The sequence below is a fragment of the Calonectris borealis genome, chromosome 2, assembly GCF_964195595.1.
Source record: "Calonectris borealis chromosome 2, bCalBor7.hap1.2, whole genome shotgun sequence".
NCBI classification, from domain to species: Eukaryota; Metazoa; Chordata; class Aves; order Procellariiformes; family Procellariidae; genus Calonectris; species Calonectris borealis.
The window spans coordinates 89,517,889-89,662,067 of NC_134313.1; the positions used below are offsets into that span (position 1 = coordinate 89,517,889).

The 144,179-nt window shown below is 36.8% G+C and overlaps 1 protein-coding gene across 1 annotated transcript; it reads right to left on the bottom strand.

Moving 5' to 3' along the window:
• Positions 1 to 8,419: 8,419 nt before the first annotated feature.
• CDH9 (cadherin 9) lies at positions 8,420 to 112,343 on the bottom strand. The gene is made up of 12 exons (XM_075142502.1): positions 112,091 to 112,343; positions 81,782 to 82,097; positions 58,757 to 59,051; positions 32,921 to 33,040; positions 30,538 to 30,705; positions 26,479 to 26,666; positions 24,940 to 25,193; positions 23,481 to 23,617; positions 21,464 to 21,585; positions 12,214 to 12,331; positions 11,871 to 12,122; positions 8,420 to 9,024 (listed from the first exon to the last, which is right to left on the bottom strand). Exons 2-12 carry the CDS (start codon positions 82,010 to 82,012, stop codon positions 8,537 to 8,539), a joined length of 2,373 nt encoding a protein of 790 aa, XP_074998603.1. The 5' UTR covers positions 82,013 to 82,097; positions 112,091 to 112,343; the 3' UTR covers positions 8,420 to 8,536.
• Positions 112,344 to 144,179: the final 31,836 nt, after the last annotated feature.

Sequence of the window (144,179 nt, forward strand, 5' to 3'; positions counted from 1 at the left end):
ACAACCTGATATTCTTCCACTGTTTCTCCCTTCTGTCCCACTGTCATCTGCTTTAAATGGAAGATTAACTTTTAGTTTAAAGTTACTACTTTGCCAAATCTGGGCATATTCCTGCAGTTTTTAGAGCTTACTCTGCATTTCTTTGTCTCTGCTTTTCACTTTGTACCTGGAATTAAAAGCCTCTTTCCTTCTCTTTCCTCTAGGAAGCAAGCCTGGGAAAGCACTTCAACCTCTCCTCTTGCAACTACCTTGGACCTGTCTCAGAAACACATACTTCTCCAAAGCACAATCTTAGTTTAGAAAGGATCTTTGATTCATGGTGTTCCATGGAAAGGCATCTTCCTTTAAGATGTCTGAAATTTGTGGGGCAGTAAAGGCTAATTAAAAGCAAAATTTCTGATCAGTTTAAGCAATGAAGGTACATAAATTAATGCCTCCTAAATGGTTAGCTGTCCTCAAGGCAGTGTGGCCTGTGAAGGGAAGAGCAGGCTCCTGCTCCTGTCTCCACTACTGTCCTGCTGGATGTCCTTGGGGAAACTGGTGCACAAATAAGTGCTTTTCCTACCTGTAAAATGGTGATAATGATACTGACCTTCTTTGTAAAAAGCTTTAAAAACTAGGGATGAAAAGCATTATATAAGAAGTAAGTATTATTATCGTTGCTCCTAGCAACTAGCAGCCTGCTTCCTGACAGCTGCGAGAGCAGTTCTCAAGTAACAAAAATCCCAACCCTAATTTCCTTCTCATCATTTTTACTCATGACACTCTAGCTTTCACCTCTTCTTCCAGTAGTAAGTGCCAGATATGTACTTATGCGTTGCAGTGTCTGGGAGGGTCATTCTGCCTCCTGCTGCTGGAGGGAAAGGAAGACTGTAAGTATCCCAGACTGTATTTTAAAAATAGGATGGTTTTTGGATCCTGTGCTGCTCCAAAGATATTCTTGCACTGCTCTAACAGATCATAAACTGTTTCTAATGTGGTTTAAATGTCTACCAGTAACTCAAAAGGTAGTTTGAAGGACAGAACTATAAGCAGTGAACAACGTTATTATCATTTTACTCCCACCAGAAATAAAAATCTGTGTTTGTGCAGGCTTACTTTGTACAGCCTGTCATTCCCCTGTGAGAAGTGATGGAAGAAATGCTTGGCACACTGACTCTAAAAGCAAAAGCTTTTTAAAATTATGGAGTTCATTCCAAGCTTGATGAAGTTATATTAATATGTGTTATGACAGGAGCTGTGTCAAATTCCATGGTAAAATGAACAAAATCAGGAATATGCTCATATTTTAAGTCACAGGACTGCTATGAAAATGTATTTCCTGTTAAAATCATGCACACCAGCAATAGGAAAAAAAGATATTGAAGTTGTGACAAGACACTGTCACTTCTTCGGCTTTTACTGGTGATCTGAAATTTGCTAAAAGGTATTCTAATGAATTATGCTGGAGTGGGCGAAGGGTGTTGCAGATTGCTTTGCTTTGAATGGGAGTGGTGAGGGGTAGGGAGTAAAAGCAAAGAAGTAAATGTTCCTGGATTTCCTTTGTTCGCGTGGTGTCCTGTGACAGCCAGTGGGTTGATTCCGCACAGAGGCACTCACTTCCCCTGCAGAAATAATGTCAACGTGATTTCTTTGGAACACAAGAACAGCGATATTCACAACCCTCTCTTCTGCATTTCCCTTTCTGTGAGATTTTAATGAAGATGCAAAATTCCAAATTTGGGAGTGATTTTTAAGTAGAGTTCAGGCCAGATCCCTCCTAGTTTGAATTAAGATTCATGAACTGGAACTGAACCGAAGTGTAAAATATACCCTCTAACAGCAGGATACTAGAAAAACATAAAACAATCTGTAAAATCAGATTAGTTTATGTCCTTTGGCTTGCACATAGTTGAATGTGTCTTGTACTCTGCCATGTTTTTTTTTTTCCTTTTAGGTGGACATCTCTGAATAGAAGTGGTGCCTGAAGGTTTCTGTTGGTTAACCTTATAGATAATAAAGTGGGGGGTTTTAATATACGCATATATATACACTCACCCATACATATAGACAGGCAATCATATGCATACAAAGTAATACCCACATTACGTTCCTGCAAAATGCTTCTAGAATTCATGTCTCCCCTATTCATCTTCCTATAGCAGAGGCAAAAATGTTTGATTTCCCCGTTCTGCTTTTTTTCTTTTTTTTTTTTTTTTTTTTTTTCTTCTGGAACTGCTCAAGTTCATCTACAAATTCAATTGTAAAACAAAATGTAACAATACTCCAATATGCAGTGACCTAAACACTTATGTGTTCCATCTGTCTGCTTAGCACAAGTGAGGAGTGAAGTGTAAATGTGACCTTACAATACAACTTTCAGTGTAAATCAGACCACTGACAGTTGAAATGCCTTCGGTAGAGAAGAAGGTGTTAATGCCTGTTGTCATCAATGCGTAAGAAAAGTACTAAGGGAAACTTTTATGTATGTTTTTTTTGTGTAACTATTCTATTCTGAAATAGCCATTTCATGAAATGACTAAAAATTTTAGGCATATTTATGTATGGTGGTGGTTGCAGTTAGGTTGCTTAACCTGGCATAATGAAGAGTCTTTTTCGGCATTTCACTGAAAAGTGCAACCTTCTGTAGGAAATTGTCTCCAGCATTATTTTTTACTGATAAGACTGTTTATCAGGATAAGCTTGTAACTCTATGAGGATGTAACAAAATTCAGTTAAAGTGAAAAGAAATAAAAAATACATAAACATTACAAAACAAGACCTTCATCATATGTTCCTCTCTTTTTTTTTTGCTTTCAAGATGGAATGGATTTACTTTTTAATTTTTTTCTTGGAACATTCATTTGGAATTTTTCCGTGTTCATTTTTACTCCTTTTCACTCCTTTTTCTCAGCTTATTTGCTCTTAATCTTGGGGAAAGCTCATTCAAAATCGATTTAAGACTGTTCAGAATGATGACTAAATCAGGCTGATCTCCCACAGTATTTCCTCAGGACTTAGTAAGTTTATCTTGTCCCTTAGAAGTCACAAGTAGTTTTTCTGCAAGAGATCACAAATTAGTCTTGTACATCTGTCCTGGTTTCGGCTGGGATAGGGTTAAATTTCTTCCTAGTGCTGTGTTTTGGATTTAGTACGAGGAGAATGTTGATAACACACTGATGTTTTCAGTTGTTGCTAAGTGCCCTCCTAGTCCAAGGACAGCTCCCATGCCTACTGACTGAGCTAGGTACACAAGATGGGAGGGAACATAATCAGGACAGCCAGCCCAGCTGGCTAATGGGGTATTCCATACCATGTGACGTCATGCTCAGTATATGAAGGGTAGGCGTGATCCAGGAAGTACCGATCGCTACTTGGTTATCGGTCAGCGCGGGTGGTGAGCAATTGCATTGTGCATCACTCATTTTGTATATTTTATCATTATCATTATTATTTTCCCTTTTTTTTCCCTGTTCTATTAAACTGTCTTTATCTCAACCCACGAGTTTTTCTCACTCTTACCCTTCCGATTCTTTCCCCGTTCCGCTGGGGGTGGGGGGAGTGAGTGAGCGGCTGCGTGGTATTTGGCTGCCTGCCAGGTTAAACCATGACAACATCCTAAGTGTTTCCAGCTACTACTTCTCCTTTGGAGTGAACCACAACAGTTCTGAGTGGCAGAAAAGTAGATCCTTGGTGAGATTAACACTGTAAAAGATGATCTTTCTCTTTCCTCTTCAGCCTCTTCTAAGGTCTCAAGGCCTTGAACTTCCCAGTGAGACATGTCTGGGGTTTGAGGCAATCCCATGGATCTGGAACTTTGCTAAGCACAGTCAATATCACAGAGGATGAAGATGTACATAAACATGAAATGCCCAGCAGTTATGTACCTCAGTTCTCTCACAAAGGGAGGAACATCTGCAGAAGCATCACCGGAAGGAGTTCCTATCTCTCATCCCTCTCTTTCCTTCCTGATGCTTAACCGGTATTGTGTTTCCCACTGTGTCAATCAACATTTCTGTCCAGTATTGGACCAATATTGTTTACCTATCTAGCTGAAGCTTGGTCTTTTTTGTTGGACCTTTTGTCAGTTGTACCCATCAATGCCACTAATCTTAAAATGCCAAAGGAAGCTAATAACTTCATCCGTACCAGTTTGTATTGGACAACTCAAAGACATTTCTATGTCAGTCAGCTTCTTCAACCATGGTACGGTAGTGGTATCCATGCTGGACCTCACCCAATTCCTCTAAATGTGGACCTGTGAAACCAACAATAGCCATCAAACTCTAAGAGACCTCTCAGGACCTTCTTTTCTGTCCCTGTATCTTTGGGAATCCAATACATCAAATACATTGTAACAAATGGGATCTAGGCGTGATGCTCCCTTTAGGACTCTAGAGAAATCATATAGCTATTGTTTCACGGATGGTTAAAAGGAGATGACTTACCAGTAACTGGACTTCAAAATGAGTTGTCCACATACACATTTATTACCCAATCTCCTTTCCTTCTCCCTCAAAATTGCTGTTTATTCACTGAATGATGAACTTTTAAAATATTTATTTCACAAAAATATTGTTTAAATGATAAAAAAAATGATGTACATAACTCTATCAGACTGAACCTATTACTAGGAAATAGAAGTTAATCAAAGGGTGATCTGAAGTTTTTCCTCCACCTTTGTAACCCGACAAGGTAGATTTCTATATCTGCCAATGCTATGCACGTTCCTGTTGGTTCCTATATCTGGCCCTCTGCCTGTTCAGAGGCATAGAAAACCTGAGATTTAATTAGCTGCAGTACCCACTAGGGCATCTAGAGTGGCTGGCCACTCAGCGAGTCACAGGCCAGAATCTGTCCCTGTTCATCCTAGAATGTCTTCAGCACCTTAAGGTGAAACAGTATGGGTTTTGCAGGCATAATCCTTTATCATTTCAGGTGGGCAAACTCAGAGGCAGTGCAGCTGTTCTGCTGAATACCCATCGCAGGGAAGGTGCATGCCTCTGTCATAGACAAAGGTGACAGTGGTACCCTTGAGGGATGTGGCTGCTGCTGTGCAAAGGGACTCCTCCATGAAAAATACCCGGGGAATCAGTCTGGCTTATGACACCAGAAAAAGCAGCTCATCCTATTGCATATGGTTGTCCCTCATTGGTTCTATTGTATAAAATGTAATCAAAAAGCTCCCCCCCCCCCCCAAACGTCAATGGATGTAAACAGATAAAAATGGTACAGAGCAAAACAGACATACCACAGTAGTTTCCACTGTGAATACAAATTCCTCATCTGTGATGTGCCATTTACTGTGTTGTTTCAGATGTAAGACTAAATGAAGATCTGTTTTTTAAAAAAACAATTGTAATAGAAAAAATAGTTTCTGCAGCCCTTTTGAATGAACAAGCCCACATAACTACCACTTAAGCATGTCAGGTGATAAACTTGTCAGCTAGTTTTAGTCATTTTAAGAATGCTTCAAATTTTTAGCAATTTTGAGGAATTAATTGTTTTGTTGTATCAACTATGTGAATTTCTGAGAGGTGTAAATCCCTGTAGGTCATCTTTTAAACATATATTGCTTTAAGTGGTACAGGGTTCTTGGGCTCACTACTGAAATAATGGGAAAGCATGGAAAAGTCTCATTCTTTTGCTGAAAACAAAGGCTAAATCTCCTTCTCTTTGCTTTAGTGGCAATAACTCATGGGATGAGAAAACCTAGAGTGAGAGAAAGGGGGTGCCTTTTTTTGATGATCTTCTGGAGTTTCTGCTCTTCCCAAAGTACCACGATATAATGATACTGAGATACCATGATATAATGATACTGAGGACATGTCTGTACCAGAGAGTTCTGTGAGATGATTTCTACAATATTTCTTTTTCCTTTCTGTCACTTCTTTCTGGGGAAAAAGAAAAAAAAAAAAAAGATAAATAACAATACACAAATAAGATTATTTCTATGTGGAAAATATAATTTCTGAATTAAAGCTATATGTCTTCAAGGAAGAAGAATTCCTCACACCCTGTTTCCTTCATCCTGCCTTCACCAGTAACCTCTCTAAAATGAAACTGGTACCCTTTGATGTGTCCTGCACCAGCTCTTAATATCTTAAAAACTTACTCAGCTCCACTGACATATACCTTACCTGTATCTGTCCTTGCTTGGGGACAGATGTATTTTCATTTTCTCCTCTCCTGCCATTCTACATCGCTGTGTGATATTCAGATTTCTGATGACAACTTCAAGATTGCTAAAAGCTCTCCTCTTAGTCCAATCTACTGTGTTTGCCACTGAAGATGAAGTTTGGGTGTACAATTTCTGTAAGTCAAGGAAGTTTTTCCTATGTTCTTGTTCTGTTTTGTTTTTTTGTTTTTTCTTTTTTTTTTTTTTTCCCCAGTCATTCTCTTCAGGGACATAGTTGTTTTATTGTCCATTTTTTCCTCCTATCCCACCTTAAGGCAGTGCCTTGAAGTCATGAAAATTGCATTGAAAGACTAATGCATTCCAGTGTACTTTCACTTTGCTTACAATACTGTTGAGAACATACATTCCATAAGTCTTTTGCTTTCACCTCCAAAAGACACAAAAAAGAAACATGCATTCTTATGTCATCAAGCTATGCACTGATGTCTTGTTACTACGTCACATCCATGTACATGGCTGCCACATGGCTGCAGGTTATGTTGGTTTTTTTGTGTCACTAAAGTTTTTTGCTTGCAACATAGTTTTGCAAACCTGACATGCAGCTCACAGTACTTGTTTGGACCCCCCAGTCCCCTGACACACACACCCCTCTTCCAAAAAAAAAGGAGTTCAGTGTCAGCAAACTTGAGATCCATTCTTGGGACTGGCAGAAGAATATGGTAGAGGGATAAAATAAATAATAGTAAAAATATATTTTTGAGAAATAATCTGAAAGTCGACACAGTAGAGAAGAAAATATTAACCAGGAGTGTGTTCCTATGTCTGGGTGAAGTGACCTTGTGTGTAGCCTCTTTATTATCTTTTTGGTAAGAGATGAGTGCCTCAGTAGTCCACATTACATTGCCAATGTGTATCTTAAGTTTCTTTCTGAAAAGATCTGAAAAATAACTAAGTAATCTAGAGAAAACCTTAAAACATGATTTTTTTGGACATCTATATGCACCTGGTTTTCCCTAAAGTCGATATTAAAAATGGAAATGCTATGCATAGTGTACATCCTATATTGTTGACAACTTTGATTCTTTTTCATACATTTGACACTTTTTATTTTTCTTTTTTTAAGGAAATGTGGATAAACCTTGCAACTCTCAGTTAGATCGCATGTGATCCAGGTAAATTCCTCCTATCCTGTGTTGTGAAAAAAAATGTGCATTGCATAAAAGCTGATCCAGCAAATAGATTTTAAACACAAATATGTACTTGAAGATTATCATTAATGCTTTAGAAAATATGCAAATGTATGCACTTCTTTGAAGGAAGAGGACACTAACTTCTTCAATAAAATAGTAGTTGGACTTTGTTTTTATTGCTTGACTCGCTTTGATTTAAATAGAAGCTATTAGTTACATGTCTGATTTGCCTAATTGCCTCAAAACCCAAAAATAAGATTAGAATACAAAAGCCTTCCTCTCATTATTGATGTTTGCTTAATTATTCTAATTTTTTAAAAGGCATATTGTAAAATTGTTTTCATATCTACCAGAATAAACCTTCATGGTTCCTTAAATCCCCAGGCATATATCTGTTAAATCGTCTCACTAGTCACCTGTTCATATAAAAGGTATGTGGGGGCGAGTTTCACAATGAAACTATATTATTGTGCCATATAGTAATACACATTGCAAGTCAGACTGCATTTATTTATAATCACTTTTTCAAAATAATTTTTCTTTTTTCTACACTGCATTCCCATTACAGAGCACTCTCTCCATATTGTTCTTGCACAGTACATTTCAACCACTAATCCAATATAAGAAGATGCATTCAAAAATTAAGTATTGCACAATATGCAGTTTCCTTTGTTCAGAAAGATTGGACAGTTCCTTATGATTAACAAAGTACATGATTAAGTAGTGTTTTTATAAATACTAATTTATTTAATAAAAATACAAAAATATAAATATACATATATAAAAATATCATGATGAATCAACACACAGACATTCTTTAACTCAATAAATATGGCAATAATATTAATCTTTTTTAAAGTATATTTTTGAGATTATGTTACAATAAGGGTGCACGCTGTCCCAGCTAGTAGGAAAGGTAATGCAAAACAATTAAAAAAAATTAAGTTTCCATCTCGTTATTAAAGGCACAAAAAGCCTTTTATTGTCTTTTCATTGTCAATGAGAACCTTTCATCAGAGGTTTCTAGGCAAAGAGGTTGAATTATAAATTTTTTAAAATCTGAATCATTCATATTCATTCACGCTGACTTATTGATTAAGCAAACCCTTACTAAGACAACACCTATTTTTTAATTTTTTTTTTTTCCCAAGTATGAGAGAGTAGGCCACTTTATCTAGTAATATAGACATGAATTCCACTAACACTGACCAGGTCACAGATTATTTTCTCAGTCTCGATCACTGTCCTCTCCACCATACATATCTGCTAGTTTTTTAAACCGAGGTCCCCAGTCACTGAGGTAATCGTAGTCTTGGTTGCCCTCTGTGGTAAGCGATTCCAGGGAGCTGAGTGAATTTGCTATGGAATCATTTCCTTCATAGGCGTATGTTGCTAGTGAATCATAAGGAGGGGCAGCTGGGTCTAAATCGTTTTCCTTTAACCTTCTATGAATAAAATCTTGGACATCAATGTTTTCCCAAAGAGGTGCAGTCCGTCTTATCTGAAATATAGCTTCTGGGATAACATCTCTTCTCATCTTACTTTCCTCCCTTGCTTCTGGATTTCTCAGTGTGCCAATGTCAAAAGCCTGTGTGTCTTCTTCCCCACCTCCTTCATCATTGTAGGTCACAATGTTGTCCCGAACATCATCCTTTGAGATGATCAAGGGCTCTTTCTTCCTCTGTCTCTTGAGAGCCGTAAACAAGACAACTAATACTGAAAGGAAACAAAGGATGACTGAAGAAATGGGTAGTTAGAAATTACATAAATGAGCAAATATCTTGCATTATCTGTTGAACTGGAAAAGTTTTAAGGCTGGGATGGGATTTTTAGTAGGAAAATAGTGATAAAAGCTATCTCCAAGTTGAAGTTAATAAGGAAAAATATTAATGATTTTATAGCAGTCAAAACTTATGCTTTTTTTAAACCTATGGGAGCAATGGTTAAAATATTATAGATTTGAAATAAAGATGCAATTAAGCTGAAGTTCAAAAGCAGACAATGTCTTAAAATATATCATTCTACTAGGGTTTGACTTTGATTTTAGTTTCGTGAAGTACCACCTTCCTGGCAGTCACTAAGGGTAATTTCATCAAATGTAGTTGAATCTCCTTGGCAAAAGTAATTCACGCTCTTGAAAGCTAGTGATTTAGGTATTCCTAAGTGCCTGATTCACTTTTGAAAATGGGATCTACAGGTCTTTCTCAAAATAAGAACCTGAAGACCTTCAGCTATCAATATTATTGACAAAACTATTTTTGGCTTTAATTGGCAGGAATTGAAATCCAATCTTTGCTACTAAATGTTTCTTTTTAAAAACATGATCCCCCTAGTTTAAGAAATGTTAGTTGAATAACTCTTGCTTTTGGAGAGGTAAGGATTGACACAAAAATTAACCTCTACAGAGAGAGATGAAAAACTGAAGTTAGATTTGTAAATACATTCTAGTGCCTAAATGATATTGATTTCAGTAGGAATTCAATGCTTAAATGCATTTAAAAATCTGACCCTAGCTCCAGTAGGTGGAGTAAATATGAGAGGCTGGTGAGATCGTCTGTCAATGAGGCATAACAGTGGTTGCCGAACCACACATTACAGCAGTGCTGAACACTTTTGTTGAGTCTTAGGAACAAAGTTTTTACTCTGAAGGACTTGAGTACTTGTGAATAAAAGGGAAGATTGGACATGCTGCCAGTAGGGAGAGGGAAACTGAGATCTTCCACATGCCATTGTACAATGCGGTGAATGTAAGGCCGTTCTATTCTGGGTTTTTTTGTGGTTTTGCATCTGTACAGGAGCCATTCAAGTTTTCCTAATGCTAGACAAGTAATAACCCTCTTAAGTAAGTTTAAGAACTTCTTATACAAGAGTAGGGCAGATCACTGAAAGGTTATTATGAAGAAGTATCTTTCACAGCCAGGTACTTAATGTCTCTCCTATTTTGGGCCTGATGACACCAGTCTACTAACCTAACACACTACATCTTGTTGAATGATTAAATAAGGTGCCGAGAACAACACCAGCTGTAGACTAACAATTCTGTTTAGATGCTCTTCAGCCTTATGCTACTCTGGCTTCAGCTATGTCTGTAGCACTAAGTAGAGCAGGGTCTCTGACCTTGGGGCCAAGACACACAAAGTGGTCACACCTGTTTTACACAGCACTGGTCCCTGAACCTGTTCTGAGTCTCACATGCTATCGCTGTGGTCCTAAGGCATGTTTTGATTTTTATTTTTAGTTCAATGTTTCTGTACTAAAGCATTGCAACCGATCAGAGTGATGTTTTCATAGTGGGCGAGTAAGGGTATGTGTTTCATGGTACACATTTCATGCTCTATGTTGGGGCATGAAGGGTGGCTTTGAAGACAACAGGCAGAGCCCGTTGAAATGGTGGCTTATGTGAGGTGGAGAACCAGATCTGGCAGAGTTTGAACCATAAATGTCTCCTGGAAGTGGTGCCCTGAAAGTTCTGCTGCTCAGACTACGCCTGGGCAATGTCCTGGGGAATCCAAGCTGGCTCATGCTGAAACCAGGCCAGCGGTGGTGCTTGAACGTAAGCAGTATGGACAATCAGTTTGTCAGAGCTCAGGTAGCCTCCCTTCCCTATGCCCAACAGTACAGGTATAGTTCCTACATATTGCCCCACTCCTAACAACCTCTGTGGTCCTCTGAATATTTACTAGAGGTATCTTGAATCCAGTCTAAAAACTGAAAAAAAAAAGTGATTTCCTTGGAATTATATAAACTGACACCTGTAAGCTTGTGACTGCCCCTTTGGCAAGCTGGGTTTGCTAGGACAGGTGGAAAGGGATATAGGTTTTCCACAGAGTTTGACTGGAAGATAGAGACGATGACACTTTTAAGGAAGCAATTCTCTGGTAAGCAAAACAGGCATGTTGCAGTTTTTATGTTCTTAACACCAGGTTATGAGCTAGCATTTATTCTAGTTTCTTCATCTATCACCTCATCTTTCTAATGCTTCTGCTTTCCAACCACCCATCTAACTTCTGTGCTCACACTTTATTTAATCAGCTGCTCTCACTACCACTTGCAAGCAATTGAACATTTCTCTTCTGTGCTTTTGAGCTAAATATTTCCTGAGTATAAAAATTATAAACCATTCATGATTAAATAGCTAGTATAATTGATAATCTTTTAATCACTGAGAAACTTATCACTCAGTTTCAGGAGTATGATTTTAAAGTCCTGGATCTAAATGAAGATCTGTTTATAACATAAAATATTACTCAAATGAACATGGTATCTAAAACTGACCCTAGATTTTCAAATTTATTTCATCTACATAACATTGATAGTCTCATTCTTTTCGTACATTCTTCTGAATAGTAATGATGACAAACAGCCTGTAGTAGCTCCCTCTCCCACTCTCCCGGCTCCTTCTCCATCTTAGAAAACAGTTGGTAAAAAAAGAAAAAAGGACCACATCAGGTATGAAATATTGTTCTGCAGGGTCCTGTGAATAAGGGGTTGAAGAGTATCAGGGGTCTAGAAGTGACCAGACCTTTGCCTAGTCAATTAAACATCTCATCACAGGTACTTGCCTAGCAGGATAACGATGCACAGGAGAATGGCAACCAGTGCCCCCGTGCTGAGGCCGGCAGGGAGGAGCAAGGCCTCAGCGTTGCAGGACTGCATGTTCCCCCAGCTGTCACAGGCACACACTCGAATGGTCAGCGTGCCAGTGCTGCTCTGGATTGGGTAGTCATTGTCAAATATTATGATTGGCAGGAGATAAGTACTCATCTTACTACGGTTGTATCCATTTCTTCTAGTCATAATTCCTGCTGTGTTATCTAGAATGGAAAAGCAGAATAAATAAATGTTGCTGGATGAAGTTTTATGTGGTACGCGGGCGGGGCGGGGATGGTACTGGTCAGCAGTTACCTTTGTTGTCTACAATGGAGAAGTTTGGATGAACAGCAAATTCTGGCACCAGCTCAAAGAAAAATTTGTGTCCTTGAGGAGGCTCATCTTTGTCAACTGCACTCACAGTCTGTATCAGCTATAAAGAAAACAATATTTCATACTATTTTAGAAATCTTGTGTTTGAAATAAGGTTTCTGGTTTTCATGTCCAGTAAAAATCCAATTAATCTCTATCTGAAGACACAAACTGATGTCCTAAGCCAAATGTTCCCCTCATAAACACAGAAGAGGTTACAGTAAGCAAATTGTTGTTTTATTGTTTAAACACATAACAGAGGATGAAAAAGGGGCCAGTCCTCACTGCAAGGCAGCCATGTGCTTTGATTTGTACTCAGTATCTTACAGTGATACAGAAACAATTGCCCTTCTGAATAAGCCATAAACCTCCTGTGGCCTCGTGTAGCAATGACACAGAGTAGTGTGTAAACCAGTTGTTAAGTAGATCTAATTCCCAGTCCACCTCATCTGCTCCTGGCGATAAATTGGAGTACTGCACTGGCAGGATGCTTGGTTCTCCTGAGGTAATAAAAAGAGATGCTTTACTCCCTCCTAAATTGAAACCTCTGGCTGTGGAGCTTTATAGCTGCCCTAACAAGGCCACTCAAGCCCAGCTGGGAAGGAGTGATAATAGTGCCAGCATAGGGTCAGAGTGAAGTGGACTAAAAAAAGAGAGGCTTCAGCAGTACCTCTGGATTGCACAGGCTTTCCCATTGCATCAAATCATGTGCAAATATGTGTACTCATGTATATATAAACACACATATATGCTAGCAATTTGACTCTTTTTCTATGTGCTGCTAGACTTATAGATAGAGGCTAAGGAAAACAGCTGCAGAACTGAGGAGCGAAAAGCTACCTGAGAATAGCTGTGGTTTGTGAAATGACTTGCGATAGTTAACGCCATGCCGTGTTGCATGAGTCATAGTAACTCTAGTGAGCCATATGAACACTGCGATGTCCTTTGCGCTCCCTAGTGGGTATCGCACTCATACTCCACCTTGGCTTGCAAGGGCGTGTTTGAGTTCAATCACAAGATGACAAAGCTTGGTGGAGTAAGAATGGGAGTAATCTTCAACTGAGGATGCTGCAACCCAGTACAGGCGAGTTCCTACGGCACCTAAACTTAGAGGCAGAAAGAGCTCAGCAGTCAGACTTTTTTCTTTCAAAGGCATGAGGGAGCCAATGCCTGTCTTGAGGTTTTCAAGTGTTTCCAGTGTGTAGGGTGTCCTGAAATCCCACTTGTTATCAAAGACTTACTTCGCAGCTTGTTTTTCTGGTATTTCCAGGGAAAGTACAGCATGACTTCTCAAGAAATACAGTAATTGACAAGTAATACTGATACGATTTTTAAGCTTTGCAGCAATCAAGTAAGGAATGGCTTTTTCTTGTGTACTTTCTCTGAACATCAGCTTGAGTGGGACTTGAGGATACAGTTAAATTATGGAGGGTATTTAGCATCTCTCAGGATGGAACACTGTATTAGACAAACATAATTATAGGGCTACCAAAAATACTAAAATGTATTTCTTACTGTAGGACTCAGAAACCTGCTGCTGCTAGTGCTGTATTGCACAATGAGTATTTGGCCCATTTTTTCTAGTTAATTTTGAGATACTTTTATTACAGCTAATAATATTAAGTTGTTATTAAAAAAAACCCAAACCAAACAATAGAGAAAGTCTAAGTTTGGCTCATTCACTTCCTAGCAGCTCCTTCTAAAACAACCACAAGATTTTTTTTTTAATCATTTTCCTTTTCTTTTTGAGGCATATTGAGGAACTTGAAAGGTAATTTGTGAATATCAGCCCTGTACAAGAGGACGTGACTATGTTGAAAGCAGGATTATGCAGTTTTCTAAGTGTGATTAGAATAATAAATATATATTAAGGTCTCTTCGCTTTTAAAGCATTTGATGATCATTACTCTTTAGATTTTTTTCTTTTTTAAGTTTTAGCTGTTTCCCAAGATTAGCTAAATTCCTGTTTATGGCAAAGTAACCTGTTCAATATGTTGCCGAGTATCTGATTATGCCAACATTTTTCCAATGTCCCATTGCTTTTTGCTTTGCCATAATCTGCCTCTGAGAGTGGCAATACAGACAACAAGATCAGGAGGTGCTTAATTTTAGTTTTGCATTATGTAATGCAAAAATGTAATATTGCTACAAAAAAAAATCATTCTGATTGGACTAAAATACCAACCTGAAATGAGAAAATTTTCCTCTCACATTTTTACAAGTTTGAAAAGACAGAAAAAGTGTAAAAGTACCAGGGAGAAGGGAGAGAATTAAAATAAGTGATAATATTTGCGCAATTACTAACTGAAAAACTCAAGGAGAAAATATGCTGATATAATAGCTACCAGAAATTGCAGTTGAGTATCTTGGGGCTTTTTGAGATGTGATCAGTGGGATGTTTGTAGGATCTGGATTTGATTCCCTTCATTTACAAATCACATGGAGGAGGACAATTGTGCCAGGCATAAAGGAACCTAATTACATTGAAAACTTATTGTTGAGGGTAAGGCTGAAGAAGGGAAGAAAAAAAAAAAAACAAACCTTGTTACCTGCTCTAACTATTGGCTGCATAAATTAAGAACCAGCTGTTCTTCCACCAGGAAAGACGGGAGAATAAAAGAACAATGAGAAAGATGATTGCAGGTGAATTTTTCCAAATGATGAGTAAGTAAAAGGAAATTAGAATTGCTATCTAATTAAGTTTTTTTTTTCAGTTATACAGATGTAAATAAAAGATAATGATGTTCATGATAATCACTGCAGAAATGAAAGAGAAGTGGCTATTTTTATTTTAAGTATCACAGTTATATGAAAATGAATTAGTACTGTTTCATGTACATTTTGTAATTTCATGTTGGAAATGTATTCTTCCATTTTGAAGCAGTTATGGACATTGAGTTATGATCACTCTTCACCAGGAGTTCAGAGAAAGATCTCTAACACTGTAAGATTTATGAGGGAAGAGTTATTTCAAGAAAATAACCTTTACTCAAATATGTTTCAAGCATACCAGGCTTAGAGAAGATAAAAAGGATTCCCATTTTTTTCTTTCTTCTACAGTTTTCCATCCAAATGAGCACAATTTGGAAAATACAACAGTATTGTCATTATTTTTAGGGTTGCGTGTGCAAATGCATGTGCATTTCTGTGTGTTTAAAGAAACAGTCTCATACTCTTGAGTGGGTCTTATTGGGTAAATTCAGGTTTTCAGGGGTCACTTGTCTTTGAGGGTACTGAAAATTTAGACTTAGGCTTTGACATAAAGATTTCTCTTTTACACTCAGGACAAAGTGGTTGTAGTAGCTTGAAAATGTAAAATGAGTTGTGAATGAGGAATTATTCCCAATGGAAAAATTTCTTGAAGAATTTCTTTCATGATGAAGCCAGAGATTCTGTTAAAGGGTTTGGACCTATTTCCCATTGGCATCATTTTTTCAAATGTGGAAAAGTTTTGATTATAATACTGTTTTGTGTTTTTTTGTTTTCTTTTTTTTTTCTCCTGCATACTGTGTTTTTAAGGCCATGACTTCCACCACAGTAAAAAATGTGATTGTAGTTTATGTTCAGACTATTTTATAGCTGTTCATACTCATCTCTGAAAAAGTGATTGGGGATGAATAGACTGCCTAGTAACAGATTCCTTATGTATATCTGGTACATCCGTAGATGTAGCCTGCTCTCCAGTTTTCTTCAAGCTGTTTTAAAGACAGAAAATGAGTAAAAGCTAGCTGAGGGCATTCTGCAATAACAAGGGTCCCTGTGCACTGCAAAGCATGCCCTTTCTATTCTGGAGGCTGCATTTTTGGACACGGAGGGCTGCACAAGTAGGAGACTTGGGTCGTGGGCTCAGCCTTGGGACTGCCTCTAAAAGGAATATAGGAACCATTAGAGCAAATGTTAAGCTAGTAGTGCATCTTTAACAGTATAGAGGTCAGCACCAGATAGCCACTTTTTAGATGCACTTTTCAATCTGTGCTGGCTTGGCATGTCATGCGAATAAACCACAGTTGCATATTGGCTCCAGGGTACATACTTTAAAAATGCAGCAACATGCTCCAGACTGATTCTTGAAAGGTTCATTGAAGAAAGCTGAACAAGATGATGTCTATAGGTGGACAGATGCAATATATTTTCAGGTTAAAATTTCTACTAATAAAACAAAATTTGAGACAAATAGAATATCCACTTCTTTTCAAAACAGTAGCATGTTGGTGGTTGCTATCATATTTTTAAACCTTTTCTTCAAAATTCTTTCTTTTAAAATTCACTGTAAATAAGACAGTGAAAAATAATGTCACTTTCACAGGAATTTAAAGATGGTCTGTTGTTGTAGACAGTGCCTTTCTGAAAGTTTTAAAGCAATGTAATTGTCATATAACATGAAAATTGTACTTCCAGTCTCAGAGAAGTAAGACCACTGGAAACAGATATTGTTAAGCTAGATATACAGTAACAGCTGCTGAATTTTGATGTTTCTTGTATGGGTATAGAGATATGCAGAGGAGTAGGCCTTCAATCCACTTGAATCATTTGGGCTTTCATTCTTGTTATATTATGCTGTTAGTTAAACCTGGATATTGTAGAACAGAGAAATTTCTCAAATGTCATTTATCTACTTTCAGCTGCTTCTGAGATAAGACTTGAAAAATATCACTAGGCACTTGAGAAAGGAATATTTGGGACATTTTGGTGTTTGTTTTTGTCTGACACTTTTTTCAGAAGTGTTATAGGAGAGAACAGAACAAATTCTGAATCTTGGAACACTGGCTTTGTCATTCTTGAAATTTGTTAAACTTGTTTTGTGCTGCAAATATTTCTCAAGGAATCTGGAAAGATCTCACCACTCTGTCTGCAATAAGCTATGAAAAAACCTATTCTGAGAGAGACTGCACTTTTGACAATCATCAGAATGTAGTAGTGTGCAGATGCTATGAGGGAATGGTGAAAGAGCAACTTTGTGTTTCTCCTGTCCTTTCTTTCTCTTGCCCTTTTTCCTGCCTGTACGATCTGGTAGGGCCAACCACTAACTAATCTTGAATGTATTAATAACACAGCACAGTGTAAGTGAATGGGATGAAGATTTTGTAGAAGATTTTGAAGAGGCTACATTTCTCTAGGACTGAAGTAATATAGTTCAAGTGTCCCCACACAGAAGTGTTTAAAAATCAATACAGCTGTCAGTGGATGCCCATCTTGTCATACTGCGGCTTGAGTGATCACACATGTTCAGGCGCAATTCTAGCCTATACACCTGTATGGTGCTAACTGCAGAAAGCAGCCTCCATCACATGTCTGTAAGCTTGAATGGACCTTTGATCTTGATGCTTTATGTCTTAAGAAATATTCTAAAATGCCTGCCACTTAACAAAGCTTCGTGGCTGGTAATGCAAACCAGCTTGTTTTTCAAGTCTTGGCTCTGTTCCACAAATGTGTTGGCAGTTTTAAAGCAGGACTGAATGCTTATCAGAAGTTGGAAAATTCTCCCTTGAACTCCAATTCTTACTTCAAAATACAGACTGTTAGCATGGGTCTTTTACTAAATCAAGCCGATAGATGTCTACCTAGAGAAGGCAGCTACAACGTGTAAACAACTCGTGACTGATAATTAACAATGGCCACATGAAAAACGGGGTCTCCATTTGCTCCATCTGAAAAAGGGAGGAGCGATATGGAGACTAATGAAAACAAAAATCTGCCAGCTTTCTGAAAGAGGAAACAAACTCTTTCTCTATTCTGATGTCTGAGAGGCCCTGAATGGCAGGAGAGAATATAGCATCAGTTCAAAAAAAATGACACAGGTTATTTTCTTAAATATTATTATTGATGGGTGTTGAAATTAGCTACATTGTTACTAGAAAATTGTTCAGTTAAATCACTCTCCTTTTCAAGTAAATCTTCCTGGTTTCCATGGAAAGGACTCATCCTCTAATCCACCCAAAAAGACCCAATTAATTCCTGTGACAAGAGCATGAGAGATCTTGTACAGAGCCTTCACCACAACAGTCCCTGGGGCTCTAGCATGCCATCAAAGGATTAGGGATTTCTAAATTGTGCAAGAGGAAGGCTGTGTCATACTTTTCTTTAGCCTGTGTATTAGCGAGTGGAATGGAACTTGCATGGTGACAAATCTGTTCCAGCCTAATGAACACAGTTGTTTATGCACCTTTAGTGATAACGTTTCTCCCCAGTCATACCGTTGTTGTTTGGAGACAAAAAAGTGGCAGGGGAGGAGGAGAGACTTTAGGATTTTCTCTCCTCTGACCCTCCTAAGGCTATCTGAAAAACACAATGAATGCAGCCTCTAATATCTGCTGATGTTGAGAAAGAGTAATGTCACTTGGCGGCAGAGAGCAATATTTGATCATTCTGACTGCTTCCTGATGCAACTGAGATTTAGAGAGCGGTGTGATTAATAGATGGGCCTGATTAAACAAAAAAAAAAAAAACAAAAACAAACTAAATATATTTATCTTCTCAGTTTAGCTCTCCTGATATGGGCACCAGATGTAGAAGCACTGGTGTGATGTGTCAAGAAACAATAATGGTTCTAATAAGACAGCTGCTTTAGGTGATCTCTGAAATAAGGTGGAGTAGTACTAAATGAACATAACATGATTCTATATCTTTATTGTATTATAGGGGGACTGCTAAACATGAGCCATACAGGTTATCTGGAACTTAGCATCCTTGGCCAAAATATTCAAGTGTGTATCTCCATATTCATTGCTATTTTTAGGCACCAAAATAATAGTAGTCTCATGTACTGAAGGTAATTTGTTTTCTGAAATACTAAGTCAACTGTATGTAAATGTCCAGATATGAACTCTGATGCCCTTCTTGAGGAACCCAATTGTTAACAAGTAGAAAAACAGTCTGGATCTCTCCTTCTTCTGCAGCTACACTTGATGCACACTGTCTTTCTAGTATTTGTGTGGATTTTTCCAATTAGGAAAAATAATTCCTGGAATTACATTGGTAAGCTAGATGGAAGGGAGGTCTAAATAACAGTATGCCTATCTAATGGGTCTCTGTCATCTCTGTTATTAGAAAGACACAGAATTTACTGGAAAGGTAAATTATTTTTATACCAGTATGCCTGGATTGAACTTGGTTCAAATATATGACAAAACCTATGTTTGCTGGTTGATAAAATTGCATATGATTAATTTCAATGAAATCTTCACTTGTAAGCTTTGGAACCTTTCTTTGTGTTATTCAATTAAAGTGCATGACTCACTTTGCTATCAGTCATTATATTGAGATTTTAAGATTTATATGTCTCAATTTCATCTTGTGCAAAGAGATTTTGTTGCACAGAGAGAATTTAGGTCATATGCTAGCTGTTTGAAATTAATGTCTAGAATTATTTGAATGTATTCCACCTGGAAAAAACAGCTTATAAATCATAAAACAAAACTATGAGGGTACAATAACCAGAAGTTTAGGGAATTTTTGCTCATTCTATAAGGCTTGAACTGTATTCTTATGTGACAACTTATGTCACTGGTTAAGACACAGTGTTCTGATCATAAACCTCAGTTGTTTCGAAAGATGCTCTTTGTTCATTTTTCTGATACTATAATTCCTTCCACTGTTTTAATTTAATTCATCACTGCCTTTGATATGTATATTTCTCTATTTATGTCATTTCTTGAAAAAGAATTAAAATGATGGCCAAGTACCTCTTCAAAGCCAAGTGATTTCACTCAAAGTCTCCTCTTTCTAACCTGCTTACCTAAATTCCAGTATTAAGTGCAATGAATGAAAAATAAGTAGAATTGAATGCAAACTCCAGCGATCCTTGTATCCTCTTTTTCTCCCTTTTTTGGGGTCTCTTTTTTTTTTTTTTTTTTTTTAATCTGTTAAACCATTCATAAAACATAAGTTGAATTGCAACTGGTAAATTGCATGTTCTTGCTCTGTCTAGAGTTCTGCAGGACCTGAAATTCTAGACTCATCTCGGGTACCATCTATGCTATTTTCAGTGCAGCCCCCGTGGCTATGTTAAACACAACACTGGGCAGCAACCAAGGTAAAACATGAGCATGCTTCCTGATGTGTATCCATATCCCCCAGCCCTGTAAAGCCTTTGAATGTTGCATGGTCACTGTGCTGTAAGGACAAACAAAATATCCTACATTCTGATCCTTTCTATATACTTTCCGTGAGGTCAGCCAGCTTTGGTTGGATGATGTCAGCATAAAATAGTGAGACACAAGGACAGACCTAAGATAAGTTTAGGACTCCATCCTGGCCTCTCTCCACTAGAGTATGAACCCACTCAGGTTTGTGCTAGCAAAAATAATGATCTCAAGCTTTTTTTTTCCACTGAAAAATGCATCAGTCTAGAGAAGAGGCTCGTGCATGGATTTAGGCCGGTGCTTGAAAGACAATCTTGAGGTGCCTGATCGGCTACTAAATCCAGTTCTTTGGTAAATACTTTCAGAATTAAAACTCAGCAAAACATACATCTTTCTTCACAGGATTTAAAACTGAAAAGCTGACTGGCATTAGCATAAATAGACATGGGTTGTAGAGGCAGTAATATTAAAAGATTTCTGTAATATCCTGAGTTCCGTTGGTCTGCCTCCTTTCTCACTTCCCAGTTATCACTTTTTCTCTACAAATGTTGTTATTGTCTTTTTAGATTGTTAGAGAATTGCTGAGATATTTTAGAAAGGGATATAAATGAGCTTTGACCAAATTCAACTCAATTCCAAATTGAAGTTTAACTTACAATGGAAACAGTTATATTATCTTTTATTTTTGGAAAAGTTTATTTTTCATGTCTCCTTTACTGAAGTATAATAAAAGATTTTCCTGCTCTGTGTACTTGAAGGTGTGGTTACATTAACTCAGGCTTTGAAAAAAATCCAGAAAGAAATGGAATTATCAGTGTAAAGAGTTTTGTAGCATTGTGTATAACTAGTTATGAAAAATATTTTCTGATATTAGGAATGAAAAAACACCTTAAAGTATGATTTTGTATTATATGCTATGTTATTACACTAGGGTAAAATCCTGCATCTTTTATCTCCTCAAACTTGCTTTGAATCAACTGGTAGTTTCTGTAGAAGGTAGGGAATAAGAGGCTGGGTTGCAGTTGTTCAAATTAAGATACGCTGAAGTCTTTGTGATGGTATTCCAGGATAGTCTCATTACAAGTTCTTCAGTAACATAAGTATATGTTTACCTGTCCTGCTTTTGCATTTTCACAAACAAAGGTTTCATAGTATTTGGCAAATTCTGGTGCATGATCATTTATGTCTAAAATCCGGATGAAGACAGGTATCTGGCTACTTTGTTTAGGATTATCTGAAACAAGAAAATTATTTATATTACAATGTAAAGATTTAGAGTCTATGAAAAGACCTGAAATTATCTAATATATTTTTTCTAATAAACATTAGAAATATCCACTTATCTTGTTTATAATAAAACAATTATATTTCATTTTATACTAACATACATTCCATATGCATAAAAGCCCGACATATTTGAAACAAATTGTTCTATTACAGTATATGTATTTTTAAATAATACAAAGTATGCTTAATTTGATTTGCATTAAAAACAGGCGACTGAGTTATTATTGACTTGTATTCCATACAACAGTGCAGTAAAAGATTCATTGCAAAAGCTGTTTCCTTTTGACAGGTCAAACTGTCAAGAATATTTACTTGTTCAAAGCAGTAAAGCAGTTAAACAGTGTCAGTCAACAAAAACAAAACAGACACACACAAAAAAAAGTTGTCCTTTGTCCCCCTGAGAGAAGGGGTTAAGGTAGTAGAGTGATTGATAGTAGTTAAAGGATTAGTCTGATACTTTGTTGTGTAAATTAACTGAGGCGCCTCACAAGGACAGTTCCTGGTAAGAACTAAGAACTTGCCTTAAGAAACCAGCTAAAACCGTTCGGACAAAAGTAAGAGGACAAATGAGCCTGCGCAAGAACAAAAGGTTACTAGCGGTGACGAAGAGGAACTATCAGCCTTCATCCCCACGACCCCCGACGACCACCACAAGGAGGCAATGCGCAAGCGCAGATGGGAGGGGTCTATGGAAATGACTTCTTGGAACTCATTTTAATACAAAGCGGGGACAGGTCATGCATATGTATAGGCGTATTACGAAACTATGAATATGTAATGTTTTACTGTATATATTTATGGTGAGTGCCGTGTTGAGGCGCACACGACTTTGGTGGGACTACCCCCCGTGCTGCCCAGCGCTGAATAAACATACCTACTTTACAATCTCATAGATTGTGGAGTCCGGTTTCCGCAAGTCACCCCAAATGTAAAAACAAAACCAAAAAAAGGATATATGTAGATGTTATCATCGATTGGTCTTCACAAACTTGACCTCCAAGGTCAAGCTATCGCTGGAGATGAATCTCACAGTACACATATTGAAAATGGAGACCATATTTGACCAAACAATGAAAAAACATTTATGAGGAAAAGGTATCAGTCTTTCTGAAAATGGGGATCTAATTCGTCTATCCGTATTACCTGACTCCCAGACTGTTAAGCACATAGACTCCTGGGAAATTTATAGGGAGAATGAAGGAAGGGAGAAAAGTTGTTCCCTAAAATCAGTCTCTCTGTTTCCCCTCTGATGACTGTTACCAGTTGGCTGGAAAGAAATGGTGGACAAGAGACATCCAGATCTAAAAGGGTCCAACAAAATAATAAAGAATCCAAGTGAAAGACTTAGGGCCAGGGTTTGCTTCAGACATGGAGGGGGAAGAATTTCCTCTAGTCTTGGCTTCAAATGAAGCCATTTCCTGAGATAAATTAAAAGCAGTTGAAGTAAAGCATAATTTCTTCCCCTGTTTACAGTGGTCATTCTGACAATGTGTTATTTGTCTGTCATGGACATCTTTTTTTCCAAGGATTTTCCCAAAGACTTAGTTTAGGATAAAGCCAGTGTATCACACCTGCACCAAATTATTTGCTGGGAATTCTCAAGGAACCAGTTAATTTGTTTAATATATACTGCACATGGTTTTGTTGAGCTTGAGAATTCCAAATTATCTTTTCAAGAATGGGCAAAGATAATCCTAAAGTAGTAAATTGAACTTTTAGATGTTTATTTAAAGATACTGTCTATTGGTAATATCTGAATAAGGGCAAAACTAATGGAACAAGATAAATCATAGATACTGTAGAATTTCAGTCTTTTTTCAGTTCTAATGTTCTCCAACTTACTGATTTCAGTTGCTATGACAGTGATGTTGTGCCAGGGAGTTTCTTCCCGGTCAAGTGGCTTTGAGATGAATAAGGATCCATTTCCTGAATAGATGTTGAATATTCTGTCAAGGTCAGTGTGTCGATCCACAGAATATCTGTCAAGATACAGCACAACTGAGCATCACTATCTCCTATTAGAGTCCCTAGTTTAGCTCATAGCCACCTCTAAAAGTTTTCTAATTTTAACTGTGGTTAATCAAGAATGTTTTCTTTACAAGTAACCTAAGCTTTCCTGTAGCTTCCTGAGAAGTGCAGCATGTTACAAATACTGAGAAACAATTTTTTAAGACTAGTGGGTGGGATGAAGAGCAAACTATTTATATGGGTTGTTTGTTAGATTGATATTTGAAATTACATTTTAGCTTACAAAGCGAATGCTGGAATAACAACTAAAACTGAACATTCTTAGATAATATTTTTACAAATTAATTTGTTCTTGGAGAACTCAGTCATCAAAGGACACACATTGCAGATATAATTAAGTATCCATGTATAATAAGATATTTTTGAGATGTCACAAGGACCATCAAAATCACCAGAAAAATCTTTGGATTAGTTGTTTTTTAAGATGAAAGTACTTAAAATCTTATTTTATGACACTTGCTTTTGCGTTGTTCTTTCCCAGCAAGGAAAAACTTATTTTACAGGTGTTTTTTAATTAGTCTAGTAGTTATCAGTCACTATCAGGCTGAATTGAAATTTTATACATAGATTACTTAAAAATATTTTCTTTTCTTCCTCCTCTCACACCTCTTACCCCAAACTGTACTGCTGCAGGACATAACAGGCTTGTTCAGAAATGCAGAAATCAGGTTTCCTAATCAGTTTCATGGTAAATACATAAATTTCAGGGCTGTGTTTGTCACTGCAGATAATAATAGCAGATAGCTAACAATTACAGCAATTTCACAGCACTGAACTCTTCCTTCTAATTGTTATGACTTTCTTACAATCATTTCTTATTTAATATAATGTAATCATTAAATGGTTAAGCTATGGAACATGGTAGACAGTGTTATGTCTAGGGGATTATGAAGGTACAGAAGGCTAACTGCTATCAACCAGCAGGGAGTGTAGAAATACACGATTTTGAGTATTTTACATAAGTTTGCCACTGGAAACATGGTATAAAAGCATAATCTTATGAACAGTTTGGTGAAAGTACTAGAACACATTAAATGTTGACGTATCCTTTCTTTCTACCTGGTGCCTATAGGCTGTCCTTCAGAAGCATACCCTGCACTGTTAACTGTGTTTACCTTCACAAGCTCCCATAGATATTTCTCTGCTTGACACTTATCAGTAGCCCCTGTAGGCTTCATTACCCAAGTGGCCCCCTATTACATTGCACTTTCATCACACTTGTGCATGAGACTTGACCCACATCTAAAGCATTTTTTATTGTGTAATGGCTTACTTTATTGCATTCTTTGCTATATCCGGATCTTGGGCTACAACCTGCCCAATAATGCTTCCTTCCTTGGTATCTTCATCTACCTCTATTAAATACCAGGATCTGCTGAACACTGGAGCTTCGTCTATGTCTTCCACAGAAATTTTGACCAAAGCCGTGTCTTTGAATGGCCCCAACTGAAGAAAACGAGGATCAGGATGAGTGTTGGTTGCTTCAACTCTTAAGGTGTATAACATCTTGTTTTCAAAATCCAGACGCTGGGGAGCAAATAATAATAATAAAGAAAATCATGACACTTTACAAGAAATGTGAGTCAGTTTTATAATGCTGAATTAGAAGTGTAGGCATTTTTAGGAGCAAATCCTCTAAAATTTAATGCATCTTGGAGAAGATGGAGTATGTTAGTTGTTCTAAATATAAGAAAAATAAGAAGTATTATAGGGCAGCAAGGCAATTAATGATCCCTCTGCCTACTACTTGTTCAGATTCCTGGAAAACCAGGAGGGGTCTATCTATAGAAAATAGAAAGAGAGAAAGAAACAGGGAAGTTGGACTCAATCCACAAGTAGGAATTGCTAAAGGTCTCTTTTGCCTCATCTCATTTGTAGGAACAAGAACAGTTATCCCAACTCTTGAATGCTCTCTGTCCTATTTCCTCCCTCATTACCATCTACCCTTGCCTGTTTTGCATCAGGAGCAACCCAGACCTGTCCTTGGCCTCCATATTGCAGAATGAAAAGAAAAAATATGAAGTCTGATTTCCAATCTATGTGACATTTATATTAGGCATATCCATATATGCATGTGCATATATACATTCATATGTGCACACATATACATGCATGCATATACATAAATGTATGTATGTTTCTGAATATATGTGTATAGATCTATATTTTATATATATGTATATATCAATTCATTGTTACTGATATGTTCAGTAAGAATAGAACTGAAAATAGTGTTCAGAGTTCAACAGTCTGAACACTAAAAAACAACAAATAAATCTGTCAGAGATTATATTTTGCTCTTTGGACTTCCATTGATATAATAGGTAACAACTTAAGTTTCACGAAGGTTGGACTTAAACCAAGACAGATTTTAGGTACTGGAGATACCTGACTCTTGGACAGATTAGAGAGGGACAGTTTAGCCTTGGAGGTGTGAGTTCATCAAACTTCAGGTGAGCCTCCAAACCTTGTAAGCCTTACTGCAGCATTCAGCTGACAAACCTTACTGTGAACTGAACCCCTCCAGGTTTTCACAGCCCTAATTCAAAAGTACTGTGTGTGAGAGTATATATATTGAACAGACAACAGCCACTGAAATATTGCTTTATGTGAAGTGACATGCCAGTAAATTTCCCTCAAGACTTGAAAATAACAGATATCTGCTGAAGTAAGAGAAGAACAAAACTAATACAACAACTCTTTGGCAGCCTGACCTCTTGTGAGATCTACCTTCCCTTCCCCTGGAAAAAGAAAAATAACCGTAACACCTGGAGAGCTAAGTACATATAAAAGAGAGAGAGAAAAAATAAACCTTTTTGACAGTTATAATCCCTTCCTGTGTGTCCTTGTCAGTGACGATATCAAACATGTCTGATCCATCCCCATTGGAGATGTTATACTCAATCTCTGCATTTTCACCCACATCGGGGTCATTGGCTTTAATTCTGCCAAGAGGAGTCCCAGGTGGTGCAGACTCAGGAGAGCTGAACTGGTAGGTGCCTGGAAGAGTGAAATCAAGCATTTATCATTTTGAGAAGCTTTGTTCTTCTGAATAACAAACATCTTCAATTTCACCTGCATTTTTTAAGTAACTTGAAGTTTGAAACACTGTTAGTCATCATACTGAACTTTAAAAGAGAGTTTGGAGTTGATTGACAAACTGTCACAAAAATTTCAAGTAACTCTTTAAAGCCATTTAGTACTGTGCTTTTAATGCTTTTTTTTTTTTTTTTTTTTTTTTGTTCTTCAGCTATAAGGAACAGAGAAGCTCAACAATAAGGCACCAGTTCTAACCTTGATTATTTAACAGTGTATATATATTTTTTTTTCCTCTCAAATTTCTAGAAATGTTCCCAGATATATTTAGAAGTAGCAGGGGATTTTGTTTTGTTTTCTCAAGGCACAAGAGTTGTAGAAACCAGTGTGGGTTTTGGAAAGAGACTAAAATAGAATAGGCTTTTTTTTTTTTATTCTTTTGAAAAATATATTCAAGATTTGTAGGTGTTCTGTGTGAAAGTAATTCATTCATCCGTTATTGGTAATACATATTAAAGAGTCATGGTAAAGAGCATTTGGATACATGTTCATGTTAATTGCTATCGTTAATTGGAATGCAGATACATTCAGATTTTCTTTAATTTACTCTGCACATACTTTTTGTGCTCTTTCAATGGTTGGTTTCATTTAATGTTTTTATAATCAGGATGTGCTAGAAAAAATTCTGATTACATAGATGTTTTAATCTTGCCTATGTGTATGAAAAGTGAATTTATATGTATTGTCTGACAACATTTGCAATAAAAATCTAATTATAAAGACATGCTGTTACAGAAAATATATTAATCAGATGGTTTCTTTGACCAGTTGGAATTAAACAATGAAGACCTTTCATCAATAGCAAGACACAAATGTTTTTAAATCAGTATTTTCAGTTATTTGCTACCAAGAAAATGTTAAAAAAAATCTGATCTATTCAACGTTTTACATGTGACATTCCAGAATCTGATGTTTCTTTTGATATTAATATTAATTTACTGAGTGAAGTAGCATTGGAAAAATACCTTAAAAGTCTGGACCCGACAAAACTAGCACCTGATAAAATGCATAATCCTTATTTGAAGGGTCCAATGAGAACCTGTATAAATTGTATTGACTTGTAGTACAGTACAGTCAAGTATCTTTCTTGCAACTAGTCTATTTCTTATATTTACATGTCCTTTGCTTTCTTTTAAGACACTTAAAGGGTCCTGAAGGTTCCTTTTAAGTACAAGGACTATACCAAACATCTGAGTGCTGAATGAGTTTCTATCCCCAAATGTACAGACTAAATACAAAAGACTGTCACTGCAAATACCTTATATTTATATAGATGTGTAACAAAATGGAAGCTAATGCTTGATGCTAAATTGTATTTGCTGTTATAAAGTCAAGGTTGTAAGTGAAAACTCAGCAGTAGACTCTTTGGCTGCAATCCGCACAAACTGAAATGCATGTTATTCCCTTAAATCAGGCTGAAAATGGGATGAAAGTTAGGATTCCTGGCAGCTAACCATAAGTTTGAAGGTTTGCTCAAATTCAAGGGTTTGGCAGGTGAGCCAGAAATACGGTAAGAATAGATTTAATCATGCTACTTATGACTTCTTCCAGAATAAATAACTCCCTTGAGTGCTTTTGCATCTGAAAGCATTCCTTATTTTTGTGGTGCTGTGTGAGTGCTACACATTTTCAGCATGCAAGGTGGCTAATTTGGTTTAGAGTACAATTGAATTCAAAATGTGTAAGATTTTAATTATGGTGCCATTTAAATTTAGTTTAGGCCTATGTCTTTTAACTGTCTAGGATTCCTTTCAGGAAACAAAACAAAACAGAAAATCTGTTCCTTTTTAATGCAGTCTGAACAACCATTACTTCACAATGCACTCTGCCATTTTCCTTTCTTCTGCCCCTCTAAGAAATCAATCTTCAGTTCTTCAGTACCTTGACATTAACTCCTGTTGCTTCCATTTGCAATTCACCCTCTGCTTTGGGCCATATTTTTACTTATTATTGCCTCACATAAGAGAAAATGGAAGATAATTGTTTTTGGAAGGAGCAGACTTCCAGAACTAGATTGTTCTTTGAAGATATGCCCCTCTTCATAACTATCTAAGAAGAAATCAAAACCTCCAGATGTTTCTCTATGTTTTATTTCCTAGGAATTATTGAAAATCACCCTGCTGAGGAGAAAGAAAATGAGAGGGAAGGGTCATCAGCAAAATGAAAATTGCACCATTGAATAGATCCCACAGCAGGTATTCTATAGCCCATCCAATGTGTTTCAGTGATGTTCAAAGTAGAAAGCTATAGAGAATATTGTATGAGGCGTCACATTGTGTAAATTTCTCTATAATTAAGTACTAAACCCAAAGCTTATTGAAATAATCAGAAGAACTTCTATAGACTTCAGGCTTCAGCTAATCTTGAAAGAAGCACATAATAAGGAACAACAGCTAAGGAGACTGAAAACCCTAAGTTTATTTTGCAGTTCTATGCATTCTTCATTTTTTAAAAAATTTAATTTAATTTAATTTAACTCAGCAAGAAAGCTTACAATGCCATGTGCTACACCGCATTCTAATTTAGTTCAAGAATTCGTATTTGCCAAAATATTATGGGCTATATCATGCTATACATGTTTAAGCAGTATCCTCTCCTGAAATCAAACAGGAAGTTTAGTTAAAAAATGCCGTTTGAGTTTGCCATGTGAAGGTAACAAGTAAACTCTGAGTGTGAATTCAAATTATATTTTCCTAATGAGGTCTGCAGTACTTTCCCTTCCCCCTCTTTTTAAAAAGCAACCTGTTATCATGAATAGAGATAAAAAAAGTTATATACAATTTCAAGAACATTTTCTCCCACACTGTCAGAGACTTCTAATATCTTTTTAAAATCTGTTCTAGGTTGACCTCTTTATTTTATTCTGAATGTACTTATTGTCATGGTACTGAAGTGCTTTTCAAGTTTCTTCAAGTCCAGGAGAGTGTTTTCTAAATGAGCTCTGTTTGTTCAGTCTTTGGTGAATCTGTAGAGAGCCAGTCATGTCCCTAATCAGTGCCAACAAGCAATTCAAATTTTATAATGTGGACATTTTTCCAGCAGGCACAGAACAGAGGCTGTAAATTTCTTCGATCTGCAGCCTGTCAAACAGTTATCAGACGATGATTATAACAACTTGGGACTGGATTTAAACCAGTGGCCTAGGATGAAAGGATCTGTGAAGCTGTAGTATGCTGTGAAGCTTTCTGTATTGTGCAGCTTTCTGTTGTCTGCCATTTTTTATTCTACAGAGGTATTTTTAAAAAAACTTAATTGTGTCAAACTGGTCTAGATTATCAAAATCATTCAACATCAAGAGCAGAACACAGATTGCCAGTACCTAAGCAAAATGCTTAGACGTCCAGCAGAGCATACCACCTGACCAACTCTGCCTGTGCAAGGTGGTACATTAGAAAATTTGCTGACCTATTTGCTTGCCTAAATATGTGGAACTACAAGTGTCTCCAAAAACTGAACTCTAGAGTTTGTAATTAAATTCCTTTAAAGGCTTTCAAGTCCCTGCAGTTAGCCTAGCTTATTGTTACAGCTCACATTACTGTAAACAGAGTAAGAATGGGAAGTAAGTTTATCATTCCAAGAAATATTTTGCTATTAAAAAAATGGGGGCATAGATTCCCATTTGCCTTAATAATGCTGCAACATAAACAGAGACAGCATGGGCCAGTATTTATACTAAAAAAAAGGGAGAAAAAAGAAGATCCCAGATGATGACAGTGAATCAGCTGATTTTAGAGAGGTTCTTTGGAAAACAACAGAACTATTAGATGCTCCATACTCTGGGGGAAGCGAGGTGGATTGTCGTTGACATCAGTCAGCGTGATGTTCACGGTGGTAGTCCCTGATAGTCCTCCCATCTGGCCTCCCATGTCTTTGGCCTGGATGACTACTTGATACTGTTCCCTGTTTTCTCTGCTCATGTCTGGTAAAGCAGTCTTGATTATGCCTTGGAGAAGAGAGAAAAAGAAGAGACAGAGAGGTGAAGGAGAAGCACCACCACCCACTTTAATCTCAGAGTTTTAAAATGGATTCATGTAAGATATACTGTGCAGATGTTAGTCCATAGCAATCAAAAAAAGGTATACTGCAATAAGCCTTTCAATCTATTGCTGATTTAATGCGATTTTAAGAAAAAAAGAGAAATAAATGTAACTGAGACATTATTCACTGTTTGTGATGTGCTAAATCAATTTAATTATTCTGTCAATGACAAAAATATAAATATATATGTTGAATTAATTAAATTTTTCAGCTACTATCCCCAGTTATTATTTTAATGCATTATGTAATCTCCAGCCCTGGTGAGGTTTTGATATTATAGCACAAGGCTGAACTCTAATATGCCCTAGATTCATTCTTTTGGACTGTAATAGATCATAGATTTTAATGCCCAGTGGTGGCCACTGTAAGTCAGCTAGGGGTATAGCTAATAAAAGAAATGGACAAGACTGTAAAATTAGTGTTGGAAAATATTTTTTGGGTGTCTAATCTCAAGAATTTCATAAATGTAATTTAAATGTCTCAGACCTTTGTACAGCACACAAAAAGAGTAGGGACCTCAAGTGAGAAAACCAAAAATCCCATAGCCTGAACAGAGAAGTGACCTCAATCCTCCTGGGATGCAGAGCCCAAAAGACCTTTTCATTTTTCAAGTTTTCTTTTAGAAAACCAAGCAGAGTTTTTTTGTTGATTTTTTTTTTTTTTTTTTTTGTATTTAGAAGGGTGGTGGTTTTGTGAGGTTGAAGTGATGAGAGCTTTCTCTTGTGAAGTGGGAGAATTTAAATACAACATCCTTTTTTACTTGGAGGATTCACACCCCTGCCTTTCCTTTCTCAGAAGAAGGCTCTCATTACTCCTAGAAAGAGAGTGAAACAAAAAAAAACCCCCACTGTAGTCTAGTGGTTATGACATTTACTTCTGATCCAGGATTACCAGGTTCTGATTACATAGGCTTGTTAATATATGTAACATTAAAAAACAAATTGGATAAAAATGAAAGATAATCTCAGAACCAAAGATGAGAGCCCAGGTCTCCCCCAAACCATCTGCCTGCCTAACCACCTCCTGTCATCAGTTAATGACCGTGTGGTACTGGTCCTGTTTCCCTGTTCATGCCTGGTAAAGATGTTTTGAGTAGGGAATTGGAGAAAAGAGAAAAAGCAGAGACATAGGAAAAGGAGGAAAAAACCCAAACACTCTAATCCTAGGCAAAATCATTATGCTCCCTTTTAAAACTGTAGACATGTGACTCTTATTATCTTTTTGATATAATGCCCTTGCTGTATTTTAAAAAGAAATTGTTTCAAAAGGAAATTAACCATCATCTGAGGAACTTCAGGGATTCTGGGCACAATTGCACTTAAATTCTGGATTCTCAAACTAGAGCAATTTTGATAACATGCAGGAACAAGTTAATGCAATGCTTGCTAAGTCTTATGTGCATTAAGATTACGTATCTGGAGGGAGGGAAAGTGATGTTGTTTGTTTCTTTTTTGAACCTCAATTTTGGATTATAGATATCCAAAGTTCACACGAGTTTTTCTTCTTTGTGTCTGTCTCTTATCTGATTTCCTGCATAACAGTGAAAAGGGCTTCATTTCATGTTTTACAACTTAAAAGCATTAATGCTTCTTGCTTCAATTCTGATAGCTGCAGAGTACAGTTTCAAAAAGCATCTTGAGTTAAAAATTGTCAACGGTCAAGAATTTATCACAAACTTTTAGAAATAATTAATTTACCTTTGGGGATATTTTTTTACCTTATGGTCTAAAATTGTCCAGCTCCTTTTTTCTGTTCTTAAAGACAAACAGATGAAATTCCCAGAAACTGGTGTAAAATAAGCTTTAATACCTTCATGATTCTTTGGACCCTTTACAATATTCTACACCCTTTCTGAACTGTTGACCTTTACAGTTAACTGTCGTCTTCCAGAAATCTTATTCATACCAAGTAAAGCAGTTGTTCTTCTGCAATAATATTATTTTAACAAAAAAAGGCATACTTTTATTGTGATTCCAGTTTCCATTTAGAAAAAGTGTATCAGCTTTGTGCCAAGTCATATGATACCATACGCCTGTTCCAATATTTAAATGCAAGTGAAAAGTGTCTTGATCCCTTCATCCTGTCTCTGTCATTGCAAAAAGACTGAATGAATTGCTAACCTGATTCTGGATCCACTGAGAAGTATGGCTGTCCCTGGAGGATGCTGTACACCACTTTGGCACTGTTTCCATAGTTGGCATCATCAGCATCTGTGGCTGTCACTTGAATAACAGATGTACCTAAATGGGTATCAAACAAAGAATCAGCAAATTTTAAGAAGGCACCTACTTGTTATAAACAACACACAGTGGTTTCAGTACTGAATTCAGTAAAAAATCAAACAGCATCCAGTGGACAAATCCAGTGTTCTCCTACCCAAGCAAACATAAAATAAAGTCTCATCTTCCTCGTAACTAAAACTAGAATCATTATTGCTTAAGTTTTATGCTTCAGTTAAACATGAGTAAACACACAGAGATTGACATGTCTTTGAAACCCAACACAGCATTAGGGTTTTTTGGTGATCAAACAGGTTTGAAGATTGTTCTCTGGTAATAACGTGACCTCAGTTGAAACTGTTCACTTAAAAGGTAGGTAGCTGCTGTGTGAAAAGTACCATCGTGATTCTTAAGTTTGGCTTAATCCTAAAGCAAATTTCCTCATACTCATTTTCTGCTTAGATCACAGCCTCCAAATACCTGAAGTCAGACTGAATAAAAAATTTTGTCTCATCCTAAATAATTTTTAAGAGTTTTTTAAAAAGTTCACTTGGTTTTGCAATAAGAAACTCTGGGTTTTTTTCTCTCTTGATCAAAATTATCCACCTACTTGGCAAATAATTGCCATTAAATGATAACTACATTTTTTAAACATTTACTTATTTTGCATGAAAATGGCTTATCTATGTCCTGTGATCACAATGAGGAATGTATAGGCTATATGGGATTAAGAGCACTGTGAGCCAATACATTTGGTGTAGTTTATAGATTAGAAGCAAATGAAAGCTTCTGCAAAACCTTTCTTATAATATATATAAAAGAACAAAACTGTTCTTCACAAGCTTTTATTTCTAAGCAATTTTCAAGATGTCAGGATACATTTTTCTAACACAATCTAGAGCTGACAAATGTCTGGATAAATACAGGCAGTCCAATAGCTAGAAGTGTAAAGGTCCTTAACTCCTTGCCAAGGGCAGAAGGCTGACTGAGAAGTAGCTCTTTTGTCTGAGTATTTTTATGTATCTCACTTTCCTTGGAAGAAAAAGGTCTCCTGAGCACTGTCCACTTAAGTGATATCATTTCCTATTCCTTTTTTTTCTCTACCCTCAGCCTTTCTAGATTGAAGTTCACCCAGATAACTTGCAGTCAAGTATCTGTCTTGACCATAAATTTATAAGATGCTCATTTACCTGTGACTAATGGAATTGAAGTGAATCATCTCTACTGTCACTTTTGAGTGTATTCAAGGGATTGGGGAAAGTAGAAATGCAGAGTAATCAAAACAGATTTATGAAAGCACATGTTATTATTAGGTCCTGTTAGATGCAACTGTTTTCTCATAATACGTAATACCACTTTACACATAATAATTTTACCTACATATTAGTAACAATTCCCACTATTTCAGGTTATCTGAACAGCATGACAAGAGGGCAGGAATACTTCTTTCTCTGAAACAAACCAGCAAAATAAAGTTGTAAAAATGCTTTGTCACAATTCATCCAACTGAAGAGGATTTTTGCCATCAGCAATCTAGATTACTTTTTGCCTGGTTAAACAGTTAGAGGTCATCTGTGTGCCAAGCTGAGCTGTAAAGATAATCCTGAAGAAGTGAATATTTAAGGACAATTTTATCACTAACAGAGTCTAGCAGAACTGCTCATCTGGATAAAAAATAAAGATAGTTTTTTGAGAAATGTAGAGTTCCATGGGTCCTATCTGCTTTCAAAAAAGCAAATAAGTTGAATCCTATGCCTCCTCAAAACTAACAGGGAAAGGGAGGTCAATATCACTTGCTAGCCTATAAAAAGATAAAATTAATCAGTAGAATCATATGCTTACATTGTGTGCCACTGTAGCATCTAGAAGTTAAGAATCAGGGGAAATGATTCATCCCATCCTCCCCCCAAAAAACCCAAAATATCTTCATCAGGAAAACATATTGGTGTGGCTTCCTGGTCTAGGCACTCTCTTGGGATGGACACAGAGTTTGAGTATGATCATAACAACTGAATTCACATTAACTTTCTTTTCCTAGTATACTGTTTTGATGAAAAAAAAAATGCTGAAGCCTGCTTTGAGAATGATTTTTTAAAATTCTTTTTTAAAGAAAGGCATTTCAGAGCTCAGGGCAGTCTTTGGGAAATTTCTGTCCTTGTGTCATTGGAATGTATATCTTTGTTTCCTGAGGCTCAAGTGCCATGTAATTATGGTTGCTGAGGAGAGTACAGAAGCTGTAACCCTACAGAAACTTTGGAGGTCACTACCAGATAATTCAAGTGGATCTTATATAGAATGAGATTTCATTATAGTTTGCAAAATATCAATGTTTTCTTTTATTTGTCAAATTCTGCAGAGTGATGAAAAAATAATGTTATAATAGTTGCTGCTTCCTAGTAAACCAATAGTACAATTGTAAAAAACAATTAACAAAAGTATATCCTCAGGAGATTTATTATCAGCATGCAGTTCACTCTTTTCTCTGCCAACGGTCTGCTGTGTCATAAAGGAGGATCCTCATGGACAATAGGCAATGCTTGTGCAGCTTTTTTTTTACGAGGAAAGAAACTTCTCTTAGCTTTTGGGGTCGAAATTAAACCAGGAAAGGCAGTGAAATAAAGGAACTCAGCACTAATTACAAAGTAATTGGTAATGAGGCAAAACCAGTTTGGATTTTTTTAATTAAAGACAACTATGCCTATCCTCACCCCCACCTGAATGGTACCCACAGAATGCGGATGTATTTATTCATTTGTTTATTTATAATCTAGATTACCCCACAAGCAGCCTTTTGCTCACATTTATCAACAGAAGTCAGCATGATTTAGAATATGAATCAGGCTATTAAGTTAGAAATTAGAAGCTTTCTGAGATACTTCCACAGCTGCCAACATAAGCAGGAATCAAAGAGTGAAGTAGAGGCTGGGAAGAATTGGGGGTGGGGGGAAGGTGTTTTAGTTTATGTCTGTGTTTCTCACCATCCAACTCTATTTTTAATGGGCAATAAATTAAATAAATTTTCCCAGGTCAAGTCTGTTTTTCCCCTGATGGTACTTGGTAAGTGATCTCCTTGTCTTTATTTCAATCCATGAGCTTTTCATCTTATTTTCTCCCCCTGTACTATTGAGGAGGAGGAGTGAGAGAGCAGCTCGGTGGGCCTCTGGCAGCCAGCCAATATCAACACACCACATGAGCAACACACCACATGATGTGTGAAAGATGACAGAGAAAATGCGAGAATGACTACAATAGCAGTCTAAGGAGTAATAACATTGCTTTTCTGCAAAACAAAGTGAACTTCAACCGAATCCTACCCAGCAAGTCTATCCCATCTCAGGATGGGAACTAAGTCTCAGAGTTCTCAAGAGGTAAGTCTTATTTTCTTTTCCTTTCTTTTTAATTTTTCTTTTTTTTTTTTTTTCTTATTTGTTTTGTTTTGTTTTGATGAATCCTCAATACTTCTTTCACACAGCTTGCAGATTGTTTTGTTGGCTTTGTCTCTTAAAGATTCTCTCTATGCCTGCATACAATAAGCAAGGAACAGCAGTTCACTGAATGTGTTGAATTTGCCAGGCTTTATGAGTGCTATAGCATCAGCATTAATTTTTTTTTTTTTCCTTTTCTTCTTTGCTTAGATGTACATTTGAGTCTGGAAGCTTAAGCACTTTGACAACATATCCGTGATGCATGGGGTCCTAATGTAAGGATGGAAAAATGCAGAAGGATAATTGTGAAGATAACCTGAGAGAAGACAAATCTAGACTAAATCTGTGTAAGTAGTGTCTTTGTGTGCGTGTGTTTATGTGTGCGTATGAATGCATGTATGTGCATGCAAGAATGTAGAGTCCAAAAAGGAAAATTTAATTAGAGAGGGGATTGCTCCATATCGAGGCCAGTATAACTCAGTGTCAGAACTGAGTCCCACTGAAACAGATTTCCAGAACTCATGAAGAGTGAGACATAAATTTGAAAAAGCATTTGAAATAAGAATGCTTTTCTGAATGATGTTAAAAATGCTTTCTATTTTTTGTGCTGTTCAGTCTTTGAAAGAGTCCCTCTGGTATAATTAGGTCTCCTAGCATGATATCAGAGTGCACTGCAAAGTTGAAGTAAATAGCCTGCAGAGGATTGCTGTAGTGCAAAAGGGGTCTTCCTCAAGATGAGATAGGCACACATTTTGCTACCTTTTCATGTAAAGTCATAGTCTTCAGCATGCAACTCTTGTTCCTACTTCGCTTGTTTGGTTGACATGAATTAAAACAGCTTCTGCCAGTCAGAAGAATATATCTGTGCCTATTTGAAAACGCTATTTTTACTGATAACTTTTTCTGTAACCTTCATTTTGAACAGTATTGTCCAGCTTGGGTGAAGAAAATGAACAGATTATGTTGTTAGCATAGTATATTTCAAGATTCCACCATGAATGCTGGATCAAAAAATGAGAGACAGTTATTTAAATATCATTCAGAACCATGACATTTCTTTTCCAAAGGGAATTCTGTAACTTCAAAATGCATTTTGAATTTGATTTTGATTTTTTATAAAAGAAGGATTTCAGATCAATTCAAATTTTAATTTTAAGAAAAAGCCATAGATTCATAGAATCATAGAATAGTTTGGGTTCGAAGGGACCTTTAAAGGTCATCTAGTCCAACTTCCTCTGCAATGAGCAGGGACAAAAAAACATTATTGATAGACTCATTAAGGTTGGAAAAGACCTCTAAGATCATCAAGTCCAACCGTCAACCCAACACCACCATGCCCACTACACCACGTCCCTAAGCGCCTCATCTACACGTCTTTTAAATACTTCCAGGGATGGTAACTCAACCACTTCCCTGGGCAGCCTGTTCCAAGGCCTGACCACTCTTTCACTAAAGAAATTTCTCCTAACATCCAGTCTAAATCTCCCTTGGTGCAACTTGAGGCCATTTCCTCTCGTCCTATCGCTAGTCACTTAGCAGAAGAGACCAACACCCACCTCGCTACAACCTCCTTTCAGGTAGTTGTAGAGCGCGATGAGGTCTCCCCTCAGCCTCCTCTTCTCCAGACTAAACTACTCCAGTTCCCTCAGCCGCTCCTCATAAGACTTGTGCTCCAGGCCCTTCACCAGCTTCGTTGCCCTCCTCTGGACATGCTCCAACACCTCCATGTCCTTCTTGTAGTGAGGGGCCCAAAACTGAACACAGTATTCGAGGTGTGGCCTCACCAGTGCCAAGTACAGGGGCACGATCACCTCCCTACTCCTGCTGGCCACACTATTTCTGATACAGGCCAGGATGCCGTGGGCCTTCTTGGCCACCTGGGCACACTGCTGGCTCATGTTCAGCCGGCTGTCAATCAGCATCCCCAGGTCCTTTTCTTCTGGGCAGCTTTCCAGCCACTCTTCCCCAAGCCTGTAGCGTTGCTTGGGGTTGTTGTGGCCGAAGTGCAGGAACCGGCACTTGGCCTTGTTGAACCTTATACAATTGGCCTCAGCCCATTGATCCAGCCTGTCCAGGACCCTCTGCAGAACCTTCCGACCCTCAAGCAGATCAACACTCCCACCCAACTTGGTGTCGTCTGCAAACTTACTGAGGGAGCACTCGATTCCCTCGTCCAGATCATTGATAAAGATATTGAACAGGACTGGCCCCAGTACTGAGCCCTGGGGAACACCGCTTGTGACCGGCCGCCAACTGGATTTAACTCCGTTGACCACAACTCTCTGGGCTTGGCCGTCCAGCCAGTTTTTTACCCAGCGAAGAGTGCACCTGTCTAAGCCATGAGCCGCCAGTTTCTCTAAGAGAATGCTGTGGGAGACAGTGTCAAAGGCTTTACTGAAGTCCAGGTAGACCACATCCACAGCCTTTCCCTCATCCACGAGGCGGGTCACCTGGTCATAGAAGGAGATCAGGTTGGTCAGGCAGGACCTGCCTTCCATGAACCCGTGCTGGCTGGGCCTGATCCCCTGGTGTCCCGGACATGGCTCGTGAGCGCCCTCAAAACCAACCGCTCCATAATCTTCCCGGGCACCGAGGTCAGGCTGACCGGCCTGTAGTTCCCCGGATCCTCCCTCCGTCCCTTTTTGTAGATGGGTGTCACATTGGCAAGCCTCCAGTCGTCCGGGACCTCCCCAGTTAACCAGGACTGCTGGTAAATGATGGAGAGTGGCTTGGCAAGCTCCTCCGCCAGCTCCCTCAGTACCCTCGGGTGGATCCCATCCGGCTCCATAGACTTGTGAACGTCCAGGTGGCATAACAGGTCATTAACTTCTTCCTTTTGGATTATGGGGGGTTTATCCTACTCGCCGTCCCTGTCTTCCAACTCAGGGGGCTGAGTACCCTGAGGATAACCGCTCTGACTATTAAAGACTGAGGCAAAGAAGGCGTTGAGTACCTCAGCCTTATCCTTGTCCTCAGTGGCAATGTTCCCCTCCGCATCCAATAGAGGATGGAGATTCTCCTTGGCTCTCCTTTTGTCATTAATATACTTGTAAAAGCATTTTTTGTTGTCTCTCACGACAGTGGCCAGGTTGAGTTCTAGCCGGGCTTTTGCCCTTCTAATTTCCACTCTGCAACGACCTAACGAGATCCCTGTACTCTTCCTGAGTTGCCCCTTCTTCCAAAGGTGATAAACTCTCCTTTTTTTCCTGAGTCCCAGCCAGAGCTCCCCATTCAGCCAGGCCGGTCATCTTCCCTGCCCATTCTTCTTACGGCACATGGGGACAGCCCGCTCCTGCGCCTTTAAGACTTCCTTCTTGAAGAACGTCCAGCCTTCCTGGACCCCTTTGCCCTTCAGGACCATCTCCCAAGGGACTTTTTCGACCAGTGTCCTGAGCAGGCCAAAGTCCGCCCTCCAGAAGTCCATGGTAGCGGTTTTGCTGGCTCCCCTCCTTACTTTACCAAGTATTGAGAATTCTATCATTTCATGGTCGCTAAGCCCAAGACAGCCTCCGACCACCACATCTCCCACCAGTCCTTCTCTGTTTGTGAACAGCAGGTCAAGCGAGGCACCTCCCCTAGTGGGCTCACGTACCAGCTGCACCAGGAAGTTATATCTTCCACACACTCCAGGAACCTCCTTGACTGTTTCTTCTCTGCCATGTGGTATTTCCAGCAGACGTCTAGTAAGTTGAAGTCCCTCACGAGAACAAGGGCTAGTGATTGTGAGACCTCTGTGAGCCTCTGGTAGAATGCTTCATCTGCCTCCTCGTCCTGGTTAGGTGGTCTATAACAGACTCCCAGCCGGATATCTGCCTTGTTGGCCTTCCCCCTCATCCTTACCCACAAGCACTCGATCTCATCATCACTATCATTGAGCTCTAGACAGTCAAAGCACTCCCTAACATACAGGGCTACCCCACCGCCTCTCCTTCCTCGCCTGTCCCTTCTGAAGAGCTTATAGCCATCCATTGCAGCACTCCAATTGTGAGACTCATCCCACCATGTTTCTGTGATGGCAACTAAGTCATAGCTACCCCGCTGCACAATGGCTTCCAGCTCCTCCTGTTTGCCGCCCATGCTGCATGCATTGGTGTAGATGCACTTGAGCTGGGCTGCCGATTTCTCCCCCGACATTGGCGTGCGGTCCCTAGGCTCTTCTCTAGTGAGCCTGGTTTTATCCCCTTCCCCCTTCGAACCTAGTTTAAAGCCCTCTCGATGAGCCCCACCAACTCATACGCGAGAATCCTTTTCCCCCTGTGAGACAGCTGAATTCCACCAGTCGCCCGCAGGCCCGGTGCTGTGTAAACCTCCCCATGATCAAAGAAGCCAAAATTCCGCCGATGGTACCAGCCCCTAAGCCACGTGTTGATCAGGTGTGTTTTCCTGTTCCCTTCAGTATTATTCCCTGCCACTGAAGGGATTAAGGAAAACACTACCTGTGCTCCCGATCCTTCCACCAGTCGCCCCAGCGCCCTGAAGTCCCTTTTGATCGCTTCGGGACTTCTCTCTGCAACCTCCTCGCTGCCAGCCTGTATAACCAGTAGCGGGCAGTGATCGGAGGCCTGTACCAGACCAGGGAGCTTCCTAGTAATGTCCTTAACCCGGGCCCCAGGGAGGCAGCAGACTTCCCTGTGGGATGGGTCTGGCCGGCAAATTGGGCCCTCCATCCCCCTCAGAAGGGAATCACCAATGACAATTACCCTCCTTTTTTTCTTAGCGGAGGCAGTCATGTCTATTCCCCTCCATCGCCTGGGTCCCCTCCTTCTGCCTGGTGGCAAGAGGGCAGGGGATCCTCTGCTTCTTGTGGAGCCTCCATGTGCTGCCCTTGCCTCAGGGATGGCAGGGTGCGGCTCCATCAATCTATCTCCCTCTCACACTCCCTGATACTCCTTAGCCTCTCCACTTCCTCCTTCAGCTCTGCCACCAGGCTGAGCAGATCATCCACCTGGTCACAGCGCACACAGGTCTCGTCTCTGTTGTGTGACGCTACTTGTCATCGATCTCCATCTGACACTGAGCCGTTGACCACTACCCTCTGGATGTGACCATCCAACCAATTCCTCATCCACTGGAAAGTCCACCCATCAAATCCACACCTCTCCAGTTTACAGAGAAGGATGTTGTGGGGGACCATGTCAAAGGCCTTACAGAGGTCCAGATAGATGACATCTGTAGCCCTTCCATGTCCACTGATGTAGTCACTCCATCGTAGAAGGCCACTAGGCTGGTCAGGCAGGACTTGCCCTTGGTGAAGCCATGCTGGCTGTCTCAAATCACCTCCCTGTCCTCCACGTGCCTTAGCATAGCTTCCAGGAGGATCTGTTTCATGATCTTCCCAGGCACAGAGGTGAGACTGACTGGCCTGTAGTTCTCCAAGTGTTCCTTTTTCCCTTTTTAAAAATGGGGGATATGTTTCCCCTTTTCCAGTCAGTGGGAACTTCACCGGACTGCCATGACTTCTCAAAGATGATGGATAGTGGCTTAGCAACTTCATCTGCCAGTTCCTTCAGGACCCGTGGATGGATCTCATCGGGTCCCATGGACTTGTGCACCTTCAGGTTCCTTAGATGGTCTCGACCTGATTGTCTCCTACAGTGGGCAGCTCTTCATTCTCCCAGTCCCTGCCTTTGCCTTCTGCGGCTTGGGCAGTGACGCTTAAGCACTTGCTGGTGAAGACTGAGGCAAAAAAGTCATTGAGTACCTCAGCCTTCTCCATATCCCGCATAATAAAATAAGATGTTTTGTTTAGAATTTGGACTTCTAATATAAAGTTTTCAAAAAGTAATTTGGAAATTAAAAAATCTGAAAATGCTGAAACTGTATGCCTTTTAAGTTACCAGACAGCTTCGTTTCTATTTTTTCTCAAGTCAACTTCTGTCAAAATTGGCAATTATTGAAAAGTTCTGATTTTTACAGAGAACTTTTTTGTGTGTGTGTGCTTGTATCTAGCTCTGTTTAAGAAAGAGCTCCACTCAAAGCAGAAAGGATGTTTCATTTTCAGAAATAGAAGACCAGCTGGGGTAAGTGGAGAGGCAGGAAGGACTTTGTGTCCCTAAAGGAGAAGTGCTTGTGCTTGCTTCCGGTTTTCAAGCACAATGACGGTCTGCTGTTCATCAAGTTTATTCATGGAGGGAAGATTTTAGAAGTGGATTACTTTTACAAGCTGAAAAGATTTGGGAGAGCTCTGGAAAACCTCTGGAGGCAAAATTAGGAATTTTGTTTGGCTAAAAGACTAAAGAAGATAAGGGGACAGATAGTTTGCTCAGACAGCATGGCTCCAAGGATTATTTTCATGCGGACATACTATGGAGATGCCTCTGCTGAAGACATGAGTGAGCTACAGAAATATTGAGAGGTATTAAACCACTTTTGTTTTTGAGAGCAGGTTGTTCTCTCTGGACAGGACTCTGTGCTTAGGCAATGAACTAGAGAAATTATGAACTAGGAGCAGTCATATGGCACTATCCAAGCCTAAAAAATTTAGGAATACGCAGAATTCGCCACCAAGGATCTCGTTACCGCATCAGTTGGACTACATCACTTCAGACTGCTTTCTGTACAAAGGGCAGGGGTAAATAAGGTTGAGATATAACTCTTATGTTCTGACTGGAAGACAACTCTATCTAGAAAGCTGAAGGAATAGGGAACTGCAATGTGAACTTTGCTCTTTTGTGCATGACCACAATTTAGCAGAGATTTCACTAGACTGCTTTTTCTTTGATGCAGAAAAGGCCAGAATGTTGGTAGCATAAAAGATTTGTAAGAGCAAAGGAAAAAGAAGAGTAAAAGCAGAAGAAGAGCAAGTGTCAACAGGTAAATAGATAAATGATCCAAGCTACAAGAGGAATAAATGGGCATGACTGAGGAAAACAAACAAAACAAAACCAACTTAGAACAAATAAGGAACATGAGGAACCAGACTCAAAGGAGCAATAACATGACATTGGAAAATTAAGAAGGAACTTAAAATGTAGTTCAGCCATATATATTGAGCAGAAATGTATAGAAAAGAAAAAAAAAAGAGGAGGCAAAAAGGTGGCATAAAATAGGAGATGCAATATTTCATAAATTACATTTTACCAAGTTGATGATTTTTAATAGTCCACTGTATAGGTTTGAGGTGAAACTTAATTTCACTTGAAAACATGCTGTCTCTTATTTTTGTGTATATAGTCTCACAGAATGGCTTACCGAGAAGTCAATTGATGTGCTAGCTCCTGTAGATGGGTACTGTACCTTTGTTTTGGCTGCCCACTGACCTCCCATCCAGGAATCTCAAACTTTGCACCACTGTGGTGTACATAAACAGCCACTGTAATCTCTGCTAATGTGACTAAAAGCAATTTATGAGAGATGCAGGAAAACCAAGATATGCTGCATGGTATAGCCTTACTTCTTCCTTCAGAATGACTTTTTCCTCTCCATTTCACTCCATACCAGTAAAAACAGATGGACATTACCACCCATTCTGGAAATATGAGATGTTATTTTTATGCACCTTTACTCCAGAAACAGTGCCTTGTATTTTATAAACATAATGGGGAAATAATTCTCATCATTTTTCGTGTGTGTTGTGTTTTGATATTTTGGAGTTTTGTTCAATGTTTCCTTTTCTATGACAAAATGAAGTAACGTTTTAGACTATGTTATCAGAACTTGCATTAAAGAAGTACGTGCTAATGATTGTCTTACCACATAGAAAGATGCAATGTGACTGAACTACTCTCTATTTAATCTGCCTGAAATGCTGTGTGGGGTAGAGGCTTTTGCCAGTGAATACAATACATACATCATTATAACATAATATCTGAAATTGAACTGGAAAAGAGTGGCTAAAGCTGAACAAAACATCTAGCCCTTGCCCTCCCGCTGTTCAATACCTTGATACTGTAACTTTAGTTTTCCTTTGGCAGTAATTGTAATTGTGAAGTGCATCAGATGCCCTGCATGAGAATTTGAAAAACATTATGGATGCAATAACAAGTGGGAAACAGTAAAAAGAATGAGAAGTAGCTTGAAATATTGGTGGGTGAACAACTCTGTGTATGTTTATTCTTTTGGGAAGCTTCTTTTTCCCTTTCTCACCATAAAGTCACTTCATAAACAGCAATACTGGTGCCATCAAATGGCAGTGATAAGATAGAGAAAAGAGTAGTCAGACTCTTTCAAGTGTTAATGTTGACTAGCTTTTGCATTGCATTTCCTACTGACTAAATAGGTACAGTATAAAGTGATCTGCCATCCATAATAAATGAACTGCAACTTAAAAATCTTTTTCATTCTATTCAACATGCTATACATATTTACAATTAGAAAACACACTTCTTTTAGGCAGAGCAAGTATCTGCTATCTATGTTCAAAAAGAAATTAAAAACAAAAATGAAAAGAATGAATCACAAAATTATCCTCAAAATTTCTATTCAAAATAATAATGAAACTCACTGGTAGCGTGTTTCTGGGCCCAGAGCTGCTATGCCCATGGTAAGGTTGTTCCAACTAGAATTAGTTGCTAATGAAACCAATATGTTAAAGGAGCAACAAGTAATGCCATAATATGGCAGTTAATTACTTTGGTTAATCTTTCTCTGACTACAATACTTTTACGGACTATGTGGAAATAGGCCAGCTTTATGGACTGACAGCTGCCATCCATGGCAGGTCAGTCACAGGAACTCCACCACTTAAGAATCCTTGAAGGCTTATTTCCTTTTTAAAGATGAGAGCTGGTGATCTTGGCCCTTTGCCCCATCTTAATTTCTGGAATACTCCAAAAGAGAGAAACAGCTTTCAGCTATTTTTATGATAAACTTAGGAAGAGTTTGTCCCCATTGATCCTACTAGGAGAAGTAGTAGTTCGTAAAGGTTGCAATGTGGTTATCTATTGATTAAAAATCCCAATTACTAGCCAACAGTTCCAACCAAGTTTTTAGTTCTATCTACAATTTTTAATGTATAAAATAATGAAGTAATCATAGGGATATTATTTCTTCACTAGTCTCAGGGCCTTTTGTTCATGTAGCACACCTTTAAGAAGCTTTCTGCTTTGCCCTTTTCTTTTCTCAAAAGAAGTTACCTGGGGTCCTCCATACAATCTCTAAAGGTTTCACTTCAGAGCAAAAAAGCAAGCTTAAAAGAAACAGTTTTCAATAATTGCCACTTTTTAGGACTAAACTTTGAGTTTCTGATCTACATGCCTGTACAGTTCTGTATTTTAGAATGCAACACAGACAGGTTTATGAATTTTTTTGGAAGGAACAAGTTAGCTTTCTGTACCTATTTTTCATTTGCTCTCTTTTTTTGAGCTCAGCTTCTGTATCTCTCTATTAGATTTTGGAGTGTCTCTTTACTATGGATTTCTATCTATGACTGAGAATTAGAATCTCACTCTCATTTGCATCTTCAAAATTCTTCTTTAATACAAGTAAATAAAAATCTTTACAGTTTCTATGTTTGCCAGCTCTGCAAACAAGTGCAATTTGAAACCATACGTGAATCTCTATTATGACTATGAGAATGTAGTCCATTATTAATAAGACAACAGGCTGGCCTCATATTTATTTTATCTGGGGGCATTTTCATCTTCTGTGGGAACTCCTGTTTGGGTGGTGACAAAGTCTGTCTCTTTAAACATTAATACAGCTTTGGAAAATAGTAATGTTCTATGAAAATGCAGTAAATTAAGATATTATTGGTAAACTCAAATTTACATTAATTTATAATATGTGATTTGTGAAAGCCTCTTGCTTCTATTGTGTTTAGATACTGTGGATGTTGTGTGTGGAAATGACAATAAAGACTTGTAATTTGGAAGAGAAATGGAGTCTAAAGCAGTGAAAATGAAACAAATTCCAGGGTTGTCTTAGTCATGGGCTTTCTTAAAATTACATTAGCTAGATACTATTTTTAGACAAATGCAAAACACTTCTACAGCTTGCATGGGTATAAGAAAATACAAATGTAAGTATATACATGTATATGTGTATGCACATGTAGACAAACCACGCAGAATACTAAGTAGGGTCACTCTAGGGATTTTCCTGTTATCATTTCTAGACAAAAGTATTCAAACGTCTTGAGTACAATCTGTCAAAAGATTCACATCTGCTAAAGACTGTTGAATTTTCACTACGTTTGCAAATGAATCACAAGTGCATTGGCTATTGATTGCAAGATTACAGTCACAGTAAACGATGCACATCATGAGGACAATCTCATTTGGATAAATCTCATAGATTTGAAAAGTTCTGGTTGATAAAGATTAAAGGTATTGATTCCAAATTGCTTGTTTGAGAAACACTCTTAGAAATACCTGAGCTAATTCCCAAAGGTTTACACACTGGGGTATCTAGGTGTCAATGAAAATTAGTTGAACATATGCTCTTAAATACTTTGTTTATCTTCCTCGGGTAGACGCACATTCCTGATAGCCAAGGTATCTTTTAAAATCTTATTCATGAAGTCAGTAAGTATTAGTCTTCCGGACGATGAAATAGAAGACTTTTTTTCCTGTCCTCCCTCTTAATCACCTCAGTGCACTAAAGAAGTGGTTATTATTTAGGTGTTTTTTTCAACACTGTCACATATTTTGACTTTATGAGGAAATAAACCTTTCGATTTTTTGTTTACGTCTCCAATATACTGTGTACATAGCCTTATTTATCACAAGCTATTTATCATTTGCCTTGGAGCAGAGTGGAGTAACTGTTATTGAGTTGGCTTTCTGACAGGAAGCTTTGATAAGAATTTGCAGTTTATTGGCAGCAACTCTGTTAAATGCAGGATATTCACACACGTGTACATACTTCAGTGGACAGAAAGTTAGGTTGTTTTGTTTCTTTTTTTTTTTTAAATTACCAATTAAGTGTGAGCAATATTTGTTTTAAATATGAAGACATGAACAATTCTCAAAAGCGATAAAATTGATACTTGCACAGATCTTAATCATGCTTGATCTTAGTCATGCTTGATCAGTGTCATATATCTATGAGATTGTAGGAAAAAGTTATTCTGGAAAGTCTTTTGAGGCATCTGGTTAGATAATAAAGTAAATGTGAGCATCAGGATTGCTGTCATTGTGAAAACTTACAGATGTGCATTTTGCTAGGTATTAAGAAAAATACAGTGATTGCCATGAGAAATGCTGTAAGCTATCTTGTTCCATGTACTTAGTAAAAGATGAGTATCAGTGGGAATAATATAAAGTAGTTTTCAAATAAGCAGGAGTTAGACAACATAGTCCAGGATAAGCCTTTTCTTGCCTTCGTTTTCTTGACTCTGTGAAGGCTGTATATGACACAGAAAATTTCCGAAATGACCATGTGATTGGCAAGAAAGAAAAATGGTGACGTATAATAGAATTCAAGCTGAATTGTTAATTGAACATAGAAAAACACACATGCAGTAACTGCCATTTCTATAATTCATCTTCTATGTTGCTAGAAATTTATTATCAATTCTCATACATATTTTCATGATTTAATTGAAAGAAATATCATATTTTGTATCTGTAATATATATAAACATACATATTTATCATATATACACATATATATATATATTTATGTATGGGCACATTTTAAGTGAGACATTTACTTATTTAACAATACCATATCCATTATAGGCAGACATTCATAGTCCTTCCACCTCAGTAGAGAGCCATTTGATAGTCTGTTTTAGGGAAAATCGTGGACTTCTTTTGGAGGAGTAATATTCCTTTCCTGAGCTTGCTACTCTTAGGCTGGTGGCATGCTGCAGCCAAATCATTTGTAATAGAAGTAGTCCTAATTATTCAGATTCACGTGAGATAAAGCTTTCATTTCTCAGTAGCTCTACTAAAACCGAGGGTTAGGGGTGGAGGGGGATAGCTCATGAAATGAGGTACATGGGATAAATAAATATGTAGGAGTCTGGACGTTTGTTTTGTGACAGATTGATCTGTTTGATGAGACTTTCCTCTTTGGAAGACTAAAAATTATGTCAAAGCATCTTTATGTACATTCTGTTGTGTGTGATGCTTGTTACTTTAATTTGTATTATATTAGAAAAAAAAGTTGTGTTTTGTCTTACACCCAAATATGATCCGTTGTATCTTATTTACACATTTTGGAAATACTTAGAAGTTATAGAGAAATCTGATGAAAAAAAAACCAAACACAAACCACCCTGCCTTTGTGTTTTACTTTCAAAATAGATGCATGCATGTGTTAGCATGATTTTAAAAAATAAACCTGACGTTTTACACTCAGCTGCATAATGTTCGCAACTAAAATGTATATTCACGCATTCAGAAAGTTGCCTTTGCTTTTAAAAACAACTGAAAAGCTTGTGTGTTCAGAAGATTAGACTAAGTAAGCATCCCAGATGTGCTTTGATTTAACAGAATAAAAAAATGAAATAATACTTCTCAATATAATTTGTAAATTTCTCTTGTGGTTACATATAAACAACTCTCAAAGAGATTTGACTTATATCTAATTAATTACAATTCCTCACTTAGATCTGTGTGTCCAGTCTTCTCAGCCTACTACAGATCCAACCTTTGAGAAATTCCATTCTCAAAAATCATTTAAATGAAGAAAAGGATTTTTTTCAGACACCTAAAACTACAAAAGTAATTTAACTACATGGTGTCAGGAAAGGACCCTGTGCATTAACATGATATAAATAGAGACATTAACGTTAGCCCTTTAAGAGCAAGATCTGCCCTTAGACAACAGATTACCTCCTCCCCACTATTAGCTTGCTTATTTTAATGTCTGCTGTGTTCTAGTTTTAATAAAGGATATAACATATGTATGCATCTATTTGACATGTTCCTTCTGATAAAGACGCAGGTGTTCCTAATATTAGTAATGTTAATTAGCCCCAGCTATTGCAGTCCTTAGTACCAGCAGTTCAATTACTGCAGGCTCCAATATGGTCACATCAATGTGAGAAGGGGCTCACTGCACCTGTTATACTGTAGTCTGTCTTAAAAGAGGCAAAATTATTTGGTGGTTGGTAGCTGCAAGAGCTCATAAGGGACTAAATGAGGTACCTGTAAACTGGTATCATGCATAGGAATTCAGTATGTACTGTGGCTCTGAGAACAGGTTGCACATGGCTGTGAATTGTAACACGTTTATATCAAAGGATGTGTAAAGGGTGTATGTTCATATCAAGAGGTATATATATTGGCTGAAGCAACGTGTCTGTTCCTTAATATTTTCAGAATGTCAATGAGGTTTTTACTTTTTAGATGTGAAGCCATGAAAGATGAAAGGACCTTGGTTTAACATCCTATCTGAAGGACAGCATCTCCAACAATGCAGAACGTATCCCATTGTACTGCACTGCAGTGTGAGCAAAAGTGCTGATGTAAAGAATTCAGGCCCATTATGCTTTTGTTCAGAGATTATAGCGTTATAGCTGAAAATCTACTGAAATAAAAGGAAGGAAAATGGATACATCAAACAATTTTTAGTGTTTGTATGGTACAGGCACTTTTAATGCTAATTTCAAGCTCTAATCTAGAAAGGTCCAGACCTCTGGGTTTTTTTTTTTATTTTGGTTTGGGTTTTTTTCAATGTACACAGATAAAGGGAAATAATAAATCTGTTGCAATAAAATAGCCAGGCAAACAGTATTGCACTGAATCATTTCAGAGACATATAAAGTGGAGCCACATTTAACACAGTCCAGGCCTGAAAATTCCACTTGGCAAGAAGACTGTCACTCCAAGGGCACTGTGATGTCCGTTGCTGCAGTAGCTGAACTCATTTTGACATATCTATGGAGTAGAGCTGTCCTGTCCTAGTCTTCCACTAACTGATGAGAAATTGAGACATACAGAGATTAAAGGAGTCTGTGGTCACCTTAAAACTGTATCTCCAAAGTTTAGTCCGATCAGTTTACAAAGCCTAAAGCCCCATATAGTGCTTTAAAAGTCATCCATCCTGCTTACTAATTGCTGCATTTGAACTGCTGTCATCTTATTTCTTCCTAAGGGAAATAGTTTAGACCAGTATGTCATGAAGGGTCACCAGGTGGAGGTTTATGGGAGCTCAGAGGATGTGACAAACTTCTAACAACGAGTTGATAGCAGCTCAGTTCCCATGGGTCAGAAATATGGAAATTATTTATACCTTCATGTGTTTACAGCAAGTGCTAGATACCTTTACTTGCTGACACCAATTCTACAAAACCGCGATTTCTTCCAGCACCAAGAGCGAGTGGTTTCTCACATGGGGTGAATAGGTGGTTCTGGTTTTCCCAGTGTGCTGCCCGAGACTTGTGGTGTCTTAATAAGAAACCAAACTTCCCCCCAAAAACAAGATGAGAAAGGAAGTGAGGTGTCCTACTTCGAAGATATGAGGATTTTGTGGCTGAAGAAAAATATGTCAAGTGATTTTTTAGCTGAGGTTAGCTACTGCTGGATGAAACCGTCTCTCCTGCTCTTACCTGCTATACTTTGCATGCTCCTGTCACTTCCTTAGCACCAGTTCTAACCTCACGTGATCTGACCCACGGAACAAAAGTAGCAGAAAAAGAATATTCGCCTTGAATAATCCATTTTTCTGATGATTTAGCTCCTTAAACTTTCTTCTTTTGGGTTTAGAGGGACAGTGGGTAAGGCATAAGACAGCAAAACTAGAAGCAGAGAGATGAAAAGAAGAAAAAGAGAGCCACTCCTTTTGGCTGTAGCTTGAGATCTGCTTATCTGGAATGTTAAAATGTTCTCTAAATCTTAAATTTGTAAATGATTTGAATTCTTCAGAAGCACAGGCTTGAATCTTGTTAAGGCTGATTCTTGTCCCTCATTTTTCTGAATGTGCAGTGTCTCTCAATTCTTTCAAGTGTGACAATACATTCTGCATAAACTTTAAAGGAACCATGGTATTTCTGATGACTTATGAGGAATTTCCCACACTGTATAAACATGATTTATTTATTTAAGTTTCCTCTTTACCTTCAAATATATATACATAATTTATACATATTACTTTTTATGTGATTGCTTATATTAGTTCTTTAAGTGTTTATCTTTTCTTCAGTCAGTAACAAATAATAATGCAGTATCACTAATGGATAAAATTATTTATGTAAAGATAAAATTAACAAAGTTCTGAAGGAGAAAAAATAATACATAAATTAAATGTTTACTTTTAATTTCATATGTTATGTCTGGATGTTGAACAGAGCTGTACAATGATAATCATCCCAAAATGTTATTGTTAAAAATTAGTTACATCGCTTGTTTGGATCCTAAAAGGAAACTGTTGCTTTTCATTTGGATCAGAGTGTATGTTTGTTTGTTTCTTGCGATCACATAATTATTTGGGAATGTTGTAAACTCATAGATTTTCCTCTGAGGATGGTTTCATTCTGTTTCTTGAAGAGCCAAAACGTCTACATTATATATGATTTTGTTTATCTAACTAAACATAGGAAAAACCTCAGGAAAAAAATAATAGTTGTACATGGACATTTAATTTTACAGAAATTGTATACATTAATCATAAAATAAAGTCCATGCAGGGAGAACCTAACACTTAAACATAACATCCAGCTTGAAGTCAATGGAATTGTACAAATTCAAAATAACCTGTTTATAGCATCAGAGCTCTAGCAAGTAAGTTCCTTGCAGAGTAGACCTCCTTTTTGCTAGGAAAATGCTATCCATGTTATATATATAACTATACAAATGATAGAATAATTTAGGGAAACAAAAAAAATCATGATCTAAATAAGATTCCTTTGGCATTCCAGTGGTTTTCTTTTTTTAACTGAAAATGCAAAGTCTTAAAGCATCGCCTCATACTCTTCTGAAAATGTTCTGCCTCATGCCAAATACAAAGTATTTATTAAGCATTCTATATATTTTCCTAATAAAAATGTAGTGCAAGCTTATTGTAAATAAAAATGCTATGCATGTATCTAACAGAATGCAGGTCCAAAACTGACAAAACCTAAAAATAACCTAAATTTCTTAGAAAACTAAATTTATATTTTTAACTGTTTAACAAAAAGAGGTTTTTGCATTTTTCACCTTGATGGTTTATTTTAAGAAAGTATTATGAGGCACTAAACTCTTATTTTATATTTTCATCTTTATTTTGTTGAAAGGGATTTTTTTTTCATTATCATAGAATCATAGAATCATTAAGGTTGGAATCAAGTCCAACTGTCAAACCAACACCACCATGCTCACTACACCATGTCCCTAAGCGCCTCGTCTACACGTCTTTGAAATACTTCCAGGGATGGTGACTCAACCACTTCCCTGGGCAGCCTGTTCCAATGCTTGACCACTCTTTCACTAAAGAAATTTTTCCTAATGTCCAATCTAAACCTCCCTAGGTTTATAATAGACTTGTATAAAAAATAATAAAGAAGATAAATTTAAAAAGGATAAAAAAACTGCATTTAAAAAAGAGAACCCTATGCAGATTCTGACAGTTATAAAGGTTTTGAAATTCTTTAGTTATAGTGGCAAATGCAAAGAGAAATATAGGAAGTATTCTAGTTACAGGATTTCTGCCATCGCGCTTAGTTTGACTAAAAGGAATTCTAATACTATATTTTAACTGCAGAATGTAAAATATGAATGTACAGATAAAATATTTATTTGAAATATATCTTTCTCTTAAAGCTAATGCAGTAATTCTCTTTAAAATAGAGTATATGTTAACAATTAGCATTCTGAAATTTTGCAAGTTAGCAAAGTAGTTTTCATAAGCTTATGGCAAAGCAAGACAGTAATTCATAGCTTTTTTTTATAAGCATCTGAAACCAGGGAAAATGTACAGAGGAGAAAATATGATTATTTCCTGGAGAAATATGAAAGATGAGAGCTGCCTCCTTTTAGTCGTTTACACACATCAGTAGATTAATGCTTACTGACATAAGCAAATTCAAAAATAGAAAATGTGATGGTTACTGTATTTGATTCAGTTTCTTTTTTTTTTTTTATTTTACCGTAAGGCCTACTTGTTCTTATAAGAGCTTCCTATACAAAATAACAAACTGTTCTTGTGATATAAGTGTTTATGATTAGATGATGCTGAAAACGTGATGTAACTAAAACTAAATATCAGAATGTAGTCTTACTTAAATCCAGTAGTAGTTGGTATGCTTATGGATTCCCAAGAGATACTATAGAAATAGTGACCAACGATAATGGAACTTCTAACAAAATCGTTGTGTAATTGATGTTGCACTCACAGACAATAGCACTGTAATAAAAATGGTAGTATTAATGCATATTACCCTGTGTATTACTGCAATTTCATCTCTCTTTTTCTCTCTTTCTCTTTTTGTGTATGTATTTTATATATATCTTTGATTTAGAGTAGCTGTTAAATATAAGACATGTTTAGGCATGCTGTAATCATGTATGCCTGAGTTGAAAATGGCCATATCTATATTTCATATATAATGTCCTTCTATCAAACGTCACTGTTCAGCTAAAGAAAAACTCTTTTATTCTGACTGTATTAGCAATAAAAGTAATTTAATGGAAAAATTATAAATTTAAAATTTAGCCATTTAAAATATGGCCCTCTATCCTTATACATTATACAAATCTTATCAAGTAGAAATTCTGAACCAGGAGGTGCCTTTGGTTAGATGCATAAAATCTGGAAAACAGCAGTTAAGTATGAAGAAATGAGTGTTAAATTAAATTAGGCATTATCCCTTCTCTTAATAGGATCAATTCAAAGATTAAAAATATGTTGTGAAATACTCATCAGCTGCATGCTAAAGTTGTTTAATGAGAAAAAATGGTAAGCCTTACACATTAAAATTAACAAGGCAGGTACGGGAGGATGTAATAATATTGACCCAAGAGTAAAAAGGGATTGAACTCCACAGGTCATCTCATTGCTAACTTCCCTTTTTAAAAATTTCTTAATAACTTTATTTATATCCTGAGAAAAGTGGTTTTCACAATGAGGTGTAGGGTTAGTTTTGATTTCTTTTATTTTGTTTTTTTAGCAATCATCTTTCGCTTGGAAAAATACTTGGATCATACCTTCTACTCACGTAAGCCTTGAAAATGAAATGAGTAGATTTTAAGTATGATTAGGGCTTTACTTTTCCTTCTACGTGAAGAGGAGATGGAAAGATTATTCTCAAGATGCATAATATGTATTTAGCTTCTGTGAAGTTTCTTCTTATGGTATTTTTAAAATATAGCCAAATCAGAATAGGTCATGCTTCAAATCCACCTGCTCTGCATTGTGACCAAGATTGTATCTTACAGCTTTAGCATTCCATCAATTTAAAATGTTGAACATCTTTTGTTCCTTTACTTTCTATATTATGTTTTAATTAACCTTTATGGGTCTGTCTAGCATCTTTTTCTCATTTCTTGGAACTATTTTTTATTGAATCAATTTACCTAGTCTGACATAAATCTCAGGATTCTTACAGTCAACTCTAGCACTCTTTAAAAATATAACTATAGCAGTTATTATCCTCCAGTCCTTCAGTATAGTAGCTGATTTTAATGAGAAATTCCATGTTATTGAGTTTTAGAACCTCTTAAACTAACTTTCTCATTTAATTTTTTAAGTTAATATCACTGTGAGCATTTAGCATGATCATTTCCATAAAAGCTATCTGAAATGACACTGCAGTCAGCTCACTTCAGTGGTTTTGATTGCTTCCAGTACTAATTTTGCTACACAGCATTTTAGGTATACCCATAATGCTGTTGGAGATATGACTGGATCCCATTTAGGTATAGCAAGGCTAATTTATGTACAGCTTGATGGCTGCAGTGTAGATACTACAACATAGGATTAGCACAAACCAGTGCACAAATAAGCATTCATATTTCCCCCTGGGCTTGGATAGGTTGTGCTCAAAATCCATGTTACGCTTTCACTCTTCTTACTATCAAACTAGTTAAACATGAGTGAGGCTTGCCTATTGATACCGAAAATCACACATTCTGTCAGAGGTGTTGACTTATCATTTTCCCTTGTGTGCTCTAGATCTAGTTATTCCAAGAAACAGTCAGTAACACAGTGAGAAATATGTAGTATGATATGTCATTTGAATAACAGATGCACACACAACTGGAAACATTGCTAGTGATGATTCCTCTTCAATTTCTCAGTCTTAGTGACATTTTCCTGAGCTTTCATAAATATCTGCTGTCATATTTGTTCAACTTGGCAAACATAATAAATATAATAGTTAAGGAAAAAAAAGTATTTTAAGACACAAAATTGGGAGGAAGTGAAGGATGCGAAGAAACTGAGATTTTTCCACAAATTTTTGACCTGCTCATCATGAGTATATTTATTTCTTAAAATGTGTATAGTGTAATTTTATAATTCTTTTCAGTCAGAAAAGTTATTTGCTTAGGTATTCAAGAATCTGTGTATATATAGTTATAACAAATAACCTTCATCATCTTAAGTATTTATACAGGTAATGCAGGACTACATGACTTTTTCATTTGATGTAGTGTAAGTAAAGTTGATCACCCTATTCCAGGGATTCTTGCTTTTATTTCATTATTCCTATTTTCTTCCATTTGTTATAGAGGAACATATAGCATTAAGGGGCACTTCATTCTTACATTCTGAAGTCTTCTGGTTTTCTGGAATACCTTTCAGTCTTTTTTCATTTTTTCTTTTCATTTTCAGTATATTTTCTGTCCTTTTCTTTCAGATGCACTTACTTTCACAACAGCAATAATCCTAATATGCATTGCTCACTCAATAGTTCCTCAGTTTGTTCCTCCTTCATGACTGATTTTACATGACCCTCCAACCTCAAATTCCATTTCTACAGGCCAGAACCAACTAAAAGGTTTGGCCCTACTTCCTTACTAAATTCTGTAAATTTATGATGTTCTGCAACAAACACTATGTTCAGGAAAAAAATCTTTGGACTGCATATCCAGGCAAAAGGAAAGATAGTAGTTGTTCACTAAATCATACTTATTGAATGAAGAATAATTACAACTGTTTAAATGCCATTTTCATAATGCATTGGAGATTTTTTAATGGATATCCTAGCCACTATGGAAAGTATGAACCAGGAGCTACTTACATAGCCCATTGCCACACTGGATCAGTTTTGAGTTTAATTTTTGTTACTATCTTTTTTTTTCTTTTCCCTGCATTTTGTTATATGTGCTGCCTAGTGCATATTTGCTGGCTTACATTCATGTAGCTTTCTTTTGTCTAGATATTTCAAGAACTACACCGTCTTCATTCTGTATTTTATGTGTTCTCTTGTGTGCTTTATGGGAAGGTTTACAAGAGTACCACTTGCTCACCTGTAAGTTGTATTCCACTTACGGCAAGAATCTCACCTTTTCACTCCCAAGACATTTTCTCCAGTTATGGCATCTGCTTCCTTACCTAGAGGAGGACAAAGGGACTCCAAGAAGGAATATATTTGTGTATTCCTTATTTCCCTATATGTACAACCTGACTGTTGAATTAGCCTTCTTATGATTGACTTCAGAAATGTAGAATTTCTGCTTCTTGAATTGACTGATCTGGATTTGGGTTTTTATTCTCTGTTACTTTAAAAAATTACAAAACTACTTCTACTCATTCAAATTCAAATGCTCAAAATTGCCATTCCAGTGTAGTTTTTATATCCTCAAATGCAATTGTCAACTAAACAGAGCAAAGAGTACCTAGGATCCCTTTTTTGCCTTCATATTGGAAGCTAAGGGGCTTTTTTTACTGTTTAAATCCTTTTTCTCTAATTCTTTCTTCACAGTGAAACTCACCTTTACTTGGGTCTTTTATGGACACTTTCTCAGCCTAAAGTACATAATGGTACTTGTACTATTATCATCCTCATCAAATATAGACATTTCATAGACTAAAAATTTCACAGGCAGTGCCAAAGCACTGGATCTTATTCTGTTCTCTTTTATTCATGTTTCTCCATTGACTGTGATGAAGTTGGACTAAGTGATAAGATTAAACATGGATATCATGCTTTTTATCTTATCTATTCCTATAGAGTTCCTTCCTCAAAAATATATTTCAAATTAAATATGATAGGTGCACTGCCAACAGTTTTCCTTCACATATTATCAGCAAAGTAAATTCTGAATGGAAAGGATTTCTCTGTTTTCCGTGTATCTTTAAAAGAACCATTCTTGGACTCTTCGCATTACACATAGTAGTGTAGTTATTCCCTTCTCATGATTATAAAAGAGAGTTATAAAATAAAGTCCTGTTCTATTATATTTCTGCTACTGATCTCAGAGATAATTATTAACTTCTGGAAATTATTTTGCAAAGATACATATTAGTCACAAATGTTGATTGGTATTTTATTGTCTCTCTTAGCAATGCCATCATCCAGGGCTGATTTTGCAAACCGTTACAGTAATTCATGATAAGTAAATAACTCTTGAGAATTTATCTGTCAGTTGTTTCACATAGCCTATGTATTTTATGCTTGTCCATCTTAGCAGAGAGATTCTCTCTACTGTAAAAGAATGGAACACTTAGGTAATCGTAATAACTTCTGATGAATGTGTGCTGGTGAATATTATCTATCACTTTATATTATTTGAACAAAACTCAGAGAATTATTTTCCTTTGATGCTATATTTCTCACCTGCCTTCTACTGTCATTCCACATTTTTACTTTTCAATGCAGCAGTTGTGAATAGCTGTAAGTTTTTATCCATGAAGAAAAATATTTTTTAAACAAAAAGAGTTATTTCTTTGGAGAAGGTGTTCATATGTTTGGTATCTTAAAAAAACCCAAACAGACAAGTCCATATTAAAAAAAAAACACAACAACAACAACTAATATTGATACCAAAGAGAAAAAAAAATAATAAAAAAACAACCAAAAAAAACCCCCAAAACAAATTTTTAGGTAGTTGTAGGAACATATTTGGCATCATTTTGACACATTAATTGATTTACATACTTACGTGCTTAAAGGTGTTTGTGTCTAAAGGTACAGAAAGGTTTGGTAAATTAGACTTTACAAATACAAAAGGATACATCTTATACAAGCGATATTCTCAGCTGTGGCAAAACTATATAGTAACTTATAAGACAACCACATATGCTATTCCTTGATGCTTCCGGTGGGCTTAAAAGAGTAAAGAGTAGCTTATAGTGTGGAAAAAGGATTAAAAAGTGGATGAAGATGAAACAAATAAATAAAAGCAGAAACCAATCATTTATGATACATTACTGGCAACAAAAACTGTTCCATGGATATTCACAGAAGCTAGTATTAAATGCCTCAAATAATAAATTACTTATAAGTTCCAAATCAACTCAAACCTATTTGTATTTTACATAAGGATAAGTTTTTACCTACCAACTCCAGACATCTCCGGAATACTGGCGGTGTACATGTCCTTGGTGAATTTTGGTTCATTGTCATTGATATCGTGGATTTTAATGATAAATTCAGACTCCGGCTCCACTTGTCTTCCAGTTTTTCTGTCTATAGCCTTGGCACGTAGCACATACAGGGACTTTTCTTCTCTGTCCAATTTCTTTGCAGCATGAATATCTCCTGTATTTTCATCTATAATGAACAGACTGCCAGCCCCATCTCCTGTTAATATGTATTTTAAATTTCCATCTCCTTTATCTTGGTCAGTGTGTAGCTTCAGGGAGGTAGAAAAGAAGAATTCTATAAATATATGTATTGTTATTACAGACCAAATCATTCAGCATATATGAATAAGTCTGTACAATCTTGACTGTAATTGGGGTCAGCAGTGGTTATCTTCTGTTTCACTGTTGGAAAAATTGCAAATTTAAGACTCAGTCATACACAAAAAATAGCTCTAAACAAACTCATAAGGACACAGGGGGATGCAGAAGATATTGGAGTAGTATTTAAAATAAGCAACTTAAACCAAAAAAATGATATTTCTTTGAATAGTCTGTCCAGAAACTACCAGAAGTCTCCTTTTTGAAGATGACAGAGGTGTAAAAGTCCCAAGTTTCTATTTGCAAAATAACACTTGTCTTCCCATTTATTGATTGCTAATAAGGCAACCAGTTACCTTGTAACAACATAGAATAAGTGGGTTTTAAGGATTACAGCTTCTGAACTTCCCAAATTCAGCTATAAATGTTCCGATTTAAGCAATTTGTGTTTCTAGTTGTATTCTTTTTTTTTTTTTTCTTTAGGAACACCTTACATCCATTAATTACTTCCTTCCTTCTAGTCCTCTCCACAGGAGAAATGATTTTCAAGAACACTAGGAGGTAAATTTTCAAAGCATCGAGTGGGGTTTAACACTTCTTTTCCTACTACACTGCTTCACAAGAGTTCAAAACTATATCCCTGTGAACTTACAGGCACTGATTAGTTTGCCGTATAGCACCGTTATGAAAAAGTGCCTAAAACCAAAGCCAAAGCAAGCCATTGAAGCTGACCCAGGCACTAGAAATTCTCACAAAATACTCTTTTTCAGAAGTCTATTCCTCTAATTTCATTTACAGGGACCCACAGTTCCTTTTTATGAGCATCTGCAGTATATTTTCCTCAGATATATTCTTACAGTCACATCTGGGCACAGATCGGTAACCTAAGTGTTTTTCAAATGTGGACAGAAAGAAGCTTATCCCAGCATTTTTTTGATTTCTCTGAGTAGAATAATATAGTATATCATCCACCTGAGAAAATACTGTTCAATATCAGTAAAGGTATTACTCTAGATAGTCACTAGAGCCAGATAAGTTATTTTATGCCACTTCTTTCCTTGTTTCCTTGCTTCTGTATTCCTGCCAGTGTTTATCTCCATGTTTCATAGCTGAGCCATTGCATTTTTTTATTACCTCACCTGTATGAAGGGTGATTGTAGTGGATTTTGTTAAATTTCTTCACTTTGATTTTTTCCTCTAGTTTAACACTGTAGCCCTACACTAGTCACCAAATGTGATTTGATTATTGTTATGGTCTTCTAGAGGTAAGACTGGATGAGATGACTATCCAAACAGTTTTAACATTTAGTATATTCAGTGTATATCTTTAACAAATAACTATGAAAATTCTTAAGGATTGCATACAATGGGTTGAAAGAATTATATACAACATGCATACAGCACTCGAAAAAAGTCCCTGTCAACTTGCCAACTCTGCAGGTAATACAGAGAAAATAAACTTAAATATTTTATGGGTATCTTGACACAGAATGTGGAGCTCTATGTAATCAATATACAAAGTTCATTAAAAATATTTGATTCTTATTTTCCTATTTGATCTTATTTTCATATTTGATTCTTATTTTTAGGGAAAAAAGAGTAGACTTATTATATGTGAAGTACAAAATATAGCATATTTCTTTTGGTCAGATGATTTTGTCTTGTGCCACACAGGACAATTTCCTGTCCCTAAGAAACAGTGTACATTCATTCTTGTCGAGATATTCCTCACTTTGTGGCATAAATATAGCTTTCTCCTTTTTTCTTGCGATAGAAGCTTTTTTAAAATATGCCAAATAAGATCTCAGGACTGGTGACTAGAACCTGAACCTAGTTTTCTCATGAAGACAGGCCAGCTTCTTTTTGAGTCTTTAAAACGTCCAAGTGCCTGTTACGATGCCCTGTGTTGTTACATGCCTCCTTAACATCCTCAGCCAGCCAGCCGGGGGAGCAGCCAGAGCAAGAGCCTTGTCTGGGAGCTCGGTGAGGGATCAATCCCATGGGTCAGGAGAAGGGAAATCACTCAACAGAAAACGTTAGGGAGGCTGGAGCCTCCATAAAGATAACATCCTTTCTCAACACTGAATATAAGGAAGTACTTATCGATTCTCACACAATAAATTATCACTGACTAATCAGTAATTTGTTAAACTGTTTATAGTACTAACATTAATCAGGTAAGTGCTTACATTAGACATGTAAGTTCTCAAAAGTTGAGTAGCTGCACATTCTGTCCTGTATTTACAAAGTTACTTTATGTATTTTTGAAATAATTTCCATCAGTCTCCCTGGGGCTTTTGTTTTTTTCCTGCACATGTATATACGTGTACAACACACATTGTTATTGATAGAAATTTATTTAACTTGCTTATTGTTCTATGAATTAAACTGGTCTCTGGCCCAGAGGTATTACCTCCATAGCAGCCTGCCGGGCAGACTGCAAAGGAAGAGACAACTTACAGGAGCCCTGATCTTTAATTGTCAGGACTGTTATGCATGGGAAGAATGGAATATGTCCAGAGACACTAAAAGTTTCCCACTTTAAAAACAAACAGCCATCACTGAAACAAAATCTTGCACAGTTCCGAACTGGAAAATAAAAGAAAGAAGGGGACAGGGGGTAGAATGAGATTTATATATTGTTTGTCTTGACTTAGAACAGAAAACAAAATTCTTAGTTTAAATTGGAATATATTGTATATGTGGAATTTTAGCAGAAATAATAAGTACACAATTTTACTGGTAATAATATCTGGTATGTTATTTTAATATAATTTTATTTGAAACTGTGGTAATAATGTAGTTCATATTTGAAAACCTGCTAAATCTTTTTCCCAGGAAGTTCTGCTACGTAAAGAATCTTTCAGAGACTATAAACTGATTTAAAATTAGTGCTTTTCCTACTAAGATTGTAAATTTTACTATTTGAAATTTTTTATTCCTACAAACTCTTTCTAAACTTGGAGAGCTGGTCATCTGCTGAAAAGAGATCCTATATACTAAAAGAAGACAGATGCAGATGAATAGCAGAGATTCAGGCTGTGAATGTAAGCAGTATTAGCTTGCCAACCTCATTTTGATTGCTCTGAGCAACTTTGATGAGCAACTCTGTTGGTAATCCAGAGTCGATAACCTCTGGAAATGGGGCAACAATGAGCAAGTAGTGGGAGCAGTGATCTTTTCTGCACTAACAAGTGGTTCTGGAAAAAAAATCACATCTGTCCATTGCCATTCCCTTACCCTGCTCCTCAACTATACATAGATCCTCAGAGAACAGGTTAATTTATTTTATCTGTCTGTTCAAACTATCTACAAAGATGTCAGGTACCTCAAACTGTGATGGGTATTTTAAGTTTCCTACTTATCTCATGTTTCTACCAAATTATAAACAGAATTTTCAAGCATGATAAATTTGGGAATAGAATGTGATATCCCAGCAATGAACAGTTCTACCTCCTACTGCCAATTTTCTATTAGCAAGATCACTTGAAGTACAGTTGCAAGCTATCACTTATTCTACATGTAACAATTTCTAATTCCTATGTATGCTTTGGTTTGCACTTCGCATTTGAGGAATCTTCATTAATCTGTGAAGTAATTTTGCAACGTCACAGTTTATGAAAAAAAAAAGGGATCATTTTCGTATTTAGGAATAACAAAATAAAGCAAAACATTATCCAGCATCTTATAGAAATAAAATACTAGTTCTGTAAAACAGAACAATCCAACCATTCTCTCACTATATTAGAGTTATATAATTAGAAAACATGTATAAGAAAGAGTAACTCCACATAAGATTGTAGACGTTTATGCAAAAGAAGTATAAGCATATATACATTTGTAAAAAGATACTGCAATTTAATTTTGATCAATCTATATTGTGTTTCTTTATGACTGGTAATCTTCCATAAAATTCTTAAATATTTTGAATTTATAACATAAAATATGATTTCAGCTTTTCAAATTTTAATTGTTCTATGGAGAGCCTACAGAAAATCACCTACAGAAAACCACATGCAAAAATGTTGTGTGTTATAATATGTTTAGAAAATATCATGCCCTTTATTCACTAAAACCAAGGAACAAGAACAGACAAATATTCTAAATCCTATTTACAGTTATAGTAAATGGTTTTACATATAAAACAGTTTGTGGATTTTTTTTTTTAATTAGTAAACTGCTTATGTGTGTGAAGCAGGCTCAGATGTTCAAACTGGAAAAATAGTATTCATACATTTGATCTGAAGTAATCTTTGACTGCTGTGGTTTCTCTTTACATTTTACAGACTCAGGGGAGTCTGGGGATGTCCACCATTTACTACCAGCAGAAAGTCATTCCTCTTGAAATATTTTTGTTTTTTTTAGTTTACATGATTCTTTTTCTCTATTTGGGGTTGGCTAGGTTAGCAAGCAAAAACTCTATATGGGTGGAAAATGAACTTGTCATATGTGTCCTTTCTCATATCATAAATTGATCATTCTGTAATTTCTGGGAAGAGCTGGCAGGTCAGAGGAGAAGCATGAAATACTTTGATAAAGGAAAACAAACAAACAAACAAAAAAAACCCCAAACCAGATAATGTATTAGATTACTCAATGTATAGTGACTACACCAATAACAAATGCCATCCCCATTCCATCCAGTACCAAGTCATCTGAAACACATTGGAATGAAGACATAACTTAGAAGATGCACTGCTGAGTATCTTGATTTCTTAATATTCTTTTTCACACATTTCTTTTTCTATAGTCTTCTGTGTGGCTGACTAAACGTGTTCTCAACGCAACTTTTCCTGAGGATCATCAGAGACAAAGACATTAGTAATGGTTACGGGAGTGACAATTAGCTATTTCTATAACAATGTATGTCTTATAAACATGGGCATATTTATAAATGCTTTCTCAATCTTTTTTTCTTTATTGACATAGGAGAAGTGTGCATCTCAAATTAGCTTGTCTATCCAGTTCTGTGGAACTGAATTTTTATACGATGTAATAATTGAGATCTTGATGTTCTCAAAAGAAATCTTGACATAAATTTACATGGGTCCTTGTTACTGTAATTTACAATAAATAAATGAGTAGGTAGGCAAACAACAGATTATCTCAGAGTTCTGTAGCATAATTCTGTTTCCCCTAAATTAAGTACCTTGCTCCTTTGGCTTACACTTCAAGCCCATGTAGCACTCAATATTTATCAGCAAATGGTGGTTATAACACAGAACTGCCTGGTTTCAGGAAGTATTTTATTTGACTATGCATTCTTAGTATGTCCAAGGCTAATCCATAACCTCTCTCAAAACTGCTATTATTATACACAGTAGATAAGATATCAGCATTCTTTGGAGGAAAAGATATCTCATAAATTATCAAGTTCAGGAATTGGTATAGAATGGCAAAAGAAAACATAGAGGAAAAAGAAAAAAATGTTTCCTTAGAAAAGAGTTCCTTAAAGGCCCATGTTTAAAAGTATTTGACTGTTTCTTGTTAATTAAATTTTAATTTATTAAATTTCCTGTAAACTGTGCAGCTGATTTGGTTCTCAGCTCTTTGTAATAGAGAGTAACTCTTTTCAAGTTAAGCAGACATATAATCAATGGAAGAGAGGAAAATCAATGGACACAGTTAATAAACTATATAGTGATATGAATGTATTTTCCCCATTTAGAAGGAAGAAAATTCCAGACCTCATTTAAATTTTATTTTATTTGCAATTTATTTCTTTACAACTATTGTTGCAGATGAAAAAGGGAAAAAAGAGCAAGATGAGCTACTTATGACTAGAGAGGTTGTTATGAATAAATACAATGAAAACATTTTTTGGTTACCTAAATTCAGAAAAGAGATATGATCTCTCTTGTGGAGAAGGTTGAGGGGAAAGGAAGGACGAAGACACATGAAGAAGGGGCTATTACTACAGATTTCTTACCTCCACTGCCTCCACCCACACAGTTGTCTCCAGCAGAGGAATCCTGATATCCCATGGTCTTCTGTCTCAGACCTTATTTGCCTGTAAATGCCTTCTAGAAAGTGTGAACAATGTTCTTTCCTTACTTTTTAAGAGAAGATATGTTGGGGGATTATTGTGGTCAAACGAATCTTTTTAGTGTCACTAAATTGGTACATCTGCATATTTTAGTGGGAGATGAAGACCATGCTGATTTCTACATTGTTGTGGTGAAAATACTACCAGAACACAAGTGAACCTCTTCAAGGGTATGTCGAGGATACAGATTGCATGGAGCTGCAATCACAGCTAGAGTGCAGATGTACATAGAAGGAACAAAGGGCGCAAATACAGAGTTTTAAAGTCAGAAATATTTTTTTTCAGATGTGTCATAAACTTACCAGATAGATAGGCAGGTGATTGATATCTGACTTGGAGGACAAGTGAATTCATGGGCATGCCCAGTCCCAGGCCCAACACCTGAAACTCCAAACTATCTAACATGCTGGTCACACATTAGAGAGAGTGGAGGCTCCTATCTGTCTCAGCTATTTTTATTTGCTCTCATCAAACCAGGACAGGGAGGAATGGGAGGAAGACACAAAACTGAGTCTTTTCTTGGCATGGGGAAGCAGTTCTGGGTCCCACAGGTTAGATATAACTATGGCATGTTACCTTTCCTCCTGTGTTCGCTATCAACAATGTTGCCTTGTATATTGTGCAATACTGCACTTGGGTGTTCATCCTTACTTGCTATTTACTGTTGTGTACAAGTAGAAGCAAGAAGGTCTTTGAGCAAAAGTCCTACAAATTATGTTTGAAAATTTTAATGTCCTTACAGTATTTTTTAAATTCATCCTGTAGAATTGTGAAGGTGTTTTCATAATTTCTGTAAATCTGCTATGATAATCTAAAGGGCTTAATTTCTCTTTCATATTATATTTGCATGAAGCACTTTCTAATGAGTTTACTCTACTGCAGTCTTCTCTGTTATTTCTTTCCTCCTTGACCAGTAAAGTTAGATTGTATTTATATTTACACCAAACATTGAAAATGCTAATGGTAAGTTTGTGTATGCCTGTATATGTATTTTAGATGTTTGGAGAAGTAGCTTATTGCATGCTCTTTGTTAATTTTGGCTGGAATAGAGTTTTGTTTCAATATGTGTAATTCAAAGGTCTTTCTTAAAGGAGGAAATTAGGGTTTGCTTGCTGTTTTTTTTTTTTCTTCTAGTTGTTGGAGGCGTAACAATAAAAATGTGCAATGTAAATGGTGCTCGTTCTTTTGGTTTGAGGCTATCACAAGTCATCAAGGGAAACTTGGAAGCTATAAAAGACAAAGATTTTTTTCCCCCTGTGAAAATAAAAGCTGAATCAAGAGTTACATTAGATTTGTTATACCAAATGTATTTCTGTTTAAGGTTTTGCTAAACCGTAACGCAGCTGTCCCAACGCATCCCTGTTCTTTTTGTATTTCATGTGCGATTTATACTTCAGATGGAAAACAATCCCCCTCTCCCCCAAAACGCTGTATATATTCAGCCTTTTAGTTCCTGGTACAGTTAAGATGCTTTCCACATGCCAGTCACAACTTTGCCTTTACTACAAAGTCTTTTCCTTGAGTTTACCTTTCATAACATTGCTTTCTTTATGGCTTAAGGCAAAAGACTAAAGCCATATATAACTTCAGATTGAAAAAAATTTCATAATGAAGCATTATATTAATAGTTTGACAGCTAGAAATATTGAGTTTTTACTGTAATATATCCAGACCTATTGACTCTGGAAAATGTATAGCGAAACCTAATAGACTGTACATGTACTGTCATTAACTGTCAGATTTTGTACGATTCTTTCAAATATGCTTATGTCTTCCTAAATGTGAAAGCAATAAGCATAAATAGTAAGCAATGGGAAGGAACAGGGAAGCTTAAGCTATTCAGATGTGTCCAAAGTGACCCTTTCAGAAACAAGAGGGAAAAAATAAAGTTTCTGTACCTTTAGGATTCCTCAAACATCTTTTTATCACAGTTTTTAGCTAAAGCTCCTGGGCTGAGAAACGTGCAAAATACAGGAAAACACATATCATGTGTATGTTACTTTTACAAAGCCATATGCCTATTTACATTAAATTTCTATTCTTATATGGTGATTGTACTATGATATTTAGTCTGAAGTTGTTGCACAGAAAAAGATTGAGTTTTCTAAGTCTGCCCAGTATGTATTAAAGCACAAATTGATTTGACCCCAGGAAACTTGACTGTAATTATCACTCTAAGCTTACTCCAAGCAAAAAAGGTTATGCATATAGAGGTGGGAAAGAAGACAGTATTTGTAAAGGAGGATGGATGAGTATTACCTAAAACAAAATAAATTAATTTATACCATAAATGCAAGAAGTGTAATTGAAATAAAAGCTTGTAGCATTCCAGCCAACCCTAAAATCTCACAGAAAATATGTTGAGTGCTAGTGACAGGTGGGATACTAAATAGTGCCCTCACTGTATGATTTCAGACCTTTGTGAGATTTACAGCAGCTAGGATACAGCACCAACAGCAGCTCAGCCAATATTCTCCTCCATTAACATTTTAATGAATTAAAAACTCTAAAGATATCTTAATAACTGCAGTAGTTCTTCAGTGTGGATTGTAGTAGCAATAACTGCATTGCTTTAATTTTCCATTTATGTGTGTTTAATCAAAAGTTTTATGTATGTGCTAAATGGCAATGTATTTACCTGATGTGAATCCGTGACATCAGCACAAACTTCTTAATTAAACAACCAAACTCTGTGTGTGATGGTAACCTAAGTGACTGTATATTAAACACGGCAAATGACATTTACTTTTCTTATCTTCTGTTTTCCAGCATCTGGTTCCTGTGTTCAGCTGTCTATTGTTACAAAATCTCTAGAGAATGATATTGTGAAAAACACTGCTGACATCAGCTGCAGGTGCTGATTTTGACTTAGCAGGTAAGGGTAAATCTGGTTTTCATTCAGGAAGGGTTCAGCAGAATTCTTAGCCGTTTTTTGGTTCTGCTGATACAAACACAATATGGGCAAATTCATTCCCTCCACATACATCTCCGCATACTAGAGGGGAGTCCTGGAAACTAGAGCTGTTTTCTCAAATGCCTTCTTCCCCTGCATACCTTCTACATCTGTGCCCTATATGCTAGGTTGTAGTCAAATCTGGAAAAGTGGTTGCATTCTTACTTCTGCACAAATGATTGGATTTCAGAGCATATAGAATTTGTTTGTTTGTTCTCCTCTCTCTATTCTCCAAATCAACAGCTGGATTACAGGTTTTCAGTCTGATGAAAAGAGCCAAGCTGTTTTTTTATGGTTTGCAATACCCTGTCATTTGGCTGTTCCATAACACGAGATACAGGTTTACAGGAAGTGACTATAGTCATCAGTTATCAGTGACTATAGTCATCAGTGACTATAGTCCACAGGTCAGAAATTATCACATCACAGCATGAAGCACTGTCACTTTAATCAATCCCTGGAACAGGTGGTAAATCCATCATTATTTTAAAGGCTTCACAATAAGAAAGGATATTTTTCTCACAGATTTTTCTCTCACCAGAAAATTCTGAGTGAAATCGGCCTGTGTGTGTGATATCTCTTGCTGTTTCAGAGGCAGTCAAAATGCACTGTAGTTTCAAAAGATGTGCACAGAGATAGGCAGTAATAAAAGCTCTGGCCCTGGAACCAACATGAGTTTGTCATATGGATGGATTATTCCTTACCCTCCACGGAACTAATTGATCTGGGCTCAGCTCTACACTAATAAGCATATAAGAAATATTCTAGTAGGGGAGACCAACGGTTTGTCCAGCCAACTACTTTATCTCAGTGGCAATAGGAGATACTGATTTGAGAGAGCATGCAAGTCTGGCCACTGTAATTTTTTCTTCTTTTACACTCCCCGCCCCCTTGACCTCAGCATCTACAACTGTGAAGTTAAAATAGGGATGTTAGAGGGACCTGTGGAGGGGTCTTTTTGTTTTGGTTTGGTTTGGTTTGGTTTTTTTTATGAATCTGATGTCCTTGAACTTGTCTAGTTACCCGTTGCCCTAACTTTGGACAAGTACTGCATTGACTGAAGTTTTATTGAACTGACCGATGTTACACTGTTTCCAGTTGTGGGTCATCCACAATGATCTGAAGAATACCTCAATAACAGGAGTATTTTACTACTTTTAATCACAATTTTATGTGTATATATACATATATGTATGTATACTTGTAGACAGATGTCTACAGATCAAGACTGAATGTGTTTCAGAAAGTCATATAGCATGATGCAAGAGTAATAGAGTAAGATGTCAAGATGTGAGGCAAGATGATCAAACAGTCTTTTTTGGCCTAAAATATGTAAACAGGCTTCCAGGGTTGCAGCACCAAACAAACAAAACCAGACTGTAGGCCTGCTGACTCAAAGGAAGTGAATCCCAAAATGTGTATTTTCCTAAGCTGTTCAAATATATGTTGTTTCCAGAAATATTCAAAATATTTTATTTACTATCCTTAAAACATGTTTCCTTTTACATGAATGCATTTCAAACCTAAAAAAGGTGATGATTTTGAGTTCCATGCTTATTGATTCACAATGATCTCTACCACAAAGCTTCAAATCACAATTTTAAAAGATATATTTTTCCTAAGATCCTACTTTGCAAACTGATAAGCTAAAAATTTTGTGGACACTGTACATACCTCACAAGAAGAAATCTTTTCATTCCTTAGTACTCATTTCAGAATATGGTTGTTAAATGGTGACTCTTTAAATACCTTAAACGTTTATCTAAAACTAAACATTCAAATGAACAGTAGTGGAAGGTAAGTAAGGTCATTGCTTGACTTAAAGTATCACTAAGGTCCTTTGCTACTTATTTATTGGCAAAGTTAACCAAACAAAAAGGAAAAACACAGGCTGAAATTAATTTAAAGTACTATACTGTTTCTCTATGCTGCACTGTATTGGAAATGTAAACAAACTGTCATACCAACCGAAGGGTACTCAGTGAAAGTACACGGTAGAGTTGTCCATCTCGTACCTTCCTCAGTCTGAGTGCAATTCCCCTACCCCATGCCTGCTCCAAGATACATAGGTGCATGCCCAACTCTTGGTAAAATCTGAGAAGCAGATTCTCGAAGGTAGGTATATCAAAGCATAAGGTTTGAAATCTGGATGGGGCATAATAAGCACCAAGCCTTGAATTTGTGTTGTAGCTCCCTAAGTGAAGCTATTGTTTCAAGGACAGTATGCTGAAAAGCAGTAGTTAGGAAAGAAGTATTTAGGGTCTTTTTTGTTTGTTTTTTCTTATTTGTCACTGATTTTATATTTATAGAAATTTGCATTACCTACTTTTATGGTTCTGTTCAATCTTGTTTAAAAATACCATCTTTGGAAGGTCATCACTGTAATGACAGCAAAGATAAGGCTGCAATAGTTATCAAACCAACTTCATTATTTTCCTGGCACAACAGAACTTGATAAGCGTAATGCCATTTGGAGGGGCCCTGAGATGGGCTTCCGGTTCCGCATAAACCACAGGCTGATTGTAGCTATCTGATTAAGCATGAAGACTGTGGCTTAGAGGAGAGCCAGGATAATGCTGCCTGGGGCTTCAGATGAAAACTCCATGAAAGAGAAGTAGTGCCTAGAGAAGCCGAAGCATAAGGCCCAAACCGAGCATAAAACCCTGCAGACCAACAGTGTTGCTTTATCGAGGGTATGTTTAATTTAATAGCTGAGGCTGCAAGCTGATCAGATGAAGTGAGATTAATATGGAGACATTAGACAATGCAGGAGTTATTTAGGAGGGATTTTTAAATTTTTTTTTTTTAGATTCTCAGAGCAAATATTAATGAAAAATAACAGGAGATGCATAAAGGATGAGTTAAACTAATGTTAGTTTAACAGCATGGATAGTCAAAGCATTTGCATCTGGTTAAATATGAATGTATCAATGCTAATTTTGTATGAACTTTATGAAAAAAAGAAGATTTTGAGGGGGAACTGGAGTCTTCAATGCTGACTGTCTGCAACCTTTGCTGAAATCCATTTTTATCTAAAGAGTTACTCTGTACTTTGGAGAAGCACACAGCACTCAAAGTAAAACTGATTGTTTTGCTAATTGTCTTATGACTTCATCTGGAGTAAAATGTTGACCATGGTCTTGTTGACCATTTGGAGATTGGTTTTAAGATAGAACTTGAGAGTTTGCTAATATTCAAAATGAGGGATCAGGACTGCTCATTTTTCAAATAGTTTTCACTCTTGATGTGTGCTGTCTTTTCTGCCTTGATCTTCTCTTCAAATAGATAAGCCTTGCCATTATGCTGAATTTATTCCTGTGCGGTGGCTATTCAGTTCTGCATCCAACTGTTGTCATTGACTGAATCTGTGACCTCAAATCACTCTGCTGCAGTTTGCTCCTCAGAAGAACAGATATTATGTCATTGTCTGCCTCACCATAGGTACTGTTCATTTAATATAAAATACTTTGATATATTTTGTTGAACGATACTTACAGAAGTAGAAACTATTATTAATATTCATAGCATCATTATTATAAGGTTTTACTTATCCTTTTCTCTTTTATCCTCGTCAAAGAGAACAAAATAAATATTTTCTTTATCCTGAAGAGAAAACAATGTTATATATGTATATATATACACACACACATATATATATATTTTCTCATAGCTTTTTAGAAGCATTAAATGATTTTAGACTGTGGGGTTTTTTTGTTGTTTCTTTTTCTTTTACTTTGAAGTTAGACCAGATTAAGTCACCTGAAGTACAAAGACAATTAATTGCAGTACCTCTAATAGAATGAAAAACAGAATGGGTCATTCCTGTTTCCCTCCATTAAGAGCATTTTTGAAGGACTAAAGAATTTCTTTTGGGATAGATTCACATTTTGCTCTTCATGCCTTCTGCAAGTGATTCTAAATCTTTCATATGAAATGGGTGGGAATCAGACTGTGACCTCTTCCACTTCACAATTACTAGCCTGTACAGAGATAAATGTATTTTCATGTTCTGTGAAACTTAAAGAGACAGATAAAAAAAAAAAATTAATAATTTATTTGGCTTTCTTGCAACAACCCCGCTTCCATTTACTTCACAGACAATATATACAAAAATACTTGTTTGCATGCCAAATTCCTCTTTACATTCATTTTATTGTTCACACCATTTGTTTATATCTAATCAATATAGGTTTAAAATTAAATATACATAGCTATTTCTTTTAGTCACTTGCGTTACACAGAACATACAGTAACTTTTTTCTTTTTTTTTTTTTTTTAAATTATTGATTTAAAGGATCTTTAGTCTCAGCATTTTAAACTCAAATGTTGCAGTGGTAGAGAGACAAGGTAAGCAAATACTTTCTATATTTTATTCTTCATTTGTTAATTCAGTTCTATCAGTCAACTACCTGACCCAGTTATATTTGAACATTTAATGCTCTGTTACCTCCTGGTATATGACAGTGTTTATTCATCACAAATGCTTATTAAAAAGAAAAATATGCTTACTCCCACAATCCCTGTAAGATTGAACTATCAGAAAAGCACCATTTTTAAAACTTGCATCAGTAGTTGCAACATTTTTAACAGTGAGATATGGTAGTGTTAATTCCACTTAAGCTGCATAAAAGTTGTAAACCAGAACTTTTTTAGAAGAACTAAATTTGTTCTCAATATTTAGAAACTAAATCTATTTCAGCTCTTAATCAGAAATATGTAGCAACAGCTAAAAGTTCAAGGGGCAAAAATGGCTACAAGTGGTGACAACAATAAAAAATTTAAGTTAAGTAAATGCCTTTTATGAATGCTTGCATAGAAGTACAACAATATCCCACATAATACTTCTGTGTTTGCCATATTTATGTATTAGGAAAAGTTAAAGCAATCATTTATATCACAAATTTGACCATTCAAGCACTGTTCACCACGTAGGTAGCTATAAATATTTTTTTTTGTTTTTTCCTCCTTTTCATAGTGTGCCCTGATATTTTATTCAACCCAATACTTCCAAGCCCTGCTTTCAATCAAATGGCTGATTCATGGCTGTTTTCATGACATTCCAGAGCTTTTTTTGTAATATTGTGTGGGAACACCTCATACATAGACATGTTCTGAGGAAAAGCTTCATTAGGATAAGTGTTGGCAATTACATTTTACAAATGGAAAAAATAAAGCAAAATGTACATAAAGCAAACATTCAATCATGTTTTATTAATAATTATTTCCAACATCACCAATTATGGCAGGTGTTTGGACTAAAACTTTATTGTTGTAGCTGAATCACCCATTCCAAAGACCTCTTTCAGATTTTGTTAAGAGTTCTACAACTTTGAGAGGAATTGATGTCATTTCTCCTTAGGTTCCCTCTGTGAAAATGGAGAATAGGTAAAACCAATTTCTCTTTGGTTAAAGTTAAAACTCATTTAAGATTATCAGCTTGATTGTCATTTCCTTACACTCCCAATTTGACAAAAACGGTATGATGGCTTCCATCTGAAATGGGCATCCTTGTCCCTGAAATGTGAAGCAAGACAGGGAGGAATTTATAACTTCTAAAATGTTCATGGAGGCCGGAATGTTTTCTCACTCTTTTTATTAAACTCTGCTGTGTAAAAACAGAAAAGAGAGATTTCAGCAGCTTCTTGACTATAGATTGATATAAGAGAGAACAGAAGTTAATCCAGTGTGTTTGTGTTGCTACAACAATACATACATCTAGGGTTTGACCGTAGTTATGTATTTCTGTAACTGATAAGAGATCACAGATTCCTCTTTTAATTGATACCCAGCATAGTGTTAGATTGACTGATTACATGGCTAGACTAACATATTTCTTGTTTTCTAGAAGACTGAAATGTGTGATGATTCCTGCAATGGACAGGATTTGATGTATCAGACACATACAGAAAGAAAAGACTTGCTGTTCTTGACAGTTGCTTGTTGACAGCTCCTCTGTCTTCAAGATGACTATTCATAAACCTTTCTCCAACAGATAAGATGTTGCACAATACCACCCTCTGATGCAGTCAAATTGCCCTTTCTAAGTGGTCACATATTGATTTGCTCTGATGGGTTTTGCACTCTTTTTATCACCAGGCTGGAAGGTACCATTACACCACAATATACTCAAAACACTTCCCTTTTTCAGAATTGCTCCCATAATGTAATCAATGTAATAAATATACATCATAATGAAAAGTGTCTTGTGAAATACATTTTCCTCACCCTCCCACCTTTTCATGCACAACAAACGGTTGCCTGATAACAGATAATGATAAGTCTGCAGATTGCCACTAGTCTAATCTTCTCTTACCACAGGCTTAAAGCTGCAAGGTTGAAAAATATCAGCCTATGAAGTTGTGATAAGAAGCTAGGGAGAGCCAGCCAGATCTTTGAGGCAGACCTGTTTAGGCCTTTTGGCATAAGGAGCTTGCCAAGACCAAGAGGCTTTTAAGCTCAGAAAAAAACAGTTTTTATTAAAATGAAAATGGTATTTTAAATGGCAACTGGAAGTTACCACTGGAGACAGAAGAAAACTCCATTCTCCATGCCCGCTTTGTCTTTAAATCAGTTTTTTTTTACTTTGAGCCTTGGTTTTCATTAGCTTGTCAACACCCTCAATCCCAGCAAACTCCATAGCAGGGGCCTCCACTGTGTGGGCCCCGGACCCCTGTTACTGTTGTCCTGACCTACCCCATGGGTGCTCTGAGCACACTCAAGAGATCGCCAGGGAAGGGGAGCTGGGACTAAGCAAAGAGTAAGCTTTGTAGTGAACAATAAACTAGACTCCACATAGTAGCCTTTGCTACTATATTGGGTATCGGGTGGGCATAATTTTTCCACATCTGAGAGGAGGAACAGGGAGGGGGAGAGGAAAAAGGGAAAAGAGTTGGGGAATTATTATTGTTTTGCCTTTATTGAATTGTCTTGTATTGGCTTTGGCTTTAAAAGTAGCTGAGTAATTTTTCAGATGCCTGTATTTATGCTATGGATGAAGTTGTCACTTAGCCTTGTTAAATTTTCAAAAATTATCTTGCAAATTATCCTTTTTCCATTAAGCACAAAGGCTTTATATAGGCACATAGTTGGCAGCTTTCTGCTTTTTTTTTTAACTTGAAAATCATTGCATACTGGATGTTCTGTCTCAGGAGAGGAGAGGGGAGAGGAGCAAAAGGGAAAAGAGAAGGAAAAGAAAAAGGAAAGAGTTTGGAATAAATAGTTTGAGGATTTCCTCATTTCTTATGTCTTTGGGTTTATTCTTGGTTTAGTTTTGTTTTTCACAAGCAGTTTAACTGATTTAGTATTTGAACTTGAAAAAAACACACAGAAGCCTTGAAAACAGAACAAACAGGGACCTAAGAGATAATCTGTGCCATCCTCCTGCCTCCAGGTAGGATCAGTATGGACTTTCTGGCACATGGTTTTTTAGTTTGTCATGAAAACCTCCAGTATCAAGATAATCCTGTCTCTCCGAGTGATCTTTACCAAGTACTTCACTGTATTGACTGTATATACCACCAAAAACCTTTTCCTGATATTGAATGTAAATCAACCTTATGATAATATGAACACAACTTCTTGCCCTGAACATGATGAGAACTTGAAATTATTTTTTTTAGCAGTCTTTTATGTAGTTGAAGAAACAGAAGCTGTCAGATCTCATGACAGCTCCTCTATGTGTACCAAACAATGCCAACTCACTCTTGTTATTAATGTATTTGAAGTCTCTGCTCATTGCAGTTGTTTTCAGAAATGATTCTTTATTTTGTGAAATATGATGTCCAAATTTGATTGCAAAATTCTAGCTTAGGCCTATCAGTGCAATGTGACATTTAAGATATTTCATATTTCAACTGTTTATACTTACGTTATGCATGATGTGATTAGAGCTCTTCACTATTTTTGAAACTTCAATAAAAATGTATTTAGATTGCCAGAAATGAACAGCTTTTCCTGTCCTTTCTCCAAAAGAAAACAGTCCTATTGGTTTTGGAAGATGTAGCATTTGTTTTTCACCATTTTCTTCCCTGGCCCTCCAGCCTTCTTTTTAAAATTAGCAATCAAATTTTATTGAAAACTTTGGGTTTTACTATTTTTTGGAAGAAAAAAAAAGATTACTTCCAGCAATTTTTCAATAAAGTTTACATTGGAAGCCTTCAGAAAATAAGTTGTTTTTAAACAAGTAAAGCTATGGCTCTTCATTGGTATTTGTAGTTAAGTTATACATGTATCTGGAGACAGGGATTTGTTGTGGCCAGTTTTTTAACCTTTTTTTTCTTGGTTTGCCTGTTTCCATTTTAGTTTTATTTTGGGGATGCATCTACCTAGAGATATGGCTGCTTGAAACTAGATCAAGTATTTGTTGAAAAAATGTGCTAACTGAAGAATGCAATGTAAGTGGAGATTATTTATTAATTTTGGAATCAAATAGGTTTTCTATTTCTTATTTTTTAAAATACTGGTCAGACTCTTTGACTTATTTCTTTGATCTTTTCTGTCCTTATAAGTTTTTTCCTTTCTGTTTTGATACATTATTTCTGCAGTATTCAGTCAAAGATAAGGAAAAACTTAAGGTCTGAGAGAGGAAAGTAAAGACAAAAGGAGGTGACCCAGGAAACCCCACTAATTTTTCTTCTTTTATTTAATCTTGAAATACTGATTTTACTTTAAAAGTAGAGATTCTAATGAAAATACATTATTAAAACTTCTTCAAAAGCTGTGTTTTAAAAGATGGTTTTTGGTTATAACACATGCTAGATGGAACATGTTAAGAATGTGACAAAAGCTTCCCCCAGTTGAATTACACTTCTAAATAGTTATATGTCAGCAACATATGATTGTTTATGATTCTGTTGTTTCTTTGAAACTTATCATACTGTTAAGTCGAAAGATGGCAAAGAAACACACTGTTTTTAGTAGTATATAGGTGCTGTACTGAATGCAACAGTTTTTCAAATGAGACAAGTAGGATGCATCTATAACAAAGTGGAGGGCACACTTGAAACACTGAAAGGACAGTGCACCTGTATGTTCTCTCATCCTAAGAATAGGTGGTTCTTAAACTGACTCTGTGGAGGGAAAATAACAAATGTTGTAAAGAAATCCTTGTAGATTAATTGCATAAATTGATTAAAGGTACAAGTGGAAAAGTAAGTTCTCTCACATACTTTAAAGGCAAGATGAAGATAAAATTCAATACATATAGAAAACAATATTAGGTAATTAATACAAAAAAGATTTTTGCAGTGGATGAGAGCATTATGCTTCAGGATGGAGAAACTAAGGTTACTGCAGAGTTTGGCACTGCAGTGTTGTCAAGAGCCAGCTCAGTGGGTCACCCATTTGGGCCATAAGCTTCTTCCTCCCAAACTGCTCAGAGCAGAGGCTGAGAATGGCCAAGGCCTCGGCAACATGGTTGACAGGACATGGATGAACTGGGATAAGTCTAATGGTGTAAAGGCTTCACTGATCCTATTTTCTGACCTCTCTGCTGCTTCGAATATTAATCTGGACTTTTGTGGTGTACCAAAGGCAGCCAGCAAAGTAATGTGAAATAATATTTCCAGGCATTAGTACACTTTTGGTCTATATTTGCAATTCCATTAAATAAGAAAAAAAGAAAAAAACAGTATAATGAGCCAATTGAGCGAAGTTTTTTATTAAATAACAAGAAGTCTGGTGAGGTTGGTAATTCAGTGAGACTTCTTGAATTGTTACATGAAGTTCTTTTGTTCTTTCTCTCTTATAAGGCAGACTGCAGTTCTTTCTCTCTATAGTAGGCAACCTCACTTGTAGATGTCTGAATATTTTTAAGTTCAGACTACAAGAAATAAATGGTTGCATTTGAATATATGTTGTAGGCCCCCCCCAAAAAAGAACAAAACAAGATGAAACAAACACACACACACCCCAAAAAAACCCATCCTCTGAATATTTTTATTTTCACTTTATACTTTTTAATAAGACACACAGGCAAATGTCATGAATCAAACTCACTGGTTAACTGGAGGTAGAACAGAGATTTTTCTTCAGTTTGTATCCAATTTAAATGATGCTTATGACATGCAAAGCCTAGTTCATTAATTTTTATGGAAGTTATTAAACAGGAGGTTATTCATGGAGCAGCTGATTTTGAGCAGAGTCAGTTCTTTTTTATTTGATTTTGTATTTCCCCCCTTAATTTGAAAAAGAAAGGTTGCAGGTGGTGTACAAAAATGTTTTTGTTGTTGTTTGTTTATTGTTTTTAAATTCTGGGATATGACAGGTGTTTGATTGTACAGTTTATGGTTGGTCTAACATACATTGCATGGAACTTCACACATTATCTGCCCATTAAGATTAGCAGCCTTTGATTAGCAAAGTGCCTGTTTGATATAAGGAGAGACTAGCTTTCATGTAAAAAATGTAATTGAGTGACTTAAAAGGAGGGAAAATCTCTTGTCTCTTGAAATCACTTCAGTATATTGCTGCAAAGCATAAAGGACTGTGTTTTCCAAAATGGCTGGTGATTTTGATTAGGCCTATTTCTTCCCACCTAAGGATATTTCATAAGGACTGGAGTTAAAGAGGTGGGATATTTGGCATTTTGCACAATTGAAGTGGGTATCAGGTAAGTTATTTAGAAACGGAGGTACATAAAATGAGTATTAGCTTTGGAAAATAGAACTAATTATCCTTAAAGGGCTACTTGGTTAGAGCCTTCTGTGCTTTTTATTAGGTTTTTCTTTAACTAATTAACATTATCCTCATGAATATTTTAATACTTCCTAAATTGCATGTCCGTTTTTTTAGATTATTATCTCTTTGGATTGTGTGTTTAGGAAGTGAGTAAATTTAGTAGCATTTTTTCTCATACAATGTCAGTGTTTTAGATTCTATTTCTTAGATTCCGCATGGGGCTTAAACTTAGTAGCAGCTGAGAAGTTGGATCTATGGCCCCTCCCTAGTGAAAGAAAAAGAGATCCCAGAAACCAAGGAATGCCACAGTATGATATACAGTCAGGTGTTTTATTTTCTCTATCCCTTCATATTCCACAAAAAATTGCCACTTGTTTCTTTTCCTTTAAAAAGAAATTTCTCTCTGACGTGGGCTGAGCGGTGGGAGTGAGAGGTGTGTGGATGTCACAGAATAGCTCTCCATCCCATGTACCCATCCTCCTTAGCAAATAAATTTTACCCCTTTGTGTCATACCAAATTATCCTACCCCACTGCCAATAACAGAATGCACTCATAACAAAATAAGGCATCAACAAAGTAGCATCATTAACAACACACAAACAATAACCTAACAGATTAAATTTGTTTGAAAATTGAACTAGGAAGAGAAAACTAATTTTTTAATATTATGGCTATGATTCCTTAGAAGTTTATTTCCTGATAAAGTTTCTTAATTCAGTTTATTTAATTTTAGTACAACTTTTATTATTCTGCCACAGTAATCCAACTGTCTGTGCATATCCATATTAAAGAGGGACTGGATAAGAATACTTGCTGTGAACTAGTCCCCATGGGTTGGAATAAAAGTGCTCTCTCTTCACACATACCAGTTTGCTAATTACCATCACTTTGAGCAGAGAATACTAAACCTGAGATTTAAGCCTTTCTCAGAATAATATTGTTCAAAAAAGTTGTTGCTTTTATTTTAAAAAAAGAAATTCCTCAGCTAACTTCTTGTAGCAGCTCCCTCTTGGTGCTGTATGTCACGTGTACCTAGGATAATTTGAACTAACTCAAATGGATTTACTGTGGTTTTATACCACTGAGGACAAAACTATGATAATTTTGTCGTATCATAAACTGTTCTAAAGTTAATGCAACCATATGGAGTTTATCACTTCAACCCAATCCATCTCTTTGGAACATGGGGTAATATTTGGAGTGATTTTCTTCTGTTAGAGAATCAGTAATGCTAACCCCTCCCTCAGAGCCTCTGTACAATATTTTGCAGTGAAATGTGAAAAATCTCAACATATTACCTGAGTTGTAAGAAATGAATCATCTCACATCCAGGTGCTGTACAGCCATTTGTTTTCCTTCCTGGACTTACCTCTATGGTAATAAGGTCCAATGGCTTTTAGTTAGTCTGGAATAAGTGCAGAGTAAGTTTGCATCTGGTGCAATATACCATGTAGGCATTTCTTGTGTGAAACAGAGATGGTGATGACAGTCTTGATGTAAACTTAATTTATTTGAGGTTTAGAATGGCATACATGGTTTGGAGTCCATTCATCTATAGCAGTGGGACTGAAACTGGAATCAAGTTTTATGTTTGATACTTACTTCTCCTCTATGACAACTTTCTATTTTTACAAAAAAATATTTCTGTGAGTCTAGGCAGAACTCACAGCTATGGAGTTCTATATTATTGTGTACCTTATTGTATTTTTTACTCAGGTTTACTCAATACTAAAAGATACTTCCAACCTAATTTTTTTAGAAATGTCTCTAGGCAGTTAGTTCACTCTTCATTGAAGATCCCTTTGCCTACAACAAACCTTCCTATTTTACACACTGATAAACAGATCTTGCAATAGGATTATTGGCTCTCATCTTATTTCCGCTACTGCAAGTCAGAATTAATTTCACTGAAAACAGAATTGTATGGGTGTAGTGTTGGTATAAACGAGGTCAGAATCAAGTTCATAGTTACGATGGTTGGATTCTTTGACATTTCTTTCTTAATAAAGAGAGATTATTTCCATATTTTCCAGATGATCATGCCTCCCATGACCAGAGATATTAGTAAATGTTCAAAAACATTTTGGGGTCTTTTAATTAAAAATCCATTCCGTAGTCAGGCACCAGAAAGTGAGAGAGATACCTGACAATCCGAGCTAGTGACAGCATTGTGGATGAATGACAGAAGCTGGAATGGACATTTACTAACTTAAGATATTAAGATAGACATTTTCTTAATTTGTAAGTTATTCTGGGTGATTGCTGCGTGTATTCTAGGTCTCTACCAAGATTGTTTAGTTATACCAGACCACAAGGCAGATCTGTGGATGGTGAGACACCACAAAGGGTTAAAAATCTGGAAATCTTTGAGTTGTGTGTTATCAGAAAAGATAGGACTGTAGGCAGCTGGAATTCAGAGGTGTGTTGTCGATAATAGCTGATGTAGATAGGTCTCAAAGAATGGAAAGTCTCTCAAGCCATTAAGTAAAAATCTCAGTTTATTGTAGAAATGATGAAAACCAGAATTTTTTTCTCCTCGAACACGTTGCCCATACTTAGAATTGTGCATAGACAGCAATTTTAGTAATAATAAATAGAATTCTATATTTCACTTGAGGAAGAACACACCCCAGTATACTAGCAAATGCCATGAGGTAGATGAATGAAGGCATAACTTCTCTATTCCCTTATCTAATATTTATGTTTAACAGTTGAAAACTGGAAATGATTCAGTGATAAAACTTGCATGGGCATATGTAATAAGAAATTGGAACATTTTAGTCTGAACAGTTTCCTTTTTTTTTCACTAAACTGCTTCATTTCTCCCACAATTTTGAACAATCATGGAAGTCTCAGGCGGTCCATGATGTGCTTTGTTTGACTTAAGACAGAAATTGAGAAATTGCTGTATAAAAAGCAAAACAACTGTGGAGAAGGAGGGAAAATATCAAGGGTGTCAGACACATAATCTCTATTTAAAGAATCCTTTAAACACAAGGCTTACCTTGCCCACGTATTGAGTATCTGGACCTGTGTACTCCTCCAGCAAGAAAAATTGATTCCACATCCAACCACGCTTGGTGCGGTGCAGTGTTTTTCCACCATTCTCTGACAATCCTGTTATCCTTTCACTGCGTGAGTGCTTGTTAGTCCTTTTTTGGGAAGGCATCATATGAATCGCATGAAACATACAGCTCCAAAGCAAAACTGTCAAGAAGGAGTAAGTCCTCATCATTTACAATGATGCTGTTAGCCTCCACTCCTCCAATAATTCACCAGAACAAATTTTTCAAATGTTATATTCCTCTTGTAAGTAGGACCTAGAGGATGAGAAAAGTATATGAGTAAGTTACAATAATTTTGTTTCCCTAAGGCCATGGCACAACAATAACCCATGCAAATTACATATAACCATAAAGACCAGTTGTATGTTGGAACATTTTCTTGAGACAGCAACATGCAAGAAGTTTTAAGTCAAGTTGTTTAATGTCTCCTTCATCTTCTATTTCACTCTCTCACACTATATATAGACATTAATTTAAAACATAATCTGAGTAAAACACTTCTTCATCTAAAAACTTCAGCTACCAGAAGCATCCTGACACAACAAAACAGCCCAAATAGTAAGCAAACTTCCAACCTAATCTCTCCCAGCTCAGCCTGATGCTGTCCTCTCTTACTATCTGTTCAGAATTGTCTGCAAATCTGAATTTTCTGTTACTTCATGATTAATACAATCCCTTCTTCCCCTTTGCTAGCCCCCAATTGTCCAGAGGATCTGTTTCTGTTTCTGCACAAAGGAACTCCTAATACAAGATGAAATTTAAAGTATTATTGATGCCTTCAACAGATTCCTTATTCAACAAAGAAAAAGTACTTGTTAGACAAGTTTCGGTTCATAGGAATCCTGCCGGCGTTAACAAAATTCTGCATTTGGAATGTATTTTGTTTTTTCCCCTCCTGAATGAATGGGAATTTTCATGATATAGAATCTTATTGTTATTATTATTTTTTCTGAAACCGGCACTGATGTTTTGTGTAGAAGTTTATAAACAACATTTAGTCAAAACCAAAGGTTTTTGGTTTTTTTTTTTTAAACCCATACCCTTTTTGGAAGTAAAACTGACGTGCCTGATGTCCCAGTCTTTTCCATAACCTCGGTTTCCTGTCAAGCCTGCTTTTGCTTTAGGATATTGTTAGCTGAGCTGTCATTGTATATTACAGAAAGTATAGGAAAACAATTCAGCAGCAAAAGTATAATTTGATTTGGGAATCCGAGTCCATGAACAGTGATAGTAGCATCAAACCACAACACCCAGAAATTTTAGAATATTGAAATTCTGAAATTTAAAAAAAACGTACATACCTATCCTCTTTTCTCCCACAACCCAACATTACCAGCAGCTACTTTCACTTTGGTTTTTTTTTAGGGAAGGGGAAGGGAGTCTTTTTCTGTATAAAAAGATAGACATTTTTGGAAATAAGATGGTTTTGTGAAAATTATTAGTTATGGTTAAGAACCAAAACTGTTTAACGGAAAACATCCAGTGAATTGTACTCTGAAGGCCTTAATGATTAAATAGATAGAATTGTGCCCTTGTGTGAATTTTTTCTTAAAATGATGATATTCTGTATGGTCTCAGGATCTTAACTAGCAATCCTAAAGGAGGATCAAAGTCTTAGCATTTTAGTAACTTCAAACAGAGTTTTAGCTGAGCAAGAAGTGAAGGCTTGGAATATTTATCACTTTCTAACACCATGTTCAAAAACAAAAAGAAAACAATTTAATAGGTGTCAAATTTATGCAGAAGATCACAGATATAATGAAGGAAAACTCTTATTTTCGTTTACTTCTTTATTTTAATTGAAGAATCAAAGCACAAAGTAAATTAACTCTATTTGCATAAAATCAAACATGTACATAGATCTTGGCATACATTGGTGGATGTATTTTCTTTCAATTCTGTAGGTATATTCAAAATCTTGTTTTCTCCCTCGTAGTGCTCAATATGTTCCTGTTGCATGCAAAGGGGCAAAGGGGAACTCTCCTGTGGCTAATTTAACACCACTAAACTTTGATATTAACTGGAAAACACGTTCTGTACATCATGATCTTGCCTTGTGATTGAAACTTATTGGATACAGATCAAAATAAAAAAGAAAAAAAAACTCGGCCAATCTTTTACCTATGTCTAAATTTGATGATTCTAATTCCCTGTGTAATATAGACTGGAGTAGGTTTTATCACTGAATAAAACTATTTATCAATATAGAGCATAAGACATGATCATCCAGATCGTCAAATCCAGCCTACTGCACCATCTGAGGCAGATTGCAGGGCCTCTTCAGACTTTGTGAATTAGATCCTGGGTAAGGTATTGTAGAATGAAAGTAAACAGCAACAGGAACTACTTTTGAAAATACTGTACTCAAAAGGCAGATTATCAAGTTTTTCCAATGGCTCTGAAGTCTCATCTCTTCTTGAGATACTCTTGCTTAATGTGTCTTCAAATAGTGCTCTTTCACAGCTACATTACAGCACTTTTTGTTGGACTGTAGTTCAAGAATTCATCTTACATACATTCTGAATGATAACATGTTCAAATATTCATATTGATCAATTTTGGATTTGATTGCTCTTGCTTTGTATATAAGTGATGTGTTGCTACTTAACTATTCCAATAATTTTTATGTTTTTACATATTTAAGGTCATGACTGATTTATTTCTCTAATGTCTGCGTTAAAACAAAACAAGCCACAAAACAAATAAACAAAAAGCCCTGAAAACTACACTTTGGCAAAATTTTAACACATAGTTAATCAATGAAACTACTAAAAATCCTAAAAATATATTTTACAAAACCTCTAAACCTTAGAAGACTGCTGTGAAAAATCAGTTATCCAAAAATGTCAAACCGTTTAAATTTTCTCTTCAAAACATCATTATTTCAAAACTTAGACAAATCTAATACTCAGATGATTTAGTCTGGTTTATTTTTACTCTTTTTTGAAACAGGAGGAAGGATAGGGGATATCAATATATTTTCATCTGGCCATTTAGAGGTGTGTGATTGCATGTTCAGTTTTGTGATAATTTCAAATGGAAATGAAATTTCAAATTTCAAATGCTTCAATTTTGTTTTTTTTTAAAACTACACATTTTTAATTTCCTGAAATTACCCTCATTGCTTTTTGTCCAAACATTATTTGTCATACTCATTCAAATGCGTAAGATGTTTATACTACTCTTTTCTTTGTACTCAAAGAAATACTTCAGGATGGTTATTGGTTTATGCAACTTGTCTCGTATTCAGCTGTTCAAGTGGGTCAGGAGTTGCATTTGGTAGACTCAGAAGGTGTATTTTAATGCTGAAACAAAGGATTCTGGTGTAGTCCAGAAAAGTAAGAGCAGCTGTTCAAGGGACCACAATGCGCTGTGCACAGATGCTCTGAGACTGCTGTACGAAATTATTTCTGTGCAAACACCAATTTTTTAACCGAGTTTTTTTCTTGGAGGAATCTACGTTCCTCTATTTTATCCCAGCCAGTGCAGAACTTAATCTGAGCTTGTTTAACATGTGTGGTTTTCTGTGTAGTGCTGCCCTCTACTGATTTCCTTGCTAATTAACAGAAGGACTTTACTACTGAGAGGAAAGGCAATATCCTTGATGTCAAGACGGGTAAGACTCAGTTTTTGGAACGACAAAAAAAAAAAAAAGTAGTCCATTATTTCCTGCTTTTGTTTTTTACAATAGTTGGATGTATTAGGTGTAAAGAGAGAGTTATTAGTCTGGATCAGTCTGGATCTACTGAACATTATGGTAAACATCTAATTTGATTTCTTCAGTGGAGCAAAGATCTTAAGTCTGAAACCAGAGAGAAGATTTTTAATGTGGTTTGTTCTAAGTTAACTGATCAAAATTATATACACAATCTCTCTCACTTCACTTCTGCTTCCACCATTTACTCAGTACAACGGTCAACTTATTGTTCTTGTCAAACAATGGAAAATGGTTTTCTTCTTAGTTGCATTGGAAACTTCTTTTAAGATAAGGTATTCATGTATTAAACATTTTAATGCCCCAAATTGTGGAGAACCTGCATTCTTTCCCACTTTGCAAATCAGAGGATCTGACTGGAGGCAATAAATATTTTTTATTTTTACGGTTTGAGGGATCTGTAGTGGTAGCCTAGAACCATTACAGTCCCTCCTTTCAGTAAGGACTCTGATACCAGAATCCTACAACAGTTCCAGGTAAATGAATTATCTCTGTATGAAATACATTATTCTCCTGAGCACATTAGCAACTAGAAAAATGTATCTTTTAAAGTCCTTTTGAATGTAAAATATTCTATTTAGATTCATCAGGTGTAGTGTGAAATAAGACCTGCTGGGATCAATAGCAGGGATTTGTTAGCAATGATGCCAATTTAAATGTTTCTATAGCAATTGCCATGGCAATGTTTTTAATTAGTGCAGCACAGTCACTCACAAGCATAACATGAAGAAAAGCTAACCTTCGGCAACTCGATAATATATCCCACATTAATTTGTTTCATTTGTTAATAGTAAAGTAAAATTCTGTTCTAAAAGAAAAAGGCTAAAAATAGCTAAAAATAGCAGAGTTAACTGCAGCAGCATTGCTTCATATTGCGCTCACTAATCTTTAAATAGAAAGGATGCAACTGATGTTCAGGATGATCCAAACAATCTGTAAAACTAAAATATGTATTTTAACAGGATATAGCAAGTATAAAACTTGTGTAGCCTGCATGCATGGAATTGGTCTCATTGACTTTGCTGTGTTTCTTTTGAAAACAAAATATCTGAATGTAGCTTTAATCTACCTAGCCTGAATACTAAGAACAGTGAAGCTGTAGCAACAAAAGGCTGTGCTATAAACTTCACACTACCACCGATAATACCAAGACTTAGCCAGAGGCTAGGTCTGTGCCACCGTCGGTTCACTTTTATTACTCCCCTAACTAATTAAAGATAGCCCAGGTATGCATAAGCATGCTTTCCTCTGACTGCAGCACTCAAATATTCTTTCAGTGCAGTCATCCTACAAACATGACTATAGACTGTGGATGTATCATTGATGGCTGACCTTCAAAAAACAAGCTCCTTTTGTTTTCATCTTCCTAATTTTTTCCTTCCCTCTCCCCTCTTCATAGGTAAAGACGGGGTTGGGGGTTACATTGAAAGGATGAAAAGAAAACAGCCAATGTGCATCTTGATTGACCTCCCGTGCTGAAACTGGGAGAATCAAGAAAGGTGTTTTCATTTATTTCTATGACAGCTGAAGTAGGTTTTGAGGGATCCCCAAAACTTAAGGGACAGATTTTTGACTGATGAACACCCATTTTTTGAGTACAAGTACTCAGATCCCATTCAGGCATAGAAACATGGGCCACACTAAAAAAGAAACACTTCCCCATTCAGCAGCTCCTGCTGCAAACCTTTCGGAACAGATTTTCAGAACCGCTTTTTGCCCGTCGGGTTGCTGATCTGTTCAGTAGTATATACAGTGGAGATCAACTCAGCTGAAAATTTTGCCAAGAAACAGCTGAAGGCAGTTCTTTATGTCTGGGACACCAGTGCAGATTCCCTTAGCTACATAAGTCAAGGAGTCACACGAATATAAATAAAGTTTTAGGAATGTGAACTAATAGCAATTTGTATTGGAATGTCTGTTGAATTAATATCTTTAGGCAAATGAATCTATGGCTTGTAGGTACATTATAAGAAACATTTATCTTGCTGTGACAAGAGAAAGTTATTGTTTATTTTAGAGTTTTGCCAACCTCCTGGGCACGTACATTGGAGACACTGGTCCAAATTCAACTCAACATGGCTTGAGTCACCCTCTCTACAGCACTCACAGTGAGTAACACCAGTTCCCCAGGTGGGTGGATCTGGCAAGAGAATGTGTTGATTTGTGTTTGGACAATCCCCACTGGCAAGACTCGTGCAGAGACACAGCTGTGATTTAAAGCAACTGTCCCTGGGCAATGAAAATACCATCTGCGCTTCTCTGGAGCAAGTCACTTCTGAGGTGCAGATGAAACCATTTCTGGACTCTTTCTCCTCAACCTCCTTCCATCAGCTAGTGAATGAAGCCTGCAGCACTTCCAACCCATCCTGTATAAGGGTCTCTTCACTTGTTAGCAATGGTATTCAATGAAGCTAAAGAGACTTTTAAAATATCTACTCCTGAGGCAGCAGCTCACTAGATTACAAAAGCAAAATGTGTATTTTCACATTAAAAAAAAATATAATACCCTTTTTCTCCAATAATGAACCTTTTTGCAGGATCTGTTTTTCATCAACATGAGGGGAACTAGGAAATATAACACTTGTAAACCCTTAACGCAAGGCCTTTTGAAGATACTCTTTTGATCTTTAGTATTGATTTTTCTCCACAGGGAACACATTTCACTCTTGTAATGAAGCTGCATTATATGTTTTTATACCACACCTTATTTACAAATGCAACACATGCATCACATTCACTGTTTTTAAAGAATAGTCTTCAGACACAGGAGGAAAAATAAATGCTGTCATCAAAGCAAAATTCTTGTCTTTGCTTCCCCTGTAAGATTATCTCAAGTTCTGTCACTCATAAACTAGTTGGCTGTACTTTGATATTGATACCCTGCAATATTTAAGACATTTTTGTTTGGTTTGGTTTTGGTTTTTTTCATAAACAGCACAGCTGCCTATCTGCCCAATACAAAACAAAGCAGTACCTGGAGGTGTAGGTCCCTATTTTCCAGATGAGTCGATTCTCATCAGGCTCTCTGCATGAAGCAGATGAGATTCACCTATGGCAGCACTGTTAATGGCAGGACATACTTACCAGTTCTCCTGAAAGGCTTTCGCCAAATGCCTTTTTCTTGCTGTTTTGTTATGCAGCAGTCCACTCTGGTCACACAGCTAGGTCCTAACGAAGCAGTCTGAGATTCCATGTCAGGTGCCTCCTATCTCTGCATATCTCCTGAGCATAGCATGTACCAGGATGAGAGCTTGCTAAACTTTCTGATTCTACAGCTTGTACAATTACCCAAGAGGTTGATACAAGCCAGAATTTCTCAGAATAAAGACATCTTCAAACTAGTATTTCCCAGATTTTTAAAAACCATTAATCTCTTTCATCCTCCTTTATTTTTGCTCATGTATGGCTGAGTCATTAGAAATCTTGTTCCTATAGAGAAGGATCATGAAAATCAGACTTAAGTACTGCCTGCAAGGGACTATACATTCACTTCTCTGGACTGGAAAAACTCAGTTGTTGACCAATTAAAGGTAGTTAGCACATTTGGACTGATAATTGCAGCCCGTTGTTGCTGCTTCCTTCCTGAAGGAACTGAGCAGCTGTTGAATGCCGTCATTTATGAGAGCTCAACCCCCTTTATGCCCTTCTGCTGTCTCCAAGGGGATCACAAAATCAAGAAAAGTTTTATCCTCAGAGCTGAGCAGGTACCTTGCAAGCATAGGAATTTGTGCACAGAAATAGTGCATAGGTTTAACGTAATTTTTTGCTATTTGTTATCTCAGTTAATCTGAAAGGAGTCTGATGCAGCTGAGGCTTCAGCCTTTATTTCCATAATAAACACCCTAAAATGCCTAATTCTACCACTTACAGCAATAATATAGATCTCAGAAATATAAAGTACACTGACTTTCCTTTTTCTTATTTCTGGGTCTGAATCTCTTCCTTAAAAACAACAAACACCACCCCTACCCACCAAACCACCAAAAAAGCCCTTCACTTGCATCTCCTTTGACTTCATTAGTGAAAGACAAATGCAGAACATGAAAAAAATTCTAAATAAGTGTAATAAAGTATTGCTTACTCTGTTAGTATCCTAATAGTCCAAGATGAGGATGTTTTCAACAAGCAGACATCCATGATAATGTATAAGCATGGAGAAGCATATATGCTTTTTTTCCTGTATGTTTTCTCAGTCTCCAACTATTAGGTATTTAGTAATCCCCAGCAGATTATCTTTGTCGTGACTTTCTCCACTTTTGCTTTGAAATGGTGTAAGCTTCTAAGAGCCACAGCATTCTGCAAGGAGACTCACAGTTTAACAATCTTGTGAAAAGAACCAACTCCTTTTGTTTGTTTTTGAACATTGTAACTGACAGCTTCGTTAGACAACTATTACTATCCACAATAAATAGTCATTCCCTCTTCACTCTCTTTGCCACTGATGAATATATAGAATTAAATCAACTTCTCCTTTAGTTGTCTCTTTTCCAAGATGAAAAGTTCTGGGACTGCCTGCTTAATCATTCCTTGTCTGGAAGCTGTGCCATACTTTTGATTGCACCTGTAGCCCTCCTCTGAATCTCTTCCATTTTTTTGGTGTACCTTTTAAGATTGGAGATCATAATTTGTTGCAATATTCAAGTGCAGGAGCTTCATGCATATATAGACAGCAGCTTAATCACATTCTCTACTTAATTTCATCATGATACATGGCATTGTTTGCTTTTTTTGATCGCTGTAGAGCTCTGGGTTAATGTTTTCCTATTATTATCTATTGTTACATTATGGTGTTATTCCCCAATGGCAATAGTCAGACTTTATTATTTTAAACGTAAAATCTGGATTATACCATGTGTGTTGCTTTACATAATTTCATAACAATTTCACCATCCATCATTTTGGTGTCCACTCACTGTATTGCATAAACTACAACTGTATAGTTATTAAACCATTGTAAGGTAGAAACTGGTTGGCATGGCAAGGCTCAAATCCATATGGTTATACTCTCTTCTCCTCTCCCCTGCCTCCCTCCAAAGCAAGGTTACCATGTCCATATCATCTATGAGAAATCACGCCAGGCTTGGTCCTCAAACACTGTCAGGAATTTTCTGGGAGAGTACCAGGTGATACCAGGCTAAACTGATGTTAGGGACTGTAATAACAGTGAAATGGTATGGACAATTACATTGCAAAAACCAGTTTCCTTGCCAGGTGAAGTATATTAGTATAACCATAGTCATAAGATCCTTTTGCAAGCTTTTGCAAAGGCCCATTGGCTTTATTATGCTGAATGTCACTTGCAAACTTTTTCACCTTGATATTTAAACCTGTTTTCAGTTTATTTATGACTATGTTGAACAGTGCCGGCCCTAGTACAGATCCCTGTGGAACACTACAACAGACCTTGTTTCAATGTGAAAACTTGTTATTTACTTCTTCCTGCTGGTTCCTGTCATTTAATCAATTACTGATATATGCAGGGACCTTCACTTTTAGCTCATGGCTGCTTAAGAGCTTTTGGTGAGTGACCCTGTCAAAAGCATTCTAAAAGCACAACTAGATCATATCAAAGAGGTCAAAGCTATCCATATGCTTGATAACTCTTTCAGAGGATTGAATAGGTCTGTGAGGCAGAACTTCCATTTCCAAAAATTATACTGGCTTCCCCAGTATGTCATGTGTCCAACAATTTTATTCTTTATAAGAGTTGCTAACAATTTCACTGTTTTGAGCCTCAGACTTTGTCCCTGTGACTTGTCCCTGGTAGAACCGAAACTGTTTTTTAAAAGTTGGCATCACATTTGATACCTTGAAACCCTCAAGTATCAAGGAAGCTGAAGTGAAAAATTAAAGAAAATAATGAATATTTCAGCAGTTTCATCACTGAGATTTTTAAGATTCCTCACAGTATGTGTGAACTCGCTGCCATTTACTGTGACTTGAAATCCCACTGTACTGAAATTAGATCTTCTGATGAGTTCCTGGTTAAATAAATAAATAAAAACCAATCTGGCATTTAATCCTTAAATGTTTATAACCCTTTCTGTTTTCTCATGAAAACTATGATAAATGAATCACAGAACAGTGGGTAGCCACAAGCATAGCACTGATGGTATGATGGTAAAGTTTTTCATGGAACTTCCCAAACAAGTTTTCAGTTTTCAATTATAGCAGTTTGTTAAAATCAAGATATTTCTCCAGTCTCTGATGAAATGACAGAAAGGGTATCACACAGATAGATGGCACTGGATGTTGGGTGTATATGCTGTTCTAGTGGAGCCCAAGAGTTAGTAGCCTAGATGTGATCAGTCAAACTCCCTCTGGTGCTTGACAGCCCTGCAGAGAAGCCCAGCAAGAACTCTGATCAGTAGTTCAGGGTTTGGCTTTCATGCCCAATTTCATATTGAAATTTTAATTACTTCAAGTTTTAAAGCCCTCTGGGGAAAGAAATCCTCTAAAAATGAATCTCTTTTTTTTTTTTTTTTTTTTGTTTTTCCTCTGTTGAGGTTTCAAGATTTCCTATAGTATTTCCTGAGTTTGCCCTCCTCAGATTTCTACCTTTAGTGCAGATTTTATATGTGGTTTATTGTTGCTACCATGATAGGTAATTTCAGAAGACTTCAGACCCATCTGGAACTGAGTCTAAAGATGGGGCAATATGTCATCTGCATATGCATTTAATCATTTAATAGTGCTCTGATAAGACTGCAGTTGTTATTGCTGATACCAACTGTTTTACTCTTTGGTTCCTTTGTTTCTAGCAACCAGAGACATAAATAACTAGTTTATTTCTCTTAAGATACTAGTTATCTTTCAGATGACATGTGATATGTTTCCTTTAATGAAATCTGAACCAGACTTGAGAGTTTAATAGTCTATATCTCAGTATGAATTCCCGGAGCATGCAGATTTTCATGTGATTTATTTGGATTAATTCAAAACACACATGGTACCTTTCAGATAACATTCCAAGAATTACCCCCTATATTTTCCTATCCTTTTCACTAAAACTCAGTAAGAAGCAAAAGATATAACTGCATGAAACCATGTATATGGTTCCAGTTTCAGAGAGAAAAAAGGGTAGAAATATGCCTGAAAAAAGTTGGTGTAACAAAGCATTTGTTTTATGTTGTCTGTTCTAGTATTTTTTGTTTAGCTTTGCCCAAAATGGCAGGGCATAGTCAAGCTTTAGAACTTTCTCGCATAAACGCAAATGCCCATGACTGTCTCCCTTCCTTCTCACATACCTAAAAGACGAGGGAAAAGGGCATATGGGGGACCATAGTTATGTTTGGGCTCCATACTGCCAACACAACTCATAAAATATCTGGCTTCATAGAAAACAAATTAACTCAATCACATTACAGGAATGTGTATCTCAGTCACGGTTTTTTGATCTTTTGTTGGTTTATGTAGGAATAGCTATTTTACATGAAACAAAGGTATACTTCTTAGAAGTGAATTTCCTCCCTTCTTTTTATCTTTGTGATCCTGCAGTCATTATTACAGCCAAATTTTGGTGTCACTTTTTAGTAGTATGGCTGGGGATACACAGTATCAGTTAGTGGAACAGTTTCATTAGTACTGTAAATAAAGCACACTAAATTGCCTTTTTTTCCAAACTCTGAAGAACTGACATTATGTGAACTATCCAGAGGCAGTTCTTCATGGGAAAGAATGTACCTTCATCTAAATCTCATTACTACAGTGTTGACTTTAAAATAAACATTTTATAGTTACTAATAAATAGAATGAATAATAATGATCCAGCATAGTCAAATGTCCTATTGCAATTCTTGATGCTGTGAAGGGAAAACATGCTGCAATGGTATAATTAATATGGGTATCATGATAAAACAATTTTAAATTAGTTGATATAAATCCAACTAATTTTTTAATTGTATAACACAACATCTTAATGAATGTTGAGGAATAGCTATTTTTAGTAATAGAAAGTGCTAAACAAAGCCTGTAGAACAATTCATTTATATATACCTGCCTACCATCCATATTTTATATAAAGGTAATAAGAAGGCAATAGGAAAGATTTTTGAGTGAAATAAAGTCTGTCTTCTAGCTGACACCGCTGAAGTCATTGAATAGTGCTACTGAATTTTTCATGAACATTTTTTGGCAAAAATTTTATTTCTAGTTGTCTCACAGCAGCATACATGGAGATATGGAGAAAATTGAACCTCTTGTGTAATATGGAATTATGCCTAGATATTAATGTAGAAGAATGGTGGTATGTGTCCAATATTTGGGAAAGCAAAATCCAAATTCAGAATTAAATATAACTATAAAGCTAACACTGTTCGACTGCTAGTCTTACATTAGGAAAAAATCTTAAACCATAGTAGTTTAGGCTCTGTCAGGATTCACTATTTTGTGTTGATTGATACCTTTTTAGAGTTTTACTCTTTCCTCACCTTTCCCATCTAATAAAACACCTTTTATTTTACAGGAATGATTTTTTTCTTCTAAAAATGTTACATGTCTTTTAATTCTTCAAAGGTATGTTCAAAAATTTTCTGAAGCCAATGCATGTAAGTCTGTGGACTTTCAGCTAGGTCACAGTTATGCTGAAGATTTTAAAAGAGCAACCCAAATGACCATTTATTTCATTTTTCACTCACAGTTCCTAATGAAGTAATAATAGTGTAGGAGCAAAATTTGTTCCTTTCTAGTCACTTGTCCAGAGAGTAAGTTAGCTTAAGTGCTAAAATAAGGAACAATCCATGAGAGAATTTTATGTTCCAGTTTTTATAGCTACTTGAAAGACTAATGTTTAACGTATTTCAAAAATATTCTAGCTACAGCCCTAGCTGGAAAATGCATGTCTATTTTTATAGAATGTAGAGATCTGCAATATAATTGCATTTTGCAAGAAACTGATAAAAAGCTTGTTTTTATTGGCTGCATTTATCACTGTTAAGCAGGATCTGGGGGAAAAACAGAGAAGCTTGTGTTATTTTTTTGGTGTCAAGGACATGAGTTTTCTTATTATTGCATACTAGATATGTGCTATCCAAAAGAGGGAGCCATAACATTATACTATATCTTTCCACTTTCTGAGACACTGAAACTGCATACATTCTTTCATTCCTTTTTCTTAATTGTACTTAAGGATTATGTTTGCTCTGATTTTTTTTTTTTTTTGTTTTATATGAATAAGCAATATAGTTCAGAACTAGGTAATATATGCTAATAATCTTATTGGAGCTGAGTGAAATGGTTGTACTAAAGTCAAATATGCCTAAACAAGAGAAAAACATCCTGTCATAAAAAAACAGTCAGAGTAATTTCTCTTGCTCTTGATTCCACCACATGCTTTTTCACCAGTTTTGAGCAAAGAGTTTAATCTCTCTGTACTCATTTCCCACCTTATGAAACAGGAAATATATATATAACTATCAAAGCAGAGTGCTTGAGGTATTTGCTAAACATGCTTTGATTATCTCTGTAAAAAGTGAGATCAACTTAAAATATCATTCTTAATAACTGATAAGATATCCAGTTCTATGAAACCTTTGCTTGGAGGAGCACAGTACTCATAAAGGGATTACCCATATTTTGGAAAGCATGGACTGGATTGCCTTCATACCTGAAAGGTCAGTGGACTAGGATGTATCTGAAGGAGTAGAATAGAAAAGCACAGAGTGATCAATAACACTCGCTTTACTTTTGTAATTTCTTTAGAGCATTCTCTTTGCCTCTTCCTGATAGTTCTGTGTACCACATGGGGAGTCCAGCACACCCCACTAAGCCTATGTGAGGAGGAACTTTTGGTATTTTTGGCACCAGAGGAGCATTGATAGTTATTTAATCTCTTTCTAACATTTTTGAACTAAAGTATAAAGGTTTGATTTGCCTGTTGCTTTACAAAAAAGCTCTCTTGCTGGTTTGGCTATGAACATATCTCATTATCTGGTAGCGATGTAGTTGGCAGCAAGTAATGTTAATGTTGGTATTATAGACCTATTTGATAAACGAGAAAAGAAAGACCAAGTTAAAACCCTAGAGATGCAAGTCCGAATACAAATTCTGTGGTTGAAAATACATATGCTTAAATATATATGAAATTATATGTAAAACTTATGTGAAAATATGTTACCCCTGGTATGGAATGTGATTTTTTTAATTGCTTCTGGTATTTTTCTTTCTTATTCCTAAGTAAAATTAAACATCATAGCCTACACATGCTATATAATCTAAACCATTACATCTTTTTTTCTTTTTTTTTTTTCTTTAATGAAATGAATACTGAATAAATAAGAAAAGAGGAAGGGAAAGAGCAAGTGTACCGAGGAGGAGAGGAAAGAGGAGAAGAGAGAGGATATAAACACTTGAGAACAAAACTGGTGCAGGAAAGGAGGATAAGTGATCTTCAGAGAATTGTATAAAGTTAGATGTGATCATTCCATTCATAGCATATATTTGTTAGATAAAATTTGGCTCTCCATTAGAATCACTGTTTCCAGTTACTCAGTTCAAGAAACATGGATCTGATTTTTTCAGAGCTGCTGAGTATCAGCAGGTTCAATAATTAAACTAGTTTTATAAATGCTCAGCAACTCTGAAAACAGTTTATGTTACCCTGGGTCTATTTTTTCATTTATTTTGAGATCCACTAAACTTTTGTGCCCTAGCTTTTTCCTCACTGGAGACATATGTAATAGTAGTACTTTCTCCATGTGTTTTAAGAGCCTCTGCTACTTTTTGTGGAATTTCAAAGATACACATGTCTGGGAATAAGCATTGTTCACAGAAATTGGTATTTATCACAGTGGTATCTGAAGTCACCTAACAGTTTCTGCTGCAATATAATATATAGATAAGTTTTAGGAAAACTATGTTATTGGGTTTATGATAAATTTTAAGAATGACTCCAGTGCAAAGTAGACAAGAAGGACTGCAGGTTTTTTTGAGAAAAGCAATCAACTGAATAAAGCACAACAGAATAAACATTCCACCTTAAAATACTTTAGCTGAACAAAGCATCTAGGCAATTTCTTCTTCACTCTGAAATTCTTTAGATAGTTTTTGCTTATCATGTATATCTTTATCACATAAGGTCAATCCAGCCTATGACGCGCCTTGTTGGAACAGCTTGTGACTTGCCATCCCAATAATTTACTCCAACAATACATTTGAACTCGAAACTTGAAAAAAGAAAAGATCATTTACAGCTATTTATGTTCAACAAGTTATTATTGTTTGTTAAGAGTTGTTCACCTTTCATAATTTACTCTCATTACTAGTATTTTTCCAAATTTCCTGTAAAAGAGAACTTCTTTAGTTGGTATGTTTTAAGATTTATGCTTTTCAGTTTTAGTATCAATATTTCATGAGCTTTTATTATATTGCCCCACAATATGTAAACAGCTTTCCACTTCACCACTTCTGTTGTGACATAGTATGCTTTAGTAGTTATATGAAATAATAAAACCGCTTTAATTATTGAAGACCTTGTTATCTAATACAAAATGAAATACTTTATCTTAACTTCCAGATTGAAACCCACTCCCACTTGTGTTATAATGAAAATGAGTAATTTTGCACAGAAATTAATTTCATAAAACAAAAAAAAATTATGTTATCAGCTGCTGTTAAATCATCATAAAAGAAATTATGAGCTTGAGGTTAAATCTATTTCTTGATCTTTAGCTTTCCCTTTTGGTTTTGATGAATAAATAAGAAAATACATTTGTTAACACCAGCTTGTGAGTGTTGAAATTATAACAGACAATGCATTGAAAACTATACTAAATGTGAAACTTTCCTCATTTAGATGTGAGCCTTGTGAATGTAATTAAAAATAAAAGTGCTTACTCCAGCTGTATTTTTACTTTCTGTTTACCCTGTTGGCATTTGAAAATATGTTCACTGTTTTCTCCAATTACGTTCACTGAAGTTCTTTTATGTGCCATCAGGCTTACTTTGAATACTCCATTACCAAGTCAAAAACATTCATACTTTCAATTTATTTTTTTGTTTTAATCATGTAAGTCCTCTGTCATACAGTGAATTATGATTAATACTTAATTACTGTTTGTTTTTAGCACAGGTTGTATCTGCACACTAAAAAAGGTGGTCTTAATAAGAATTTAGGTAGTTACTTCAACTTGGAATTCCCAATTTCTGGTGATTTCTGTATGACACATACAATTTTGCTTTTTCTTTCTGAAAGCCAATGTATTCCAGATTTTTCTGATGTGTTTATTTCAGTACCATCTTTATTTTGGCATGCATTCAAAGCTTAAGTGTGGTAAGGCAGTCTTTGTTTCCATTCTTCTTTCCTCCATCACTTGCACAAGACATTATTTCAATAAGCAATTAATCTTTCTAGGTTTTTTTTTTTCCTCTTTCCTACATGCACTGTATTTGCTCTGATCAGGTGTGCATAATATTGGTCATATTTTTGCTGTTCTAGTGTTTGCAGGAAATTTTAGAACTTTCTTTTAAGTCAGTAAAAAGATTCTGCTAACTTCAGTGACATACAATTAGGGTTTTATGGCACTTCTGTAGTTTTTCCGTTTTTTTTCTGGCATTAGTCACTTAGTGTCTCTGTCTTTTAATGAAATTTTCTTTAATGATATATATATTAATGCCTTCTAAAGCAATGGCTTCTTCAACATGTATTACTAATATATACTTTTGATTTTGATTTTTTTAAACCAAAGATTTCTTAGCCCTGTGTATAATTTTAAAATCTGTACTGCATGTTTATCTATTATTCTAATTATGCAGTACTCAAGTATAAGTGTTTATTTTATATAATAAAAGAACTTATTACTTTTATGAGCAATGTGTTCACAGTATTCTATTTATCCCATTTTAAGCTATACTGAAATTATATTTCAATCTCATTTTGATAGCTGAACAAGCTATAATTTCCCTATCTCTCCCAGCCTTTGCAGAAAAAAACCTCTTTACATTATCTGGATTTTCCTCTAACTTTATCCTCTGATGTATCAGAAATCAGTATTTGTTGACATTTTGCAATACTGTTTCCTCTGACATTTACCTTGCAAGGAACATGGAGTTATTCAACTTATTAGTTTGAATACTGATGACTTATTTGCAGAAGATAATGCATTTTTAAAAATAATTATCCAAATAATTTTTTTTCACATATTGTAGGTAAATGGGCTTTGTCATGTAATATTATCTATCTGTATTCTCATGCACATTATACAAGTTAATGTGGATTCTGCACACATACCAACCCCTGTGCAGGAAGAAGGGCGTGAAAAGGCTGGAAAGAAAAAAACTCTTCTCATTTAACATTAGTCCTGATTACACAATAGTTGACCATAGTTTGGTTGCTGTTGCCCAGCCTGTGGGCTCTGGTGTGGGTCAGGCACTTCTGGCATTCCTGAACAAGCTGGTGCTCAGCTGTGTAGATAATTCTGCCCTTTCTGTCCCTTTGCAGCTTTTAGGTCCTCTGCTCTGCTTATTAATGACCGTGACAGTATTTCCTCCCTTTATAAAGATTGAATCTAAATGTTACCAATGCCCATGGGAATATTCAGCTAGACAGTGTTGAGCTTTCCATCAGGACTATGTGCACTTCTGTTGTTTACCTGGAGCTTATACTTAACTGCTTTCATAGAACACTTTGAAATACTTTGTTGTAATTACTGACTGGTAATTGGTAATTTCTGAGCGGCATCACATGAATACCAATTTACTTGGCCTCTAATACAACACTGATCTTTCAGTTCAGTCATAGTGAGATAGAACCATATCGTTACAAAGACATTACATAAGATGCAATAGTATTATTTGTATAATTTTCTCAGGTTCTAGTATTTCTTCTTCAAGATTTAATTTCAGTATTTCATTCTGTGCTCAATGAGAAAACCTGTTATTCAAGTTAGTGTATTTTTTTTTACTGAACAGTAAGCTATGACTGTTTATACTCTCTTGTTGTACCAGTAATTTAACAGGACTTCAAATTTAGTAGTAAAATTATTTGTTTATTCTTATCTCAGCTGAAGTCGAAGACAAAACTTGAACTTAAGTAATGCAGACTTATATCCATGCAAGTTTCTGAACTTGTTAATAACATATTAAAACTAGAATGGTTAAAACTTCTCATTTTTAAAACTGCATTGTCTGTGCCTTCCTATCTATTCTCCTGTCCTTCAGATTTATTAGTGATATCAAAATCACAACAAAATATGAATAAAAAATTCTCCACTCTCAAGTCCTTTCATGTCTCCCTTTGTGTGCCTCCAGTATTTGCAGTATATGACCACAAGGTTACTTAGGTGTCATGGTTTAACCTGGCAGGCAGCCAAATACCACGCAGCCGCTTGCTCACTCCCCCCCACCCCTCAGTGGGGCAGGGAGAGAATTGGAAGGGTGAGAGTGAGGAAAAAACCACTCGTGGGTTGAGATAAATATAGTTTAATAAAACAGAAAATAGAAAATAATAATAATAAATAATATATATAAAATGAGTGATGCACAATGCAATTGCTCACCACCCGCGCTGACCGATAACCAAGTAGCGATCAGTACTTCCTGGATCACGTCTACCATTCATATACTGAGCATGACGTCACATGGTATGGAATACCCCATTGGCCAGCTGGGCTAGCTGTCCTAGCTGTGTTCCCTCCTCCCAGTCTTGGGAGGGTAGTAGCTTGGTAGCTTCCTGGAGGGTAGTTGTCCTTGACAAGATACTTAGCAACAACTGAAAACATCAGTGTGTTATCAACATTCTCCTCATACTAAATCCAAAACGCAGCACTAGGAAGAAATTTTAACTCTATCCCAGACGAAACCAAGACATTAGGCCACATATCTTCTTTTATAAACCTCAAATCTGTTGAAAATGCAGTAGGCAAATATTGTTCTAAGTTGTTTCCTTTTTGATTACTATGGTTTACAGACACTATAAATATTTTCCATCAGGCAAGTGGGATTCTGTACAACAAATTTAAACCTGCTTGTAATTGGTATAAATTTTTTTTTGTATAGGTCTTTTAGAAATACGCTCCTTAAAAGTCTGCAGACTCACAGGGTAAAAACCATTCACTTAAAACAGTGTATCCCTAGTGAGCTAGGTAGTGTTGTGTTGTTTTATAGGAACTGGGTTCAGTGTCTTTAATTTATAAATGGTAAATTGACTTTCATTTAAGTAATAGACAATATTTTCCATGTTGGGGGGTTGCAGAAATATTATTAATAGTTCTATTAGTTAATTATTACAATTTTTGCCAGGCAGTCACTATCAGTGGACATAAATATGATAGAAGACCATATAATTAACAGGCGGCCTTATCAATGACTGCCCTAATAAGATGACAAACTATAGATGTCCAGTGATGTGGGTGTATGTACTTAGGCCAGGTTGGATCCTATGCTTTATTCCCCATCCTTTTCTGAAGGTCTCTTAATGACGGAGTACAGACAGTGATTAGTAATTGTTAATACCTTCTGAATCTTTCATTGTTTGAATATCAATAAAATGATAAAATGTTAAGACAAACATGATGGTGACATTAATTCTTTTGGACAAGAGATCAGTGAGACTTGGAAGGAGGGGAAGGATCTTTTCCTCTGCTTGCTAAACCAGTTTGGTCTCCAGAACAAAGGGAAAAGACTTTTTCACTGACACATCACCCCATGGTGGAGGGTGCCACCCTCTTTTTCCTCACTTTCCTCAGAATGAGGACCACTCAGAAACCTGTCTCCTCCACTGTCCTCTCTTTAAACCAGCAGGTCTTTCTGACCCCACAAAACTCAATAGTACTCCAGCTCAAACCACAGCAAGATCACAGCAAGGCCATTTGCTCCAGAAGGCAGTGAGGCCAGGCCCTAGGGAGGGGTCCAGAGCATGAGAAGAAATAAATGTTGGAAATGTTATCATACTGCTGTCATTCTGGCAGATAATAATTTTGGTAATCGGCATCATGTAAATTAAGATTCTACTGGAATCTTGAGGTATTCTTGCTCACTAGCAGATGCACTCTATGAAATTATAATGCACTTAACTCTCACTAGTAAGTCAACTCCAACTTTTTAATTACACTTGTTTATGTCCATAAATACAAATATATACATATGTAAAGCATATGTATGTTCCTGCATTTAAATATTGAGGGTTTTTTACACTGATTATGTTTAAATTTCTTTCACATGTAATTTCACGGAACTGTGGACAATAAACCAAATGAACACTGACTAATACTTCTTATTAAATTCTCAGTGAGATAAACTGCAAGTTTTAACATCTATTCCTAGCATTAATGAATATGGCTGGCAAAGTATTAAGATATATCAATTCTCAGACACAATAGTTTAATATACCATATGGTAACGTTCTATTTCTTGAGGGGAAAAAAAAAAATTACAATACATGCTGCCTCCAAAGATGAACATCATTATATTTCAGAGCAAATAACAGTCCTTCATCTTTTGAATGGGATAGGTGCTGTTGTTTGTCACCCGCACCTGAGAAAACAATTGTTTGTAAATGGAGGTGGTAGTTTTGTCTTATGACTACCTTTTTATTTAAATCTTAACATCTCAATTCTATTTTTTATAAATAGGATAAGAAATTTTGGATGTTCAGTGGCAATCCTGAAAACCTTGTACTTCATTCAGTGTGCCTTAGAATTAACCACTACAGACCACCCGGAAAGGAGAGACAACATGTCTATATCTTCCTTGTCCTTCCTGTCCTTCAGATACCTGATAGCGGCCACTGGGATGGAAATTTCTGTTTAAAAGGATCATGCTCACATAACTTGAACCTGCCAATTATCAGGATAATGCTAAACTTCAGGAGCAATTAAGTAAAGTAGGAATAAGAAGTCAACTTTGTATTTGCATTGTAAAGGGACATTTAAGTGAACGTTGTCAGAGGGATTGCTTTGTCTACCTTGGGGTTGATCATTTAGATGACCATACAGTAAGGCTGAAGATATTCCGAAAACTGCATTGTAGCAACAAGGTTCCACATTTCCTGAATCTTAGCCCCTTGAGGTGAGAAACAGTGAGACAAGCTGAAAACCCCATTTTGAAATAGTCACTTAAATTTTCTGAAGGAAGGAATTTTGTCAATACATGTAATCAGGTAGAAATTGTATGGGTATTAGAGTAAATACAAATGCTTCACTGAAAGTAATAAGTCATGCCGTATAATTGTATTAAGGTGGTTTAGTTATCAGTTCCTCTTCCAGGGAATTCTTGCCCCAGTACAAAGTTATTGAATGAAGCAGAAATTGTTTCCTGAAAATCATGAAAGAATAGCCTGAGGCTGACTGGTTGGTGGACCCTGGGAACTACCGGCCAGTCAGCTTCACCTCTGTGCCTGGTACGATCACGAACAGACCCTCTGGGAAGACATATCAAAACATACGGAAGGCAGGGAGGTGATTAGAGACAGCCAACATAGCTTCACCAAGGACAAATCCTGCCTGACTAATCTAGTGGCCTTCTATGATGGACTGATTGCATCAGTGGACAAGGACCTACAGATGTTATCTACCTGTAAAGTCTTTGATATGATCCCCCAGAAGAGTCTTGCTACTAAATTGGAGATATACAGTTTTGATGGATGGACTGTTAGATGGATAAGGAATTGGCTGGATAGCTGTGTCCAAAGAGTTACAGTCAATGGCTCAATGTCCAAGTGGAAACCAGTAATGAGTGGTGTCCCTCAAGGGTCAGTATTGGGACCAGTACTATTTAATGTCTTCATTAACGACATAGACAGTGGCAATGAGTGCATGCTCAGCAAGTTTGCAGATGACACCAAGCTGAGTGGTGCAGTTGATACGCTTGAGGGAAGGAATGCCATCCAGAGAGACCTTGACAGGCTTGAAGAGTGGGCCCGTGTGAATCTAATGAAGTTCAACAAGGCCAACTGCAAGATCCTGCACCTGGGTTCGGGCAATCCTCAGTATCACTACAGACTGGGGGATGAAGGGATGGAGAGCGGCCCTGCCGAGAAGGACTTGGAGATACTGGTAGATGAAAAATTGGACATGAGTCAATGACTTTAAACTGAAAGAGAGCAGGTTTAGATTGGACAGAAGGAAGAAATATTTTACAGTGAAGGTGGTGAGACACTGGAACAGGTTGCCCAGAGAGGTTGTGGATGCCCCATCATTGGAAGTATTCAAGGTCAGGTTGGATGGGGCTTTGAGCATCCTGATCTAGTGAAAGATGTCCCTGCCCAAGGCAGTGGGGTTGAACTAGATGATCTTTAAATGTCCCTTCTGACCCAAACCATTCTATGATTCTATGACTGATGGTGTAGGCAGAGCAGCAGTTTTGCTTGTGTTTTCCTCTGATATTTACCGGTCTGGGTCAGCTGTTAAAGAATAGAAACTTGAAATGGCCTGCAGAGTTCTCCTTCACTCAGAGCACATAAGCATCTTATCTTACCTGATATAGACTAGAATATATACCACTGGAGACCTTACAATGCAAATACATGCATGGCTTTCATGACACTGATGCTGTGCACATAAAAAATATATATATACATATATCTATGTTGATCATTACAGATATATAGATATAGAGATCTCTAGATCTCTATCTCTAAAATGATATCAGTATCGATACAGATATAGATATAGATACATGTATGCACATATACATGTGTATGTGTTTTCACCACAAGCAATGAAATTTCAGGACTTTTTTATTGCCTACTAAACTCACAGGCTGACTAGCATAAAATGTAATTAGTGCTAATCAACTTGAGGTGAAGGAAGCAGAAAATTAATGTGACTCATTTGTTTTCCATTCTACAGCAATGTACCCCTATTTATGTTCCTTCAAAGCATGTTTTTTCAGATTTCAGCTTTCAGTCTATACAAATTAATGATTCTGATGTTATTTGCACAGAAAGGTTATAGAAAACGACAACATTCATTTTGGTCCCGTTTGTATTGTAGCTGCCCACAGTACTGCGTTTAAAAAGAGCTCAAATCAAGTAATCCGGAATCTTATGCTGGTTTACACAAATCTTTATGCTGCTTCAGCTTTGTGAATCCACTTTTGAAGCTTTGGAGAGGAAGCCAGCCTTCCTTCCTTCCTTCCTTCTTTCCTTCCCTCCTTCCTTCTCCAGAGAACTAGTGAATCTTACTACCACGTTGGCAGGGTTTCTTCTAGAGGCTTTAGGTATGTCCTTTAACGATTACATTCATTTACTCAATGTGTATTTCTGCCCTGGCTTTGCATTGTTTGGGACCCCTATGTGTAGGTCTCAGGAAAGTTCCCAGTGACATGCATGGGACATAGTTACTGTTTCAAGCTACCTGTACTTTCAGAAAAATATTACTTCAATAGTTATCCTGAGTTCATGCAATTTTCTGCCAGTTAAAAAGTAGTGAAATTCTTTTTGAATAGAAGTTGAGATCCTCTTTATGTCATGAGACCAGGAACTTTAATCCTATGCTGGTTAATCCTTAAAACCCATTCTAGTTCTGTTCAACACTCAAGCTGTGAATAGATGCTACTCCTAGTGTTACACACACAGGTCTGTTCACAAAATACACAAGAACTATCTGGTCTCATCTGCAATTGTTAGGAAATTTTCAGATGTATGTTTTCTTTGAAATCATCATTTATATATTACTGAGTACATCTCTTGAATAATCAAAGGTAAGTATGGTCCTGTGTCTGTGTATAGCAGTGCAGTTCACTATTTAATCAAACAAATATATATATATTCTACCTGTAGGCTTTTAGTTTTGGGAAGTATTATGAAATAGAATCTGAACATGTTGGGGAGAGAAAAAAACATAGAGGACCTTTGTATATTTGAGAAATTTATTCTTTGTGGATCTATATTGTAGGGGGCTGTTAGACAAATTTGCTCTAAAATATAAATGTGAATTGCGTGAGTGTAAAGTCAAATGGCAAATAAATAATTAAAGTGAGTACCATTGGCAGGAGTGCCAAATCTTTCCTTCTAGCAGTGCTGATAGTTATGTTTCTGGATGTGCAACACTAGATACGTTCCTAAACCATTATCTATTAGATTCAACCCTTTCAGATCTATGTCAGACAGCATGAATTAGCATCTTTTATTTTACATTTTGTTTCTTTTTTTTGCCAAAAAACCTGATCTATGGTGCAGGCTAACTACTTCCTAATTTACTCCCCTTTTGACTTCCCTAGTGCTATTTTCCCCTTTCCTGAATGAAAGCTTCAGGGAAAGGTTCTCAAGCAGTAGTTTTTTTGGCCACTTGTAGCTGAGAACAGCTGTACCAACTTTTTGGAGAGTTTCTTCTCTTTAATTGCCTTAAAAAGTAGTTGGAAGTACATTAAATACAGGACATACTTTTCTGTTTTGAAAGTCCTATTGTTTGCTGCAGGGATGGTTTGCCATCATGAGTAGTGAGGATTTTTCAGTAGGACTATGACTGGAAAAGCAGGCAGCACCAGAAGCCTGGATTTTACTAAAATGTGACAAATGCTATTAAAACATTACAAAACCCTTACTTGAAGTGATATGTGAGTCCTCAGCCTTGATGCTGCTGCTGCTGCTGCTGCTACTACTACTACTGCTATTACTATTACTAAGCAAAGAACAATATCTATCTTCAGTATAATAGATAAAGAAGTTCTATCTCCATGAATGAAAATGAAGAGACTAATTCATTTTCTTTAGAACACAAGGGGTTTTACTTAGTATCTTACCCCTAGAAAAGATACAAATGCAATCCAAAAATGTGTCTTGATTAGGAAAGAAGGCATGTATCACAAAAATTTAAAACTATTAGGAGTAAGATCTGGCTCAATTGCTGGTAATCCATGGGATGCAAATAACAGCAAGGAATGAAGAGTCGACATTAATTTTTAAATATATTTCCTTTTTTCAATAAATCTGAATTCTCATTAGAGGTGAAATTTCCTTTTACGTTTGGGAAGCAAATATAAGGATTATTGCAAATCTTGCAGGAAATGAGAAAATATTTTCTGTAACATAATATTTTTATTTTTACTCTGAGGAAAATATATATTTTTATCAGATAGAATCATTATAAAAACACAGATTCAGCACTCATTTTTACTCTGGGTAAGGGAAATGCACAAAAGCAATTTCACTGGCATCAGTGGGACTAGTCTTATTGCAAAATGTTAGTCATTCTGAATAGGGGTTCCAGAATGTGGCACAAGAACAAACAGCTCTCCTGACAAATAATTTAAATAACTGCAAGAATTTCCTTTTGAAATAACTATGTTTTCCTGACTATTTTTTTCTGTTACTACACAGGCAGAATTATTTCCGTGACATTTCCCAAAACCAGCACCTATGCCTTAAAAATCAGAAGAAAGGACTTGTTTACAATAGTTTCCCACTACAAAACTTGTTATTTGAATCCATTATTATGAAGTATTATGATAAAGAATAATGCAAATCACGTGAAAGTATTATGATAAACAACAAAGTAAGCAGGCAAACAAATTCAGCCAGAAAGTAGCACTGCAAACTTAAGCAAACCCATTTTAATCTATTCCTTTTTTAAATATTTTATCATTCTTCTTACAATTTGCCTGAATTATGCTTGGGTTTATGTCTGCATACATAGATACATATGAATGTATGTATATGTATATATATGAAGAATTCTGTTCATGAACTGGGGCTATTTTGATTTGTTAAATTCATGTGTGAGTAGTTTATTGATACTTTCTAATCATATATAACCTATAACTGCTGGATTTTAAAATGTTAATTTTCATTTGTACTATGCCTACTTTTTTCTTTCAAAACAGAAATAATGGGATTAACTTCACCCTTATCCCCAACTCATATCTTTTCCACTTTACCTCTTCATCATCTCCTCAGGAGCAAATATTGAATGATGGAATACAGAGGAAATAAAGAACAATTATTTTGGTAAGATCTTCAGCTGAGGATGTTAGATCATTATATTTTTTAAATTTCCTTTACTGAACACTCTTATACAACCTGATGTTTTATTGAATATTTTTTAATAGGTGCCAAAATATAAATGTCAAATTCTGCACCAAGGATTATCAATGTAATTGATCATCATTTTCTGAAAGTAATGGCTAAATCTAATAATGTCTGTATATATTGCTAGATAGGCTTGTATACATTATTAACTGCCTTCAGTTGAACTATTAAAAATATGTAAATTGAGATAATGTCCTTATGAGAGTTGTTGTGTAGTTTGTCTAAAGTGATGGAAAGGCCTGCTGTTTCCACCCCCAAACATAAAAGCATTATCTACAATTTTCTCTATTTCCCAGAATCTTTTCTTGGGTATCATTTATAAAGAGCATGTTTTGAATTTGGACAAGTAATTTAGGAGCTCTTTCTCAAGATACTTATATACAATAGGAAAATGCTTTCAGTATTTTTTGAAAATTGGAGTCTCTAAGCAATGACATGCATGGCCCAACACTGTAATATTCTTCTAGGCAGAATTTGCATGAAGCTGGTGGTTATTTCCCTTGACTAGGGTTTGTGAGGATGAAGCAACCTGAACACCATTTAGTGCCTAGAAAATTTGTACTTACAAAAACCTCTCTGACATTTGCATTTTCATATCAGGAGATTCTAATATGAAAGTTATGTTTGTATGAGACAGGGAAAACTGAATCTAATGTGATGTTGTCTGGATGTTGTTATTACTCTTACTACTAAAAGGTGTGAAATTTAAATATAGAAATTTGCATTTAACTGGCAAAGAAATACACTGGCCGTCACTTGAGGCATTCCATTTTGCAGTTACAGAAATATATTTCCAGAGAAACATTTGTTGCTGTTTATGGTGTTATTTAAGTATTCAAGGCACATTTATTTTTATGAATATTGGTGGATTCATACGGAGAAATTGGAGGACTGGGAAAGCAGAGGCCCCATTCTACTCCTGGCTCTGACATTGAGCTACTCATTAACTGAGACCAAGTCAATTCAACTCTCTGTGCAATAATCTCTGTGTATGCGATAAAGACAATGCCACCCATCTCCTTTTCTAATCTTTCTGAGACTGCGGAATGAAGATTATAAATAACGTACTTCACTTCCTATCTTTTCTATAATGACGTTATATACTATGCATTTAAAAATCATTTCTTTCTAAAACATAATCTTTTTAGAGCTTTCTTTTAAGCTGCAGTATATATCCAGAATTTTCCCTTTTTCCCTGAAGTTACTAACAGCATTTTCCTTGAAGTAACCAAAGCCCAGTTTCCCTAGGATTTCGCACTGCAAACACATAGTATGATCTGATCAAGATATGTCTCTCCTGTTCAGTCATGCTCGCCAAGTAGGCCTCAATGCCGCTGGGTTTTTTTTACCGTGATCAGTCACTGAAAGTCAGGACGGTAACTTGCCTTTTGCCATTCAGCAATTTCCTATTTGTTTAACATGCAAAAGGAGAAAGTTATTAAAATGACGCTTGACTGCTTTTACAAAGATTCTTCTTGTTTATAGCAGAGAATCATTTCCCTTTGCTTTATTCCTTCCCCTCCCACCCCCTTTCAGCGAAATTTTGGATTTATTCCTACAAATGACTTTTCATAAACTCTCTCACTCACATGCAGAATGCAGTTAGCTTTCACTCAGACATCCCTATTCATGTTCAAATATTTGTGCTTCTGCAGATAGCATTTGCATGCAACACCTGCTGCAAGCCTTAGAAATTCAGAAGGCATTCTGATATGAGTGGGAGAGGCATTTTTGCCTAGGCTTTTCCTCCAGTTGCCTTCTGCAGTTAAATAGCACTGACTGCATGAAAGAAACATATAAAATTATATATCTATATTGGCTTATATCCAGGTCTATATAGCCCAGTTTTCTTATAAGCACAAGATTTGTGCAGGAGTTGGGACAATTTTTAAACAATGGTCATTACTGAGTTTTGATTTTCAGTGAGGTCTTGCTGTATCTCCAGAACAGTTTGCAAAATTGGAGAAGAAGGGGGAGGAGGAAGAAAAGGAGAACAGCTCTGTGTTTCTGTTTATCTCTGAAAAGAGGTGCAAGATTCTGTGTGTGTGCGTTACTCTATAATAAATGAAAATTCTGAAGTAATAAGTGTTCCTTCATGTGTCCTGTTATCATCAGGCTTTGGACAGCCAAAAGGAGACATCAGTCTACCTTGTTTTATCTCCTGAACAAACTCGTCCTCATAGGAAATTGTCAGTCCTGTTACTTTCTAGCTTTATTTCTCCACACTTCTGCGAGTAGATTCCCTGCAACCCGTGTTGTGCAGCTTCAGAAACCGTGTCCTGATGCCAGGGCATAAGCGAATGTCAGAATTAAGTTGTACATGTTCTTTCTGCAGCACTGTGTGTGATAACTTTTAAACAAGTGGGTTTAGGTTATTACATTTTGTTTGGCAGATAAGTTGGGGAATTAAATCATCCTCATTGGCTGATCCAGGGATGAGAGGGTGTCTCTGCCAATGCCATGCAACTGCCTCTGAGATCAGCATCCTTGTGGAGCAGCAGCCAGGTGAGGGGAAAGCGCAGATCCCTGCGAATGGGCGGCTGTCCGGAGGGGAGGGTTTGGAATGGTCACTTTTTCGGAATGGTCACTTCTGGAGACAAGTGTGAAAATGCTGAAAGCCTGAAGCACTTTTACCATGGAGTTGTACAAAGCATACGGCAGAGCTGTTTCTCTCCACATTTTCTCTCCAAACTGCTTTTTGTGTTTAGGTGAGATGTACCGGTTACTTATGCAACATAATTTTTCACAATAATGGCTGCAAGACAGCCTCTGAAATGAAATACTCTACTTTGTTCACACAAATAAACATATGAAAAACTTTGATTGTTGAAATCACCCCAACAAGTTTAAAAAGACAACTATTTTAGGTACAAGTTTAGTATGTAGTACTGATACAGTTACATTTCCTCATTTAAAATTAATCTTGTTTATCTAACTTAAAAAAAAAAAAAACCAAGAATTATTTCTTCCATAGGCATTTGATTGTATAACCTGACCTTGTAAAAGTTTTATATTTTTGCTAATAGAAAATCACATTAGCTGTAAACGTATTTAATTCTATCTTGAATTTATATTACTAGATAGTGAAGAACAAATGACAGGACAATGTATTTTACCTGTCAAATTGACATACAGATAACAGTAGACCTTTCTTAAAACTAACATGGTTCTTCTATAGAGTTTTTAATAATCGTAAAAAAAAATAACACAAGACTTCTAAATATTTAATTAGTCCATTCTCACTTTTTGGAATAGAAGTTAACATTTCAGATGTAGAAAATTACTTGGAAACAATGATTTTTAAAGGTCTGTCAGTAACAATTCCTATCATTACCACCAATATTATTTATTAAACAAAGCTTTTTATCCAATTAGCGAAACTATTGCAAGTATTACACTTGCCTTTTTATCCACATTTGTCCTTACCATGAGAAACTAGTGTAGTACTCAGCAATGAAGCATAATCCTGTTGTGATTTAAGTAAAATATGAGTTTTGTCACTGACTTTAATCAGAGCAAGATTGATACATTGGTTGTAAATTTGTCTACTGAAAATGGAAATTATCCTAAGAAAATAACATTATATTTTCTGACCTACTACTTAAATCTGTGAGAAGGCAAATAGGTACTGTATGCACATTGCCATACAACTGCAAGGGATATAGATTTCTTTATAGTTTATATGCATCATTCTTTCTTTGAAGCTCATACAGTGAAATTGAATGGCTGTAACTGCACGTTTCTTGCACGTGAAAAGAAAAAGCAAAATGTCATTCATCGGGCAATTGGTTTCTGCTGGTTACTTCAAAATCAAGTGGTCAGTTCGACCTTTTATGCTTTCTGCTTTGCTTTCCGTGCTAATCTCTGATTATACATATTAGGCTGATAAGGTTGTTTCGTAGTACTTCTGGAAAAGAGCCTTACACTTTAAGTCTGTTGACTTTGACTTACTGTCATGAATATCCAAAGGGATATTTCCCTCAGCTCTCAATCTTTCTGAACCCTGAGCTGCCACTTCCCCCGGTAACACATATAAAAAAAATACTAATTTTGCTACTCTCACTAAAGAAAAACAAAACAAAGCATCGGTACTTCATTCTTATTAGTAGTAAAGACCTCCTCCTTTTTCATCCTTCTTAACTGGGTTTGTTTTGATTACATGTTCTTGATAAAAACAAATGTGAAAGAAAGAAAAGGAAGATAGCTTCTATCCGGACAGGTGAAAAGGCATCCTGCACAAAAGTTAGGCTATATTGTTACTGTTATATTGCAGTAAAAACTGAACACTGTCTAATAGTATTGCCAAATAGCATACACATTGCTAGCTTTCTAATATGCACAAGCATTTGTCATATATACAGCAACAGAAGTTTAGTTTTCAGCAATTTAGTACAATTATTTTCTTTCTGAACTGTATAAAAGAAATCTCCCCAAAGTGCTCTGCTGACCCTGCCCCCCCCCTTCCCTAAAAACTATCTGTAAGGCATCTTTAACATTTTAGACACTTTTTAAGAAAGCATCTGCTCCTTTGCTGTCAGCAATTTCAATGCTAAAGAAAGTTAATCTACTCACCGTGTCTGCCAGCATGAGCCTAGCTCCGTCTGTCCAGTGTTGTTTCTATACCTGCTTCCTCCCTTCTGCCTGTTTCTGTATCTCCAGCGCTGTATGTGCTTGCATCTAACTAGGGCTCCCTCTCTCCCAGCATCACTTTTAAGTCAGGCAGGCAGGGAGCTGAAGCCAAAGAGACTCTCTATCTGATTGGTTTCCATTCAGTGCCCCTGATTAATAAGAAACATCCCTCACTGAGAGAGATGTTGCTGTTGATAGAGCCGCAGTGCTCAACATGCGAAGATTTGGGGCTGGGGGGGACAGGACGCCGGCGTTGCCAGCCATACAGTGATTTGCAAGTGAATGCAGTGGGAGGGTTCAGAGAGGAGGGCTTTGTTAAAAACCCTCTTATTAACTGAGGTTTAAATACAGACACTCATGCTACCAGCTCAGTTTGATCTGTTTTCAGTTTCAATAATAAGGGTAAAGGCATGCCCATAACCTGTGAATTAAGTGGAGAAAAAATTTAATTATCTACACTAGCAATACAGTGCTATTTATGTGCACATACTCATTGAAGAATGCAAAATTATCCTGTAACACTACAGTGACAAATGATTTTAAGTTGAAAGAAGGCAAGGTGTGGGAGATTTCCCCCTGTACTCAATAGGTTTACAAACACTAGTGTCACAGCTATTGATAATGATGGGCTTGTCACTGTACCTGAAAGTGTACATAATACAAAGTTGCAAAGGATGTTTCAGGAATTGTGGCTAATAATACTCGGGTCATTCACAGAAATATATAGTTTTGCCAGCAACAGTAATGAATTTCCCCTTTCCTGGTGCAGCCTGTGTGGGTACAAGTAATCACTGCTCCTTGCTATGTCACCAGATGTGCAATATTACATAATATTGTGGTTTGCTTGAACTGGCATCTTCAACTGAAGCATAAGATGTTCCCTGTTAGAATGGGAGAAATGGAGTATCATAAGTTCTGGTTTTGGATCTGCTATTTCTGCATTTTTGTGGGTTTCTGGGTACTAATGACTATTTCAGCCACTGACATAAGATAAACATTTGCAATGGGACTTCTAGGAACTGGTGCTTTGCAATCACTTTCTGTACCAACAAACCCTGAAGACACCTTTCATCAGATAGATGTCTGTTGTGGGCACAAATAGAATAACATGAAATGCTGCGAAGTGTAGTTCTCTGGGGTTGTAGCACAACTAATTTAGTACCATTTCCTCTTAGAAATGAGGCTAGTTTCTAATTATGAAATATCATTAGGGCTATGGGTTCAGTAATTGGGGTGAAAGGAGGAATCTGTTTATTCTGGCAGAGAAACTTTACTATAACAAAAGGAATGTTTACAACAAATAGCCAATTGGGAAACCTAAGTAAATTATTCTTTTTTCTTTATGCTTTTATTATTGCTTTAATACTGCCATTGATGAGCTCAGCAGGCTCATATTCACAGTACGCTGTTTTTAATGAGAACCATTTCACCATTAGATCCCATTTGAAATGATTAAGGGATTGATACAATTTGTATAGACATCAGTCAGGGCCTTTCCATTGATTTCAGTGGCAGTTAAATTGGGCCCTGAATGAACTAAGTCTTCTCTGAGAATGCTACACATCCATTAAAACAATATTTGCATATGTGTAACGGAGTGCAGAATTTGGTCTAATATTTTGAAAATCAAAAAGCAAAATCCAGACCCAGAACAAAATCAATTACTGTACCTCAGCTAAAATGTATAAAGCAAAGTTTTAATCAATGTTTTCATCCCACAGTCGGTCCACTGTAGCAGTGGATCTACTGGAAAAAAATATTTAGTATAATTTTTGTCTCAGTAATTACATGGGAGAGTAAAAAGAGACGCTACAGACAAGTGTATATCTCTGATGCCCTATGGTCTCAATGCAGCCTTAAATCTTGGGGATCCAAAAAGATATTTTCTTAATGGGAAGATGTCTGGATGATAAAAAGACATGAGTAATGGCTCTACTTTTTTCACTGTATTGGCTTATTTTCCAATATTTTTTTCTTTTGGCTGCTCTTTGGGAACATTGTGGATACCCTAATCATTATTAGGAGACCATCCAGGTACAGAGGAATCCCTGAAACTGGAGAGATATACAAAGCATCTTTGCACAATACTTCCTATTGAGCTTTAGAAAGCATTCTTCAGAGGCAGCTGGAAGACTGGCCTCTGCTTTAAAGGCAGGCATAGATCTGTTCAATACCAAGCAGAGGACACTCAGATAAATGGGAATGGCTCCGTTTCTGTTGATGTCATCTACAAGTTTGTAGTAAAACAAGGAACATTATTTATATTAGACAGCATAATGCCTGCTCTCTCACATATATTTTTCATGGTGTTGTAAATACAGGACAGTAACTACTACAGGGGAAAAAAATTGAAATTACGTGCTATACATTCACAAACAAGAGGCATTTCTAATGCAAACAGTGTTGCATGATGGGGGTAAAAAGTTTTGTAATATACACTGTAAATGGAAAAGTAGGCCAAAAAAGAAAAAGTGTAGGTGTGACAGCAAATAGGGAGAAATGGGTGGAAATCTGAGACTGTGCTCTAACACTCAGAATTCTACTCCGCACAGGAGAGGAAAGCAAAATGCTCCTTCTGAAAAAGAGTGGGCAGTGGAAAAAGATATGGAAAAGCAGAAAGTGCACCAAAAGGGTAAGGCAGGATTGTTTTTATTGCAAGATGGGCTGTACTTCAGTTTTATGTTCTATGAAGTCGTTTTTGGGTCTCTTCTGTTTTGATCCCTATTCATCTTCCTTTTTTTACCTTCCTAAAGATTTGTCTGCTAACGTCCATGGGAAGCAGTGATTACATACCAATCTTTGTTGAAATTCTGAGCATTTCCTTATTTCATAGAGGCTAAGATCACTCAGCAAGTGCACGGAGTTGGGCTGGTTGCCATGTTAAATCATTCGGAGTTCAACCCCCAGTTCCCATAATTTTTTCTTTTCCTGACATGTTTACACTTAACTTGTTTAGGCAAAATTACATGCAAATAAACGTTCAGAAGACGAAAGGAATAACCTATTTTTATCCCTAGTTTTTTTTCAGCTGTATCCAGTCAGCAGATGATATCTAGAAATCTGCCAGTGGGACTTTGATACCTCATGCAATCCCTTCCCATGCTTCTGATAAGCCAAGGCAGGCCTGAATTCTCACAAATCTGTGTTCCTACAGATGTCCAAGGGTCTGTAAGGAAAAATTGGTCTGGGGTTTGGTAGTAACAACTTCCCTTCAACAGGTCACTTATATGAGTTTTTTCCATTGTCAGAAATGTTAAATATGTATTTAATCTTTCTCAAATAAGAGACTCTATGTGATGCCAAAACAGAACAGAGCTGAACAGAATGGAACAATCAAGAAGCACATAAATAAGAAAAGCTCCCCAAGATTCACAAGAACAAAGCTAACAGTTGTGCAACTTCAGCTCTGTTCATTTTCACCGGAGCTTTTAGGATTCTGAAACATAAAGAAATTCGATGAAATAATTACCACTAGTTGAAAAACTAGTTCTGAACACATCTGTATTTTCACTTAGTCAATCATTTCAAAAGAATGTTATTAGCTTCTTTTCCAGCTTTTCTCCAAGCTTTCTTCTCTCTTTCTGTGAAAGACTTTAAATGATGAATTTGTTAAATATGATGAAGTGTATGACTTTGAAAGATTGTCAGAACATTACTAAATCCGACCTGGCAAGCACTAGATTTTGGCTGCCCCCCTTTAATATACATAGAACAGAGCATAAGAGAGAGAATAAGAAATCTTCTGCTCCTTTCCTACTTTTGAACCTTTTCCTTTGGTACAATTATGCAAAGAACGCCACTCTGTCTTGTCTGAAGGAGAATTACATTTCTGTATGTGGCTCCAAGTTCCCAAAAAAGACATGAGAGGAGGGAAGACTTGTGTGGGGGAGGGGAGAATAACATGTAACAAGACCAGAACATGGTAAGAACAATTAAATATTGCTGAACTTTGAGCTGTTTAAAACAAAGCAAAGTTAAAACACATATATAAGGCAACCCTGTTCCACATAGACCGTTGGATTAGACTAACATGTCTCCAGACTTATTTATATTTCTGTTTTGACAAATACAGTAGTAAAAGCTTTAGTTAAGAATATATGCAATTATCAGTTTCATAGCTTAATCTGTATAGTCAGTTTACAGCATTTTTAAGTAAATTAAATCTCTAAATTTGAATTTTTCCCAACTTGGTAAAAAAACAGTGATTTTTTTTAGGTAGTTGGCACAAAATTCTTGGAGTTATTTGCATACACACACACGCATACATATGCATATTTACATACATGCACATCTTCTCTATTTATTTTTATGAGAAAGTTTGTTTATAGGTTAAGATTCAAAAGTAATATTAAATTAACTTGATTTCATGGGTTAAATAGGTAGAAAAACATTTTTAGAAATCCTTAACAGTTTCAAATTTGTTCATTTGTTTTGAATTTTTTTTTTTTTGTCATCCATAAATCAGTGATATTGATCACTTTTATTGTACTTTCTTTCCTCAATCTGCAGATACGCTGTTTTGAAATACTAAAATAAGATAAATCTGGGTTAGGTTTTGCTGAACTGAAGTATTAAAACATCAGGCCAGATTTTACAGCAGCAAGGCTTTAATGTTTTCTTATAATTTAATCAGTTCAAAGCTGGTAAAGATTTTGAAAGTACATAGTAACCAATGTAACCATGTATAAAAATTATAATGTTCTAATTTTCACTCAGTTTACCAAAATGATCATAGAAGCATGATTTATTACACACACAAAAAATAAGGTGCAGTATACTTAAGTAGAACAACAAATATTGGATGGAAGATACTAGTACATGAAGAGAAAGTGAAGATAAAGTCATGTACATGAAAGAATGAGTGCCAGGCTGAGTTTCAAGATCTAACTCTTTTATAAACTGATTTATTTAGCACTTTATTTTTCAGTATTGTATGAACAATTTTTACATGGATAATTAGACCTGGTCACAATCTTTAACACAGACTTTTTCTTGGAAATGTTGGTTTACTGAAACTATTGACAGATATGGGTTGTTTCTTGTTTATTTCCTTTATCAGTTCTTTGGGGACAAAATTGTGAGCATGTGATTCCTACATGAAATTAAACCTTTCAAAATGATTTAAATACATTGTTTTGATTGACCTAATCCAAATAGATTTTCTGGAGGGTTTTTTTTTGCATCTCAATCTGCAAAATATTTTGAAACTCTTTTACTTGGGGATAGGACTTCTTATTTCTCAGAAATTTGAAAAATCACATTAAATTAAATATTTCTTGACCTCCCTACAGTAATTATCCAATTAATTGCAAAAGTACACTTTTATAAGATGTACTTGCGAAAAAATTAACTTCAGCTGCAGGGGTGAAATAATCAAGTTAAACATTCTTTTAGTACAGGAAATAAGTTAAGGCAGTAATTTGATTTGGGTATCCTGAATCCACCTTCTACTCAAAACATCTAAGCATCATCCTTACCTCCATACATTAAGAAAATAAAGCTTCTTAAATATTAATAAAAATATGCAAGACTCCTGACCAGCCCAACTGAGCATACCTTCCAGCACAGGTTAGACCTCCGGATACGCTACTTACAGAATGAAGACCAGATTTACTATGGTATTTAAGTACCTTCGAGAGAAAATAAGTATCTAAAAAAAGTATGTAATTCCTTTTAGAATCTATGCCACTCCCATGGGCAAACATAAACCACCCTCACTTTTGTATTGCAGAAACATCACTCTGATAGGCCACAGCAAAACCGTCATCTTAGATCAGACACATTGATCTGAAACTGCTCCCACCTTCATTCATGTGTACACAGACACACACACACACACATACACAAACTTGCTAATTAATTAACTGTGTAACTGTTTCAGGGCAACAATGGCAGTCCTTGTGGTTCAGAAGAGACACAAGCAAAGTGCTCTGCAGTGTGAATGTCACCTGCTTGCTACAGAAACAATGAACCCTAGGCAGTGCAGGTGCACGTGTCTATGGTATTTGGACTCTGTACTTATTTGTAGAGGTATATCTTAAATAATTAAAATTAATTTGCAATATTACCCATAACAATTATAATATTGAAAAAAAAATTAAAAGAATGAATTTGAGTGGAATTATAGAATATCAGTAAAATTTGTGATTTTTCCTTAAAAAAACCACTTTATTTTCTGAAAATAAAAATAAATACTGTGATATTTCTGACTTGCTAAGGAATAGTTCGAAAGTACTTTAGCTTCACATGAAATTGCCATTCTTAATTCTATAGCTAGAGTCCATATGAGCTTTGTGCATTCAAAAATGTATTGAGATAAACTGCTAACCCTTCAGCTGCCATTGCTTAATAAACTTGATTCCTAAATTCTTTGCTTACAGTGTGTGACATATGACAATTGTGAAGAGTTACTGAAAAAAATCATGGGAGGAGAGTTGTTTTCCTCTAACATAGAAGAAGCAGCTGATTTAGAATAAAGAAAATAGCAGAAGAAGCAGCGTTCTTAAAAAAGAAACAAAGCTCTGTCTGATGATCTTTTGCCTCTTGATATGACAAAGGTAAAGAATAATCCCAAAACTGAGTAAGTTAACTTTCATTCTTTCTACATTGGGATACATACACATGCATAAATAAGTCTATTAATCGGGATCTTAGTCTGTCTGTGTAGAATATTCTCAGACCTCTCCCATGTTGCTCTCTGCTTATGGATGTAAAACAATGCATAAATGCATAATCTTCACAGCACATGCCATTGCTGTCCTCCATCAGTTTGGCAAATTTCTGTTCTATTTACATCAGGTTATTTAGACGAACTTCTTCACCTTTTGTGTGGTAATACTCAAGTTCCCTTCCATTACAGTCCAAAAGTTCCCTTCCATTACAACCAAAATCTGTAATTGTGCTGTAATTGGATCTTGAGATGGAATTAATTTCACCTATTTTACTGCTCCAGAAGCCACTTTAAGCTATTTCATCTATAATCATTGGAAGGAGAAAGAGGTCTCCAGAGGAAGATTCATCCCATTTTAAGATAGCTGTCTAAGATATTTGAGGAAAATTGGAGTTGCTAAGCAACCTCATCTGGATTTTTTTTTCTTTCTCTCAGATGACTGTAGAGGGAACCTTGCTGAGAAGCTCAACTGTTTGCCTACTTTCGACTGCTGATGATAGGTGAGATGAATCCTGTCCTCAAGTTCCAGCTCCTGGAGTTCTGAAATGTCTATGATTCATGATGCCAGTTATTCAAGATACATCTTTTCCCGTAACTTGTTGTTAAAGGATGTTAAAGTATGTTTTTAGTTACCATGATTGGGAGGAAAGAATGAAAGTGCAACTGAAAAAGAGGGCAAGAAAGAAGATTTTAACATGTTATTATTTGTTCAAAAATATGATGGTTTCTCACTGTTTTCTCAGAGCTTGGCTTTGCCATGCTGCTCAATTACAAAAAGGTATCTATATAGATCATACTAATGTAGCAATACTGAGAGAATAAGCAGTGCTATTGACCTGGTCAAACCAATTAGATTTAATGGATCCACAGATAGATTCTACTACTCATGTGTGCATAGGAAGTACACAGATGATCAAGATTTTTCTGATTAAAAATATTTTAGCACAGAAAAAAAAAAGAAAACAACAAAACCAGTTTGGCAATACCAGTAGATTTCAAGGAAACACTTTGAATTTTTCAAGACTTCACCAAAGCACAATCAGGAAGTTAATGAAACCTGGGTAGTTCTTAGGGCAATCAGAGAGTTCCTGGGCTTTGGTAATTGATTCAGATTTGAGGACTCGGCAAAGTCTTGGAGATTGCAAGGACTAAGAGCCCCAAGCTGGAGCTGTGGTGCTGAGGAAAACCAGTGTCCATGCCTTGGGCTGGGATATGTGACTTGAGTGACAGATAGTATTCTCTGCAGGCAACTTTTCCTGGTGCCTTGTGTCAGCTTTCCCAATGGGAAGATAGTTTAAAGTACATGGGGAAATCACTTGGCTCATGTCTTTTGAAAAAAATCAGGCCATTTTGATATTCTGAAGAGTCTGGGGTGTTTTTTTTAGAATATTTCATCCTCTTGTTTTTTTTTTTAATTATTAGCATTTCTGCCTTTAGTGTTGATTTGAAAAAAACCCACCCTAAATTACTTAACAAATTCTGTTTCAGTCAACTCTAATAGCATGGCTTTCTAATAGGAGGAGAGGAGGAGTGAGAACTAATATTGTGCTCTCATGTATATATATCTCTTCTTTTATTATGCAAAACCCTATGCCCTGTTTTATGGGACTATGATCTACACAGTGCTTAGTTTTGTGGCCTTTATTTTCATAAAGCTGTGATTGATTTAATGTGAATTTATCTTAACTAGAAAAAAATATGTGGCTTCAAGTCCTACGTAATCAGTTTTCTCTAAACAACACACATTTTTGGTAAATGTTACTCTAAACACAGCAGGATAATTTAAAAGGAGAGCCCCTTAACAGGGGGCTCTGTCTAAGATCAACCATTCTTTATAAATATCAGAAGCAATATTGTCTAGATTATATTGAATCCCTGGATATTACCAGGACGTTAATGGAAAACCCATAATTATATTTTGTAAGTGTGCACACAGCGACACTTGAATTTACAGAAGTTAGCATAAAAATGCTATACTTTTTATTTACTTATTGTTTTTACATGACCTGAAATCAGTGACTGTTTTCTGCTGTTTTCTAAGCACCTTACGTTAGGTATGGAGATGGGAAAAAAATAACAGAAGGGAGCATAACTCACAATAGCATAAAAAGAAAGGAGGCAGATGAGAGAAAAATATATTAGATAAATGCATCCAAATGTGAGGCCCGATCATCTGGTTATTTTGTTGTCTACATAGTATCCAAAATTTATTCAGAATCAGAATTTATGCAAAATCCAAAAGATATTTATATGTTAGTGAAAAACAATATGCAGTGCTCCAAAAATGCATTATCCTAAGAGGTACAGAACAGCCCAAGCTTCAAAATATTATCCTGGAGTGAATAGGTATCCTCTTAGGATGAAGGCCAGATGGAGTAGTGGAGTAATTTGTTACTGAATCCCCGCAAACAGCAAAATAGTCAGGTTACTTCAGCAGTCGGACAATGCAGTGGTTTAAATGTAGCCAGCTTTATACACTTGTGTTTGAATGAGTCTCCAACACCATGTTGTGACAGTCGGTCTTTATTATTATTATCTATTTCTATTTTTGTAGGGGCTTTTGTAGAAGTCGGAAACATAATATGCTAGATGCTTTGAAAGCATGCTGTAAGACAGTGTTTTTACATTATTGAATGTACAGTTTAAATAACCAAAGACCTCTTAATGTGAGTGGAAGGGATGCGAAGGAACAACACATATGAAACTATGCTGAAATGACTCCTCTCAGTCATATAGCAGCTTAAGGAAGGGATGGGAGGACTCAGCTCTCCACATTCCCCCTTGAGTGCTGTGTCTTCCCTAGACCATAGTGCTGATTTCAGACCACTTTACAGGCACTTGTTCAAAGCTTAATTGTCGCCACATTGCCCTGGTTAGTGGGAATGGAATATGCACCTTCTGCTCTCTAACGCATCAGTCAGCACTTCAGCAGTGCACTGCCTGCCAGTTGAGCAGCAACAGTTTTTGCCATGGATAGCTTTTGGATTTTTCTGGGGGTTTTTTGGTTGTTGTTGTTGTTTGTGTGGTTGGGGTTTTTTTGTGTGTGTGTGTGGTCTTTTTGCAGTACAATCCAATGGACCACCTGCACTAGATGAGGGGTTTTTCCTCAAATGGTTATAGATCATCAGATCACCAGCTGCGAAATCATAGCATATCTTTGACAATGTTGATCTATCTTCCATCTTCTCAGGAGACATTCAGTATTTCTCAGCTCTAAACATTACATTCAGTGGCCAAATGGCTATGATACACGTTATTCAGGAAGCTAAAGTAGTGATAACACAGGTCCATCTGCTTGCATATTTTGGCCAGTTACAAATCACAGCGCCCGCATGAATGTATTCAAATCCTACTGCTTCCCATTTCTTTCCCTTTGGAGCCTTTCTCTCTTAGAGACAATTATATATTATTGAATTAAAAGAGTGCTCAGAAGCACTCCCACTCCCCCAAGATCAAAACTCATGAAGCCAGATACTGGAATTAAAACAAAACACATCCAAAGAAATCACTCTGACAAGATGAGCCAGAAAAACTAAGTGGTAGTATTTCTGAGCTTAGCTGTTATGCAAATCATTTTTAAAACTTTGCTTTGGAACAAATAAAGAAGAAAACTTAAAATTATAGCTACATCAGCTGTAGCAGTAAGGAAAATTAAAAAACCAAACCAAATCAAACCACCTTTCTTGAAAGCCTGGGGTAAAGTATGGGAATAAGCAATACAAATCCCAAATGATGCGTTGCAATAATTAAGCTGCCAGTAACATTTTTTCCTCATTTTTTCCACATTTTGTTAGCAAATAATTTATATATCCTATAAGTAAGAGGACATCATTTTCCAATAGCCTTAGTTATTTTTGTGTACTGAGTCTGTAATTTTGATTGTAGAAATATATTGTGGTCAATTCAAATATTAAGACTTTTGAGTAAGAATTACTATTGCTTAAATTTCTATAAGGATTTTTGTTATAAACCTTCAATGGCAAAGTTGTCCAGTTGCTACCAAGACACCATCTTCATTATATGCATAAAAATTATTGTATTGCCTTAAGCATAAGCTTAGCTACTTAGCGTATGTGTTGTTAATAACAGTGCATTCTCATTTATTCTATCAAGTCAAGTCAAGCAGACAGCTGGGGCCACTGTAGTAAGGAAATCTGCAGGTTAGAGACCCTCATAGCTGATCAAATAGATAACAAAGAATAAATGTCTTCACTATAGTGGTGTCATTTTATTGTATTAACATAGGGTTTGCTGACTCTTCTATTGCAAATGTAATTTTGCAAGCTTATCCAGTTGTTCAGAAAAATACTGAGTAATACTTAGTTGGAGTGTAAGAACTCAGCAAAATAAAATAAATGCCTATGTTTTAATCTCAGTGCATTCAGCTTCAGTCACAGTGTACCATTAACAATTCTCTTGGTATAAAATATGCAGATTAAGTCACTGACCTGATCTTACCATATTGCCAGTCACAATTCCTCCCTTCAGGGACTGATATGGGCCCTGCTGGAAGGACTAAAAAGGAGCAGCCACCCTTTTGTTGGCCTCTTCAAACCAGAGCCCTGGTGAGATCCCGCCTCAAACTTGCTTTCCTGTTACTGCTCTGCTCTTTGCCTCCTTCATCTGAGAAGTAATGACAGGACTTTCATGCTCCTCCCCAGTGTCTAAGCCCTGAGTGCCACTTTGCTGCCCTTTAGCTTGAAACCGGGTGTTTTATAGCACACAAAACCAAACAGTTGGAGGGCTGTTAAAAAGGGGGCTCTGAATTAAAAGAATTTCCTCTGCAGCATGATTCTGAAGAGCTTGTATTGTAATATTAATTCTCTCCTGCTAAGCTACAAAACTAGTGCAGCCAAAGGGCCCTTCATGTCAGGGAAGATGCAATGATCTTTTATCCCTCAGACCTGTGGTCAGAATCGATACAGGGACGAGCTTACCAGTGGCTGCTGGACTTCCTCAAGTGTAAGTTGCATTCTTTTAAAACTACCCTCTGGGATTTTTTTCAAGACTCCCTTCTCTTTTATAAGTTCTAAATTATTTGTCTTGTTGCCTTTCAGTTTACATACCTTCTGCCAAGCTTCTGAAAAGATTAAACTGAATTTGCTCCCCTTTCAAGTTAGGGATGTAGTGAGTGTGAGAAAAGAATTTGGTGATATTCTACATGTCACTGATTAGCTTTAAACTATGTGTTATCACTGTTTTTAATCACAGTGCCATTCATAATCTTTACAAAAAAAGGAAAAAAAAAAAATCCATCTATGTGCAACTTTCCCCAAGGTCAAACACCATTGTTTGCATTGAGGAGAATGTAAATCCTAGAGAAATTAGACCACTGCTGTCTCTGTCAAGCTGCCTAAAACTGTTTGTGGTAGTGCAGACCAAAGTGAGGTCTCCTGGGAAATTGCTCAATGTGTCAGAAGAAGCACGCGGTCTGTGTGCACTACATTAAAGACATTAAAGACCTCCGTGATAGATTAATTCAGCCCAGACGCTATGCCAGTCTTGTTGTGATAATTCTGGCACATTTCCTTTTACCCCAAAGGAGAGCCACACTCATTTATTCAAACGTAATTTCTTCTCTGACTGATGGTTGTTACATTTAGAGATTAAAAATATCGCAAACCTACAACACTTCAGTTGTTGACATCTCAGCACAAGCAGCAGGCAATCATAAAACCTCAGATTAATAGGGCTTCAGGGCAAATTTGCTTTATTCTGACAGTTCTTTTTCATTCTGGTATGTTCCTCTCTTGCCATAAGGTTTGCTTTCATCAATCCATTTCTAATAAAAAATTAGGTTTTTAATGTACAAAATGTAAATAATAAACATAGGGTAAACATGCAAATAACTATCAACAGATGTCTACATTTTTTAAAAAATTACATGGTTTTGTTTGTCTAAAACACACTTAAGGAACTGTTTGTTTAGGATTTATTATTATTACCATGATTAGTGTTTGCCGGTCATGTACTGAATATATAGTATCGCTTCTCCCATCTTTCTCAAAATGAATGTATTTTTAGGAATTACAAACCCAAGGATATAAATATGAGTTGGGCTTCTGTAGTGTCAAAGTAGATTTTTAATAATCAGACAAAAATTTACTAATCTTCTGATTTTTTTTTTCTTAGTTTTCTGGGGAAACCTTGTATCTTCAGTTTCTGTGTGATGTTTCTTAAGTTCAAAAATTGCCTTTAAGCACATTCACACATGTATGCTTCTCATCTTCTTACTGAGGAGAAATTGGTTTGCCATGGCTGTTCTCTGTGTAGATTTGGGGATCTAGTAAATAACTCTAAATAAATCTAACTCTAATATAGCTGACACTAATATTTTTAACTATTTTTTTGGTATGAAAAATATCTTAAATAAAAGCCAATGAATAGTTTAAAAGAAAATTACCAAAGTAAACCAATGTATCTTAAAGCAACCAGTGGGTTTTTTTGTTGTGGTTGCCTATGCAAAACACAATATGGGAAACTAAAGTGAGTATGGACTGCAGGGTTAATCAGCTTTCACTATTTTATTTTGGGGATTTTGACTTTTCTGGCCTCATTTTAGATGGGATAATTTTTGATATGCCAAAAATTCTCAAAGGACAGGAAAATTGTTTCCTGACAGCTGTACTGATATGATCAAGATTGTATAGCTTCAGGCTATAAATTAAGATATCCTTCCAACTCTTTGAAACAGATGTATGGCAGAATAGTATAGAATATTTTTCAAAGTAGCATGGAAAAAGTGTTAGTATATTCATACTAAATGGCTATGATATTTTAAGTAAAGTATATGTTTAAAATTGAACATAAACTTCACATCATGATAGTGTTATTATTTAAGCTTACTGAATATGGCAATACAATAACAGGTTTTTCTTTGCCACTGAAAGATTAGCTCATTCTCCTTTTTACACGTACTAGTGTTGTCAGTGTGTCATTATCATTGCTTTCCATCTAATTACTTGTTCAAGGTAATAATAAACCTATGTTCTCACCTATGAATATATTATGAATTATTGCCTTTTTACACACAAAGCAACCTTTTAACACAGCATGAGCTTCAAAAGAGGAAATAATGCATGCTAGTGAAGATAGACTGAGCAATGTGGTGAGCAAGCACATCATACCTTCAGATCTCTTGGTTAGAAAATTCAGAAGTTTTAGAATGTGTGTATAGGGGGGGTTGCTTGTTTGTTTTTCTGTGTTTCTTCAGTCTTCTAGTACTTCAGCAAATCAGGTGGCATGTTTCAAGCAGCATCTGGGGAGTGTCTGAAGAGATCATGTTGTGATGTATACTACATGATTTAGCTTTCAGGATGCTCATCGTGAGAACACCCCTCAAGGATGGCAAACCTGTATAAAAAAAGAAGGAAACCAAATAACTCAGCAAGATCACACTGCAAAAACAGAATGAGCAGAGAGGTGCCAGAGAGGTCATCTTTCACACTGGGCAATGAAAGCAGTCCATGCACTTCAAGAACCATTTGCTTATGAATTAGTGAAAACTTGATACTTACTAAACTTTAAAGAGGCAACTTGACACCCAATTCTTTCTTGAATACTCACTGGTTAATGCTTTACCGCCTAAGGACATTAGCATCTTGTAGCATTGCTGTGGATTATAGGGTGATACAAGAAGTGCATTCCCCAATAGAAAAGTTGGAAACTTTCTCAAACGCTTTGATGTGTACTCTGACAGCAATGTGCAGAGCAGTTCCAGATTCCTTGAAATACCAGTGTTGCAGCCTGCTCCTTTCCACCAGTAATCATTCCTGTACTGAATCCTTGTTCAAACCACCCCTCCTTTTTACCAAACACTGGAGCAACTCATCTATAATATTCCCAATGTTAGGAATATACAGCCTGATAAACCATAATGATAGCAGCTGAAGTGTCAATGACTGGTCTAGAGTGCATGGTATTTGTGATAATGGGAAATTTGGTGCCTCTTTGTTGGAGAAAGCCAGATATCTATGTTTATTTTATTTAACTTTGTTTCTTTGCTTTTGCTTTCTGAAATAAACCGTGCATATAGGAACCTTAACTGCTTCAGAACAAAATATATGCATATGATCCATTGTAAGTGATTGGATTACACATCTTACAATTCTTTTTCTGAATAAACTGATGTATGTTTTCTCTTAGTTTATGGATACATTAGGACAATTGCATGCAGGACAATACTGTATCAAGGTTTGTTTGTGTTTTAGGCTATTAAAAAATATGCAAAATTTGAGAGGCTTAGTCATTTGTCCATGGTTTCTTGAGGTCCAGAAGCCAGCTGGGGTAGGCATGCCTGCTATAGCTTGGTTGGATGCTTCAGTCTTATTCTTCACAAGTAGATCAACAGTACAGTATGTACACACTGGTTCCAAGGCTTTCCAGATGCATCTGAACTGCTGATGTATGGTCAATTGCATGTCTGAATATGGACGGTATGTGTCATGTGCATCAGTTATTCTATGTGCTCAAGAGCTGGGTGTACAGCACATGCGTTAGAAGGCATGGTTTCCTAATCACAAACAAAAATATGGGACTCTTATTCATTTAGGTAGAAGAACTTATACTACTCCTTTCTACAAAAAAGGTACCTAAATAAGTCCTTTTTGAGTGAAAAATAACACCATCAAAAAGTAGTTTGAAAATTACTTACATTTTGATGGAAGATTGAAGTGACAAGCCAGACAAGAACTCTTTTCCTTTAATTTAAAATTTGAAAACAATCTAACAAAGCAATCTTGTTATTTTTATGAAGCTCCTTTTTGTATCCTTGGTTTTTAATTTCTTTAAATTAAAACTAAAATAAGAATCCAAAAGGCATATAGTCTCCATGGAAACCATTTTTGATTCAAAACAAATTTTGTATGTCAGGCAAAACTGATAGAAAAATTTCAGTTGTCCGTAGCAAGAAGATATCACAGAGTCTAAACTAACATAGAATGTTTTCAAGATCCTGATTATATGAACCATTTACCTTCATAACGTTTTAAAGTTTTGGTTAGGTTAGCTAAACAATTCAATAGTTAACTTCTTCACAAATACATAAATATCTTGTTTACAGGGATGTCAGATTCCCTAATGTCCTGGTTTCGGCTGGGATAGAGTTAATTTTCTTCCTAGTAGCTGGTATAGTGCTGTGTTCTGGATTTAGTATGAGAGTAATGTTCATAACACACTGATATTTGAGTTGTTGCTAAGTAGTGTTTAGCGAAGTCAAGGACTTTTCAGCTTCTTATGCCCTGCCAGCAAGAAGCTGGGATGGGGCACAGCCAGGACAGCTGACCCAAACTAGCCAAAGGGGTATTCCATACCATATGACGTCATGCTCAGTATATAAACTGGTGGAGTTGGCCGGGGGGCGGTGATCGCTGCTTGGGAACTGGCTGGCCATCGGTCGGCGAGTGGTGAGCAATTGCATTGTGCATCACTTATTTCGTATATTCTATTATTATTATTATTATTATTATTATTATTATTATTATTATTATTATTATTATTATTATTATTATTATTATTCCTTCCTCCTTTTCTGTCCTATTAAACTGTCTTTATCTCAGCCCACAATCTTTATTTTTTTTTGATTGTCTCCCCCATCCCACTGGGGCAGGGGGTAGTGAGCAAGCAGCTGTGTGGTGTTTAGCTGCCTGCCAGGTTGAACCACAACACCTAACATGTTGTCAAATGCCACAATGCCTTTGTGCTGATGCTGCCCTTCCCTCTGGTGAGACATCCCCATGGGCTGCTGTTTAATAGTGTCTTTGACAGATGAATCAAGAGATAGGGATATGGGGCTCTGCCGGCAATAGAGTCTGATTAATCCAATTATCTATGATACAACAGGCATGTATGTTCCCATCTCAGTAGCAAACCATTTTTTTCTCTTCTGTGCCTTTCACAGCATCTGTGACACTGCCTTCAGCAACCATTTCATTAGCCCAGCTTCCCTATAATCAATCTGGAAATCAGCTCCATGGAAAACTCCATCTACTTCACGACACAATTGCTTATAACTGGGATGGCATTGCTGAACTCACAGAACTGAATGTCCCTGTAGAGGAGATCATCCTTTTGCCTAAATTACATGTAATATACCAGATTTTAAATAAACAGAGGGAGGTGTTCCCTGATACCTGTAGTTGCAATGTAAATCACATTATAAAAGCCATATAATGCAATGTCCATTGTTTAAAGTAATACACCTTTGTGAATTTTTCTAGTGCAGTATATTAGATTTTTCAGCCTTGAACTGACAGATACACTTGGAAATCTAAATCAGCTGTAAATGTATTTTAATTTGGTCAGCATGCTTTCATTGTTTTCCATTATTCTGAGTTAAACAAAAGATCCAGATAATACAGGTAAACCAAAAACCAAAGGCAGCAAGGTTTTTTTTGATGTTTAGTTTAGCTTAAAGTTTTATAATACAAATTCTTTCATTGTCATAAACATTTTATAACAACATTTTCTTCCATAATGTCTTTGATTTGTATTTGTCTATGATCAAAATATTTTCATGGGAGGTTCTCAAAGAAAAGTAGGAAAAGTTAGAAGTACATATTTATACTTCCAGAGCAGGAAGGATTATAGTGATATAATTATCACAAAATCAAGCACTACACATTCAGATAATGTAGTGCTAAGGTTTACTCCAAAAGAAATATAAACTGGTGTTAAAATATGCAAATCGAGACTCTAAAACTGTCAAACTCTCTTTTGCAATGACGCTAGAGAGAAAAAATTGTAATAAATGTCTCATGGAAAGACCCCAAGAAGCTTATTCATTACTTCTAATTGTATTTCCTGTTGTATAATTAAAAAAAAAGTTAATGTTGTTTATTGGCCTTGATTATACATTTTTATGTAATAATGTGTTTCATTTTTTTAAGACCACATTTAATTATGAAAATCTTCTGAAGGACATTCAAACTTCCTGACCAAAATCCTGCATCCATTGGAACTTGTGACAAATCATATAATGACTACTTCGGATCCAAGATTTCACCTCTTTCTGCTGTATTAACCTCCAGTTTTTAAGGATGTTTTGGGTTTTTTTTTCATTTAAATCCCAGATTACTGATCAGTGCTTTCAACTCGTTTTAACAGTCTTTAAACATGTGGATCATATGTCACCACAGGACCTGTTCTCTGGGTTTGAGAATATATTTAGTATAGCCTATTCTCATCTGAAGAGAACTTTTTTTTTTGCAAATAATTTTTTCTTTCCTTCATTTTTTTTCCGGAGTCAATTTTGTGTAGCCAATGGATTTCACTAGAAGAAGTTGGAGTTTCTACAAAAGCTCCCCCAGAAAAGATTTTGAAATAAATTTTTGGATGAGGAACTATAGGAGGGAAGTTGGCTAAATTACATGTGACTAACTCTTTTAATCTCGAATGTTAGGCTGCTAAGATAAGTTGTTCCTTTGACTTTGTGAGATGACTCAGCTGTATAAAATTAGTCACATGTATCCTTGTTAAACTGATATCCTCGAAGTCTTTTTCTCTACTTTATATTCCAAATTCTTCAATAAGATCCATTCATTCTTCAATAAGAATTTGGTGGGGAAAATCATTATCTTTACATATTTGAGTTACCAGACCAAATTCTAAGTTTCAAGGGCATTTTCATTTATTGTAATTGAGTTGCATTGTTGAGAAATATGTAAAAAGTTTTCTATATTTCTCACCTACATCATATCTGGCTATAAAAAACTGTTGCATATGTCACCAAGTCTGGTCCGTCTATTTTCTGCTGACTTTAACTCTTACCACTCCAGTAACATCAGGATTTGCATCTGAGCACGTTCATTCAGCAGACCTAATCCCTGCAGTCAGTGTGTGATTTTTCACACAAAATGTGACCCTAAAGAAATAAAATTACTTTGGGACAAGGTTTCCATACCAGGTAGATTAATTTGATGAAAGTCTAAATTGTTTCTGGGTTATTCTGTTTCTTAAGGGTTGCACAAGTTGACATGTTTCCTTGCCTTTCCTTCCTCATTGAAAGTTAAATGCTGGCTTTTGTTGTGTTTTCTTTGGAGCTTGGGATATCTATTTAAACACCTGCCGTGGTATTTTGAATGAAATTCACAATATGCTTCTGCTAGACACTGGGACATTAGAAATGCAGCATTGAACAGAACACATCCTGTTATATTGTTAAAAGGAATTTAAAATGTCACTTGACTCAGTCAGGTGAAAGTAATCCTATTCTAGGAAATAATTAGAAAGGTTTACAGCTATTAGTTGTCTTAGGTCAGGATGATTAGAGAAAGAATCCTATTTATTTAAATAAGTATGGCGCATTATTAATATCTGTACTGCCAGGGTTAAAGACTTTACTGTCACTTGACAAAAGAGTTTTAAAAACCTATTCTCCTATGCTAAATTATTTAATATATATTAGAAAAAAAAAAACTTTGCTTGCATAGAAATTACTTGGTCCTATATAATCCTAGATGTTCTATTTGTTCCTATCTTAACCTACTTTTCCCTTGTCCTTCTCATTTCTTCTTCTGCTTGAGTTCTCTTCAAATTCAAATGTGGCTAAGGGACAGACTTGACAACCTGCCCCTTTGTAAAGCACCATCTCATAACTGAATATGTTTTATATTAGTATTTTCTGCTCATTTCAGCTGTTATTTCAGCAAAGGTGTAGTGCTTAACTTAGGGTTATGATTGTTTGGGTGGCAGTAAATAACACTTACTAATTTTTTTGAGAGAAGGAGATAAGTACAGGCTGAAAGCACAATAAAAGTCAAGAAACAGGTGACCCAGGAATACTTTCTTCTCTTTAAGACAGTGCTGAAACCCTCCCCTCTAATCTTCACATAACTAATATAAAATGTTTTGTGTTTCTTTTTTAGTTTGAAGGAATCAAATTACAACAAAAATTCAGTGGAAAAAAAAGTGGTTTCTTGTTTTAGTCTGAGTTTTAATCTGAGTTAATGCTCAAGTTAAAGTCTTGAAGGAGACTTTTAGGAGTTTAGTTTGACATGTTTCTCATTTGAAAATTACAAGTTAGCTTGTCTTGTTCTCACATTAGTTGAACGCTGTAGTGAAGCCACATAGTGCTTCCTGGAACGCAAGCAAGGATAAAGTAAGATGCAATCATTCTTCACATTATACTTTATTCTCATTTGAAAATAATATAGTGAAATATGTTTTTTTTCTAAAAAAAATTGCTTGTGAGCTATAGAAAGAATGATGCAGCCAATAGCAAGCCTGCTGGAAGGAAACAAAGGATTTCTTAGGTTTGGCATTTTGAGATGCCTATGCTTCCATAATTATGCTCAGTTCATCCTGGGTCATCCCATGTTTAATAGCTTTGTGAGTTTTTTCTATTTTTGATTTAGAAGAAGTGACTCTAGCAAATTGACTGCTTGGTTTTCTAACTGATTTTTCTTCTAGTGTCTTTGGCTTTCAAGAATAATGAAGCATTAAGTCCTTAAACAGTTAAAGAATAAGCAAGAAACTTCAGTTTAAATAGCCTATCTTGACAATTTCCAACAATCCACATGTTAATTGCTTTTGACCACAGGCATCTTCAGTATTCACATCTTTTATTTATTTCTTTATTTATAAATAAACTTCCATGAATCAAATCAGGAGCCCAGAGGGCCTTCTTACATGAATCAAAAGCCGTGAGGAAAAACTCATTGCAAGGTAACATTTTACATAATTCTTGATCATCATGGCTTGAGGAAAACAAACAATCCAAGAATATACCTGATGCTCTTTTTTTCTTTTAATTAATTTTTTTAAGTTGGTCATGCAGAACCTGAAACAAGAAGAAAAAAGAAAAAACATTTTCAGTAACCAATAAAACCAGACAATCTTCAGATTCTTGAAAACCCCTTTCACTCATTTAAAAATAAAAAACACACAAAAAAAATTAGATATATAATTTCAATGGAATTGAAACATTTTGAATTTGATTCTCAGGCTACTATTTCACCAATTATTGCTTTTGATGTTTTAAGCGCAAGGCTTAGATTTTCCATCTAAGAACTTTTTTTCAGTAGCAGGTGAACTCTAAGGGCGTCCCAAGAGCTCTAGGGTAAATAAGTATAAGGCTGACAGATCACTTTGTCAACAGTCTTGTAGGACTCTACAATGAACTTCTGATATTGCTCATTGCTGTTTTAACTGCATCTCTGTTTCCTTAACTCCAGAATATGAACTTGATAATAACAGATTTTAAGTAAGGAAGTCTCCTGGAAGGTCTTGTTTTGGTAGGCTAGGTCTTATTGACAGGCCTTATTTTGAACTTGCTTGAATACTTTACACCTATATATTTTTAAATCCTTATATCAGGGCTATAAAAGAAGTGAACAATTTAGGACAGTGGAGCTGGATGAAGTGTGCTTTTTGCAGAGTGAGAAATAGGGAGATTTTTTTTCCACGTTATGTTTTCTTGGGCTTTTTTGAGTGTAAAATCTAGAAAAATAACCCCTATATATTTGAAACATTAAGCAGTTTGAGGAAATTCTCCACTTCCTTACTTAGATTCTTTCTCCAGTGATGGATGCTTTCACACTGATTGATGTCTTATTGGAATATGCATTTTCTACATATATGTCAAAGCTGGAAACGTGGTGCTATTGTTCTCTCTGTTGTTGCTTTATTTTTAATTTGTTTTTATAAGGTAATGCTAAAAGGCACTGCAAGTGCCTTCTTAGTCTGTTATGACTATTTATCAAACCATTTAAAAATGTTTTTGTCTAACTTACTCTCGGAATTCTGTAAAGAAGGTCACTTCCTTGTGTGTTAAAGTTTATCTATGCCTCATATTACTAATGATTACGCATGGTAATTCCAGTAGAGTATTTCTTTTGAGGTGACTGATTCTTACTTCATCCTCTGCTGGCAGTGGAGGTGCTTTCAGAATCATAGAATCAAAGAATCATAGAATCATTAAGGTTGGAAAAGACCTCTAAGATCATCGTGTCCAACCGTCAACCCAACACACCATGCCCACTACACCATGTCCCTAAGGGCCTCATCTACACGTCTTTTAAATACTTCCAGGGATGGTGACTCAACCACTTCCCTGGGCAGCCTGTTCCAAGGCCTGATCACTCTTTCAGTAAAGAAATTTTTCCTAATATCCAATCTAAACCTCCCTTGGCACAATTTGAGGCCATTTCCTCTCGTCCTATCGCTAGTTACTTGGGAGAAGAGACCAACACCCACCTCGCTACAACGTCCTTTCAGGTAGTTGTAGAGCGCGATGAGGTCTCCCCTCAGCCTCCTCTTCTCCAGGCTAAACAACGTCAGTTCCCTCAGCCGCTCCTCATAAGACTTGTGCTCCAGGCCCTTCACCAGCTTCGTTGCCCTTCTCTGGATACGCTCCAGCACCTCCATGTCCTTCTTGTAGTGAGGGGCCCAAAACTGAACACAGTATTTGAGGCATGGCCTCACCAGTGCCGAGTACAGGGGCACGATCACCTCCCTACTCCTGCTGGCCACACTATTCCTAATACAGGCCAGGATGCCGTTGGCCTTCTTGGGCACACTGCCGGCTCATGTTCAGCCAGCTGTCAATCAGCACCCCCAGGTCCTTTTCCTCTGGGCAGCTTTCCAGCCACTCTTCCCCAAGCCTGTAGCGTTGCCTGGGGTTGTTGTGGCCGAAGTGCAGGACCCGGCACTTGGCCTTGTTGAACCTCATACACTTGGCCTCTGCCCATCGATCCAGCCTGTCCAGATCCCTCTGCAGAGCCTTCCTACCCTCGAGCAGATCAACACTCCCGCCCAACTTGGTGTCGTCTGCAAACTTACTGAGGGAGCACTCGATCCCCTCGTCCAGATCGTTGATAAAGATATTGAACAGGACCGGCCCCAGTATTGAGCCCTGGGGAACACCCCTTGTGACCGGCCGCCAACTGGATTTAACTCCGTTGACCACAACTCTCTGGGCTCGGCCGTCCAGCCAGTTTTTTACCCAGCGAAGAGTGTACTTGTCTAGGCCGTGAGCCACCAGCTTCTCTAGGAGAATGCTGTGGGAGACAGTGTCAAAGGCTTTACTGAAGTCCAGGTAGACCACATCCACAGCCTTTCCCTCATCCACGAGGCGGGTCACCTGGTCATAGAAGGAGATCAGGTTGGTCAAGCAGGACCTGCCTTCCATGAACCCGTGCTGGCTGGGCCTGATCCCCTCGTTGTCCCGGACATGGCTTGTGAACACCCTCAAAACCAACCGCTCCATAATCTTCCCTGGCACCGAGGTCAGGCTGACAGGCCTGTAGTTCCCCGGATCCTCCTTCCGGCCCTTCTTGTAGATGGGCGTCACATTGGCGAGGCTCCAGTCATCCGGGACTTCCCCAGTTAACCAGGACTGCTGGTAAATGATGGAGAGTGTCTTGGCAAGCTCCTCTGCCAGCTCCCTCAGTACCCTCGGGTGGATCCCATCTGGCCCCATAGACTTGTGAGCGTCCAGGTGGCGTAGCAGGTCATTATCTTCATCCTCTTGAATTATGGGGGGTTTATCCTGCTCGTCGTCCTTGTCTTCCAGCTCAGGGGGCTGAGTACCCTGAGGATAACCACTCTGACTACTAAAGACTGAGGCAAAGAAGGTGTTGAGTACCTCAGCCTTTTCCTCATCCTTGGTGGCAACGTACCCCCCCTGCATCCAATAGAGGATGGAGATTCTCCTTGGCTCTCCTTTTGTCATTAACATACTTATAAAAGCATTTTTTGTTGTCTCTCACGACAGTGGCCAGGTTGAGTTCTAGCCGGGCTTTTGCCTTTCTAATTTCCTCTCTGCACGACCTAACACGATCCCTGTACTCTTCTTAAGTTGCCTGCCCCTTCTTCCAAAAGTGATAAACTCTCCTTTTTTTCCTGAGTCCCAGCCAGAGCTCCCCGTTCAGCCAGGCCGGTTGCCTTCCCCTCCCGTTCTTCTCTACGGCAAATGGGGACAGCCCGCTCCTGCGCCTTTAAGACTTCCTTCTTGAAGAACGTCCAGCCTTCCTGGACCCCTTTGCCCTTCAGGACCATCTCCCAAGGGACCCTCTCAACCAGTGTCCTGAGTAGGCCAAAGTCCGCCCTCCAGAAGTCCATGGTAGCGGTTTTGCTGGCCCCCCTCTTTACTTCACAAAGTATCGAGAATTCTACCATTTCATGGTCGCTAAGCCCAAGCCGGCCTCCGACCACTACATCTCCCACCAGTCCTTCTCTGTTCGTGAACAGCCGGTCAAGCGAGGCATCTCCCCTGGTGGGCTCGCTTACCAGCTGCGTCAGGAAGTTATCCTCCACACACTCCAGGAACTTCCTCGACTGTTTCCTCTCTGCCGTGTGGTATTTCCAGCAGACGTCTGGAAAGTTGAAGTCCCCCACGAGAACAAGGGCTAGCGACTGGGAGACTTCTGCCAGCCTCTTGTAGAATATTTCGTCTGCCTCCTCATCCCGGCTAGGTGGTCTATAACAGACTCCCAGCAGGATATCTGCCTTGTTGGCCTTCCCCCTCATCCTTACCCACAAGCACTCGACCTCGTCATCACTACCATTGAGCTCTAGACAGTCAAAGCACTCCCTAACATACAGGGCTACCCCACCGCCTCTCCTTCCTCGCCTGTCCCTTCTGAAGAGCTTATAGCCATCCATGGCAGCACTCCAATCGTGCGACTCATCCCACCATGTTTCCGTGATGGCGACTAAGTCATAGCTACCCCGCTGCACAATGGCTTCCAGCTCCTCCTGTTTGCTGCCCATGCTGCGTGCATTGGTATAGAGGCACTTGAGCTGGGCTGCCGATTTCTCCCCCGACAATGGCGTGCGGTCCCTAGGCTCTTCTCTAGTGAGCCTGGTTTTATCCCCTTCCCCCTTCAAATCTAGTTTAAAGCCCTCTCTATGAGCCCCGCCAACTCATACGCGAGAATCCTTTTCCCCCTGTGAGACAGTTGAACTCCGTCCATCGCCAGCAGGCCCGGTGCTGTGTAAACCTCCCCATGATCAAAGAAGCCAAAATTCTGCCGGTGGCACCAGCCCCTAAGCCACGTGTTGATCCGATGAGTTTTCCTGTTCCCTTCAGTATTCCTCCCCGCCACTAAAGGGATCGAGGAAAACACTACCTGTGCTCCCGATCCTCCCACCAGTCACCCCAGCGCCCTGAAGTCCCTTTTGATCGCTTCGGGACTTCTCTCTGCAACCACCTCACTGCCAGCCTGTATAACCAGTAGTGGGTAGTAATCGGAGACCTGCACGAGACCAGGGAGCATCCTAGTAATGTCCTTCACCCGGGCCCCAGGGAGGCAGCAGACTTCCCTGTGGGATGGGTCTGGCCTGCAAATTGGGCCCTCCATCCCCCTCAGAAGGGAATCACCTACGACAACTACCCTCCTTTTTTTCTTAGTGGAGGCAGTCGTAATTTGTGGGGCTGCTTGCCTCACCTTGGGCAACCCCCTGGATGGGCCTTCATCTTCGTCCTCGTTCGTCTGGCCCTCAAGTTCCAGAGCCCCATATCTGTTGTGTAGGTGCAACTGGGAAGGTTGAGGTGAGGGAGGCCGGGCAGGGGTTCGCCTGGCGCCCCGAGCAGGGACCTGTGTCCATTCCCCCCCGTCGCTTGGGTCCCCTCCTTCTGCCTGGCGGCAAGAGGGCAGGGGTTCCTCAGCTTCTTGCGGAGCTTCCACTTGCTGCCCTTGCCTCAGGGACGGCAGGGTGCGGCTCCACCAATCTATGTCCCTCTCGCACTCCCTGATACTCCTTAGCCTCTCCACTTCTTCCTTCAGCTCTGCCACCAGGCTGAGCAGATCATCCACCTGGTCGCAGAGCACACAGGCATCGTCTCTGCTGCCCTCCTGTACAAGGGACAGCCTCAGGCACTCCCTGCAGCCGGAGACCTGGACAGATGTGTGTTTGCGTAGGGGCTCCGTCTGGGTCGCCACGTTTCTCCTGGCGATGGCTTTCGGCCGAGTGGATACCATGGCCAGGTCCTCTTCTGGGAGGGCGACGACCACGAGTTGAGCCAGCCTCTGGAGCCTGGAGGGGGGCTGCGCCCTGCTGGCGCGAACTGCCGCGCAGCCTGCCGCGCCACGCCCTTCTGCCGCGCCGCGCTCCGGGTCGCTCGCGCTCCCTGGGGGCTGCTCTCGTACCTGAGGGGGTTTGGCCGCCGTCCCGCCTGTCCCCGCCCGCGCTGGGCCAGAGCTGCCGCTCGTCAGGAGCTCGCTCCTCCGGCTCGGGGGAGGGGGGGGCTGGGGCTCCCTCTCGCTCCCTGCGCTTTTGCCTTCGCGGTTTTTGCCGCGGTTTTGCCTCTTCAGGGAGGGTCCCCCGGCGCGATCCTCCGCTCCGGAGCCCTTCGCCTCGGTGGCTTCTCTTCAACTCGATAAGTACCAGATCAGTTTTTGGGAATAAATTCAAGGAATACATTAAATAAATTTTGGAATGTTAGAACAAAGTGAAACCTGGAATGCTATACAGGTATGATTGATCAACAGACAACCTTGCGGCTCCTAAATTTAGTCAAATCTAGAGTTCAAGTTTTTTTGACAAAATGATGACTGTGGAAAATAAAATTTATAGGTAAAAGGGATAATGTAAATGGATTTCCCATTTTGAAGAAACAAAGATATTTTTACAAATTACCCAAAAGGATCCTATTGTAATGATTTCAAAATATTTTTTAGGATTGAACATTATTTTTCCTTTTGAGTGTGATTTGAAGTTTAGTCAAAACAAAAATTATGATTAAGTTATTGATCTGAAACAGAACATTTTGAAAATTAAAACAGAATATTTCCTTTCTTTGAGGTTTTGGTTTTTTTTTTTCAGTGGGTTGGAGAAAAATTCAAATGGAGAGATCAATTAATAAAAAAATTTTTACAATATTTTCCAAACTTGATCTTTTCTGAAATTTGAAACACCATTCATTTATTAGGCAGTGGAAAAATATTTCCTGTCTGACTTCATTTAAATGTTGAAAAATATAAAATGTGTATTACTGAAATATAAGTTTTATTTGATAGATATTAGATATTTTTCTTGATAATTATTTCCTTAGAGATACGTGAGGGCCTTATAGTGCAGCTGTGGTTTCTTCACACATACCAATTATTGTATCAGCCTTTAAATGTCATCTCTCTATAGCTGTATTTAAATCAACTGTTCCTTGATATATATGACTGGCTTGTGAGCTTGTGAGATCCATACAGCTGAACAGGGAGTTTATCTGCCTAAATGGCAATTTTTCTGGCCACCAGTTCTGACATTGTGAAGTAACTGTTAATTTTCTGATTAAGACTAGTTTATTGAAAAGGTTGCTCTCATTTATATCCAATTACCTACAGAAGCAGGCTGTTTCAGGAAACAGTGATAGGCAGAGAATAGAGGACTTTTCCTTTTTCTTAACCCAACAAGGAGGGCAGGGAGATTACAACATCCCTGGTTCTTCATATGCAGGGAAAGTACTATAACAATTTAAACCAACTTCCTAGCAGGCGATAGACCAGGGAAAAATATTCGCTGGAGGGAGAGAAATATGAAGGAGAAAGGGAAACATTTTTTAAAATGTATCTTTTTTAAAGTATCACTTTGCTGAAGACTCTTCTAAATTGTTTTCTTTCTGCCTTTTCTAGTCTAGCGGAAAAACAAGAAAGAAAAAAACTGACAAAACAGAGAAAAGAAAACCAAACCATTTTGCATTTTACTTTTATTTTTTGCTTTATAAAATATATGAACATAAGTCCAAAGCTTAATGTATCCTTCAAAGAAAAATTATGATTTTCGTCCTCTCTATTAAAAAAAGTTGAGGACAAAGAACTCTCACAGTGTTCATCCTGTCATGCACCTTTGACCCAATTCCACTATAATCAGTAGCAGGCTTTCTCTTGACTTCAGTGAAAGCTGAAGTAAGCCTTGGCTAGGAACCTAACTAATTAAAGTCTCATTGTACCTGGACTTTGCCCTCCAGCATTTTCATTTTACTTCTCTTCAGCAGCAATGCCATTCTATAAAATGATCTTAAAAGTAAGGGCTTGGTCAACTATGCAGAGTCATCAAAGGAATGTTTTGGTACTGTAGGAAGTGATTTAACTGGCAGCATTGCCCATCACACAATTTCAAAGATGATGAGTCAGAAAATTTCGTAAGACCTCAAAAGTGAATAAGGGTTTTTATGTTGCATATTTTTATAGAATGAATTGGAAGGTGTTTGGGAAAGGTTTTCCCTTGAAAAATGCTAATTCATCTATTGAGTCACCCTCTTACACATTTCATGGGGTTTTTTTCCTTGGTTTTTTTTTGCCTTTATCTCTTGCTGCAATGCTCGTACAGCCTGATTCATCCAGCCATCTCCTACTCATCTGTTCTTCCCTCTAATTCCTTCACTTTCTCCTTTTACCTCATCCTCTTTCTTCCCCTGATCTCTCTCATGACAATACTGTTTTGCTCTCTAAATCTTCTTGGTTGTCAGTCTTTTCTGGCTCTTTTTCTTCATGATAAAATCATGCATTTTTCCCCCTCAAAAAGTCCTCCAGTGTCCATTTTGTTTTTCCAATAACCATCTCATCTCCATTTGCTCTTTCACCGTTAAGGTCAGTGGATACATAGTATTTTGCAGAGGAATGCTTCTCACGTTCCTCTTTATCCAGGAAGTTTCCCTGAACTGTTCTTATCTACCAAGAGTATTCTTATTTTTTGTTGATAACATCATCATCCTGAATGGCACTCAGTTCCACCTGGATATCACCATTAATTCAGAAATTTACTAGATATTAAATCTTTCCGTTTGTTCTGTATAATGCCTCTAAGACAACTCCTTTGATGGCTGCCAGCAAAGCTAAACTCCTGTCTCAGCTACTACAATATCATACTACCTACCCTTGATAAATAAATAAATAACAATTTTTTTTTCTGGGATTCATATAAAATCCTGCTGCCAAATTTATTTATATTCTCTGTTATCAAGGCCATAAACGCTTTCTTGTTTTTGCCTCCTTCCTCTAGCTTACCTTGCTCTATCTTGTCTAAAAAGGTGTTGCTTTTAAGGCCATCAATCACTCTGCTTATCATTCTTTATTCTCTACCGAAAAGTTACCTGGAACTCCTGATAAGATCAAACATTAGCCCCCATTGTTATTTTGCTAAACATTGAAATAAAGAGCTTCAGAATTCTTTATAATGTTTGTCCTCTAATTTAGGAGAAGTACGAGTCCAGGTATTGCATTGTTACTTGTCAAAACCATCTTTTTCTTTCATTTGCCAAAAATTTCTACAGGAAATTTGACAGTATTGAGACTGTTAGAGTTTCAAAATCACTGCCTACCAGGGCAACATATATCCATAATTTTTGCCTTATTCATCTCATACTTCTTGTTTTATAACTGGAGTGCAAGTTGTGTGGTACACAAAGCAGCACTGCCTCCTTTGATGCTGGTTCAGAACTGTGACATTAAAGTAATATGAAAAATTATAAACAATCAACAGAAATCAAAGATATTTTTTCTGCAGAAAAAAACAGCATTATACTCACCAACAGCCTTGGTGGACCTTTATGGTAGCCAACCTGTTAGGAAACCAAAACCCCAGGGATTTTAGTTCCTAGAATAAGAACCTAAGAACAGCCCTAACTGGTCAGACCAAAAGGTCATCAAATCCAATACCTTTTCTCCAACTGGGGAGAGGGCTAACAGGATTCTCTTCTGCATGGAGAAGGTGAAAGGTCCCAAAACTTTAGGCTTTATTTGATTCACATTTCTGATGAAATCTTTACATCTGTCCATTGTCTTGACACAAAATCAAAAATGTTCTGTTGCCTTCATACGTAGCATTTGCATATGGGTTTGTTTATTTATTTATTTTTCTAGACTGTTTGCAGGAAGATCAGTACAATATTTTTCTGTAAAACATGAAAGCTATGATTTTCTTTGGTGGGGTACTATTTCTTTCTTTATTAATAAGGTCTCCTCTGAACTACCTTCTGGACTCTACTGTCATACAATTTCTGGATTACCTTGCACAAATTGCATCACTCTGCTGCAGTATGCATCTCTCTTCATCAATAGGAACTTTCCCCATACTCCAGCTTGTTACTGCTTCACAGTTTTATCTTCTGAATTCCAGATGTCAGTGAGGATTATTTTCAGGCACTTCGCTGGCTATCTTCAGAAGGATCAGTCCTTTCTGATACCCACAATAACACCTGCTAACAGGTGAGGTGAAACCTTCTGATATAGTCCTTTCAGCCCAGGAGGTCTCCTTCCTTTACACCGTTTTTGTTATTATGAAAATGTCCTCTTTCAGAAGAGAAGACTTCCCAATATCATCCTAAAAATCTGGTGCTGATATATATGGTCTTTTAAAATGTAATACTTCTCACTTGGACAAACATTCCTCTGTCAGGTGGTATCAGCAAGACCTCTGAATAGAGAAAAACAAATTGTGGGAGTAATTTCAGCCCGTTTCACAGAAGCTAGCTTTGTTTCTGTGACCTTAACTAAGGTTACCAATAATGAATTCCAGGCCACAACTGTTGGTTGTAGATGCACCAACAGATTTTGATTCTAGCTAAAATACTGTATCTTTCCTCTCCTTTGCATTTCTAGTTTCAGGAGCATCCAGTGCAGATGATTTCACTGCACTTGTACAGATGTGCATGCAAATCTCACACATACATGTACAAATCACATAAGCTTGCAGCTACATTGTTATGATAAAATGCAATAACAATTGTTTTATTTGTTTATTTCTTTGTTTGCTTGTTTTTCCTTGTAAATGTTTATTTCTGCACCATATTTGAGTCAGTTGAAGGACAGATTAATTCTGGCTTTCAAAAAGGTTGGGATTTTGGTCTTATGTATGAAAATATGAATGATGATTAATTCTGCCTTTTTTTTTACCCTGTGTTACTTAAATTATTGTATTCGTTTGGCTTTGTGGTAGTTATTGTTTAATTCATAAAGCTACATATTTTCATGATAAACGATCCAACTTACTGTTTCACATCTGAAGTTGTTAAATGTTAAAGTATGAGTTTGAAGAAAATTCCTCTTCCTATGGAACATCTCTGGAGTATGGTGCTAAGTAGACAGGATGATTCAGTGAATTGCCAAAATTTGTGCAAAACATGTTAATGAGCATTCAAGTAGATCAAAATTTAAACAGGAAAGAACCTAGTCTGAAGACATATATATATATATATAAAATTTATTTGGATATTGCATTTACAGAGGAATAAATTAGCCTGCATTTAGATCAAATGGGTATTCCATTGGTAAGAAAGACGGACAAGATTACCATATAACTTCTGTTCTTCTTACTGCTGAAACAAAGGTCAAGCTGTCTTACAAAATTTGGTTGATCTGAAAATGTATTAGAGGGATCTGTCACTTTTGCGTAATCAATAGCCTTGGAAAACATTCAAAAAGTGTTTTGACTGTTCCATGAGGTTTTTTAAATCTCATTTTGAAAGCTCTATAATTTGACCTATCATTAAATTTCAGTCATGTCACTGTGGTCAGGGATGTGAAACTTCAGAGAAAATTTGAACTCAAATGGAAAGCAAGATTAAGACTTAAATGTGGAGAATTGTTCTTATCTGACTTCAATCCTGCCTGACAGCTAGATCCCATGTCAATAGATATCATAAGGCTTATTTTCTCCACCAGTGGAAAGCTTATGAGAGCCATTACTTTCATGACATTTCAAACCTCTAAAGTTAAGAACACTTATAAATGCACATGTCCTCATGAGACACTCTTTCCAAGCTAGAAAATAAATATTTCTCATTTCCAATTCAAATGACCATAAAACTGTAAAATATATCTGGCTTCAAATCTAGTCTTATCTTTAAATGTTAATTTCATTCTCCAGAAGTTGTAAGAAGTTCATAATCAAGACTTGGACGTATTGACTCATTTTCTATATAGTTGGAGTAATTTTCAAAATGCCTACAAGATACTGAAGTGTAACTCCTATTTGCAGAAATTACTATGGTACTTGGGAGATCAAGGATACAATTTTTCTGACTACATAGGTGACTGAAACTAATACATAGATACCTTAGGAAACACAAAAAAAATTCTCTATGACTATGGAAAAAAAAGAGACTCTATCTGAAAAATGAAGCAACATTCAAAATTATCCAGAACAAGTCAAGCTAGATGCATCATAAAAATATTTGTGTAATGATAACATCTTCTGTTTTGCATATGCATTTCATCTTACAGAAACAGAACTTGTCCTGGAGTGTGGTGGATTGACCCCTGCTAGCAACTGAGCACCCACCAGCCACTTGCTGCCTCCCCACTCCCAGCAGGATGGGGGAGAGAATCGGAAGGGCAAATGCAAGAAAAACTCATGGGATGAGATAAAGACAGTTTAATAAGTGAATGAAAAAAAAAAAAACAAAAACAAAATCCCAAGAAGTGATGC

What these genes read in the sequence shown, in the direction of transcription:
- CDH9 (XM_075142502.1), bottom strand. Translation starts at nt 82,012, where the DNA reads ATGATGAGGACTTACTCCTTCTTGACAGTTTTGCTTTGGAGCTGTATG. An exon ending in TCCGGAGATGTCTGGAGTTG is followed by an intron (nt 33,041 to 58,756) that starts GTAGGTAAAAAC and finishes ATACCCATTTAG; the next exon opens with GTACATCTGTTATTCAAGTG. An exon ending in CTCCATTGTAGACAACAAAG is followed by an intron (nt 12,123 to 12,213) that starts GTAACTGCTGAC and finishes TTTCCATTCTAG; the next exon opens with ATAACACAGCAGGAATTATG.